At 38.7% G+C, this 144,179-nt stretch overlaps 5 protein-coding genes and 1 long non-coding RNA gene across 9 annotated transcripts in view; 2 read left to right on the top strand and 4 right to left on the bottom strand.

Moving 5' to 3' along the window:
- Positions 1-46,124: 46,124 nt before the first annotated feature.
- Positions 46,125-49,813, bottom strand: LOC130463858 (uncharacterized). Its single transcript, XR_008924043.1, has 4 exons — positions 48,627-49,813; positions 47,384-47,509; positions 46,729-47,121; positions 46,125-46,610 (listed from the first exon to the last, which is right to left on the bottom strand). It is a non-coding gene; the product is annotated as an uncharacterized lncRNA (long non-coding RNA).
- Positions 49,814-50,451: 638 nt separating this feature from the next.
- Positions 50,452-76,567, bottom strand: LOC110805350 (putative cysteine-rich receptor-like protein kinase 20). 2 transcript variants are annotated; one of them, XM_056833125.1, is made up of 8 exons: positions 76,457-76,567; positions 75,087-75,715; positions 74,919-74,941; positions 74,362-74,483; positions 74,066-74,276; positions 73,370-73,607; positions 73,136-73,286; positions 50,452-52,534 (listed from the first exon to the last, which is right to left on the bottom strand). In XM_056833125.1, exons 4-8 carry the CDS (start codon positions 74,470-74,472, stop codon positions 52,472-52,474), a joined length of 774 nt encoding a protein of 257 aa, XP_056689103.1. In that variant the 5' UTR covers positions 74,473-74,483; positions 74,919-74,941; positions 75,087-75,715; positions 76,457-76,567; the 3' UTR covers positions 50,452-52,471. The 2 variants fall into 2 exon arrangements, with proteins under 2 accessions (XP_056689103.1, XP_056689104.1); XM_056833126.1 differs by lacking the exons at positions 75,087-75,715; positions 76,457-76,567 and having other exon boundaries at positions 74,919-75,009.
- On the bottom strand, positions 74,874-75,811 carry LOC130459125 (cysteine-rich repeat secretory protein 58-like). Its single transcript, XM_056831949.1, has 3 exons — positions 75,539-75,811; positions 75,087-75,450; positions 74,874-74,941 (listed from the first exon to the last, which is right to left on the bottom strand). Exons 1-3 carry the CDS (start codon positions 75,809-75,811, stop codon positions 74,874-74,876), a joined length of 705 nt encoding a protein of 234 aa, XP_056687927.1.
- On the top strand, positions 76,335-83,624 carry LOC110805349 (uncharacterized). The gene is made up of 14 exons (XM_022010939.2): positions 76,335-77,200; positions 77,383-77,493; positions 77,674-77,795; positions 77,889-78,099; positions 78,201-78,438; positions 78,541-78,694; positions 78,787-79,083; positions 80,617-81,457; positions 81,692-81,802; positions 82,045-82,166; positions 82,255-82,465; positions 82,573-82,810; positions 82,925-83,075; positions 83,145-83,624. The coding sequence occupies exons 1-14, from the start codon at positions 76,444-76,446 to the stop codon at positions 83,445-83,447; spliced, it is 3,867 nt and encodes a 1,288-aa protein (XP_021866631.2). The 5' UTR covers positions 76,335-76,443; the 3' UTR covers positions 83,448-83,624.
- Positions 83,625-110,344: 26,720 nt separating this feature from the next.
- Positions 110,345-113,345, top strand: LOC110805347 (uncharacterized). The gene is made up of 5 exons (XM_056831948.1): positions 110,345-110,704; positions 110,874-111,008; positions 111,096-111,661; positions 112,106-112,241; positions 113,232-113,345. Exons 1-5 carry the CDS (start codon positions 110,345-110,347, stop codon positions 113,343-113,345), a joined length of 1,311 nt encoding a protein of 436 aa, XP_056687926.1.
- Positions 113,346-141,517: 28,172 nt separating this feature from the next.
- The window catches only part of LOC110805352 (uncharacterized), an 8,370-nt gene continuing 5,708 nt past the window's right edge, over positions 141,518-144,179 (bottom strand). Inside the window, exon 7 of one of the 3 annotated variants that reach the window (XR_008924237.1) lies at positions 141,518-141,775. The gene's annotated coding sequence lies outside the window, so the exon portion shown is untranslated. The remainder of the gene's footprint in view (positions 141,776-144,179) is intronic. The other 2 variants (XR_008924236.1, XR_008924239.1) reach the window with 2 other exon arrangements.

Genomic DNA, 144,179 nt, shown 5'->3' with positions numbered 1-144,179 from the left:
GTTCAAGTGGAATTAATGATATTAATCCACAGCTTACTCTTGACTGAACCCGTAGGGTCACACAAATAGTACGTAAACGGATCAAGTATTTAATGGCATTAAATACTCCATCTATGAATATTCGGAACCGACGGATCTTGGTTTCAGTGGGAGCTAAGATCGTCACAGGCAAGAAATGAATACTCCGGAAACGATGATATTGCCGGAAACGAAAATATGGATCGTATCGGAAATATAAATATTATCCAAGTCGTAGATGTTGCCGGAAACGGAAACATGGTACGTATCGGAAAATATTATCGGAAATGGAAATATTGCCAGAATCGGAAATATTGCCGGAAACGGAAATATTGTCAGAATCGGAAATATTACCGGAATCGGAAAATAATTCCGGAAACGGAAATATTAAATATTTGTTCGAAACGGAAATTAATTCCGGAATCGGAAATATTAAATATTGTTCGTATCGGAAATGAATTCCGGAATCGGAAAATTTAATCGGAAGCGCATCGTACGAATAAGCATCGGACGAGGCCTGCCGGACGAGGCCCAGCACGAAGCCAGGCCATCGCCCAGCAAGCCAAGCGCGCCGCACAAACAGCCACGCCAGGCCCAGCGCAAGGCCAGGCCCAGCAGGCTGCGCAGCGCGCACAGCGCGCACAGCACGCGCAGCGCGCAGCGCGCGCGGGCGCTGTGTGGGCTGCTGCTCGCGCGCACGCATGGGGCCCATCGTGGCAGCCGTGCGTGTGTGTGCAAGTGTTTGTGTTCGTGCACGTTTCCTAAAACATGAAGAGTTCGGTTAATGATTAAATTCCTAATTCTATTTGATAAATTAATTAAATTAGAGTTCTTGTAGGATTCTAGGTTTAATTAATTTGTATCTGAATAGGATTTCGATTCCCTTTCCATACCCCTATAAATATGAGGCTAGGGCTCACAATTTATAACAAGTTTTAAAGTATTCAAAAGTGAGTTTTTTGAGAGAAAATTAAAACACACATCTTGCTCATAAAGTGCCGAAATTTTCTAGTACCTTAAGGGCGATTCTAGTTGGTCAATCTTAAGGCGGATCCGGACGTGCTGTGGACTATCTACGGAGGGACGACACTTGGAGTCCTAAAGACTTGTTCTTGTTCGGTTCGGGCGCAGCTAGGGAGGGCACGCAACAAAGAGTATGCATCTAAATTATGCTATATGATTATGTGTAAATAATATGTTGTCCTAGGTTAATGGTTGTTTCCGCATGATTTATGTAATATCATATGTATCATAACCTAACAGTGGTATCACGAGCCCCTTATTATTTTCATAATCTAAATTGCATGAACATGGTTAAATATTACAAATTTGCAAGAATTAAAATGGGTGATTAATTTTCGTAATTGTTAATTAATTGCAAATTGCGTTTATTTAATTATACGTACGCAGTTTTTCGGCAGTTTCTTCGTTACTCATCCAAATTGAGTGATTTTTGTGTCAATTCCGCATGTAAAAGGCATTCTAAAATTTTGACAAAAATAATATTTTTCTGCCGAACCCAGAATTCTCAAATTCGAAGCCTAACTATGACTTTTCGAAGGTTTTAGTTTTTCGAATGCAAAATTTCGTAAATTTAAGATGTTAAATTAAATATTTGCGATTCTTGTTGATAAATCTTGAATTTTTGATTGACCTACTGTATATGTTTAACAAGTTTGAATGCCTAGTCTTGTTAATTATGCAATCTAATTTGTAATTATGATTAATTTGTTGAAAATTAGAATAATTTAGAATTAATTTGATTTTCATAATTAATTGTAATTTAATTAGAAACCTATGATTAAAAACCACCATAAAAATTGTAAATTTATGATAAATTTTAAATTTTTATGACCTAGACTTGAATCCATAACAATCGGAAATCAATTGGATAATAAATTTTCGATTTTTCGCCCTAAAATTATGAAATTAATATTATTTATTAATTTGTCATTAATTTTAAATATAAATTTTAAATTTTTATGCGATTCGTTCATAAAACTTGCACGCACGAAGCAATGGACGCTTCGTGTTACCCTTAAGGGGTGTTGTATAATGCGGGCATGCGACGACGAGCAAGGGAGCTCGTCGCCCGTGCGGCACGAATGCAATGAGCAAGGGCGTAGTGCACGAGCACAAGGCAGCAGCCCTGCCTTGTGTCGTGTGCCACGAGCAATGGACGAATGGGCATGGGCGAAGGGCGAGCCAAGGCAGTCGCGTGTGGGCAGCAAGCGAGCTGCGCCACAACGCGCGCTGCCTCGCACAAGAGCGCGCAGCCTCGCGCGCAGCGAGCGCAAGCTCGCGTGCCACGAGCGCTGCGCCCAGCATTGCTCGCGCGCACAGCGAGCGATGTCGCCCGCCCAGCGAGCGATGTCGCGCGCCCAACGAGCGATGGCTCGCGCGCCCAGCGAGCGATGTCGCGCGCGCACTGCGAGCGATAGCTCGCGTGCGATAAACGCTGGCGCGCGCAGCGAGCACCAATGCGTGCGGAGGCTTGCGATGGGGATGCAGCAGCTATGCGACGAGCGCATGGGCTGCGCGCACATGGCCAGCAATGGCTGTGTGCGTGCGGCCCATGGGCGTGCAACGCGTAGGGTGTTTGCGTTACGATTAAAGATCGTTTTGAATGTTTAATTTGAAAATTTCAGTTCATGTAATTTTAATTAATTTTAAAATTAATAATTTAAATTATTTTCTTGGATTTTAATTTTGAATATTGTAATTATAATAAATTTTATTTATTCTAATTATTTTACTAAAATTAAAATCATGAATTAATTTAAATACGACTGAAATTAAATTAAATTTTTGGATTCAATTATAAATTTATATGAGCTTTAAATTTTAATTAAATTTGTATGTTTCCGGTTAGACTAGAAATACATTTTTATGTTTAAAATTAGTAAAGCATATGAATTTATTGGTTTAAGTGGGAGCGCTTTTTAGTCATAAACTCTTGATTAGGTCTACAAATCCTTAAGGTTAAAACAACTTGATTAGAATTAATAAGGACTGAATAATTGGTAGATTATTGGTGCCCTTGATTAATTGCTGCAAATGTTTACGTGATGCATAATGTGTTTTACTAACCAGCTATGTGGGCCATTCATGATAATGAATGGGTGAATGGTATATATTGTATATGTACTGTTTTGCAGGTTATGAAGTGACTAGTATGGCCCAAATAGGATAGAAAATATGGTCTGCGTACCATTAATTTGAATGTAATTGGTCTAAAGTACCAAAGTTGTTTTTCAATTCAAATATGGTCTGCGAACCATCAAATAGTTGTAATTAGTTATAGCTTATCCTATTTGAAGAAAATGGTGCCTCCCACGGAGATTTTCAAGACGGACTTTGAAGTCAAAGCTTCAAGATAAAGTCGGGCCATACTAGATCACAAATATCTTATGCATGTTTTAAGTTATTTATTGCTTTTAAATATGTCTTAAAATGCATGAGATCAAAAGCTTGATTATGTTGCATGATTAAGGATTTTAGTTCACTTAAAATCTAACCAACATAGTAAGAGCCTTAAGTTCCAAACTTAAAAATTGAGTTAAAAGGTGCCATGCCAAAATATACACTTGCTTGGATATCCTTTACATCAATCTAGTAATAGTTTTCGCTCAGCGAGGTGTTACTTATTGGTCCTAAAGGGGCAAGGTACACAAATAATTGTGAGTACATGTTAGTTTTGGTGAAACTCAACGATATAAGTAAGGAGTCCTTTTATGTCGTGGCAAATTCGATAGGTTTACCTAATAAGTTCTTAGACGTACCTATCAACCAAGAATAGTTTCTAGACTATTAGCAAAAGGCTTTTGCTTACCTAAGATGTTCTAGGATTAAGTCGACAAACTGTGCTTAGTTCTTCAATGATTTTAGGATCTTGGAATCATTTTATTCACACCTGCCGGAACACATAATTTGAATAAAATGCTTAATAAACATTGAATTATGCATGTATGCTAGAATTTAAGTTTATTAAGAGAAACTGTGAATGGTTATTTATTTGTTTATTCTTTTCAATTGTAGTTTTTAATATGGCAAACAACAATTCATTCAACATTCGATCAATTCTCGAAAAGGAGAAGTTGAACGGGAAAAACTTCCTTGACTGGCAAAGGAACTTGCAAATAGTTCTTATGCAGGAAGAAAAGGAGTATGTCCTAGATGAGGCGATGCCCGAAGCTGCAGGCGACGGGGTCACTCAGGCAGCCCTCAATCGTTGGATTGATGCCAACAAGGATGTGAAATGTCTAATGCTCGCCACCATGAGTGCGGATCTGCAGAAAACGTTCATCAACTCAGATGCTTTCACAATCATCAGTGAGTTGAAGAACATGTTCCAAGATCTGGCTCGAGTCGAAAGATTCGAGACTCATAGGCAAATTCTTGAGACCAAGCTTAAGAAAGGCGAGCCCGTAAGTCCACATGTTCTCAAAATGATTGGACTCATTGAGAATATGAGTCGGCTGGATCAGCAATTTTCTCAGGAAATGGCTATAGACACCATCCTCCATTCTCTTCATAGCGGGTATGATCAGTTCAAACTGAACTACAGTATGAATAGTCTGGACAAAACGCTCACTGAGCTTCACGGTATGCTGAAGACCGCTGAAAAGACGCTCAAAGGTGATAAGCAGGATGTGCTTATGGTGCGTGGGGGCAAGTTCAAGAAATCTGGAAAGAAGAGGAATGCTAAGAAAGGTGGCAACAAGGCCAGCCCAACTAAGCAAACTGGCGCCAAATCTGCAAAGAGGAAGGTCAGTCAACCCACTTCTGAATCCGAATGCTTCTACTGCAAGAAGAAGGGGCATTGGAAGAGAGATTGCTTGAAGCTAAAGGAAGATCAGAAGAACGGAACAGTCGTTCCATCTTCAGGTATTTTCGTTATAGACTGTATACTTGCTAATTCAACTTCTTGGGTATTAGATACAGGTTGTGGCTCACACTTATGTTCCAATCCACAGGGACTAAGAAGAAGTAGAAAGTTAAGCAAGGGTGAAGTCGACCTACGAGTGGGAAATGGAGCACGGATTGCTGCATTAGCCGTAGGAACTTACTATTTGTCGTTGCCCTCCGGGCTAGTTTTGGAACTGGAAGAATGTTTCCATGTTCCAAGTCTTACTAAAAACATCATTTCAGTTTCTTGCTTACATGCTAAGGGATTTTCCTTTTTAATAAAAGACAATAGTTGTTCGTTTTATTTTAAAGAGATGTTTTATGGATCTGCTAGATTAGTCAATGGACTTTATTTATTAGATCACGACAAACAAGTATATAACATAAATACAAAAAAGGCCAAAAAGGATGATTCAGATCTCACCTATCTGTGGCATTGTCGATTAGGCCATATAAACTTGAAACGCTTAGAAAGACTTCAAAAGGAAGGAATTCTAGAGCCATTTGACTTAGAGGATTATGGTAAATGCGAATCATGTTTACTTGGCAAAATGACAAAGCAACCTTTCTCTAAAGTTGGAGAAAGAGCAAATGAACTATTGGGTTTAATCCATACAGATGTATGTGGACCAATGAGTACAAATGCTAGAGGTGGTTTCAGCTACTTTATCACTTTCACTGATGACTTCAGTAGGTATGGTTATGTCTACCTAATGAAGCATAAGTCTGAATCCTTTGACAAATTCAAGGAATTTCAGAGTGAAGTAGAGAATCAATTAGGCAAGAAGATTAAGGCACTGCGGTCTGATAGAGGCGGTGAATATCTGAGCTATGAATTTGATGACCATCTGAAAGAATGTGGAATTCTATCAGAATTGACTCCTCCTTGAACACCACAATGGAACGGTGTGTCGGAACGGAGGAACAGAACCTTGCTAGACATGGTCAGGTCAATGATGGGTCAGGCCGAACTTCCATTAGAATTTTGGGGACATGCACTAAATACAGCTGCACTCACTATAAATAGAGCTCCGTCTAAAGCTGTCGAAAAGACTCCATACGAATTATGGTTTGGAAAGCCTCCAAATGTGTCTTTTCTTAAGATTTGGGGATGTGAAGTATACGTCAAACGATTAATTTCAAACAAACTTCATCCAAAATCTGACAAATGTATCCTTGTGGGCTATCCAAAGGAAACAAAGGGGTATTACTTCTACAATACATCTGAGAACAAAGTGTTTGTTGCTCGAGATGGTGTCTTTTTGGAGAAGGATCACATTTCCAAAATGACAAGTGGGAGAAAAATAGACCTCGAAGAAATTCGAGTCGAACAACAAACTCTAGAGAATGCTCAAGATGACATTCAGGATGAAACTCAGAGATCTTTAGAAGAATCTGGTGAGAATCATGGTCAATCTAGAAATGTTACCCCGCGTAGATCGCAAAGATATAGATCTCAACCGGAAAGGTACTTAGGTATTTTGACGAACGAGAGCTATGACGTTCTATTACTTGAAAGTGATGAACCTGCGACTTACAAGCAAGCTATGACGAGCCCTAGCTCCAAGCAGTGGCAAGAAGCCATGCAATCTGAATTAGACTCCATGTCTGAAAACCAAGTATGGGATTTGGTCGATTTGCCAGATGGCTACCAAGCCATTGAAAGCAAATGGGTTTTCAAACTGAAAAAGGACAAGGATGGGAAACTTGAAGTTTTCAAAGCTAGATTGGTTGCAAAAGGTTACAGGCAAGTCCACGGTGTGGATTACGATGAAACCTTTTCACCAGTTGCAATGCTAAAGTCTATTCGAATAATGTTAGCAATCGCTGCATATTACGATTACGAAATATGGCAGATGGATGTCAAAACTGCTTTCTTAAACGGCGTTTTAACAGAAACTGTGTTTATGACACAGCCTGAAGGTTTTGAGGATCCAAAGAATGCTAAAAAGGTATGCAAGCTAAAGAAGTCAATCTACGGATTGAAGCAGGCATCCAGGAGCTGGAATATACGTTTTGATGAAGCAGTCAGTGACTTTGGTTTCATCAAGAACGCGGACGAATCTTGTGTATACAAGAAGGTCAGTGGGAGCAAAATTGCTTTCCTAGTATTATATGTCGACGACATATTGCTTATCGGAAATGACATTCCTATGTTGAACTCTGTCAAGATTTGGCTTGGGAAATGTTTTTCGATGAAGGATCTAGGAGAAGCACAGTACATATTGGGCATCAAGATTTACAGAGATAGATCTAAAAAGATGATTGGACTTAGTCAAAGCACTTATATCAATAAGGTGCTTGATAGGTTCAAGATGGCGGACTCCAAGCGAGGCTACCTACCCATGTCTCATGGAATGACTCTAAGCAAGACTCAGTGCCCAAAAACACTTGATGAGCGTAGACGAATGAATGGGATTCCATATGCATCATTGATTGGTTCAATAATGTATGCTATGATATGTACACGCCCGGATGTTGCGTACGCACTCAGTGCTACGAGCAGATACCAGTCAGACCCAGGAGAGGCGCATTGGACTGCTGCCAAGAATATTCTGAAGTACCTGAAAAGGCACAAAGATGACTTCCTGGTCTATGGTGGAGATGATGAATTAATTGTTAAAGGCTATACGGACGCAAGTTTCCAAACCGACAAAGATGATTTTGGATCACAGTCTGGGTTTGTCTTCTGCCTCAACGGAGGAGCAGTAAGCTGGAAAAGTGCTAAGCAAAGCACCATTGCGGATTCTACAACTGAAGCGGAGTACATTGCTGCACATGAAGCAGCAAAGGAAGCTATATGGCTAAGGAAGTTCATAGGAGAACTTGGTGTAGTCCCCTCCATTAAAGGACCAATAGCCCTGTATTGTGATAATAACGGAGCTATTGCACAGGCAAAAGAGCCTAGACACCACCAGAGAGTCAAGCATGTACTTCGTAGATTTCACCTTCTACGAGAGTTCGTTGAAAGAAAAGAAGTCGAGATAAGCAAAATTGGAACTGATGACAACATATCAGATCCATTAACTAAACCTCTGCCGCAGGCGAAGCACAACTCGCACACTGCAGCTATGGGAATCAAGCATGTTGGAGAATGGCTTTGATGTCTCTGTTTAATGTTTTAAAGTTTTAGAGTTTAAATCTTTGTAAAACATTATTGGTTAATCATTCACAATAAATGAAATGAATTCATTTTTCCATTTAATTTATGGTTTATTAAATGATGAGTCCCTTCAATTTAACGATATATTCAAGATAGACTGTCAGGACCAGTCCTGTGACTAAGAAATGTCTATCAAGTGAACTTGAATGTCAAAGGTTGAAAATGGTCCCTAATCGGAGTTTTCTATAAAATTGGACGCATAGAAAACGTTAGACGATTAGAATGCAAGATGACTAGTAGTTCTGTTTCTTGAACTATGTGGACATGGCAATGTCATAATCATTTGCATAGATACTTACTTTGGGAAGACTAGTATCGGACAAGACCTATGGAACTTTACTGTAAGAGATGAAAATCTGTCATGAGTAAATTTCATTAAATTATTAGACACTAAACCCTCAATACCTGAGTGATTTGAGATTACTTGTTTGAGAACTGGTTGCTTTGACGTTGACCAACCGTCGCACCGTAAAAGGAGGCTATAAAGGCAACGCTCAGGTAATCACCTATCAAACGAAGTCTAATCTCAAGATCGCAAGATTGGGATTGTCCTCCCATAAATCGGGATGAGATGCTTAAAAGTTGTACAAGGCCACTCGGAGAGCTAGAAACTGTGAAATGCATGGCCGTGCTCGGATGAATCATAGGCTATGATTATCTGTTTATTTGATCAGTTGAACTCTGAAACCGAGGAACACCTCTGGACGTAATAAGGATGACAACTCTTACCTTATGTTCAAGAGCAAGCATCGAGCGACAAAGGAATTAGGAAATGCACACTTGTCCCTAAGGACAAGTGGGAGACTGAAGGAAATAATGCCCTTGGTCCAAGTATGCATTCTATGTTAAGTCTAATAAATGCGGTTCAGTATTAATTAACAAGTTAATAATTCAGTGAGATCAAGTGAGCTGAATGCCTAGCTAGAGGCCGCTTCAGTTCAAGTGGAATTAATGATATTAATCCACAGCTTACTCTTGACTGAACCCGTAGGGTCACACAAATAGTACGTAAACGGATCAAGTATTTAATGGCATTAAATACTCCATCTATGAATATTCGGAACCGACGGATCTTGGTTTCAGTGGGAGCTAAGATCGTCACAGGCAAGAAATGAATACTCCGGAAACGATGATATTGCCGGAAACGAAAATATGGATCGTATCGGAAATATAAATATTATCCAAGTCGTAGATGTTGCCGGAAACGGAAACATGGTACGTATCGGAAAATATTATCGGAAATGGAAATATTGCCAGAATCGGAAATATTGCCGGAAACGGAAATATTGTCAGAATCGGAAATATTACCGGAATCGGAAAATAATTCCGGAAACGGAAATATTAAATATTTGTTCGAAACGGAAATTAATTCCGGAATCGGAAATATTAAATATTGTTCGTATCGGAAATGAATTCCGGAATCGGAAAATTTAATCGGAAGCGCATCGTACGAATAAGCATCGGACGAGGCCTGCCGGACGAGGCCCAGCACGAAGCTAGGCCATCGCCCAGCAAGCCAAGCGCGCCGCACAAACAGCCACGCCAGGCCCAGCGCAAGGCCAGGCCCAGCAGGCTGCGCAGCGCGCACAGCGCGCACAGCACGCGCAGCGCGCAGCGCGCGCGGGCGCTGTGTGGGCTGCTGCTCGCGCGCACGCATGGGGCCCATCGTGGCAGCCGTGCGTGTGTGTGCAAGTGTTTGTGTTCGTGCACGTTTCCTAAAACATGCAGAGTTCGGTTAATGATTAAATTCCTAATTCTATTTGATAAATTAATTAAATTAGAGTTCTTGTAGGATTCTAGGTTTAATTAATTTGTATCTGAATAGGATTTCGATTCCCTTTCCATACCCCTATAAATATGAGGCTAGGGCTCACAATTTATAACAAGTTTTAAAGTATTCAAAAGTGAGTTTTTTGAGAGAAAATTAAAACACACATCTTGCTCATAAAAGTGCCGAAATTTTCTAGTACCTTAAGGGCGATTCTAGTTGGTCAATCTTAAGGCGGATCCGGACGTGCTGTGGACTATCTACGGAGGGACGACACTTGGAGTCCTAAAGACTTGTTCTTGTTCGGTTCGGGCGCAGCTAGGGAGGGCACGCAACAAAGAGTATGCATCTAAATTATGCTATATGATTATGTGTAAATAATATGTTGTCCTGGGTTAATGGTTGTTTCCGCATGATTTATGTAATATCATATGTATCATAACCTAACAGCAAAAGAGTCAGACGGGGCTCCCAGGACGGCAGGCCAGAAACGGTCCAGAACTTATGATCGGGAGCGATTTGAGTATAACACAGACATGTACACAAAATCTGATGGACGTCGGGTCCAAATATGAAATTGATCGTCCATTTCCCATGAAGTCGCCACCAGAAAGTAGGGACCCAAAACTGTACTGTCACTTTCACAGTGACATTGGGCATGACACCAAAGAATGCAAGAGCTTGAAAAGGGCATTGGACGGCCTAGCCGCCAAAGGATTCTTAAAGAGTTATATCAGCAGGAACACGGGAGGTTCTGGCAAACCCTTTTACAAGAAAAACAAATCCCCTCCCTCGGAGGAAGATGGGAATCGTACCGACCCAGAGTGCTTAGCAGTCATCTCCGGAGGATTGGCCGCCGGCGGGCCGACCATGAGGGGCCAGAAGGATTATGCCAAGCGATTGGGGCAAGTGATGCTGTCCGGCAAGGCCACAGTTGACCCGTTTCCAAAAGTTGAAATCGGCGAGGCCGACCGTGGGAAAATCTCCACCCCGCATGACGATCCTTTGGTAATTGAGTTAAAAGTTGCTAATCTGAGGGTTAGGCGTATTTTGGTTGATACAGGAAGTTCGTCGGACATAATTAGTCTAGAGTGCTTGAATCGGCTGCAACATGATTCCTCAAAGATTGAGAAAATCCACTATCCCATTATAGGCTTCGGAGGTAGTATCATCCACCCAGTCGGCATAATTGCCCTTCCTCTGAGGATGGGAAATAAAAAGGAATCTCGACAAATGGACGTCCGTTTTCTCATAGTGAAAGACCTGACGGCATATAACATCATCTTGGGACGTCCCACCTTGAATAGGGCAAAGGCTGTCATTGTGACTCATCTGATGCTTCTTAAGTTCATTTGTGACGATGGGAGTGTCAGCACTATACATGGTGACCAGCAACAAGCTAGAGATTGCTACATAACCACCTTGAGTCCAGAAGCATGGGGGACGGGTGAAGAGAAAGGGACATCGGGAAACAAACGAAAATGTGGCGACACACAACCCAAGATCGTCAAAGAAACATTAACTATCTCAGCAGGGCACATGGAAGAGAGACGCCCAGAGCCTGTTGGGGCTCATTTCAATGTGGTATTAAACACAGATAAACCTGACAGAGTAGTGCCCATCGGGATTTCTCCTGACGACCCGCTGGCGGCAGAGTTGGTCCACCTTTTGAGAGAATTTGAAGATATCTTTGCTTTCACAGTGGACGAAATGCCGGGTATTGATCCTGTTGTGGCCGTCCATAAGCTGAATGTGGACCCAAACTTCAAACCGGTTCGTCAGAAGAAAAGGAACCATGGGGAAGATAGAAATCAGGCGGCAGCCGCAGAAATACAAAAGTTGATGGAGGCAGGGTTCGTCAGGCCTAGTCAGTACCCCGACTGGGTTGCTAACGTGGTCCTCGTCAAAAAACCTAATGGTACCTGGAGAATGTGTGTTGACTACACCAACCTCAATAAGGCATGTCCCAAGGACAGTTTCCCATTGCCCAAGATTGACCGGCTCGTCGACTCTACAGCAGGGCATGCTATGATGAGCTTTATGGATGCATACTCAGGGTTTCATCAGATTCCGTTGTGGCCTGACGACCAGGAAAAAACGTCATTTGTTACTGAACAAGGCCTTTACTGCTACAAAGTGATGTCGTTTGGGTTAAAGAATGCACCGGCCACCTTTCAGCGTCTTATTAACACTGTGTTCATTAAGCAGCTCGGCAGAAATATTGAAGCTTATATTGATGATATGATCGTAAAAAGTAAGCTGAGGGCGGCGCACATAACTGATCTCAGGGAGACATTTGAGACTATTCGAGCTTACAACATGAGGTTGAATCCTAAGAAGTGTGTGTTCGGGGTGACGGCAAACAAATTCTTAGGTTTCTTGATTGATGAAAGAGGAATTAAAGCCAACCCAGACAAAATCCAGGCAGTAATTGATATGAGCTCACCAAAGACAGTGAAGGAGGTCCAGCGGCTCACAGGTTGCTTGGCCGCCCTGGGCAGATTCCTTTCCAGGGCTGGAGACAAGTGCCACTACTTTTTTAGGTCTGTCAGAAAGAAGGCCAAGTTTGAATGGTCGGACGAGGCCGAGTGGCACTGGTCAGATTAAAGGAGCACTTGCATACCTTGCCTCGTCTTGTTAGTCCCTTGCTAGGAGAGACTTTGTACATGTATCTCGCCGTGTCCGAACACTCGTTGAGTGCCGTTCTACTGACAGAGAGGGAGGGAATACAGATGCCGGTATACTTTGTCAGTCATGTTCTTCAAAATGCTGAAGTTAGATACCCTACAGTGGAAAAGTTTGGCTTAGCTCTGTTCATGGCCAGCAAAAAGCTCCGTCCTTATTTCTTAGCTCACAAAATAGTGATCTACACAGATCAACCACTCAAACTGCCCTTCACAAAGCTGGAGGCGTCAGGACGAATGCTGAATTAGGCAATAGAGCTGAACGCCTTTGATATCACCTATGAGCCGAGGAAAGCTGTCAAGGGGCATGCATGTGCCGACTTTATTGTTGAAATGACGCGGCCAGACTTTGCCAAGAATACAAACGCGGTGTGGACAGTGTATGTAGACGGCTCATCCACACAGAATGGATGTGGAGCTGGGATAATCTGTCACTCCCCAGAAGGAGATACTTTTGAGTATGCTATGCGATTTAACTTCCAGGCGTCAAATAATGAAGCCGAATATGAAGCCCTGCTTTGTGGCATTAAAATGTGTAAGGCGGCAGGCGCCGAGGAGATTGTAGCACTATCTGACTCCCAACTGATTGTGAGCCAAGTTAATGGGACCTACGAAGCTAGGGATCCGACTATGGTCAAATACATGCAGGCCGTCCATCAGGAAGTAGAGCCACTGAAAAGTTTTGAAGTAAGGCAAGTCCCTCGCTCGAAAAATAACCAAGCTGATGCCCTGTCAAAATTGGCAAGTTCCGCGTCTTGTGATACCCCTCGGCACGTGTTTTGGGAGGTAAAAGAGCACAAAAGTGTTGAGCAAGTGGAGGTGGAAACTCTTGACAGGACGTCCACATGGATGGATAACATAGTAAACTTCAAAATGAATGGAGTCTTGCCCGAAGACTCAAGGGAAGCGGCAAAACTTCAGAAGAAATGCTCTTGGTTTGAAATGTGGAACGACACCCTTTATAAAAAGGCCTACTCCCGTCCTTTGTTAAGATGTGTAACACCTAAGAAGGGGCGGGAAATTCTAGAAGACCTTCATCAGGGGTTGTGCAGCTCGCATATTGGTGGAAGGGCTTTGGCTGAAAAGGCACTTCGAACTGGCTATTACTGGCCGACTCTTAAGGAGGACGCAATTTCACTGGTCAAGAAGTGTGACAAATGCCAGCGTTTTTCTCACCTAATACACCGACCGGCACGAGTTCTGACGCCCATTACAAGCCCAATTCCATTTGCTAAGTGGGGGATGGATCTTCTAGGCCCATTTACGGCCGCACCAGGAGGAAGGCGTTATGTCATCGTTGCTGTAGATTACTTCACCAAATGGGTGGAGGCAGAAGCGCTCAAAAACATAAAAACTACTGATGTGAGAGCATTCATTTGGAAGAACATCATGACTCGCTTTGGGATTCCACAGGCTATCGTCTTCGATAATGGGCCCCAGTTTGAGACGCCTAAGCTGAAAGAGTGGCTGGCAGATCACGGCATACACACTTGCTTTGCATCAGTCGGACGTCCCCAAGCCAATGGCCAGGTTGAGGCGTTCAACAAAATTATCTCCGAAGGAATGAAAAAGAAGCTTGACGAAGCCAAAGGTCTATGGGCTGATGAGCTGCCAAATGTCTTATGGTCCATCCGCACCACGGCTAAGAATTCAACCGGTGAAACACCCTTCTTGCTAGCCTATGGCGCCGAGGCTGTCCTACCCATAGAAATGTGTGAACCAACGTTGAGAGTCATGCTGTATGACGAAAATGCTAACTGGGAGACAATGAAAGCAGCCCTGGACTTTCTGCCCGAGGTTAGAGGAAATGCAGCGCTCAGACAACAGCTGTACAAGATAAGAATGGCAAGAGAATACAACAAGAAAGTCTCTAATAGAGTGCTCAAAGTGGGAGATTTTGTCCTCAGGAAAATGGAATCCACAGGACGAGCAAACAAACAGGGTAAGCTGACGCCCACTTGGGAGGGACCTTATGAGATCTATGATGAGGTTAGAGATGGAACCTACCGCATTCAAGACATGCAGGGCCGGCCTATTTTGCGCACTTGAAATGCCGACAATCTCAAGAAGTATTTCTTCTAGATATGTGCTAAGCTTTGTCTTACTTACCACGATCCATTGCCCAAGGGGAGGCCTCTAATGGTCATAGCAGGGTAGTAATTACTTTTGTAACCGGCTAAATTCGCCTTGCAACGATTTAAATAATACTACTCTATTTGTCTCGTACTATTTATTGCTCGCACAATGAATATAAAAATGTACACTCCAATGCATAACCAAAGCCTAATTGTATGACGGCCTGAGAAGTGGCCCAGATTAGCAAAAATTCTCAGCAAGACTAATTGTTTGAAGCCTAAGAAGTGGCCCAGATTAGCACCAAGTTGTAGGCTGATCACCTATCCAACTCCCTTCCCAGCATAGCAAGCCGCTGGCCAACCAGTACGGCATAGTAAGTGTCAGCGGCACAAATAATCTTAAATCATAGGTTATTTGTTCAAAAGCTCAGCGGCATGAACAACTTTGAAACATAGGTTGTTTGCTCAATAGCTCAGCGGCACAAATAACCTTAAATCATAGGTTGTTCGTTCAAAAGCTCAGCGGCATGAACAACTTTGAAACATAGGTTGTTTGCTCAAAAGCTCGGCGGCACGAATAACTTTGAAACAAAGGTTGTTTGCTCAAAAGTTCGGCGACACGAACGTTTGGCCGTCCAGTCCATTTGACGAGCATGTCTAGCGGCAATCATACCTATTGATTGACTTGCGTCAATCAATATCGTTATAGACACGCTCGCCAAAGAAAGCGACGACCACAGTGGTGCCTAGCGCATGCTCCATTGCCTGCGGCACCAATAACTTTGAAACAAAGGTTGTTTGCTCAAAAGTTCGGCGGCACGAACGTTTGGCCGTCCAGTCCATTTGACGAGCATGTCTAGCGGCAATCATACCTATTGATTGACTTGCGTCAATCAATATCGTTATAGACACGCTCGCCAAAGAAAGTGACGACCACAGTGGTGCCTAGCGTATGCTCCGTTGCTTGCGGCACCAATAACTTTGAAACAAAGGTTGTTTGCTCAAAAGTTCGGCGGCACGAACGTTTGGCCGTCCAGTCCATTTGACGAGCATGTCTAGCGGCAATCATACCTATTGATTGACTTGCGTCAATCAATATCGTTATAGACACGCTCGCCAAAGAAAGCGACGACCACAGTGGTGCCTAGCGCATGCTCCGTTGCCTGCGGCACCAATAACTTTGAAACAAAGGTTGTTTGCTCAAAAGTTCGGCGGCACGAACGTTTGGCCGTCCAGTCCATTTAACGAGCATGTCTAGCGGCAATCATACCTATTGATTGACTGGCGTCAATCAATATCGTTATAGACACGCTCGCCAAAGAAAGAGACGACCACAGTAGTGCCTAGCGCATGCGCAGTTGCCTGCGGCACCAACGTGCTTAGTGTATACTCAGTTGCACCTTGGCTACCATACCTATTGATTAAGCCTATTGATTAAGGAATAATCAAATCACGAAGAGCAAGTAAATGCGAGATAAAAGAAACAACAAAAATAAGCTATTTACTTATAAAACAACGCCCGTAGAAAGGCGTGTAAAAGTAGCCCAGAATTCAAAAACAAAAAAGAAAGAAATTGTTGTGTGCTCAGCAGGCACAATGGTACAGACGCCAGCAGCGCCAAAACTTAACAAAATAATTGTTTTTTGCCCTTAGGCATGGGAACACTTGAATAAAATTTTGAAGAACTTGGAAGGAAGCAAATCAGGGAGCAGCCGCATCGTCCTCATCATCAGAAGGTACAAACTCAGGGGGCGGCTGACCGAGACGCTCAGCAGCCAACACAGCGGCACTGTGTTCCAATCGTCGTTGGAACCACGCAAGATCATACTCTGGCATGTGGCTCTCCCAGGCGTGCTTAACAGCGTCCTTGGCCGCTTGCTCCCCCTGATCATAGGATTCCAGAAGACGCTCACGCAAGGTGCGAACTTGCGACCTGGCCGTCTCTAGCTCCCCCCGAAGATGCTCGACTTCCTCAGCCGCCTCTTTGACCTGAGGGTACTCCCGCAACTGGTCCTGAAGCGTTCGTATTTCCGCCGCCGCTGTCTTGGCCTCCTCGACCATTGTCACCATGTCTTTGTCCTGCGCCAAGATCTTCTTAAGCAGCTCGGCCTTGTCAGACCTCAATGAAGCTACCTCCTTTGCTTGAAGGTCTATGGTCGTCTGCATTTGCAGGCGGACCTCTTCAATGGATTTGAACGCATAGTCGCCATGATGGGTGGACTCAACCACCTGAGCTTTGAGCTCCTCAGCAGTGCGGGTCTTCCAACTCTTGCAGAATTCCATGCGGCAGAACAACTGCAAAAGGAGCTACATGTTAGTAAATGACTTGAAAAGAAAAAACAAGTACAAGAAAAGAAAAACAAGTACAAGAAAAGTGGGAAATAGACTCACGTCGAGTAGGGTGGCCTGGATTGCACCAAACTGGGCGTCAGTCTTGCGGCCAGGAAGAGAAGCAACATACTCTGCGGGGACGGCCTTAAATACCTTACGGCATATAGCCACCCTATCCTTTGACGAATAGTGAGGAGTAGCGGGTACGTTCTCGTCCTCTGCAGCAGCTGCATCCTTCCCTTTGTCTTTAGCTATAGGAAAAACAACGGCCTTAGGATGACGCGGAGAGTAAGAAGAACTGCCAGAGGAGGCTCGATACGTCTGAACGACGTTCGAATAATACTTACCGCCCGATGACCTAGCTCGGCGGGCCACCTCCGCAGGAATCTGGGAACGGACGTCGGCCGGAATTCCCGAAAGAGGGTCCTCCAACTCGTCAGGATGCCCACCAGACTTTGATTTGGACACCAAGTCCACAACCAGAGACGGCTGGTCCACGCCAATCTCATCGTCATCAGGGCGACCCCCCTCAGCAACCTTTGACTCGCCCTTCTTCACCAGACGGCGGGGTATAGGTTTGGGCTTTTTGAAGGTACTCGGAGTCTCCGAGCCAGTTGGCACGACCCTTTTCTTCAATTGGGACAGATTCGTCCCCTTTTTCTTCCCTGACGCCTTAGCCGCGTCCTTAGCTTGCTAAAAAAGAACGAAAAGGGCAGTCAGATATTGGGCCTCGTGATGAATTACAAGTCACTCACTGAATAGTGGCTCGTCATTAAAAAGGACGTCCGTCTCGAAAATGACGAAGGTGTACCTTATCAATCACAAGTCACTCACTGAATAGTGGCTCGTCATCAATCACAAGTCACTCACAAGATAGTGGCTCGTCATTCAAAAGGACGCCCGTCTCAAAAATGACGAGGCGTACCTTATCAATCACAAGTCACTCACAAGATAGTGGCTCGTCATTCAAAAGGACGCCCGTCTCAAAAATGACGAGGCATACCTTATCAATCACAAGTCACTCACAAGATAGTGGCTCGTCATTCAAAAGGACGCCCGTCTAAAAAATGACGAGGCGTACCTTATCAATCACAAGTCACTCACAAGATAGTGGCTCGTCATTCAAAAGGACGCCCGTCTCAAAATGACGAGGCGTACCTTATCAATCACAAGTCACTCACAAGATAGTGGCTCGTCATTCAAAAGGACGCCCGTCTCAAAAATGACGAGGCGTACCTTATCAATCACAAGTCACTCACAAGATAGTGGCTCGTCATTCAAAAGGACGCCCGTCTAAAAAATGACGAGGCGTACCCTATCAATCACAAGTCACTCACAAGATAGTGGCTCGTCATTCAAAAGGACGCCCGTCTCAAAAATGACGAGGCGTACCTTATCAATCACAAGTCACTCACAAGATAGTGGCTCGTCATTAAAAAGGACGCCCGTCCCGAAAATGACGAGGCGTACCTTATCAAGTGCAAGTCACTCACAGAATAGTGGCTCGTCATTAAAAAAGACGCCCGTCTCAAAAATGACGAGGCGTACCCTATCAATCACGAGTCACTTGTGAAAAAAAATGGCTCGTCACCAAAGGGATGCCCGTCTTAAAAAGCGACGAGGCGCACCTTGGCAACCGCAAGAAAGACACTAACTTAAGGGCCCGTCATTAAAAAGTGACGAGGCCTACCTTAGCAAACACGGGTCACATGTCAAGATAACGGCTCGTCACTAAAAAAGACGCCCACTGTAGACACTGGACGGGAAAAGCTTAACTTGCAAAGACAACAACCTAAGAGAATACTCACCTTCTCCTCCAACTCGGCCTTGGCCTTCTGCATCTTGGCCTCATAGATGTCGGCCATCCAATCGGTCATGTCGCCCTTCCCAATATCCGCCGCCGATAACTTGCTCATCCCTTCCTCTGTGAACAAAAGAAATCCAAGGTTAGAAAAAATGAATAGACCAACGCGGGATGGCACATAATTTGGCATACAACCTCGAGTCATAGAATATCCTAAGCCTACGGCCGCTAGAAAGGCCTCATTCCGAAACTGACTAATGTGCGGCAACCACTCGGCCGACACATGGAAAGTCTTGTTAGCGGTTAAGTGTTGGCCTTGAACAGGACCATTATTTGATCCCACTCCTCGGCAGTAAGGGGTGGGAGGGGCTCGTCACGGTCCATATAGTTGGCGTTGCAATTCCAGCGGCTCATCCTCTCGTACATCTCCTGGTCGTCCGTGTAAAACACGACCCACCTTTTCCTCCAGATATGCCATTTGCTGAGCTTGCCGACCACTGTCTGGTATGTACCACGGCTGCTCAGATTGAACCACCCTTTGGCGGCACTGGGGGAACGAGAGAGGGAGACCAGATGCAGAAAAGCGTTGAAAGACGGTTCCACGTCGTTCAGCGCACATTTGGCAATATAGCCAAAGATATCAGCCCACGAGTTGGGGGTCAGCTGGGCCAGCCCAATGTTAAAACCATCCAACACTTCCACAACGAAGGGGTGTGGAGGGAATCTCATGCCGAGCTTGATGGATGCGGCATACACTGGGAATTCTCCCTCGGCAAGCAGGCTGACGGTCGAGTCCAGACCGGCCGGCACACGCATCTGGTACCCCTCCCCCACGCGGCCACCGCGAGACTCAACCTGTTCTTCACCAAACTCAACCTGTTCTTCACCAAACTCAACCTGTTCTTCACCAAGTACTTCACAGATCTTTCAAGGTTAGTTTTCGCCTTTCTTCCTTGTTTTTGTTATCCCCTCGTCATTTTTTCCCTTTGTTAGCGGCCGACCTCCTAGTACTAGGTAAGGGTTTGAAGGTTTTAATTGAGATTTTTCCGCCATTCGTCTTTTGTCGGGGCGGACGTCCAATCGCGTCTTTTTCTTCATTGTTGGTCACTCCTAAGCCGTGCTTCGTTCACTATGCAGAAGGCATGGCTAGAACCAAGCAAACGGCAGATCCTACGCGCCTGCGCTTGCGGGAGGAAACATTCACACCCCCTAGGGAGAGATATTCTTCCACCGCCCCGGCAGCCGACGAAGAATATGCCGAACTCTTTCAAGAGATCGATGAATATGTCGAGGTGGAGGAGCAAACGGCAAGCTCGTCAGGGGGTACAGCGAGCCAGGCAGTGGGGGAGTCGAGCGTCGCTCCATCGCCATCGGCCGCCGAGGAGCAAGAGGCTGCTCCCCAGCCTATTAGGCCCAGAGGACGGGAGGAGGCCCAACTGCTTCCGTCGGAGATTCACCCAGACATAGGCTGGATGCGGTGGCTAGACAGGCATGGGGCCAAGATGAGGGACGACCTCTGCGGAAATCGCCTGCTGGTGGTGGGAGTTCGCCGGAAATCGCCTGTGAATAGCTCTGTGAAAACGAAATGTAATAAATGAATTTTACCCCCCTCTATATATAGGGAGGGGAAAAATGGAGAAAGGTGACACGTGTCACCACCTCAACACCTGTCCCAAAGACGAAGATGCAAATCAAAGGTCAAGAAACGATACCCGGAAAGTGTTTCCAGAAATGCCCTTCTTGAGGGGCAAATGTTGTGGGCAAAATTACCATGCCTTCGTGTACCAATGAGGATGCGACACATGGCACGTATTACGCCCCCTAAGCATAAACCATACGAAGACTAGTCCACAGCATGGGTATCAATCTACGTATCTACAATGTATATGTATTTATATTTAAGAATGTATAAATGTATGTAATGTACCTATACCTGAAAAGGGGCCTAAGTAGTAGGTATTCCAAGTAGTATGAATAAGCACAATAGGCCCAAAAAGCCCACTATTGCCAAAAGGGGCAAGGGAATTGTAAGGAGAAAGGACACATGTCCTCCTCCCATACCCTAGCCAATCATGTAAAGGGAATATTAGGTCATTCCCACAAAAACCTAGTACTATAAAATAGTCCCACTTCCCTAGAAAAAGGGGTCACAATCAATACATTCAAGAGCAATTGCTGCTCTGCCTTCTCTCTACTTTCTCTCTCTATAAAAATACAATCTTGTGAAATCCTTAGAAGTTACCGGAAAACCTGCAAGGTATCTCACCGGAAAAACCCCACAACAATAACGATACTTATATATCTTGTCAATTGATTGTTTCAATCATCAGAGTATAAATTTTTGATAATTATTTTCAATATTCTAATGGTTAAAAGTTTAGTAATAATCTAATAAACTTTGAATAAAGTCTAATAAGGTTTATTAAGGTCTTATAAGGTCTTATAAGGTCATATAAGGTCCAATAAGGTCCTATAATATCTAATAAGGTCGTATAAGTTCCTATAAAATCATATAAGTTCCAATAAGGTCCTATAAGTTCCAATAAGGTCCTATAAGTTCCAAAATTCTTGGCTCAAATTTCATGAATTTTGCTAAAGATAATCGATTGATAATACTTGCCTTGAACATAATTAATTTTACGGAAAAAGAAAGAGATTCGTACCGTCAGAGAGGAATTTAGAACACTTTGATTTCTAGGGTTCCAAGAAATTTACAGAGAAGACCAAAAATTTCTAACCAATTGAATCAGATGTTAATTAAAAGAAAATGGAGAACTCAAATTAATTTGTATAAAAATTTAAAGACAGGGGTAGGAGAAGAATGAAAGAGGAAATGAGAAAAAACTAGTGCCATCTGTTTCTTATTTCCTTCTCCACGAATACATCGATGAGAAAAATTCGCCCTCCTTGTTATTTTCAAAGAAGGCAACTCCAAAATATCGCCCTATTTGTTACTCCGTATTTAAGAAGATGGCGATTTCTTGGCGTCGCCCTCATTGTAAATTTCAAAAAAGGCGCCTCACACTCTCGCCCTCATTTTTACTGCCAAGGAAGGCATTTTATTGTTGTCGTGCTTAGTCAGTTCTACTAGGGCAAGTTCATTATCGCCTTCCTTTTGTAAGAAAAATCGCCTTCCTTGATCCTAATTCTTGTAGTGTTTGTAAAAGTAAATATAATGTTAATAAATGTAGGAAAAACAATTCAATCTAGATAAAATAAAAAGTACTAAGAAATTTAAAACATAATAAAAATTGATGCTAGCGCTGGAATTCGAACCCAAGACCTTGACACTCACTTATATCTCTATTAAGCTTACACGCATAACCAACTAAGCTATATCGTTGTTGTTTGTTACAACTACACAGAAAACTATAGTAACATACATTTTATGATTTTGGGGCCCCAAAATACTGGTGGCCCTGTTCTGTTGGGCTGGTTACTCAGCCCAATAGCCGACCATGGTTGATGATTATTGTCTACCACTATAGTTTATATTTCACATAAATTTATATTTAGATTACAAACTGTACATCGCACGGGTACGTACTAACTAGTTAAAATAATAAAAACACAAGTCCGCGATGGTTGGACGATAACTGATGACTAAGCAAGGGAAATCGGCCAGGAGAAGCTGGTAATTTAAGCATGGATCTAACCTTTGTGGGTGATTGCTCTGTGGGTGAAAACACGCATGGTACGATGGGAAGAAGTCAAAAGCTAGGCAGTGTAAGTAGAGATGTCAAAACGGTTACTCGAGTCGGGTCCGGTTCTGGTAATCTCGGGTCTCGGATCATGATCTGGTCGTGTCGGGTAATTTTATCACCCGGGTGCAGGTCGGGTTCAGGTCGAGTTCGGTCAGGTTAAAAATTTGTCGGGTCATGTCGGGTTATTTTTTCATTTCGGTATAGGTCGGTTTCGGTTCGGGTTCGGGTGGGGTCTTTTCCTAGTCGGGTACAATTACGGGTTCGGATCTTAACGAGTCGAGTCAAGTTCGGATCGGATAATTACCGGGTAAGTTAAAATACAGGTTGGGTTCACCATCGGACACTAATTAAGACCGGGTACGATAGCTATTAGGTCTACTTAAGTTTTAACCTTATAGTTAACTTTTATAAATTTGGTTAAATTTGATTTAACGCTTTTCACTTGTTCTAGATTAGGTAATTCTAGAAAAAAATAAAATTAAAACTTGATTTAAGTTATTATTTAGTTAGGTCAATGACAAACAAGGTTGTCAACAGGTCGTGTAAAATTAGGTAACGGATTTTTACGTATTGAGTCATTAACAGGTTTCATCGGGTTATAATATGTTTCAGGTTGACATCGGGTCGGGTGTTGAATCGGGTTTGGGTAATTTTTCGGTCGGGTAAGCTGACTCAGTTCTGTTATCGGTTATATTTCAGTCGGGTGCCAGGATCGGATCCGGGTCATGCATTAACGGGTCGAAATCGATCGTCAATTTTAACGGGTTGGATAAGAACGGGTTACAGGTTTCCTATTTTAACAAAATTTTGGGTCTCGGGTCGGGTCCAGGTCCTTAAAAATACAAGTCGGTTTAGGCCAATTTCTAGGGTCGGATCAATTTTTGACAGCTCTAAGTGTAAGGCAGAACTCATGTGGGCGTGTAACGCCCCAACCTCTAATTACTTAATTAAGCAGCGTAATTTACCTAATTCGGTCGGGACATTACTGCCGTAACTCCCTCATGGGAATTACAAGGCAAACATCATAACCTAAGCTATTAAATCTCCAAATTAACATCATAATCCTTTTTAATTCCTTAATAAAAGTACATAACTTAAACAAGAATCTTTACTTAAACTATTATAACATTAAACACTATCTTAGGTGAACATTGATATAGTGAAATCCTCGCCACTACTCGATTCCGTGGTCCCCAGCAGTACCTAAAACATAAAACAAAACGGTGAGCCGAAGACTCAGTAACGAGCTACCCTAGCATCGTAACATCATTTCAATTTATTTAATTTAATAAACAGGGAGAATAGAATATAGTAAAACATTTAATAAACATCCTTTTAGAAACATCATTTCAGGAACATAATTTCAGGAACATTATTTCAAGAACATCATTTCTTTAACCCTTTTCCTTTTAACAATATTATTCTGGTCGTCAGGACTTTACATGAAAACATCGTAGGACGTCTCCTACGAACAGGGGAAGTCAGTGCTTCATAACAGGTGGAGCCTGGGCTCCATAACAGGGGAAGCCAGTGCTTCTTATCAGGGGAAACTTTGATTCAATATCAAGGGAAGCCAATTCTTCTTATCAGGGGGAACCTTGGTTCCATATCAAGGGAAGCTAGTGCTTCTTATCAGGGGGAGCCTGGGCTCCATATCAGGGGAACTTAACCAATTCTTACACTTTCATTTATCATGTTTACATTTCTTTTAGTGGAACATTAATCTGGAAAAATCTCGTTCAATCAGGATAGTTCAATAAAACCATTAAATCTCTTTATTTCATAAAATCATTTCTTTCAGGAATAATTCATTAAATCAATACTTTTCATAAAGATGCATTATCATAAAACAATTCAATCAAATCATACTTGTAATCCCGTAAATCATAAAACATCATTATAAAACATCAATAATTCATAACATCATTCGTACATAAATACATTTCGAAGGGATTGCATGCGGGTGCTAGCAATAACCGTTACCTCAATTCCACAATTTGCTAAGCCTTTTCGTTGGTTCGTTCTTCCCGAGCCCCGAGTCCGATTTCTTCCAAAAGATTAAATTGTTGAATTAATATTAAAACGATAAATACTTTAAAAACCAATATTTTCTAAATAATATTTTATAATCTTCTTAAATCGATTTGCATGAAATATTATTAAATTCTATTTTAAATCAATCTAGTAACTTATTTAAAAACAAACTTAATAATACATTTTTTTTCCAAAAGTGATAAATAGTTGTTAATATTCATAATATGATAGGAGCAAATATTAATATACTTAAAAATTATTTATTTATTTACTTTTATAAAACATGATTATTATCATAAATAACAATTGCAAAAATCTGAATTTGAATGAAAGGTGCAACTTACAAATAGAATTGGACTTGCTTTAGATAATGGGCTAAGGAATTAAAAGCATCAAAGTAACAAGTGGGATTTTGTTCCTGGGAATTATGAACGAGAAACAGAGAAAAGGAGAGCAGGGTACGAAGGAGGAGGGAGGAAGAAGGAAAGCAAGCGACGGCTGGGTGGCGGTCCGCCAATGGAGGATGGGGTGCGGCCAAGCGGTGCGGCAGAAGAAGCGCACCAACCCCGACGGTGCTGGTGGATGGGCGCGGTGGAGAGCGACGACAGGGAGGGAGAAAGCCGAGGAGAAGGGGGAAGAATGCAGGAGTGTTGGGCGGCGTTCCTGGCAGTCGTCAAGGAGGTAGAAGGAGCGTGGGGTGGGTGGTTCTGGTGATGGATTGTTAAGGGCGGCCAAGGTCAGTGGTGGTGGTGTTTGAGATTCTATTGTGTCGTGGTGGTGTTGCAATGTCAATGGTGGTTGTGGTGGTTCGAAACCGAAAAGGGGGTGATAAAAATGGTAAAAAGCTTCATGGTTTTCAATGGTGAAGACTTGAAATTTGATTTTGCAAATTCTGAACAACTAAGGAGCCATTATTAGTAATGGAATTGAATAATTTACGCAATTGATGATCTAATTTGTAAGAAGTTTAGATGACAAATGTAAGAAAATAGGAAAAAGGAGGTGATGAGTAATGAAAGCTAGAAATTTTAGGGGAGTGAATTAGCAAGGCTAGAGATTTTAGATGGCATAGATGGCAAACACCATGGCTGCCAGGTGATGAAGTTTACACGGCAGAGAAGAAGAGAAAGAAAAGAATGGTTGACTTGGTTTCCATGGGTCAAAAGGACATTTTGGTAAATCTACAATGTTGGATAATTTTCAGAAAATTGAGGCTATTTTTAGGAAATTAATTAGAATAGAAATGTTTAATTAAAAACAAAGTTTTTAAAATATTTCTTTATAAAAATATCGTTTAACGAAAAAATAAATTTAGTTTTCGCATAAAATAAGAATGTTTTGGAATTATTAAAAATCCGAAATAATTAAGATTTAAAAAGGTAGTTAAGCTCGTAAATATGGAATTAAATTATAGAATCTGGAAAATAAATCGTGTAACAATATTAAAAATTCAAGCGAGATAAAACTTCGTTTAATCAAAATAAAGTTCGAAATTAGGATTAAAACGGTTTTAAGCTAAATAAAAATAATTTAAGCATAACTAATCGAGTTTTAAAAATTTGGGGTATTACAAGGCGTAGCCTCGGCCTATGGACACAACACGCATGGTACGGTGGGCTTCACTAATGCAGGCACACATATGCAAGTTGCGGCCACATCACTAGGCGAGTTGTTGGTGTTGTATTTAAAGTGTTTTCTAGGCTAAATGTAGAACATGAGAATCTTACGGAACTTGTTGTGCCGTGGTAACCAAAACACTGCCTTGAAAACGAGAGTAAGTGCAACCGGGGTGCACAATTGTATTAACCGATTCGTTCCCTAAGATTTACACAACTCTCAACAAACAAGACACTTTTGGGTGATGAGATGGAGCCACATAAACTTATTCCCAAAAGGAATAAGAAGAGAAAATCTTGAACAGATATGAATAATCATGACTTAATCATGAACTAAAAGTCTTCCATCCAAACCACGAGAAAAGAAGGAGAGGAAGATATCAATATTGTGTACCCACAAATCAGAAAAGTGAGGAGTATTTATAGGATTAGTGGAGGAGATAAAACAAAAAATAAAAATAAATCAAAGGACTCAAAAGAATCCAATGGTCTTAATCATCCAATTAAACCCATGTTTATGAAGGGTTTATATGTTAGGTTATGATACATATGACATTTACATAGATCATGCGGAAACAACCATTAACCCAGGAAACATATTATTTACACATAATCATATAGCATAATTAGATGCATACTCTTTGTTGCGTGCCTTCCCTAGCTGCGCCCGAACCGAACAAGAACAAGTCTTTTAGGACTCCAAGTGTCGTCCCTCCGTAGAAAGTCCACAGCACGTCCGGATCCGCCTTAAGATTGACCAACTAGAATCGCCCTTAAGGTACTCAGAAAATTCGGCACTTTTGGGGCAAGATGGGTGTTTGAATTTTCTCTCAAAAACCTCACTTTTGAATACTTTGAAACTTGTGTATAAATTATGACCCCTAGGCCTTTATTTATAGAGTTATGGAAAAGGAATCGTAATCCTAGTAGGATGCGAATTAATTGGAATTAGAATTCTACATGAATTCTACTTAATCAATTTATCCAATAGGAATAGACATTTAATCATACACTGACTCTTGCAGATTCAGGAATCTCGCATGAGCTCAAACTCACACACACACGGCAGCCACAAGGGCTGCCCACGCATGCGAGCAGCAGCCCACGCAGCGCGGCCCACGCATGCGCGGCCTTGTGCGCGCTGGGCTGTGGCGTGCGTGCTTGCTGGGCGATGGTCTGGCTTCGTGCTGGGCCTTCGTCCGGCAGGCCTCGTCCGATGCTAATTCGTACGATACGCTTCCGATTAAATTTCCATTTCCGGAATCTATTTCCGATACGAACAATATTTAATATTTCCGATTCCGGAATTAATTTCCGTTTCGAACAAATATTTAATATTTCCGTTTTCGGAATTATTTTCCGATTCCGGCAATATTTCCGATTCTGACAATATTTCCGTTTCCGGCAATATTTCCGATTCTGGTAATATTTCCATTTCCAATAATATTTTCCGATACGTACCATGTTTCCGTTTCCGGCAACATCTACGACTTGGATAATATTCATATTTCCGATACGATCCATATTTCCGTTTCCGACAATATCATCGTTTCCGGAGTATTCATTTCTTGCCTGTGACGATCTTAGCTCCCACTGAAACCAAGATCCGTCGGTTCCGAATATTCATAGATGGAGTATTTAATGCCATTAAATACTTGATCCGTTTACGTACTATTTGTGTGACCCTACGGGTTCAGTCAAGAGTAAGCTGTGGATTAATATCATTAATTCCACTTGAACTGAAGCGGCCTCTAGCTAGGCATTCAGCTCACTTGATCTCACTGAATTATTAACTTGTTAATTAATACTGAACCGCATTTATTAGACTTAACATAGAATGCATACTTGGACCAAGGGCATTATTTCCTTCAGTCTCCCACTTGTCCTTAGGGACAAGTGTGCATTTCCTAATTCCTTTGTCGCTCGATGCTTGCTCTTGAACATAAGGTAAGAGTTGTCATCCTTATTATGTCCAGAGGTGTTCCTCGGTTTCAGAGTTCAACTGATCAAATAAACAGATAATCATAGCCTATGATTCATCCGAGCACGGCCATGCATTTCACAGTTTCTAGCTCTCCGAGTGGCCTTGTACAACTTTTAAGCATCTCATCCCGATTTATGGGAGGACAATCCCAATCTTGCGATCTTGAGATTAGACTTCGTTTGATAGGTGATTACCTGAGCGTTGCCTTTATAGCCTCCTTTTACGGTGCGACGGTTGGTCAACGTCAAAGCAACCAGTTCTCAAACAAGTAATCTCAAATCACTCAGGTATTGAGGATTTAGTGTCTAACAATTTAATGAAATTTACTTATGACAGACTTTCATCTCTTACAGTAAAGTTTCATAGGTCTTGTCCGATACTAGTCTTCCCAAAGTAAGTATCTATGCAAATGATTATGACATTGCCATGTCCACATAGTTCAAGAAACAGAACTACTAGTCATCTTGCATTCTAATCGTCTAACGTTTTCTATGCGTCCAATTTTATAGAAAACTCCGACTAGGGACCATTTTCAACCTTTGACATTCAAGTTCACTTGATAGACATTTCTTAGTCACAGGACTGGTCCTGACAGTCTATCTTGAATATATCGTCAAGTTGAAGGGACTCATCATTTAATAAACCACAAATTAAATGGAAAAATGAATTCCTTTCATTTATTGTGAATGATTAACCAATAATGTTTTACAAAGATTTAAACTCTAAAACTTTAAAACATTAAACAGAGACATCAAAGCCATTCTCCAATATGCTTGATTCCCATAGCTGCAGTGTGCGAGTTGTGCTTCGCTTGCGGCAGAGGTTTAGTTAATGGATCTGATATGTTGTCATCAGTTCCAATTTTGCTTATCTCGACTTCTTTTCTTTCAACGAACTCTCGTAGAAGGTGAAATCTACGAAGTACATGCTTGACTCTCTGGTGGTGTCTAGGCTCTTTTGCCTGTGCAATAGCTCCGTTATTATCACAATACAGGGCTATTGGTCCTTTAATGGAGGGGACTACACCAAGTTCTCCTATGAACTTCCTTAGCCATATAGCTTCCTTTGCTGCTTCATGTGCAGCAATGTACTCCGCTTCAGTTGTAGAATCCGCAATGGTGCTTTGCTTAGCACTTTTCCAGCTTACTGCTCCTCCGTTGAGGCAGAAGACAAACCCAGACTGTGATCTGAAATCATCTTTGTCGGTTTGGAAACTTGCGTCCGTATAGCCTTTAACAATTAATTCATCATCTCCACCATAGACCAGGAAGTCATCTTTGTGCCTTTTCAGGTACTTCAGAATGTTCTTGGCAGCAGTCCAATGCGCCTCTCCTGGGTCTGACTGGTATCTGCTCGTAGCACTGAGTGCGTACGCAACATCCGGGCGTGTACATATCATAGCATACATTATTGAACCAATCAATGATGCATATGGAATCCCATTCATTCGTCTACGCTCATCAAGTGTTTTTTGGGCACTGAGTCTTGCTTAGAGTCATTCCATGAGACATGGGTAGGTAGCCTCGCTTGGAGTCCGCCATCTTGAACCTATCAAGCACCTTATTGATATAAGTGCTTTGACTAAGTCCAATCATCTTTTTAGATCTATCTCTGTAAATCTTGATGCCCAATATGTACTGTGCTTCCCCTAGATCCTTCATCGAAAAACATTTCCCAAGCCAAATCTTGACAGAGTTCAACATAGGAATGTCATTTCCGATAAGCAATATGTCGTCGACATATAATACTAGGAAAGCAATTTTGCTCCCACTGACCTTCTTGTATACACAAGATTCGTCCGCGTTCTTGATGAAACCAAAGTCACTGACTGCTTCATCAAAACGTATATTCCAGCTCCTGGATGCCTGCTTCAATCCGTAGATTGACTTCTTTAGCTTGCATACCTTTTTAGCATTCTTTGGATCCTCAAAACCTTCAGGCTGTGTCATAAACACAGTTTCTGTTAAAACGCCGTTTAAGAAAGCAGTTTTGACATCCATCTGCCATATTTCGTAATCGTAATATGCAGCGATTGCTAACATTATTCGAATAGACTTTAGCATTGCAACTGGTGAAAAGGTTTCATCGTAATCCACACCGTGGACTTGCCTGTAACCTTTCGCAACCAATCTAGCTTTGAAAACTTCAAGTTTCCCATCCTTGTCCTTTTTCAGTTTGAAAACCCATTTGCTTCCAATGGCTTGGTAGCCATCTGGCAAATCGACCAAATCCCATACTTGGTTTTTGCATGGCTTCTTGCCATTGCTTGGAGCTAGGGCTCGTCATAGCTTGCTTGTAAGTCGCAGGTTCATCACTTTCAAGTAATAGAACGTCATAGCTCTCGTTCGTCAAAATACCTAAGTACCTTTCCGGTTGAGATCTATATCTTTGCGATCTACGCGGGGTAACATTTCTAGATTGACCATGATTCTCACCAGATTCTTCTAAAGATCTCTGAGTTTCATCCTGAATGTCATCTTGAGCATTCTCTAGAGTTTGTTGTTCGACTCGAATTTCTTCGAGGTCTACTTTTCTCCCACTTGTCATTTTGGAAATGTGATCTTTCTCCAAAAAGACACCATCTCGAGCAACAAACACTTTGTTCTCAGATGTATTGTAGAAGTAATACCCCTTTGTTTCCTTTGGATAGCCCACAAGGATACATTTGTCAGATTTTGGATGAAGTTTGTCTGAAATTAATCGTTTGACGTATACTTCACATCCCCAAATCTTAAGAAAAGACACATTTGGAGGCTTTCCAAACCATAATTCGTATGGAGTCTTTTCGACAGCTTTAGACGGAGCTCTATTTATAGTGAGTGCAGCTGTATTTAGTGCATGTCCCCAAAATTCTAATGGAAGTTCGGCCTGACCCATCATTGACCTGACCATGTCTAGCAAGGTTCTGTTCCTCCGTTCTGACACACCGTTCCATTGTGGTGTTCCAGGAGGAGTCAATTCTGATAGAATTCCACATTCTTTCAGATGGTCATCAAATTCATAGCTCAGATATTCACCGCCTCTATCAGACCGCAGTGCCTTAATCTTCTTGCCTAATTGATTCTCTACTTCACTCTGAAATTCCTTGAATTTGTCAAAGGATTCAGACTTATGCTTCATTAGGTAGACATAACCATACCTACTGAAGTCATCAGTGAAAGTGATAAAGTAGCTGAAACCACCTCTAGCATTTGTACTCATTGGTCCACATACATCTGTATGGATTAAACCCAATAGTTCATTTGCTCTTTCTCCAACTTTAGAGAAAGGTTGCTTTGTCATTTTGCCAAGTAAACATGATTCGCATTTACCATAATCCTCTAAGTCAAATGGTTCTAGAATTCCTTCCCTTTGAAGTCTTTCTAAGCGTTTCAAGTTTATATGGCCTAATCGACAATGCCACAGATAGGTGAGATCTGAATCATCCTTTTTGGCCTTTTTGGTATTTATGTTATATACTTGTTTGTCGTGATCTAATAAATAAAGTCCATTGACTAATCTAGCAGATCCATAAAACATCTCTTTAAAATAAAACGAACAACTATTGTCTTTTATTATAAAGGAAAATCCCTTAGCATCTAAGCAAGAAACTGAAATGATGTTTTTAGTAAGACTTGGAACATGGAAACATTCTTCCAGTTCCAAAACTAGCCCGGAGGGCAACGACAAATAGTATGTTCCTACAGCTAATGCAGCAATCCGTGCTCCATTTCCCACTCGTAGGTCGACTTCACCCTTGCTTAACTTTCTACTTCTTCTTAGTCCCTGTGGATTGGAACATAAGTGTGAGCCACAACCTGTATCTAATACCCAAGAAGTTGAATTAGCAAGTATACAGTCTATAACGAAAATACCTGAAGATGGAACGACTGTTCCGTTCTTCTGATCTTCCTTTAGCTTCAAGCAATCTCTCTTCCAATGCCCTTCTTCTTGCAGTAGAAGCATTCGGATTCAGAAGTGGGTTGACTGACCTTCCTCTTTGCAGATTTGGCGCCAGTTTGCTTAGTTGGGCTGGCCTTGTTGCCACCTTTCTTAGCATTCCTCTTCTTTCCAGATTTCTTGAACTTGCCCCCACGCACCATAAGCACATCTTGCTTATCACTTTTGAGCGTCTTTTCAGCGGTCTTCAGCATACCGTGAAGCTCAGTGAGCGTTTTGTCCAGACTATTCATACTGTAGTTCAGTTTGAACTGATCATACCCGCTATGAAGAGAATGGAGGATGGTGTCTATAGCCATTTCCTGAGAAAATTGCTGATCCAGCCGACTCATATTCTCAATGAGTCCAATCATTTTGAGAACATGTGGACTTACGGGCTCGCCTTTCTTAAGCTTGGTCTCAAGAATTTGCCTATGAGTCTCGAATCTTTCGACTCGAGCCAGATCTTGGAACATGTTCTTCAACTCACTGATGATTGTGAAAGCATCTGAGTTGATGAACGTTTTCTGCAGATCCGCACTCATGGTGGCGAGCATTAGACATTTCACATCCTTGTTGGCATCAATCCAACGATTGAGGGCTGCCTGAGTGATCCCGTCGCCTGGAGCTTCGGGCATCGCCTCATCTAGGACATACTCCTTTTCTTCCTGCATAAGAACTATTTGCAAGTTCCTTTGCCAGTCAAGGAAGTTTTTCCCGTTCAACTTCTCCTTTTCGAGAATTGATCGAATGTTGAATGAATTGTTGTTTGCCATATTAAAAACTACAACTGAAAAGAATAAACAAATAAATAACCATTCACAGTTTCTCTTAATAAACTTAAATTCTAGCATTCATGCATAATTCAATGTTTATTAAGCATTTTATTCAAGTTATGTGTTCCGGCAGGTGTGAATAAAATGATTCCAAGATCCTAAAATCATTGAAGAACTAAGCACAGTTTGTCGACTTAATCCTAGAACATCTTAGGTAAGCAAAAGCCTTTTGCTAATAGTCTAGAAACTATTCTTGGTTGATAGGTACGTCTAAGAACTTATTAGGTAAACCTATCGAATTTGCCACGACATAAAAGGACTCCTTACTTATATCGTTGAGTTTCACCAAAACTAACATGTACTCACAATTATTTGTGTACCTTGCCCCTTTAGGACCAATAAGTAACACCTCGCTGAGCGAAAACTATTACTAGATTGATGTAAAGGATATCCAAGCAAGTGTATATTTTGGCATGGCACCTTTTAACTCAATTTTTAAGTTTGGAACTTAAGGCTCTTACTATGTTGGTTAGATTTTAAGTGAACTAAAATCCTTAATCATGCAACATAATCAAGCTTTTGATCTCATGCATTTTAAGACATATTTAAAGCAATAAATAACTTAAAACATGCATAAGATATTTGTGATCTAGTATGGCCCGACTTCATCTTGAAGCTTTGACTTCAAAGTCCGTCTTGAAAATCTCCGTGGGAGGCACCATTTTCTTCAAATAGGATAAGTTATAACTAATTACAACTATTTGATGGTACGCAGACCATATTTGAATTGAAAAACAACTTTGGTACTTTAGACCAATTACATTCAAATTAATGGTACGCAGACCATATTTTCTATCCTATTTGGGCCATACTAGTCACTTCATAACCTGCAAAACAGTACATATACAATATATACCATTCACCCATTCATTATCATGAATGGCCCACATAGCTGGTTAGTTAAACACATTATGCATCACGTAAACATTTGCAGCAATTAATCAAGGGCACCAATAATCTACCAATTATTCAGTCCTTATTAATTCTAATCGAGTTGTTTTTAACCTTAAGGATTTGTAGACCTAATCAAGAGTTTATGACTAAAAAGTGCTCCCACTCAAACCAATAAATTCATATGCTTTACTAATTTTAAACATAAAATTGTATTTCTAGTCTAACCGGAAACATACAAATTTAATTAAAATTTAAAGCTCATATAAATTTATAATTGAATCCAAAATTTAATTTAATTTCAGTCGCATTTAAATTAATTCATGATTTTAATTTTAGTAAAATAATTAGAATAAATTCCATTTATTATAATTATAATATTCAAAATTAAAATCCAAGAAATTAATTCAAATTATTAATTTTAAAATTAATTAAAATTACGTGAACTGAAATTTTCAAATTAAACATTCAAAACGATCTAATCGAAACGCAAACACCCTACGCGTTGCACGCCCATGGGCTGTATGCACACAGCCATTGCTGGCCATGTGCGCGCAGCCCATGCGCTCGTTGCATAGCTGCTGCTGTCCCATACGCAAGCCTCCGCACAGCGCCCACCGCACGCGAGCTATCGCTCGCAGCGCGCGCGCGTTACCGCGCTCGCTGGTGCGCGAGATCGCTCGCTGGTGCGCGCGAGCCATCGCTCGCTGGGGCGCTGCATCGCTCGCTGGCGCGCGAGATCGCTCGCTGGCGCGCGAGATCGCTCGCTGGTGCGCGCGAGCCATCGCTCGCTGGTGCGCGCGAGCCATCGCTCGCTGGCGCGCGAGATCGCTCGCTGGTGCGCGCGAGCCATCGCTCGCTGGCGCGCGAGATCGCTCGCTGGTGCGCGCGAGTGATGTTGTGCGCAGCGCTCGTGGCACGCGAGCTTGCGCTCGCTGCGCACGAGGCTGCGCGCTGTTGTGCGAGGCAGCGCGCGCTGTGGCGCAGCTCGCTTGCTGCCCACACGCGACTGCCTTGGCTCGCCCCTCGCCCATGCCCATCCGTTCATTGCTCGTGGCACACGTCACAAGGCAGGGCTGCTGCCTTGTGCTCGTGCACTACGCCCTTGCTCATTGCATTCGTGCCGCACGGGCGACGAGCTCCCTTGCTCGTCGTCGCATGCCCGCATTATACAACACCCCTTAAGGGTAACACGAAGCGTCCATTGCTTCGTGCGTGCAAGTTATTTGAACGAATCGCATAAAAATTTAAAATTTATATTTAAAATTAATGACAAATTAATAAATATTATTAATTTCATAATTTTAGGGCGAAAAAATCGAAAATTTATTATCCAATTGATTTCCGATTGATATGGATTCAAGTCTAGGTCATAAAAATTTAAAATTTATCGTAAATTTACAATTTTTATGGTGGTTTTTAATCATAGGTTTCTAATTAAATTACAATTAATTATGAAAATCAAATTAATTCTAAATTATTCTAATTTTCAACAAATTAATCATAATTACAAATTAGATTGCATAATTAACAAGACTAGGCATTCAAACTTGTTAAACATATGCAGTAGGTCAATCAAAAATTCAAGATTTATCAACAGGAATCGCAAATATTTAATTTAACATCTTAAATTTACGAAATTTTGCATCCGAAAAACTAAAACCTTCGAAAAGTCATAGTTAGGCTTCGAATTTGAGAATTCTGGGTTCGGCAGAAAAATACTATTTTTGTCAAAATTTTAGAATGCCTTTTACATGCGGAATTGACACAAAAATCACTCAATTCGGATGAGTAATGAAGAAACTGCCGAAAAACTGCGTACATATATTTAAATAAACGCAATTTGCAATTAATTAACAATTACGAAAATTAATCACCCCTTTTAATTCTTGCAAATTTGTAATATTTAACCATGTTCATGCAATTTAGATTATGAAAATAATAAGGGGCTCGTGATACCACTGTTAGGTTATGATACATATGACATTTACATAGATCATGCGGAAACAACCATTAACCCAGGAAACATATTATTTACACATAATCATATAGCATAATTAGATGCATACTCTTTGTTGCGTGCCTTCCCTAGCTGCGCCCGAACCGAACAAGAACAAGTCTTTTAGGACTCCAAGTGTCGTCCCTCCGTAGAAAGTCCACAGCACGTCCGGATCCGCCTTAAGATTGACCAACTAGAATCGCCCTTAAGGTACTCAGAAAATTCGGCACTTTTGGGGCAAGATGGGTGTTTGAATTTTCTCTCAAAAACCTCACTTTTGAATACTTTGAAACTTGTGTATAAATTATGACCCCTAGGCCTTTATTTATAGAGTTATGGAAAAGGAATCGTAATCCTAGTAGGATGCGAATTAATTGGAATTAGAATTCTACATGAATTCTACTTAATCAATTTATCCAATAGGAATAGACATTTAATCATACACTGACTCTTGCAGATTCAGGAATCTCGCATGAGCTCAAACTCACACACACACGGCAGCCACAAGGGCTGCCCACGCATGCGAGCAGCAGCCCACACAGCGCGGCCCACGCATGCGCGGCCTTGTGCGCGCTGGGCTGTGGCGTGCGTGCTTGCTGGGCGATGGTCTGGCTTCGTGCTGGGCCTTCGTCCGGCAGGCCTCGTCCGATGCTAATTCGTACGATACGCTTCCGATTAAATTTCCATTTCCGGAATCTATTTCCGATACGAACAATATTTAATATTTCCGATTCCGGAATTAATTTCCGTTTCGAACAAATATTTAATATTTCCGTTTTCGGAATTATTTTCCGATTCCGGCAATATTTCCGATTCTGACAATATTTCCGTTTCCGGCAATATTTCCGATTCTGGTAATATTTCCATTTCCAATAATATTTTCCGATACGTACCATGTTTCCGTTTCCGGCAACATCTACGACTTGGATAATATTCATATTTCCGATACGATCCATATTTCCGTTTCCGGCAATATCATCGTTTCCGGAGTATTCATTTCTTGCCTGTGACGATCTTAGCTCCCACTGAAACCAAGATCCGTCGGTTCCGAATATTCATAGATGGAGTATTTAATGCCATTAAATACTTGATCCGTTTACGTACTATTTGTGTGACCCTACGGGTTCAGTCAAGAGTAAGCTGTGGATTAATATCATTAATTCCACTTGAACTGAAGCGGCCTCTAGCTAGGCATTCAGCTCACTTGATCTCACTGAATTATTAACTTGTTAATTAATACTGAACCGCATTTATTAGACTTAACATAGAATGCATACTTGGACCAAGGGCATTATTTCCTTCATTATAACCTCCAAAATCCATAGGAATAATGGTCTACATTCAATCATAATAATCAGAATTATAATCAACCTTAAATCACATTAACAAGGTTGTTTAAGAGAAGAAATCCAAAAAGGAACTCAAAAATCGGACAAACACAAGCCTTTGGCCTTCGCCTGGTCGGACCGGGCGAGCCCGCCTGGTCGGGCGCGAGTGCACATCCCAAAAGCTTCTCAAATTTGCCCGGTCGGGCGAGAGTGCAACACATAATCCATAATTTCCATTTGCACTCTCGCCCAGTCGGGCGCCACGGCCCGATGGCACAGGGCGGACCCTTTTTCCAGCTTTAATTTCAACAGTTGGCACACCAATATACGAGGATGCTACGATGATGCAACAACACACGTCGACGATTGACACGACAATGATGATGATGTGATGATGCTTCTCGTGCTACGATGATTCTATAACGAGTAGCAAAAACTAGTGTCGTGCTAAATACCTAATTAGCACGACGAGTGATAAATCAAGCTAAATGATCCGGGAATCGAGATCATTCCCGAAAGCTCAACTCCGATCAAACAGGTCGTCTTCTACGCAAACGATAATCATTCTCGTCATCTCTAGACGCTCTGAAAGCATCCGAATGACCATAGAATTACCTAAACCCATTAAGTAAAACACAAACGGAGCGTAGTAGAGTACAATAACGACAACTTATGCAAATGTGAACATAAATGCAACTAAAATGAGATGAGCGACTAAAAATGCAACATAATGCACCTAAAGTACCTATACAAATATGGCTTTTTAGAGAAGCGATTTGGCTCAAAAGTATTATGGGTCATTTACAATAGGCGATAGAAGCTCCAACAACATTTATTTGGGACACACATGTCAGCAATAGTGATGGTAAATAATCCAGCCATCCACAACCACACGAATTAAGCATATCGAGATACGTCATTACTTCATTCGAGAATTAGTTGAGAAGCATGAGAAGAGCTACAATTCCTCAAGACAATTCCAACAACAAAGACGATTTCAACAAAAAATTCGTCTAGTTTTGACTACAACTTGGATTTCAAGATTTTCCAAATGAAGGGGTTGTTAACAATATTAGTCTAGAAACATATGTAACTAAACATCTAATGTGAATATAGAATTATCCAAAGAAATATCTAGTAACTAGAAAAATCTTGCTATAGGAAGGGAGTAGACTCTTCTAGAGTATGCTAGAAAATATTACTCCAAGTCATTGACTTACTACTCCTATATGTATAACTCTACCTCTTCACATCAAAAACAAATTAAAACTATACTTCTTGAGGAGGAACTCATATTTTATGTTTCATTTAAACCCTTGTCCAACAAAACCAAGGGAAAGTTTCACTTCAAAAGATAAGATTTGGTCATAGAATGATCCACTTTATTTTTTGCAAAACCAAAATTATACAGATTAATTTTTTTTAGAAAAAGCAATAATGTACTACGTAATTAATAGGAACTTAGGCATACTATCTCGCACCCCTCACAAAAGTAAAGTTACTCTTCCTCTGTTACTCAATACCAATTATCTTAATTAATATAATCTTACGCTCAAACACTAATCATACATCAAATTCCACTACATTTCCGCAAATAATTTCCAACAACAATCTTAATAGCCAGAACACAAACAAGCTCACAATTGTCTACAAAGCATAAAACATGTGTACTTACAGTGTCAAGTTAGTCAAACCAAGAATTATTTTTATCAACTCTGATTCATCTGCAGCTGAAACCGGAGACGTGATTCATAAAAGCCCCAAATCAATATAATTCAATCTTTTTTGCCTAAAATCCTATTGTAAAGCTCATGCAAACAAGGTTGAATGATATTGAGATAATTATATTGATCTCTAAGTGTTAGAATACGTAGTATATAGTTACAAACTATAAAGTAATATACGGTAAATCTATATATTATACTAAAAGAGAGGAAATCAATGTGGTGATGACAAGTGTCACTCATTGATTTGTCTCTCTTTTAATTTAAAAAATAATTAAAATAATTAATCTAAATTAACTTTATCTTATTTAAGGAAAAATATGCACCATGATAATATTATTCACTTCTCTTAACGATTCTGTTAATAATAAATATCCTAAAACATTTACGTAAAAGTTTAAATTACCAATATAGTATCATTTCTAAACATTTAAATATTATGTTAAATATCTTATACCTTACTTACCAAAAAAAAAACTAAAAGTGTGGTCATATCTCTATTATATCTTATTTACCAAATAAAAGCTGAAAAGTGAGGCCATCAAAATGTGGCCATATCTTTGCTATTATTTCCTAAAACTAATAGTCTGACTAATTTATATGTTACTCCATTTATTGAAAAAATGGAATAATTATTACGGAAAAATAAACATACTCCTTAATTTTATTATGACGTGTGAGTAGTGTGACTGTATCAATTATTTTGAAACAAATGAATGTTGTTTCTTTATTTACAAGGACTAACAGATTTATCTAATTCAATTTACATTTTCCTTAAATCAATATACTCAGTATACTTTTAATTGAATTTGACATATTTCGTATTCCTACTTCTACCACGAATAAGTTCAGATAAATTCAGAGAATATAAGTTTAGACAAAAAAAGTCGAATAAGACTAAGCCTAAATTGTCCAACAATGCAAGTGGCTGAAAACTGAAAAGTAATGTTAAGATATTGTGAGTAAATAAGTTGTGCTTGACTCCTATAATAAAATATTGTAAGTTGTATGTTGTAGTGGGAAAAATGATGAGGGTATAAATATAAAATTTATATAACATTTATATGCCTAAATGGAAAAAGAAATTAAAGTGTAAAGAACATTTATAGAACTTTTATCAATATTGTGGTTAATAATAAAATCAATTTTAATTATAAATTTATGTCATTATATATATTCAAAATCAAAAGTTAGCTAAAAGGTAAAGTCGGTTTTAACCAAATAAAGGGATATCATATTGTTAATGGGTAGAGCTTTTGGGAGACGTCTCCCCTACCAACTCCGGCCCAACCAAGTGGGGGGGAATGGCGAAAAGTGTTTGGTGATAGAGTATAAATTATTCTATATATCTGCCTCGGGTGATGGAGAGATTATAATAGATTTTAGATGTACTGGACATGCCCTTCATGTATCCTTCATCTAATTGATTGTGGATATATCAACATTTTTTATCACTATTAACCTATATATTATATAAAAAAAAAATTCATTCGATCACCCTAATTAGACAAACCAATTGTCAAATACTCTAGAATAAAGTTTTACAAATCAGCTTCTTTCTTACCCAAAAAAATATCGTCTCTAGGGATAAGTATGAGGCGGATGTGGATTCACAGGTGGGTGACGGGGTGGGAATAAATGTTATTAGGCGGGGAGCGGGATGAGGATTGTACCTATTGTGATGAATAGGACGAGGATGAGAATTTTAAGCGGGATGAATATTATTCACTTCTCTTAACGATTCTGTTAATAATAAATATCCTAAAACATTTACGTAAAAGTTTAAATTACCAATATAGTATCATTTCTAAACATTTAAATATTATGTTAAATATCTTATACCTTACTTACCAAAAAAAAAACTAAAAATGTGGTCATATCTCTATTATATCTTATTTACCAAATAAAAGCTAAAAAGTGAGGCCATCAAAATGTGGCCATATCTTTGCTATTATTTCCTAAAACTAATAGTCTGACTAATTTATATGTTACTCCATTTATTGAAAAAATGGAATAATTATTACGGAAAAATAAACATACTCCTTAATTTTATTATGACGTGTGAGTAGTGTGACTGTGTCATTTATTTTGAAACAAATGAATGTTGTTTCTTTATTTACAAGGACTAACAGATTTATCTAATTCAATTTACATTTTCCTTAAATCAATATACTCAGTATACTTTTAATTGAATTTGACATATTTCGTATTCCTACTTCTACCACGAATAAGTTCAGATAAATTCAGAGAATATAAGTTTAGACAAAAAAAGTCGAATAAGACTAAGCCTAAATTGTCCAACAATGCAAGTGGCTGAAAACTGAAAAGTAATGTTAAGATATTGTGAGTAAATAAGTTGTGCTTGACTCCTATAATAAAATATTGTAAGTTGTATGTTGTAGTGGGAAAAATGATGAGGGTATAAATATAAAATTTATATAACATTTATATGCCTAAATGGAAAAAGAAATTAAAGTGTAAAGAACATTTATAGAACTTTTATCAATATTGTGGTTAATAATAAAATCAATTTTAATTATAAATTTATGTCATTATATATATTCAAAATCAAAAGTTAGCTAAAAGGTAAAGTCGGTTTTAACCAAACAAAGGGATATCATATTGTTAATGGGTAGAGCTTTTGGGAGACGTCTCCCCTACCAACTCCGGCCCAACCAAGTGGGGGGGAATGGCGAAAAGTGTTTGGTGATAGAGTATAAATTATTCTATATATCTGCCTCGGGTGATGGAGAGATTATGATAGATTTTAGATGTACTGGACATGCCCTTCATGTATCCTTCATCTAATTGATTGTGGATATATCAACATTTTTTATCACTATTAACCTATATATCATATAAAAAAAAAATTCATTCGATCACCCTAATTAGACAAACCAATTGTCAAATACTCTAGAATAAAGTTTTACAAATCAGCTTCTTTCTTACCCAAAAAAATATCGTCTCTAGGGATAAGTATGAGGCGGATGTGGATTCACGGGTGGGTGACGGGGTGGGAATAAATGTTATTAGGCGGGGAGCGGGATGAGGATTGTACCTATTGTGATGAATAGGACAAGGATGAGAATTTTAAGCGGGTACAGGGGTGGAGGGACCATCCTCCACACTAGCCCCAACCTGACTCAAAGTTATCAATCTCTAACCGAATAAAGTATATGATGGGGGTAGTGTTAAGTAATCAGGAAATGATGTAGACGGTGGGCGAGTCTTACGTGGGTATGACTATTGAAGTATAGGGTGGGTGAGAAAATTTTGTGCTTGACACTTGATAAAAGTGAAGAAAATAAATCTATCTATGTTCTCTTTTCTAAAATAATGAAGAAAAAAAATAAGACACAAGCTGATCTATCTAGCTCCATTTTGATGGTAATTGTCTGTAATAATAGTTTAGATGTCATGCATATTTGATATTCATATTATGAAAGTCGTGCATCGCACGGGTACTAAAGTATTATTATTAATTTATCCAAGAAAAAGAAAAAGATAAAAATAGATGATTGACTAATAAATATATGGTGTTGGTGGGCGGATATAAGAATAACATGTACCCACCTATGTCATAGAACGGGTTTGGATTTTTTGGATTTAGAACACTTACCTCATCCTAAAAATGTATAGTCGCATTTAAATATATTTTTTATCAATAATATGGTTATTGGTGCTAATAATAAATTCAATTTTAATAATAAATGTTTGTCAAATTACTCAAAGTTTAGCTGAAAGGTGAGATCGATTTTGACCAAATATAGGGAAAGATTGTATGTGGGTCGGGATTTTTGGAGCCCCCATCTATTGATAGATTTTAGATATACTGGATATGCCCTCCACCTATCATTCATCTAATTGATTGTGGATATGTCAACATTTTTATCAATATTAACCTACGTATTATAAATTTTTTTTGTTTACTCGATTACCCTAATATATATAGTTGAATAAAGTAAATGGTGGGGGTAAGTGTTAAATTATCGGATAGTGATGTAGATGATGCGTGGGAGAATATTAAGTGGCGATGACTATTGAAGTAAAGAACGTATGAGAATAATTTTATGTTTGAAACAGGTCATGGAAGGGGATCGAAGAATTGAAAGTAAATTTATTTACGTACTCGTATTTTTTTTCAAATTTTTAAATAAATAACACGAAATGGGGCAGTAACATATCTATATATTATTATTTTAATAACAAGATTATAGATAAGCTCTATGTTAATGATAGTTGTCTATAACTGTAGTTTAGATATGCAAATTTAATATTCATATCATAACTTGTGCATCGCACGGGTACTATACTAGTTACACTAATAATAAAATCATTCCTATAACTCCTAATATACCTCCTAACCCCTCAGTAAATCTTAGTATAATATAATACTAGGTTTTAACCCGTGCGATATACGACTTTTATTAAATTTTCAAGTAAAAATAAAACTCCTATTACAACTACTATATTTTATATATTAGATTAAATTAGTGTTTGATTTTGAATTGAATTGAATTTCATTTTTTATTTATTTTTTAATTATTAGAGTGTTTGATTTTGGATGGAGTTGTATATATTAGCAATTAGTTAATTAAAATATCTACGTGACACCTAGTTATTTATTTACGTGGCACTCGACTTTTTTTTAATTCAAACATAATTTAGAAATCTTATTTTTCATTGGTCGAATCCATTAGATTTCCTATGCGGCGCTCTATTATTGGATTAGTGTTTGACTTTGGCCGGAATTTTATTTTAGATTAGTGTTTGATTTTGGATAAATTTTATTTTAGATTTATGTTTAGGAAAATTTGTTAAATACAACTTAATAGAGTTCTCTATTTGCCAATTACAATCTCAAATTTCTAATTTTGTCAATTACAACATTAAACTTATACATCCATTTTAAATTACAACCCGAAATCATTTTTCGGCAAAAATCACCGGAAGATGATGTCATAATTTTATTAAAAAAATAATTAAATAATTTCTATAAAAAAATTATATCGATAAATAAGAATTAAAACAAAAAAAGTAAAATAATCGGAAAAAAAGATATTTATATAGATATTATGTAATTCGTATTTTTTTAATAAACGTCATGACATCATCTTCCGGTGATTTTTTCCGGAAAATGATTTCGGGTTGTAATATAAAATAGATATACAAGTTTAAGTTTGTAATTGGCAAAATTAGATATTTGAGGTTGTAATTGACAAATAAAGAACTTTATTAGGTTGTATTTGACAAATTTGCCTTATGTTTAATTATTAAAGTATTTGATTTTGGATGGAGTTGTACATATTAACAAGTAATTAATTAAAATATCTACGTGACACTTAATTATTTATCTACGTGGCACTCAAATTTTCTTAATTCAAAAATAAATTAGAAATCTTATTTTTCATTACCCGAAATCATTAGATTTCATACATGACGCTCTAATAATTCAACAAATATGCCTCCTTTATATATGTATATTATATTTAGACACACTTCCATACAAATATGAGCATGGACGGGATTGACACGTACAATTGATGGCCGACTAGTTCCATCTTCTAGGACACACAATATATAATCCAATATGGACAGATCTCTGGTAGTCTCACCTTATTACAATTTCACTTCTTTTCTTTTTCTATTTGAAGTGATGCCACTTATCTTTGCTAGTCTTTATACTTGTTTAGGCAAGAGCTTATAAAGCAACAGGCATGAACTGATTTCTTAAACCAAATGTGTTTCGGTCTAGTGTAAAGGATTTCACCTTTTAACCAAAAGGTTGGGGTTTCAATTCCCACTAGGGGCACTTTGAGGGAGGGTTCCCCTTATCACTCCCCCCTAGGGGTGTTAACGAGCCGAGCCGAGACCGAACTTAGGCAAGCTCGGCTCGAGCTCGAAACTTCTAACCTTAGGCTCGGCTCGAGCTCGAAGCTCGACGAGCCTTGAAAACTGAGCTCGAGCTCGGGCTCGAACCTAGGCTCGGTTCGGCTCGAGCTCGGGCTCGAAACCAAGCTCGATTCGGCTCGTGCTTTGTTCAAGCATAGGAATAACTGTAGCCCAATTCAAAATAAGCTAAGCCCAAAATAGACACAAAATATTAGACTTTATAGGGCCCAATAAATGGTATTATTTGATGCCATATCCAAACAGCCTAATAGTCATTTAGTTTTATAAGTGATTCTAGTTGGCTACTTATTTGCTTTTTCCGATATGGGACAATGAAACTTTGTCAGTAATAAAGTCTCAACTACTGCCATTAACAAATGTGATTCTCTATTTTAAATTGTCCTCCAAAAGTGTAATGCAACGTGCACAATTGTTTGAGATTTGGTTGAATGCCATATTGCCAACAAATAAATCCCATGTTCATTCCTTCTATAGTTCTATAATAAGCCTTAGACCAGTCATGGCAGCTCCAATGGTCGTTCCCCTGAAGGAATTTTCAGCAATTGGTGTATCAAGAACTCTTAGATCCTCATATTTGGGAGTCCTTTAGTCACTTTACATTCGCACCCCTTTCCATTTCCTCATCAAGACCTTGACGAAATGCTTCAAAGAGAAACACCTCAGCTTGACAAACCAAATGGCCCATATAAAGTATGATTATTGCAATATGAGTTTAATTTATATGCATCTCATTCTTTCATTCTTTTGCAATAACCAATGTGGGATAGTCTTAAGTAGTAAAAATTACAGTATTATTAAAGCTCGAGCTTGCTCACGAGCTTTCGAGCCGAGCTTAGGATAGCTCAGGCTTGGCTTGTTAAGATCTCGAGCCGAACCCGAGCTCGAGTCGAGCCCGCCCGAGCCGAACTTTGACCGAGCTTTAGCGAGCCGAGTATCGAATAGTTCACGAGCAGGCTCGGCTCATTAACACCCCTACTCCCCCCACTCTTAAAGTGTCTAGCCTGCTAATCCGGGCGGGTTGACCCGTGCGGGGTTCCGACCCGGTAGGGCTATTCATCTTACCTTGCAAAAAAAAAAAAAAAAAAAAAACTGATTTCTTAACAAATAAATGTGACCAAGTTCTTTACTTGGGCCTCACAAGTCACACTCCCTTCTGCCTCCGATCGTAATTAAATCTAATATTAATAGATTACTACAAGCACTCCCAAGCCCAAAGCACACTAGCCCAACTAGTAGGCCCACTTCTATTGAAACATAAGAGGTGGTCTACCAATATAAACAACTCTTTACATCTCCATTCTATCAATGTGGGACAATTCCCAACAACAAAAACTCACAATTCTTAAAGATTACTCTAACAGGAAAGGGATAATATTGGGAAGTACAACATAGTCACTTAGCTTGGTCAGATGTAAGTGATGAAATATTAGGATTAAAGTAAGAAGCTGAAGTTTGATTGATTAATAACTGATCAAACAGCATTAACAGAGGATAGTTACAAGCACTTGAAAAAGACTTTTTTCTTCTCCAAAATACAACAAAAACAAAACAAAAAAAAACTACACATTCACCATGCGCCTTTCTCTGAATGATCTCTTTTACTTATAGAGCTAACTAACTTGCTTTCTCTCCAAGCTGGACTAATTATGTTGTACTAATGCATAGCAAATGCTTGGCACCTAAACAAAGCGCGCAACACCAAAAACATCATGCTTTACATTAAAAAGCTTTGCCATTCCAAAATCTGCAATTTTGGGCTTCATTTCTCCATCCAATAAAATGTTGCTAGGCTTAAGATCACGGTGGATGATCCTGAGTCGAGAATCTTCATGGAGATGCAGAGTTCCTCTTGCAATTCCCAATATGATCTTTTGTCGAGTTTCCCACTTCAATTGGACTCCCCTCTTTGAATCTAGAGTTTCAACCATGAAAAGGGCCATCAAGAAATCAAAACTTTTCTTCAAGTAATTAAGACATGCAACTCCCAATATGGTTTCAACACGAAAGTCTAAGTTGTAATGAAAAAGTACCAAAAAGGAAGCGGTCAAGGCACAAGTAATTTTCCCTTCCCATCAAAGCAAAATCCATAAAGTTTGACAAGATTCTTATTCAGTTCTGTTGAGTTCAGTTCAGCTCTAAAGAACAGAGTTTAAGTAGGCTCCACTCTTGAACTCCTTCATTCCTTGTCCTGAAGGACTTGTAAGCCTCTTAACAGCTACAACTTGTCCATCTGGAAGTGTCCCCTGAAATTCTCGAGAAATAAAATAAATTACCACATATGTCCCTACAAGAAGATATCAGGATTATCAATAAAGTTTCACATATTAGAGAACAAGGAATAATGAAACTTAAGTTGTCAGTGGCAACTTTGATAGCATTCAATTGTAAGTGCAGATTTTCCATACTTTCAGTCTCTTCAAGCCCTGTGAAACACATCACAAAATCTCATCAATGCTGAGTATAGTACTGCAAATGTTGTTTACCCCTTTACTTGATATTTAAGCACCTCTTGTAATGTTTTAAGTTTTAACACATAGCCAATTATCTCTTGTTGAAGAAATATGTTGATACTTTAATGAATATAAAAAACTGGAAATTCAAACTCCAACCAGCTCATTTCCATCAATTCCTCCTTATCACATTAGAGTTTCAATTCCCATAACTAAAGATCAGTAGGTTATTTACCAGTGGGTCTCCCTTTTGCATTGCTTTTTCTGAAGCACATATATAAGTTTAAGGAGAATGATATCCCTGCCACTACAGCAACTGCACTAAGAGGAACATATGCTGTGTAGAACTGTTTCCCTGCATCTAAGAATACACCTCTTTAAGATAACAAACAAATTAATGGTTTTATCTTTAAAGTGCAAACTTATTAACATTAGTTTTAAAAAGCGCGGCGCGCACAAAGGCACAAATGTCCCTAGAGCCTAGGCGCAAGGCACACAATTTTTTTAATTTTTTGTGGTACTAATTTTCTAAATAAAAATAAATCAAAATAGCATTACATGTTGTCACAAAGGGGTAAAGTAGTAATTACAGTAAAATCAAAAGCATTTTTGAGGAAAAAAAACAAATAAAAAGGAGACTAAGAAAGGTTGTAGTAACTTTTTAGTCACTGACTATTCATTTAGGTTCTCAAAAGAAGTGTGTCATGACAAGGCTATCGCGTGCCTATCAAAAAATAACCTAACTAGACCTCCTAACTATGCAGTCGGGCAAATAAGGGTCGAATCCCAAGAGACTAATGTATTAAAAACTAGCTAAAATGACTTCAATTAATACTAAGCTGGTAACAAATTCAACGATTTATGGTGAATAAAACTAATTCTAACTAGTGCGGATAGAAATATAGGAATAAATTCAGGAATAACAAACATCTAGGTTTAGGTATTCCCACTAACACAGATTAATGCACTAAAACAACCCTTTTCCCTTAACTAAGGTAATAAATAATTCATAGAACAGATGCTCCCTATTAAATACCAAGGATTTCTTTCGATCAATCAATGGCTTCTCTAACAATGCAATTATACCTACTTTCGTGGAGTCATGCAATTTAAAGACCTTAATAACAACATCCTAACGTTCTAGCAAATTCAATCAACTACTCTCGTGATGACATCCCTTACCTTAAATTAGGGTTCTAAGATCAATCAAGAACCAACTTTCGTTGCGAACCTGATTACATTCATTAAACACTATTTCTAGTCGAAGAACGATAATAAAAACCAACCCTAGAATAAATGTAATCATAAATTAATCAAGATTAGAGATAGGGAAATTAATTGTGCATCAATCCATGTTAGGGTTCAACCTAACCCTAGAATAAAGAACTACTCACACATGGTAATTGAATAAACAAAATAGATTATCAAAGAAAACATGAATAGTAAATTAAATAAAAAAGAAAGAAAAAGAATAATACTTGTAATTCAATTAATATTGCTGGAAATTTGAGTTCATTCTTCAAGGAATAAGGAAACAAGAACTCCCGTAGGTCAAAACAAAAAGATTTCTAAAGGGCCCGAAAAAGAAGAAGTTCTTTTACACACTCCAAAACTTATTTATATATCTCCCACATATTAGGAGTTTGACTAGGTTTGGAGTCTCATAACATTAGCCTAAAGTGTACCGAAAACATAACTACGCAGGACGACCACAACCAGGTTGCGGCGCATGAGAATCGGCCACCCCTTGGTCGCGGAGCGGACTGTCAACACCTATTTCCTTCGTGCTTGAAGAGAGGAGTCGCGGGCAGGGTGCGGAGGAGTATTAATTTCCGCGACTAGGTCTCGGAGTAGACTGCTTGTTTCCTTAGTTTTCTTCAAGATCCAAGCCACGAGAAGGTCGCGACTCAAATACATTGGCCGCGAGCAGAGCTCGGAGTGAGCTGCTCCAATACCTCTATTTCGTCTACAGTGATCCAAGTTATGGGTGTCCATCGTCTAGTAATCATGACATTCTACGAACACTTCTTTGCTCCGCATACGAACCAAACTCCAAAAAATGTTATCAATCCAAGTCCTATTCCTACAAAACAAACAAAATATATACGAGGAGAGATACATAGAAATATGAAGTGTAAAAGCTCTAAAAGATTAATTATCTGGAGAAAGTACGACGAACAATAGACCAATATAACATATAAAATGCATATATTATTGTGTTATCATGTCACACCTTACATAAAACAGTTACTTTTAAATAGAAAAAAGAGTAGTTTACATGACCGGTCATTGAAAGAGATAAGGAAAGAAATGAAAAAATTTAGTGCTTTCTTTCCCCTCTTTTCAATATAGTAAATTCTAACCGGTAGCAACCGTAAAAGTCACATGGTTTTGCCCTTTATTAAAAAAAAATTACTTGTCAGCAATTGGAGCCTTATACCATAAGGCACTATGCCTTGAGAGTTGAGCCTGAGAAAAAGGCGTCAAGGCGCGCGCCTTTTGGAGGGTGCCTGAGCCTGTCATGTCTATGCACCAGGACCTGTGCCTTGAGCGTAGGCGCACCTTTTATAACTAAGCTTATCAAGAATAAAAGAAAGCATAAAAAAAGTATCCATGCTTTAAGGCTTTCAGCAGTAAGTCTGTTGAGTCCTGTTTGCAAGCACTTTTTCTGGTGCCTCTGCAAAGATAGAGGAAACACAAGCAATTCATTGTGGGTTTCAGGATATCTGGCCTGCAGATCTCTTAGCTGTAAAAATCTGATTATTGGAAGCTTGACAGTAAAGCGCATTCAGAAGTTCACTGTTGATATCAGACCAGTTTTCAGAAAGTTCATTTCTTCAAAGCAATCAGGCAAATCAAATTGTGATCCTTTCTAGGTTTGTCATGCTGTTCTGACTGTCAAAGTTCCTCTCTGATTCAGATTTGTAGTGTTGAACTACTGAGTTGCAGCTGTAGATTTAACTCAGCATTGTTAACTTTCTTGATAGTTTCAGCTTTGGTATAAATATAATATGAATATGATGGGAAATTGGGAATATGATTTCTGCCATTTGGTCCTCTATTTATCCTGACATATATATCTTGTTCTTCTTAAGTTGTATACGAGTACGGCAACTGCTGATTAATCAATCCCTTTTATAGTTCTAACTGCAATCTTAAAAAGGTATACAACAGTTGACAGATTTAGTCCCAAAATCACAAGTTAGTTATGTGTAAAGTTAAGTGTACTTGGGAACAATATAGAAGTATTCTCTCATTTATTTTGTATTTAAAAAACATATGGGAAAAAATGTTAGAGGCCCAAAAAAGTGATGGTCCATTGGAGAATCAGCCAACTGAGCAACTAATGGGCCAAGGAGGCGCAAGCTCGTAATCCTTCCACTGACAAGAGCGGGAGGTTTTCGTTGCTCTGTGAAACCAGCCTCACGCGGTCCCCTCCACTCTAAGGCCCATGAAGATCAGGCCTTCGCCCAACCCACATGGACCAACTCTCAACTTGGAGAGGCCCAAAAAAGTTAAGTGATGGTCCATTGGAGAATCAGCCAACTGAGCAACTAATGGGCCAAGGAGGCGCAAGCTCGTAATCCTTCCACTGACAAGAGCGGGAGGTTTTCGTTGCTCTGTGAAAACCAGCCTCACGCGGTCCCCTCCACTCTAAGGCCCATGAAGATCAGGCCTTCGCCCAACCCACATGGACCAACTCTCAACTTGGAGAGGGCGAGCCCGCATAATGCCAACCACAGGCCCGACCCAGAGAGCTGAAATCCTGTTCCATCACCTTAATGCTCCCACTTGGGTCACAAGCTCACGTTACTAAGCTCAGCGATAAATGTACTGCTTGTGTGATATATAAAGTATGGAAATAAACATATTTGTTTCGATGTGGGAAGTTTTTATTTCATCAGGCTTTCTGCTATATCTTACCAACTGAACTTTGTCACACCATAATTAGTTCTGAACATTTGCTTGTGCTTAATTCATCGTTTCTGTGTAGATTATTGCTGCGAGATGAGGGTGATGATGAAATCGATCACCTCCCAGAAGTTTCATCCAGACCCGAGGAAATAGAGATTCAAGTCGATACGAGTTAACAAATACACACCAGGTCTCTACTCTCTGGGAAGAGAGAATGAGTTGCTATTTGCTAATTGGGTATCTCGTAGATTTGGGGATAGCCTAAATTGTTAGTTTGATTACTCAGAAGTAAAATCATGTAAAGAACTGATTTAAGGGAAGGTAGATTAGACGCTTGGTGATAATGATTATAATGATTTTAGAAGAACAAAGCTAGCTAGGACCTAGGAGAGTGCAATATGTGAAAACAAGGGGGTGAATGTAATTTGATTCGTGGTTTCATACAGGAAACGGAAAAGGGAAAAAACTTATGAAACGGATATTGATTTACAAGGTAATTATCCCAATCATACTAAATTTTGATTGCAAAAAAGGGCGACTTTTAAGGTGACTAAATATGTTATATACAGCACACTCGTATATATAAGAACTATTCGAAAATGAAACTTTACTACGTGCATGTGTAATCAGTTCCTTATCCATGCCTTATTACAATTCCTTTTGTTACTCTATCGGTGTAAATTTCATCTTTCGAATAAAACATTAATCTTTAGCAATGTACGGAGTAATTGAGAATGAGAATATGAGATTGATAAATAGGATCGGGAAAAAGAAGGAAAATACTTGTACAATGCGTATTTGTGAACAACATAGTCATTTCAACCGCTTAAAAAGTTAATTAGAAAAGGCGGCGGTTTTTACGTGATTTAGTGTGATTTTACCTGTTGTATATCCTCTTTCAAAATCAAACTTTAATCTTTATTAATATAGTTAAAAATAAGATTGATAAATTGATCAGGAAAAAGAAGGTAAAAACTTATAAATCGGATATTTGTATACAAGGTAGACATCTCAAATGCTTAAAAAATTGATTAGATAATACGGCAATTTTTATATGATTTTGGGTGATTAAACTTAATTGTATACAGTAACACTCGTTGTATGTAAAACAAAATATCAAAATTAGACATCCTTGATTTATCTTCTTCCCAATTATATAAAATATCGTTACCTCACCTGCATAGAAGTAAACACCTCTGTAAAACGTGCATTACTTCCATCCAAGGGCTGAGGCATGTCGTTTCTCCTGTAGGGAAAAGCTGGAGGCGCTGTCAGTGATGGTAGAACGACTGACACGCTACTGAGCATGGACAAAATTGAGGCCATTGTTGGCCGTCTAGCTGCGTCTTCTTGTACGCACAATAGTCCAATTTGGATGCATCTTGTCATTTCAGGGATCGAGCAATTTTCACCAAGATTTGGATCGACTAATTTTGAAGCAGTACGTGCCGTCGTTCCAGAGCCTCCATGCCTGTGTTGAAACTAATTAACATCAGATTTGCTGCAGGCTTGCAAAGGGTTAGTTATAAAGATGGTTATGCCCCGGAGCGGGCTTCGGGCCGAGCTCGTGGGCCTGAACAGGCCCAGCCCCACTCTACATCAGGTCAGGCCGGTTCAAGTCCAAAGGCCGTTGTACCGGGGCGGGTCAGGCCGTCGTGCCTAAGTCTAATTTTACTAAATTTAGCGTGCTTTGTTACGTTGTTCCGGGTCGAGTCGTGTCGTGCTTTTTGCATAAAGATACTATACAGGTCCGACCCACGAGTTCGTGCTCGTGTCAGAACGACGCGGAGATGCATATTTAAATATAGTATATATTTAGATACGCTCGAATGACCCCTTCTCTAACGAGCATGTATATAAGTATATAACCCTATTCTGATCCGGTATGGAATGAACTTATAATAAAGGAAGCGACTCGATCATCAGATTCTAGAATATAAGTTCATAACTGTTGTGGGGTTTTTCCGGTGAGATACCCTGGAGGTTTTCCGGTAACTTCTAAGGATTTCATAAGATTGTATTTTTATAGAGAGAGAAAGTAGAGAGAAGGCAGAGCAGCAATTGCTCTTGAATGTATTGATTGTGACCCCTTTTTCTAGGGAAGTGGGACTATTTATAGTACTAGGTTTTTGTGGGAATGACCTAATATTCCCTTTACATGATTGGCTAGGGTATGGGAGGAAGACATGTGTCCTTTCTCCTTACAATTCCCTGGCCCCTTTTGGCAATAGTGGGCTTTTTGGGCCTATTGTGCTTATTCATACCACTTGGAATACCTACTACTTAGGCCCCTTTTCAGGTATAGGTACATTACATACGTTTATACATTCTTAAATACAAATACATATACATTGTAGATACGTAGATTGATACCCATGTTGTGGACTAGTCTTCGTATGGTTTCTGCTTAGAGGGCGTAATACGTGCCATGTGTCGCATCCTCATTGGTACACGAAGGCATGGTAATTTTGCCCACAACATTTGCCCCTCAAGAAGGGCATTTCCGCTTCTTGACCTTTGATTTGCATCTTCGTCTTTGGGACAGGTGTTGAGGTGGTGACACGTGTCACCTTTCTCCATTTTGCCCCTCCCTATATATAGAGGGGGGTAAAATTCATTTATTACATTTCGTTTTCACAGAGCTATTCACAGGCGATTTCCGGCGAACTCCCACCACCAGCAGGCGATTTTCGGCCACCGCGAGACTCAACATGTTCTTCACCAAACTCAACCTGTTCTTCACCAAACTCAACCTGTTCTTCACCAAGTACTTCACAGATCCTTCAAGGTTAGTTTTCGCCTTTCTTCCTTGTTTTTTGAAGGAAATAATGCCCTTGGTCCAAGTATGCATTCTATGTTAAGTCTAATAAATGCGGTTCAGTATTAATTAACAAGTTAATAATTCAGTGAGATCAAGTGAGCTGAATGCCTAGCTAGAGGCCGCTTCAGTTCAAGTGGAATTAATGATATTAATCCACAGCTTACTCTTGACTGAACCCGTAGGGTCACACAAATAGTACGTAAACGGATCAAGTATTTAATGGCATTAAATACTCCATCTATGAATATTCGGAACCGACGGATCTTGGTTTCAGTGGGAGCTAAGATCGTCACAGGCAAGAAATGAATACTCCGGAAACGATGATATTGCCGGAAACGGAAATATGGATCGTATCGGAAATATGAATATTATCCAAGTCGTAGATGTTGCCGGAAACGGAAACATGGTACGTATCGGAAAATATTGTTGGAAATGGAAATATTACCAGAATCGGAAATATTGCCGGAAACGGAAATATTGTCAGAATCGGAAATATTACCGGAATCGGAAAATAATTCCGGAAACGGAAATATTAAATATTTGTTCGAAACGGAAATTAATTCCGGAATCGGAAATATTGAATATTGTTCGTATCGGAAATAGATTCCGGAAATGGAATTTTAATCGGAAGCGTATCGTACGAATTAGCATCGGACGAGGCCTGCCGGACGAAGGCCCAGCACGAAGCCAGGCCATCGCCCAGCAAGCACGCACGCCACAGCCCAGCGCGCACAAGGCCACGCATGCGTGGGCCGCGCTGCGTGGGCTGCTGCTCGCATGCGTGGGCAGCCCTTGTGGCTGCCGTGTGTGTGTGAGTTTGAGCTCATGCGAGATTCCTGAATCTGCAAGAGTCAGTGTATGATTAAATGTCTATTCCTATTGGATAAATTGATTAAGTAGAATTCATGTAGAATTCTAATTCCAATTAATTCGCATCCTACTAGGATTACGATTCCTTTTCCATAACTCTATAAATAAAGGCCTAGGGGTCATAATTTATACACAAGTTTCAAAGTATTCAAAAGTGAGTTTTTTTTGAGAGAAAATTCAAACACCCATCTTGCCCCAAAAGTGCCGAATTTTCTGAGTACCTTAAGGGCGATTCTAGTTGGTCAATCTTAAGGCGGATCCGGACGTGCTGTGGACTTTCTACGGAGGGACGACACTTGGAGTCCTAAAAGACTTGTTCTTGTTCGGTTCGGGCGCAGCTAGGGAAGGCACGCAACAAAGAGTATGCATCTAATTATGCTATATGATTATGTGTAAATAATATGTTTCCTGGGTTAATGGTTGTTTCCGCATGATCTATGTAAATGTCATATGTATCATAACCTAACAGTGGTATCACGAGCCCCTTATTATTTTCATAATCTAAATTGCATGAACATGGTTAAATATTACAAATTTGCAAGAATTAAAAGGGGTGATTAATTTTCGTAATTGTTAATTAGTTGCAAATTGCGTTTATTTAATTATACGTACGCAGTTTTTCGGCAGTTTCTTCATTACTCATCCGAATTGAGTGATTTTTGTGTCAATTCCGCATGTAAAAGGCATTCTAAAATTTTGACAAAAATAGTATTTTTCTGCCGAACCCAGAATTCTCAAATTCGAAGCCTAACTATGACTTTTCGAAGGTTTTAGTTTTTCGGATGCAAAATTTCGTAAATTTAAGATGTTAAATTAAATATTTGCGATTCCTGTTGATAAATCTTGAATTTTTGATTGACCTACTGCATATGTTTAACAAGTTTGAATGCCTAGTCCTGTTAATTATGCAATCTAATTTGTAATTATGATTAATTTGTTGAAAATTAGAATAATTTAGAATTAATTTGATTTTCATAATTAATTGTAATTTAATTAGAAACCTATGATTAAAAACCACCATAAAAATTGTAAATTTACGATAAATTTTAAATTTTTATGACCTAGACTTGAATCCATATCAATCGGAAATCAATTGGATAATAAATTTTCGATTTTTTCGCCCTAAAATTATGAAATTAATAATATTTATTAATTTGTCATTAATTTTAAATATAAATTTTAAATTTTTATGCGATTCGTTCAAATAACTTGCACGCACGAAGCAATGGATGCTTCGTGTTACCCTTAAGGGGTGTTGTATAATGCGGGCATGCGACGACGAGCAAGGGAGCTCGTCGCCCGTGCGGCACGAATGCAATGAGCAAGGCCGTAGTGCACGAGCACAAGGCAGCAGCCCTGCCTTGTGTCGTGTGCCACGAGCAATGAACGTATGGGCATGGGCGAGGGGCGAGCCAAGGCAGTCGCGTGTGGGCAGCAAGCGAGCTGCGCCACAGCGCGCGCTGCCTCGCACAACAGCGCGCAGCCTCGTGCGCAGCGAGCGCAAGCTCGCGTGCCACGAGCGCTGCGCCCAGCATCACTCGCGCGCACCAGCGAGCGATCTCGCGCGCCAGCGCGCGATCTCGCGCGCCAGCGAGCGATGCAGCGCCCCAGCGAGCGATGGCTCGCGCGCACCAGCGAGCGATCTCGCGCGCCAGCGAGCGATGTAGCGCGCGCGCGCTGCGAGCGATAGCTCGCGTGCGGTGGGCGCTGTGCGGAGGCTTGCGTATGGGACAGCAGCAGCTATGCAACGAGCGCATGGGCTGCGCGCACATGGCCAGCAATGGCTGTGTGCGTACAGCCCATGGGCGTGCAACGCGTAGGGTGTTTGCGTTTCGATTAGATCGTTTTGAATGTTTAATTTGAAAATTTCAGTTCACGTAATTTTAATTAATTTTAAAATTAATAATTTGAATTAATTTCTTGGATTTTAATTTTGAATATTATAATTATAATAAATGGAATTTATTCTAATTATTTTACTAAAATTAAAATCATAAATTAATTTAAATGTGACTGAAATTAAAATTAAATTTTTGGATTCAATTATAAATTTATATGAGCTTTAAATTTTAATTAAATTTGTATGTTTCCGGTTAGACTAGAAATACAATTTTATGTTTAAAATTAGTAAAGCATATGAATTTATTGGTTTGAGTGGGAGTGCTTTTAGTCATAAACTCTTGATTAGGTCTACAAATCCTTAAGGTTAAAACAACTCGATTAGAATTAATAAGGACTGAATAATTGGTAGATTATTGGTGACCTTGATTAATTGCTGCAAATGTTTACGTGATGCATAATGTGTTTTACTAACCAGCTATGTGGGCCATTCATGATAATGAATGGGTGAATGGTATATATTGTATATGTACTGTTTTGCAGGTTATGAAGTGACTAGTATGGCCCAAATAGGATAGAAAATATGGTCTGCGTACCATTAATTTGAATGTAATTGGTCTAAAGCACCAAAGTTATTTTTCAATTCAAATATGGTCTGCGAACCATCAAATAGTTGTAATTAGTTATAGCTTATCCTATTTGAAGAAAATGGTGCCTCCCACGGAGATTTTCAAGACGGACTTTGAAGTTAAAGCTTCAAGATGAAGTCGGGCCATACTAGATCACAAATATCTTATGCATGTTTTAAGTTATTTATTGTTTTAAATATGTCTTAAAATGCATGAGATCAAAAGCTTGATTATGTTGCATGATTAAGGATTTTAGTTCACTTAAAATCTAACCAACATAGTAAGAGCCTTAAGTTCCAAACTTAAAAATTGAGTTAAAAGGTGCCATGCCAAAATATACACTTGCTTGGATATCCTTTACATCAATCTAGTAATAGTTTTCGCTCAGCGAGGTGTTACTTATTGGTCCTAAAGGGGCAAGGTACACAAATAATTGTGAGTACATGTTAGTTTTGGTGAAACTCAACGATATAAGTAAGGAGTCCTTTTATGTCGTGGCAAATTCGATAGGTTTACCTAATAAGTTCTTAGACGTACCTATCAACCAAGAATAGTTTCTAGACTATTAGCAAAAGGCTTTTGCTTACCTAAGATGTTCTAGGATTAAGTCGACAAACTGTGCTTAGTTCTTCAATGATTTTAGGGTCTTGGAATCATTTTATTCACACCTGCCGGAACACATAATTCGAATAAAATGCTAATAACTTGTTTGAATTGCATGGTTGCTTTAATTTCAAGTTATTATTCATGATAAATGTTTAGACTTTGCATGCTTCAATGTATGTTTTAATTATTGTTTATAATTAAATATCTTGCACTGCAATAAATCCTTTTAGAAAGGTAACAGTAAATTTCCTTGATTGGTAGTGAATCCAAGAACGATTCACGGAAATGAGAGAAAGTGAGCAATTTAAAATGTACGTTTCTTATATCGACTTTTATGGTTGTTTTCGAGTATCAAAGTCGAATGGAAAACCGATTGGTGCTTGTGAATTCAAAATACAACGTAGTTTTGAGATCATAAAGCATTGAGCTTAAACGCTCAGCTTTACCAATGGTTAACAACCTAATATCTTTGTCCATTTAATTCTCGAATGAGTCTAGTCCCTAGACATTCGAATAGATCGATGCTTAGAGAACTTTAGAAGCTTCTTGTAAGATCATCTAGTTGAAACAGAATATTCAACATAAATTAAAATGGAAAAGAACCTTGTTGGTGACATTGGACATATCTAACAAAGTATAAAAGTCAACACTAAAGAATTCAATTCTTAAGACTATAAGAAAGGGTACAAGAAATAGGAAAACAAAGGAACATATGAAAGGAATTTACGATTCCGTTTCTACCTATAAGTTTATGTTTAAAGAGGAGTGACCTAGCAATCAAACTTCCTTGGTATCATATACCGCTTGAGGTTCTTACTTCGGTAATAACTCAAACAATGGAAGCTAGGATACACTAATGACCTACAAGTGGGAAATGAAGCATGGCAATGCTACATTAGTTGTAGGGTCATCTAGTTTGTTTTAAGTCCTTTCAAAGGCTGGAACTTAATGGCTATTTTGTTCCATAATCAGCATACCTAAATTTCTGCTTCAAACACAGAAAGACTCACATTCAAAGAAAAACAAAAACAATGTTTGTTTTTTTGAATGAAATGGTCAATTACAGGTTGAGTCAATATGCTTGATTAAAACAAACAACTCTTTAAAGAACTTTACTAGGTTCAAATCAACCCCTTGATTTGAGTTCCACAAATCTTTGGCATTGTTGCTTAGACCATATCAACAAGTTAACATTCATAAGCTCTATTTTGATGGACTTCTGAAAGTTGATTGATTTCTAGATCATTTTAAGACTACTAGTCTTACTTGTTGAAAGTAACAAAAGATATGAACTATTGTTAGAACGCCTAGACAATGGAGTTCAAAGCTAAAGAAAGATTTTATGGCTTTATTATTTCACATGGATTTGAGTGAATATAGGTTTATTTACTCAAATGTGATATAAGTTGAATCTGTTTGGCTAGTTCAAAGATTCAGAAGTATAAAATCCACTCGGCAAGAAATCATAAAGATCTAGGATAGATCATGTTGATGATTACTTGAGACCAAATATGATCATCAATGATTGTGTGTTGTAATTTCACAATCTAGCTCCATAAGATATGGCATATCTACGTCGGAATGATCGAAGTCAATTGGTACTTGATTCGATCAATGATGAATCATAAAGACTTTTCCTATAATTTCTAAAACAAAATGCTCAACTACCACCAAACTAAACCAAATTCGTCAAAGCTATTGAAAAGTAATTTCAGAATATCTTTTCATAATATATCTAAAGAGTTCCTAAACTCAGTGGGAGCTTAGTGTTTGTTATTCAACAAACTAAGGCCCAAGCATAGATATATGTTTCATTGTGATTTATTCCAATAAGACACAAGGGTATTGTTTCTACCACGAATTTTTGAGAACATAATGTTTGTTTGCTCGAAATAATGTCCTTTTGGAGATTCGTTTCCAAAATGACAAGTGGGAGAAAATAGACCTCGAAAGTTTTCGAGGCGAACAACAAACATAAACGGACATTCCGGAGGCTTTTCGAAGTGCTTCAGAAAATCCGAACTTATTCTGAAAGGACTTTAGAAGTAGCTTTTAAAGAATAGACATCTCTTAGAAGACTTTACAAGTGCTTCAAGGAGAATAGAATATTCAAAGGACTCTCAAAGTGCCTGTTGATATTCTATTGTTTGATGTTCTATACCCAAGTAGGCATAGAGTTCAAGTCACTGGAACTATGAGATTCTTCTATTAGATAGTAAGGAAACATAGAGTTCTGGTCAATGAAACTATGAGATTCTTCTATTCGATAGTGAAGAAACCTACAACTTGCAGTCAAACTATTATCATGTAGATTAATGAGTTTATGACTTGTAAGAAAGCTATGACGAAACCTAGATTCCCTAAAATGGTTAGAGGCCATATATAGACTCAAATGTTTTAAATGGTTAGAGGCCATAAAACATACTCAATGTTTTGATGACAAAATTGAAATTTTGTTGATTTGCAAGAATAGTTTCACACCTATTGGTTGCAAGTTTGTTTTATGGATAAAAACCATCAAACATGGAATTGTGTTCACACACATAGCTAGATTAGTTGCTAAAGGTTACAAGCAAATTCATGGCATGGATTGTGTTGAAACCTCATGCAAAATCGTAATGCTTAAGTCTATAATTCAAGCAATGATTGCATATTGGTACATATGGCAATTGGATGACAAAACGTATTCCTCAATCAAATGTTGGAATAAACTATGTACATGGTATGTCATAGGATTTGTGGATCCAAATAAATGCTTGAAAAGGAAAGCTGGCTTATGAAATTTAAGTACAGATTTAAGCAAGCAATTGGGAATTAGAAATGTATTTTAGTGAAGCTAATAAGTATTTTAGTTTCATAAAATATACATGATTCTTATAGATATATAAGAAGTTTAGTGGGAGTACATAAAACTTAATTGGTCCTATGTGTATCACACACATATCTCTCTATTGTGAAATAACATTCAAATGCTAATGACTTAGATTTGAAATTATTCATCAATGATGGACCATGGCGAAACTTAGTACATACTGGGTATTAAGATCCATTTATAAAGATCTTATGATATTGTTTTGGATTAAGTAATGGCATTTACTAAATCAAACACGAAAGACTCCATTGGAGACATTCGACCCATATGAATAAATCTAAGTAAAGGATGTTTGAACTATGCATAAGCATTTACTAAGTTAAACATCAAAGAGTCTAAATGAGATTCTTAAACCTATATTATATGTCAAAGAATTTAGTTGAATTTAGTATCTACTGAAACTAGATAAGCTAAAGTTACATGAATAGAATTCAATTGGGAATTATTCTGCAAAAGAATTTATCATGTATGATATAATATGAGGATCGCCAAAAACGTATCGTATGGCTTTAGGCATAACGAACATATACCAATCTCTATTGATCTAAGTGAAGATCAACTAGATTGAGATCAAAAATACTTATGGTACTTGAAAAGGTACATAGGAATAGTTCTTGATTCAAGGAAATAAAGATATGCTAAATATTGATGCTACACGCATAAACACTGGCAAAGGATCAAGCAAGACCCTTTGGAGTTAACCATTGATAAAGACGAGCTATAGAGCATCGTGTTTTGAAAATGGCAACATGGGTTGGAGACCATGAGTTGTTGCGTGGGAAATTAAAATATTAATTTCTATGTTCTAAGATATAGTTGGAGAGTCTTCCACATATCTATGAACTGCTTGGATAGGTAAATCCAAACAAAGCATCACTAGCAACCTATACAGTTGAAGTAAAAGTAATTATTGCCTAAGAAGCAATAAAACAGGGTTGTTTAAAGTTCTTCACTGAACTTGGGTAGATCACCTATCTGCTGGCTTGATGGTTCTTCATTGAAAAATGCGTGGAACCACTCTTGAAGCAAGAAAAACGTCTGCTAACTTGATGGTCCTTCATTGCAAAATGAGTAAAACCACCATCGAAGTAAGAAAGACTGGATCACATAATAAACAAACTCAAAAAGATCTTATCATCATATCTCGAAGAACATTCGATGAAAAGGATATTAAGATTGGCAAAGCATGATAACTAAACCTATGCAACAAGTGAGAAGCAACACTCACGTTGTAGCACTGGAAATCAAGCATAGCTTTGAATTCCATGAAATGTTTTAAAGATGGGTTAGAGGCCCATGGTTATAAAACAATGGGGTTAAACATTTATCATATATGAAATGTATTTTCATATTCCATTTAATCTTGGTTTAGTATTAAATGATGAGTCCCTTCAATTTGACGATATATTCAAGATAGACTGTCAGGACCAGTCCTGTGACTAAGAAATGTCTATCAAGTGAACTTGAATGTCAAAGGTTGAAAATGGTCCCTAATCGGAGTTTTCTATAAAATTGGACGCATAGAAAACGTTAGACGATTAGAGTGCAAGATGACTAGTAGTTCTGTTTCTTGAACTATGTGGACATGGCAATGTCATAATCATTTGCATAGATACTTACTTTGGGAAGACTAGTATCGGACAAGACCTATGAAACTTTACTGTAAGAGATGAAAGTCTGTCATAAGTAAATTTCATTAAATTATTAGACACTAAATCCTCAATACCTGAGTGATTTGAGATTACTTGTTTGAGAACTGGTTGCTTTGACGTTGACCAACCGTCGCACCGTAAAAGGAGGCTATAAAGGCAACGCTCAGGTAATCACCTATCAAACGAAGTCTAATCTCAAGATCGCAAGATTGGGATTGTCCTCCCATAAATCGGGATGAGATGCTTAAAAGTTGTACAAGGCCACTCGGAGAGCTAGAAACTGTGAAATGCATGGCCGTGCTCGGATGAATCATAGGCTATGATTATCTGTTTATTTGATCAGTTGAACTCTGAAACCGAGGAACACCTCTGGACATAATAAGGATGACAACTCTTACCTTATGTTCAAGAGCAAGCATCGAGCGACAAAGGAATTAGGAAATGCACACTTGTCCCTAAGGACAAGTGGGAGACTGAAGGAAATAATGCCCTTGGTCCAAGTATGCATTCTATGTTAAGTCTAATAAATGCGGTTCAGTATTAATTAACAAGTTAATAATTCAGTGAGATCAAGTGAGCTGAATGCCTAGCTAGAGGCCGCTTCAGTTCAAGTGGAATTAATGATATTAATCCACAGCTTACTCTTGACTGAACCCGTAGGGTCACACAAATAGTACGTAAACGGATCAAGTATTTAATGGCATTAAATACTCCATCTATGAATATTCGGAACCGACGGATCTTGGTTTCAGTGGGAGCTAAGATCGTCACAGGCAAGAAATGAATACTCCGGAAACGATGATATTGCCGGAAACGGAAATATGGATCGTATCGGAAATATGAATATTATCCAAGTCGTAGATGTTGCCGGAAACGGAAACATGGTACGTATCGGAAAATATTGTTGGAAATGGAAATATTACCAGAATCGGAAATATTGCCGGAAACGGAAATATTGTCAGAATCGGAAATATTACCGGAATCGGAAAATAATTCCGGAAACGGAAATATTAAATATTTGTTCGAAACGGAAATTAATTCCGGAATCGGAAATATTGAATATTGTTCGTATCGGAAATAGATTCCGGAAATGGAATTTTAATCGGAAGCGTATCGTACGAATTAGCATCGGACGAGGCCTGCCGGACGAAGGCCCAGCACGAAGCCAGGCCATCGCCCAGCAAGCACGCACGCCACAGCCCAGCGCGCACAAGGCCACGCATGCGTGGGCCGCGCTGCGTGGGCTGCTGCTCGCATGCGTGGGCAGCCCTTGTGGCTGCCGTGTGTGTGTGAGTTTGAGCTCATGCGAGATTCCTGAATCTGCAAGAGTCAGTGTATGATTAAATGTCTATTCCTATTGGATAAATTGATTAAGTAGAATTCATGTAGAATTCTAATTCCAATTAATTCGCATCCTACTAGGATTACGATTCCTTTTCCATAACTCTATAAATAAAGGCCTAGGGGTCATAATTTATACACAAGTTTCAAAGTATTCAAAAGTGAGTTTTTTTTGAGAGAAAATTCAAACACCCATCTTGCCCCAAAAGTGCCGAATTTTCTGAGTACCTTAAGGGCGATTCTAGTTGGTCAATCTTAAGGCGGATCCGGACGTGCTGTGGACTTTCTACGGAGGGACGACACTTGGAGTCCTAAAAGACTTGTTCTTGTTCGGTTCGGGCGCAGCTAGGGAAGGCACGCAACAAAGAGTATGCATCTAATTATGCTATATGATTATGTGTAAATAATATGTTTCCTGGGTTAATGGTTGTTTCCGCATGATCTCTGGTTGTGGACTTGGTGTCCAAATCAAAGTCTGGTGGGCATCCTGACGAGTTGGAGGACCCTCTTTCGGGAATTCCGGCCGATGTCCGTTCCCAGATTCCTGCGGAGGTGGCCCGCCGAGCTAGGTCATCGGGCGGTAAGTATTATTCGAACGTCGTTCAGACGTGTCGAGCCTCCTCTGGCAGTTCTTCTTACTCTCCGCGTCATCCTAAGGCCGTTGTTTTTCCTATAGCTAAAGACAAAGGGAAGGATGCAGCTGCTGCAGAGGACGAGAACGTACCCGCTACTCCTCACTATTCGTCAAAGGATAGGGTGGCTATATGCCGTAAGGTATTTAAGGCCGTCCCCGCAGAGTATGTTGCTTCTCTTCCTGGCCGCAAGACTGACGCCCAGTTTGGTGCAATCCAGGCCACCCTACTCGACGTGAGTCTATTTCCCACTTTGCTTGTACTTGTTTTTCTTTTCTTGTACTTGTTTTTTCTTTTCAAGTCATTTACTAACATGTAGCTCCTTTTGCAGTTGTTTTGCCGCATGGAATTCTGCAAGAGTTGGAAGACCCGCACTGCTGAGGAGCTCAAAGCTCAGGTGGCTGAGTCCACCCACCATGGCGACTATGCGTTCAAATCCATTGAAGAGGTCCGCCTGCAGATGCAGACGACCATAGACCTTCAAGCAAAGGAGGTAGCTTCATTGAGGTCTGACAAGGCCGAGCTGCTTAAGAAGATATTGGCGCAGGACAAAGACATGGTGACAATGGTCGAGGAGGCCAAGACAGCGGCGGCGGAAATACGGACGCTTCAGGACCAGTTGCGGGAGTACCCTCAGGTCAAAGAGGCGGCTGAGGAAGCCGAGCATCTTCGGGGGGAGCTGGAGACGGCCAGGTCGCAAGTTCGCACCTTGCGTGAGCGTCTTCTGGAATCCTATGATCAGGGGGAGCAAGCGGCCAAGGACACTGTTAAGCACGCCTGGGAGAGCCACATGCCAGAGTATGATCTTGCGTGGTTCCAGCGGCGATTGGAACACAGTGCCGCTGTGTTGGCTGCTGAGCGTCTCGGTCAGCCGCCCCCTGAGTTTGTACCTTCTGATGATGAGGACGATGCGGCTGCTCCCTGATTTGCTTCCTTCCAAGTTCTTCAAAATTTTATTCAAGTGTTCCCATGCCTAAGGGCAAAAAACAATTATTTTGTTAAGTTTTGGCGTTGCTGGCGTCTGTACCATTGTGCCTGCTGAGCACACAATAATTTCTTTCTTTTTTGTTTTTGAATTCTGGGCTACTTTTACACGCCTTTCTACGGGGGTTGTTTTATAAGTAAATAGGTTATTTTTGTTGCTTCTTTTATCTCGCATTTATTTGCTCTTCGTAATTTGATTATTCCTTAATCAATAGGCTTAATCAATAGGTATGGTAGCCAAGGTGCAACTGAGTATACACTAAGCACGTTGGTGCCGCAGGCAACTGAGCATGCGCTAGGCACTACTGTGGTCGTCTCTTTCTTTGGCGAGCGTGTCTATAACGATATTGATTGACGCAAGTCAATCAATAGGTATGATTGCCGCTAGACATGCTCGTTAAATGGACTGGACGGCCAAACGTTCGTGCCGCCGAACTTTTGAGCAAACAACCTTTGTTTCAAAGTTATTGGTGCCGCAGACAACTGAGCATGCGCTAGGCACCACTGTGGTCGTCGCTTTCTTTGGCGAGCGTGTCTATAACGATATTGATTGACGCAAGTCAATCAATAGGTATGATTGCCGCTAGACATGCTCGCCAAATGGACTGGACGGCCAAACGTTCGTGCCGCCGAACTTTTGAGCAAACAACCTTTGTTTCAAAGTTATTGGTGCCGCAGGCAACTGAGCATGCGCTAGGCACCACTGTGGTCGTCGCTTTCTTTGGCGAGCGTGTCTATAACGATATTGATTGACGCAAGTCAATCAATAGGTATGATTGCCGCTAGACATGCTCGTCAAATGGACTGGACGGCCAAATGTTCGTGCCGCCGAACTTTTGAGCAAACAACCTTTGTTTCAAAGTTATTCGTGCCGCTGAGCTTTTGAGAAAACAACCTATGTTTCAAAGTTGTTCATGCCGCTGAGCTTTTGAACGAACAACCTATGATTTAAGGTTATTTGTGCCGCTGGCACTTACTATGCCGTACTGGTTGGCCAGCGGCTTGCTATACTGGGAAGGGAGTTGGATAGGTGATCAGCCTACAACTTGGTGCTAATCTGGGCCACTTCTTAGGCTTCAAACAATTAGTCTTGCTGAGAGTTTTTGCTAATCTGGGCTACTTCTCAGGCCGTCATACAATTAGGCTTTGGTTATGCATTGGAGTGTACATTTTTATATTCATTGTGCGAGCAATAAATATTACGAGACAAATAGAGTAGTATTATTTATAACTTTGCAAGGCGAATTTAGCCGGTTACAAAAGTAATTACTACCCTACTATGACCATTAGAGGCCGCCCCTTGGGCAATGGATCGTGGTAAGTAAGACAAAGCTTAGCACATATCTAGAAGAAATACTTCTTGAGATTGTCGGCATTCCAAGTGCGCAAAATAGGTCGGCCCTGCATGTCTTGAATGCGGTAGGTTCCATCTCTAACCTCATCATAGATCTCATAAGGTCCCTCCCAAGTGGGCGTCAGCTTACCCTGTTCGTTTGCTCGTCCTGTGGATTCCATTTTCCTGAGGACAAAATCTCCCACTTTGAGCACTCTATTAGAGACTTTCTTGTTGTATTCTCTTGCCATTCTTATCTTGTACAGCTGTTGTCTGAGCGCTGCATTTCCTCTAACCTCGGGCAGGAAGTCCAGGGCTGCTTTCATTGTCTCCCAGTTAGCATTTTCGTCATACAGCATGACTCTCAACGTTTGTTCACACATTTCTATGGGTAGGACAGCCTCGGCGCCATAGGCTAGCAAGAAGGGTGTTTCACCGGTTGAATTCTTAGCCGTGGTGCGGATGGACCATAAGACATTTGGCAGCTCATCAGCCCATAGACCTTTGGCTTCGTCAAGCTTCTTTTTCATTCCTTCGGAGATAATTTTGTTGAACGCCTCAACCTGGCCATTGGCTTGGGGACGTCCGACTGATGCAAAGCAAGTGTGTATGCCGTGATCTGCCAGCCACTCTTTCAGCTTAGGCGTCTCAAACTGGGGCCCATTATCGAAGACGATAGCCTGTGGAATCCCAAAGCGAGTCATGATGTTCTTCCAAATGAATGCTCTCACATCAGTAGTTTTTATGTTTTTGAGCGCTTCTGCCTCCACCCATTTGGTGAAGTAATCTACAGCAACGATGACATAACGCCTTCCTCCTGGTGCGGCCGTAAATGGGCCTAGAAGATCCATCCCCCACTTAGCAAATGGAATTGGGCTTGTAATGGGCGTCAGAACTCGTGCCGGTCGGTGTATTAGGTGAGAAAAACGCTGGCATTTGTCACACTTCTTGACCAGTGAAATTGCGTCCTCCTTAAGAGTCGGCCAGTAATAGCCGGTTCGAAGTGCCTTTTCAGCCAAAGCCCTTCCGCCAATATGCGAGCTGCACAACCCCTGATGAAGGTCTTCTAGAATTTCCTGCCCCTTCTCAGGTGTTACACATCTTAACAAAGGACGGGAGTAGGCCTTTTTATAGAGGGTGCCGTTCCACATTTCAAACCAAGAGCATTTCTTCTGAAGTTTTGCCGCTTCCCTTGAGTCTTCGGGCAAGACTCCATTCATTTTGAAGTTTACTATGTCATCCATCCATGTGGACGTCCTGTCAAGAGTTTCCACCTCCATTTGCTCAACACTTTTGTGCTCTTTTACCTCCCAAAACACGTGCCGAGGGGTATCACAAGACGCGAAACTTGCCAATTTTGACAGGGCATCAGCTTGGTTATTTTCCGAGCGAAGGACTTGCCTTACTTCAGAACTTTTCAGTGGCTCTACTTCCTGATGGACGGCCTGCATGTATTTGACCATAGTCGGATCCCTAGCTTCGTAGGTCCCATTAACTTGGCTCACAATCAGTTGGGAGTCAGATAGTGCTACAATCTCCTCGGCGCCTGCCGCCTTACACATTTTAATGCCACAAAGCAGGGCTTCATATTCGGCTTCATTATTTGACGCCTGGAAGTTAAATCGCATAGCATACTCAAAAGTATCTCCTTCTGGGGAGTGACAGATTATTCCAGCTCCACATCTATTCTGTGTGGATGAGCCGTCTACATACACTGTCCACATCGTGTTTGTATTCTTGGCAAAGTCTGGCCGCGTCATTTCAATAATAAAGTCGGCACATGCCTGCCCCTTCACAACTTTCCTCGGCTCATAGGTGATATCAAAGGCGTTCAGCTCTATTGCCCAATTCAGCATTCGTCCTGACGCCTCCAGCTTTGTGAAGGGCAGTTTGAGTGGTTGATCTGTGTAGACCACTATTTTGTGAGCTAAGAAATAAGGACGGAGCTTTTTGCTGGCCATGAACAGAGCTAAGCCAAACTTTTCCACTGTAGGGTATCTAACTTCAGCATTTTGAAGAACATGACTGACAAAGTATACCGGCATCTGTATTCCCTCCCTCTCTGTCAGTAGAACGGCACTCAACGAGTGCTCGGACACGGCGAGATACATGTACAAAGTCTCTCCTAGCAAGGGACTAACAAGACGAGGCAAGGTATGCAAGTGCTCCTTTAATCTGACCAATGCCGCCTCGGCCTCGTCCGACCATTCAAACTTGGCCTTCTTTCTGACAGACCTAAAAAAGTAGTGGCACTTGTCTCCAGCCCTGGAAAGAAATCTTCCCAGGGCGGCCAAGCAACCTGTGAGCCGCTGGACCTCCTTCACTGTCTTTGGTGAGCTCATATCAATTACTGCCTGGATTTTGTCTGGGTTGGCTTCAATTCCTCTTTCATCAATCAAGAAACCTAAGAATTTGCCTGCCGTCACCCCGAACACACACTTCTTAGGATTCAACCTCATGTTGTAAGCTCGAATAGTCTCAAATGTCTCCCTGAGATCAGTTATGTGCGCCGCCCTCAGCTTAATTTTTACGATCATATCATCAATATAAGCTTCAATATTTCTGCCGAGCTGCTTAATGAACACAGTGTTAATAAGACGCTGAAAGGTGGCTGGTGCATTCTTTAACCCAAACGGCATCACTTTGTAGCAGTAAAGGCCTTGTTCAGTAACAAATGACGTTTTTTCCTGGTCGTCAGGCCACAACGGAATCTGATGAAACCCTGAGTATGCATCCATAAAGCTCATCATAGCATGCCCTGCTGTAGAGTCGACGAGCCGGTCAATCTTGGGCAATGGGAAACTGTCCTTGGGACATGCCTTATTGAGGTTGGTGTAGTCAACACACATTCTCCAGGTACCATTAGGTTTTTTGACGAGGACCACGTTAGCAACCCAGTCGGGGTACTGACTAGGCCTGACGAACCCTGCCTCCATCAACTTTTGTATTTCCGCGGCTGTCGCCTGATTTCTATCTTCCCCATGGTTCCTTTTCTTCTGACGAACCAGTTTGAAGTTTGGGTCCACATTCAGCTTATGGACGGCCACAGCAGGATCAATACCCGGCATTTCGTCCACTGTGAAAGCAAAGATATCTTCAAATTCTCTCAAAAGGTGGACCAACTCTGCCGCCAGCGGGTCGTCAGGAGAAATCCCGATGGGCACTACTCTGTCAGGTTTATCTGTGTTTAATACAACATTGAAATGAGCCCCAACAGGCTCTGGGCGTCTCTCTTCCATGTGCCCTGCTGAGATAGTTAATGTTTCTTTGACGATCTTGGGTTGTGTGTCGCCACATTTTCGTTTGTTTCCCGATGTCCCTTTCTCTTCACCCGTCCCCCATGCTTCTGGACTCAAGGTGGTTAGGTAGCAATCTCTAGCTTGTTGCTGGTCACCATGTATAGTGCTGACACTCCCATCGTCACAAATGAACTTAAGAAGCATCAGATGAGTCACAATGACAGCCTTTGCCCTATTCAAGGTGGGACGCCCCAAGATGATGTTATATGCCGTCAGGTCTTTCACTATGAGAAAACGGACGTCCATTTGTCGAGATTCCTTTCTATTTCCCATCCTCAGAGGAAGGGCAATTATGCCGACTGGGTGGATGATACTACCTCGGAAGCCTATAATGGGATAGTGGATTTTCTCAATCTTTGAGGAATCATGTTGCAGCCGATTCAAGCACTCTAGACTAATTATGTCCGACGAACTTCCTGTATCAACCAAAATACGCCTAACCCTCAGATTAGCAACTTTTAACTCAATTACCAAAGGATCGTCATGCGGGGTGGAGATTTTCCCACGGTCGGCCTCGCCGATTTCAACTTTTGGAAACGGGTCAACTGTGGCCTTGCCGGACAGCATCACTTGCCCCAATCGCTTGGCATAATCCTTCTGGCCCCTCATGGTCGGCCCGCCGGCGGCCAATCCTCCGGAGATGACTGCTACGCACTCTGGGTCGGTACGATTCCCATCTTCCTCCGAGGGAGGGGATTTGTTTTTCTTGTAGAAGGGTTTGCCAGAACCTCCCGTGTTCCTGCTGATATAACTCTTTAAGAATCCCTTGGCGGCTAGGCCGTCCAATGCCCTTTTCAAGCTCTTACATTCTTTGGTGTCATGCCCAATGTCACTGTGAAAGTGACAGTACAGTTTTGGGTCCCTACTTTCTGGTGGCGACTTCATGGGAAATGGACGATCAATGTCATATTTGGACCCGACGTCCATCAGAATTGTGTACATGTCTGTGTTATACTCAAATCGCTCCCGATCATAAGTTCTGGACCGTTTCTGGCCTGCCGCCCCGGGAGCCCTGTCTGACTCTTTTGCAATAGCCCACGTCCCGTTAGGCCGGCTCTTCTTTTCGAATTTCTCCTTTTTTGCCGCCGGCTCGGCGGTATCACTTCCTCTGGGATCTTTCGGGACGCTGCAAATCTCTGTTGCATGGATGAAGGCCTCGGCCTCATCCAGCACTTCTGGCATTGTTCGGACGCTTTTCTTTACCAGATCAAACTTGAAAGAGCCCTTTTTAAGCCCTCGAATGAAGTTATCGAATGCAACACCATCTGGCAAATCCGGAATTTGCCCTGCCTCTAGATTGAATCTCTTCACATAGCTCCTCAGAGACTCATCTTTCCCTTGCTGAATCCTACTCAGATGCATGCTCGTCTTCTTTTCTTCCTTGTGAGCCATGAACCGAGTAGAGAACAATAGCTCGAGCTCCGAAAAAGAGCGAATAGTTCCGGCTGGAAGTCTCTCGAACCACTTAGATGCTACTCCTTTGAGTGTGCCCGGAAAATACTTACACCAGGTTGAGTCAGTTGTTCCTTGGACATACATGTGATGCCGGTAAACCAAGAGGTGCATGTCTGGATCTGTGGTCCCATCGTAAGCATCAATGTTGGGCGGCTTGACTTTGGGTTCCCTCGGGGCCCTCATGATGGAGTCTGCAAAAGGGGTGGTGTGTCCTAGGGCCATGTTGGACACTCCCTCCTGAATGTGATACACAGGATCTTGACGCCTTGAGTAGGGTACCCGCTGGGAAGACTCGCGTCCGCGAGTTTGACGGGTTGGACGGGTGACCCCTGGGCGCACCTGGCTCAGATGCGTATAAGTTGGATGAGGGAGAGGTCTATCCGGCATGACGGGGGTTGACCCAATGTCAGAAAGTTCAGACTCAGAGTCAGGCAATTGCTCTGCGCGTGGCTGCTCACGTCCTCGGGACGTTTCTCCAATCAGCCGCCGTGGCAGTCGGCGTGGTAGGTAAGACATTGCCTGATTGGGCTGACTCGCTGGCGGCTGCCTCCTCAGGTCCTCGCCTGTCTGCCTGGTCCAAACGTTTGGGGGGCGCAAAAAAGTGTTGGCCTATTGCTTGCCGGCCCCTCATGATTTGCAGCCACAACAGTGGTGTAGATCAGCATACTCTTCTGTACCTCAACATTAACTGTCTTTCCCATATCAGCTTGGAACTCAGCCAAAATAGTCCGAAGAGCACCCACAGAGACAGGCATATCAGGGTTCTCCTCTATTACTGTATCCGCCCGAGGATCCAGGTGCCCTCCAGGAGGGGTGCGATTGGCCTGGTCGTCCTCCTCGCTGAGCACCTCTACCTCGGCAGCGTGACGAGGGGTGTGCCCGACCGTAAATATACGCGCAGCATCTCCAGTGATTCTCGTGGCCGGCGTATGATGTTCAGTCGGCATTTCTCTTTCGAGGGGTGGCCGCTCTACTCGTGTAGGCCGCCCAGTATCGTTGTCCTGTCGTTGATCTTCCATGTTACCGTACCTCCCCACAGACGGCGCCAAATGTTGTGGGGTTTTTCCGGTGAGATACCTTGGAGGTTTTCCGGTAACTTCTAAGGATTTCACAAGATTGTATTTTTATAGAGAGAGAAAGTAGAGAGAAGGCAGAGCAGCAATTGCTCTTGAATGTATTGTTTGTGACCCCTTTTTCTAGGGAAGTGGGACTATTTTATAGTACTAGGTTTTTGTGGGAATGACCTAATATTCCCTTTACATGATTGGCTAGGGTATGGGAGGAGGACATGTGTCCTTTCTCCTTACGATTCTCTGGCCCCTTTTGGCAATAGTGGGCTTTTTGGGCCTATTGTGCTTATTCATACTACTTGGAATACCTACTACTTAGGCCCCTTTTCAGGTATAGGTACATTACATACATTTATACATTCTTAAATACAAATACATATACATTGTAGATACGTAGATTGATACCCATGCTGTGGACTAGTCTTCGTATGGTTTCTGCTTAGGGGGCGTAATACGTGCCATGTGTCGCATCCTCATTGGTACACGGGCATGGTAATTTTGCCCACAACAATAACCATAACCCATTTTATTTTGGGCGGTGTCGGACCATGTTTTTTTCGTGCCCGTGCCGGACTGGACTTTTTTCGTGCCAAGTCGGGCTTGGGGCGGGCCGACCTACAGCTAGTCTGCTACCTTTAGTTAGTTGTAGTCACAACATATAATACTTACACGATTTAGTAGATTTTCATCATCTTCTTGTAGCTCAGAGACACTATTCCTATGTCCAGTAACAGTCTCCAGAAGTATAACTCCAAAGCTAAAAACATCAGATTTTACTGAGAATTTCCCTGTTGAAACATACTCAGGAGCCATGTATCCGCTGCAATATGTAGTTATGTACCCTCATAAGTCATACATGTTACAAGTCATGACAAGAAGAAATAAGAGGGGAGATTAACTTACAATCTTCCAGCAACTTTGCTGGTATTTCCTTGAGTTTGGTCAGCCCCAAACAGTTTTGCCATTCCAAAATCAGCAATTTTGGGGTTCAATTCTTCATCCAATAAAATGTTGCCAGGCTTAAGATCCCGATGGATAATCCTGAATCGAGAATCTTCATGAAGATACAGAAGTCCTCTCACAATTCCTAGTATGATCTTTTGTCGAGTTTCCCACTTCAAATGGACTCTCCTATTTTCATCTACAGCATCAAACATGACAATCATGAACAGTTCAGAAATTATAAAGATATCAATATTGTCGGCCTGATCAAAAGGCGGGCCGGGCCGGGCCACTGTCTAAAAATCAGCCCCGTTATGTCGGGCCATACCAAGGTGTGGGCCAAATTTCTGTGCCCAAAACCCGCTGTTTCGGGCCAAAAGTAGCGGGCTTTTCGGTCCGGACCAGATTTATAAACTACGTTGTACAAAACCCGTCAAATTGGGCCGGGACGGACCGGGCACGAAAAAGGGCCTAAAATTTTTGCCCAAAACCCGCTAACATTTGGGCCGGGCTGAGCCGGGCCGTGCCAAGGTTCGGGCCAACAGGCCGAGTTCATGTTGATCAGGTCTACAATATTGTTGGTATTTTGATTTAGGTATTCATCAGCAGTTTGGATTTATAGAAGTAACAAATTTCAAGTTGCAATGGAAAGACTACCAAACAGGAAGCGATCAAGACTCTTGTTAGGCACAAACTCATAGACAAGTAATTTTTCTTCTCCTTCCAAGCAAAAACCAAAGAGTTTGACAAGATTTTTGTGCTGCAACTTTGCAACTAAGCATGCCTCACACTTGAACTCCCTTATTCCTTGCCCTGATTGACTTGCAAGCCTCTTAACAGCTATAGCTTGTCTGTCGGGAAGTGTTCCCTAAAATTGCCATGGAATTGGAAAAAAGATGTCACTAATCTGAATGAATTGTTACTAACCAAGAGAATGAAGAGTGCAAACATACCATGTAAACAACTCCAAATCCACCTCGACCTATTTTATTGGCAGAGGCGAAATTGTCAGTGGCAACTTTGATAGCACTAAATTGCAAGTGCAGATTTTCCATACTCTCCATCTCTTCAAGTCCTGCATAACACATCATAGAATAGGGATGTAAAAATATTGATGTTCACCAAGACCTGCACATTCTGAATTCATTAGAAAAAATTTCAGTTCATTGTTGAGACGTGAGAGAAGCTGAAAAGAGTCACTTAATTTTTTTTTTCCCTTCAAAACGCATACTTGGATTGAGGGTAATGCATTAAGGGGTAATAAAAGAGAAGTGGAAATTCTAACTCCCACCAGATATTTTGGTGAACATGTAAATTGAGCCATTTTTTAAGCAGCATATAAATTACAGGACTACGCCTCTTATGATTTAATATCTCAATTGAGTGATTGACAGAGTCCAGTTGAAAACATACTTGAAATAGAGACAATATTAAACTCTTCCCTAGTTCTTGAATTTTAATTTTTTCAGACAATGTAACTGTAAAACTCATACTTCAGAAGATGATTTACCTGTGATGCACCAAATCTTTTCCCTGCATCAAAAAATAGGTTTGTTTCAGAATTTGTGCATATTGATGCCTTTTACTTTTAGAACCAATTAATAACGAAAGAAGGCATGCTTTCAGGATCAGGAATTCAGGATAAACTACAGAGAAATTGTTCAGAGTTCAGTGCAACCTGGGCTGACATCAATATAGAAGTATGACAACCGGCAGCTTGGCAGGGCAGTTGTTCCTAATTGTCTTCCATTCATAGGAAGCCTACTGAGTCCCGATTGCAAGCATCTGTTACAGTCGTATGGACTTAAATCAGGAGTACAATCAACATAGCCCGCAAGTGAAATGGTTTCTCTGACATAGACCACGCCTAATGCAGAAGCCAATGACGTATTATCCACTATGGCCTTATTGAAGAGGCCGATCAACATGCTTGATAATTGCTGGTCAAACTGTTGGTAAACACGCGGTCCATAATCAAAGTCGAAATGCACAGAATCATCGACAATGGAGAATATGGAGTGGTTTGCATAACGTAACATACACTGACCATAGAACACTATTGCATCAACAACATATGGAACATTTTTGTTGAACTTGCCCTGCTGCTACAGTGATGCAGTCTTGGCAAACTTGAGCAGTGTAGGCCCCATTGCAAAGGAAGAGGCCATACACTTTATTAACACTATTTCCCACTGTGAAGTTGTAGAACTTTTTTGAGACCGCTTCATTTGAGAGATTGGCAAGAAGAACATTCAGATTGCTTTGATATACACTTCCATGATCAAATTGTTTCTCAGAACAAAACTCCTGCATAAAAGTAACTTGGTCTTCTGAAACAACAGGTCTGAAAAAAAAGAATGAAAGGCAGAGAAGGCCGATAGCTTTTGGATTAAAAATAGCCATTGTTTTACTTTTGTTATGATATGTTTTGATAAGTTCCAATGAGGTTTGATACGTAGATATGTCATATGTGCCCAAAATAATCAATCAATTTCAACTTTCGGAGAAGCAAACCAGTAACAGCTAATCCTAATAATTAATCGATCTTTCACTGTATTTCTTCTAGTTAGAGTTAAAAAAATCATTTCCAGTCAAAGTCAGTACTTTAATGGTAGACCTTAGATATCTGTTTAATCCCTGGCACTTTCCAGGAATTACCTATAGATTAAGATGACATCCTACAGAGATGACCAGCATTATAAGCAAAGATGCTGAATTAGATAATACTAAGGTAATTATCAAGCCAACAAATCTTATTAGTTGTGACATGGAGTAGACTTTGATAACTATTACACAAACCAGGAAATTTAAAATAAAAATGCTGAATCAGATGATTTGGAAACTGCATTTTGCATACAGAATAAAGAAACCTTCTGTTCAGATTCAATTGAATAAAAAAATGTATAGGTAAAAATAATCCATTTAATACTGTATATTTGCCGGGTCTTCTGCCAATTTTTTTATCACAAGGGCATGTTCAGAAAATGCACAGAATTGGTCCATTGTCTGCAAATTTCTGCTAGTACAAAGAGAAGATGATGGACCAACCTAAACTTGTGCCTCTTTTCTTATCAGGAACATTTTTATATCTTCACCTTTCAGATCTTCAATTCCAGTCTGCAACTGCTGAGGATCAAGTCACCTACATATACAGCTCCTGTGGAAAGAATCAGCAATATGATCAGGGAAGTGAATATGCAAACAATGTTGATCTTCTATTACCTAACCTCACCTCCAGAGCTAGCACAAACAAGTTCTATAACGTCACCATTGGAGAACCCCCCAACCAAGTCTATGGCCTTTTCCTTTGCAGCAGTTACTCCACCAATCAAGTCTGCCAAGATTGCATCACACTTGCACAGGGTGAAATTCAACAAAAATGTCCATCTAGTGTAGAATCTATTGTGTGGTATATAGAATGTATGTTACGCTATGCAAACCACTCCATATTTTCCATCAATGATGTCTCTGTATCCCATAATTTGGAGTCCGGACAAGCAAAGTATAGTCAGTTTAATCAAGACTTGACAGACACATTTATCATTCTCTTCAACACGGCTGCTAATGGGAATTCATCATTAGCATCAGCCACAACAACTGTTTATCTAACAAATCACATATCAATGAGCTGCTATGTGGATTGCACTCCCGATTTGAGCCCCTCAGATTGCAGAAATTGCTTACAAAGTGCACTAAGTAAGCTTACAACACCTGGTACCCAATCTGGAGGACTCCTACAACCAAGTTGCAGATTGATGTACGCTTTCAATGATGCTGGAACTCCCTCACCAGGTACTGAACATGTAGGTAGAGATTGAAAAAAACCAGTAAGAGTATGAACAGTGCGATAATTTTTGACGTTCCTGATTGATTTTGAGCAATTTACCAAAAAAATAAAAGATGAACACTCCAATATGACATTTATTTAATAATATGAAAGAGGTAGACTTCAAGTTTTCAATTTGTAAATGCAGGCAAGGGGATATATGTAGCCTTGGCTGTCATTTCAGTTGTTGCAGCAGCATCTTTGATCTTACTCGTTTTCATCTTCCTGAAGAAAAGAAAGACCACCGGAGAGCTTGCTGGTAAGTTCACTTCCCAGACTATCACATGCTATATGAACTACAAAGGGGAAAAACAGAGAATTAACAGAAGAAATTAAATCAGATAATAGGAGAACAAGAAGAAAGTTGGAAGGCAGAGTCTAGTTGGTCCATCTTCCTTGTTTCAAAGACTAAATATAGATTTAAATGGTGTTCCTGCAGGATTAGATGAGATTGAAGCCATGGAAAACCTGCAGTTTGAATTTGAAGCCATCAAATCAGCCACGGAAAACTTTGCCACAGAGAAAAAGATTGGACAGGGTGGATTTGGTGTTGTTTACTTGGTATGATCAAATTCAATATATTATTCTACAGAAGCTGAAAATTAAATTCTGGCTTAAACGTAATGAATTGATGTTTAAGAATGATGGTTTCAGGGAACACTTGCAGATGGGCAAGCAGTGGCTGTTAAGAGGCTCTCAAATACCACAGGACAAGGAATCAAAGAGTTCAAGACTGAGGCATGTTTAGCTGCGAAACTCCAACACAAAAATCTTGTCAAACTTTTCGGGTTCTGCTTGCAAGGGGATGAGATGTTACTTGTCTATGAGTTTGTTCCTAATAAAAGCCTTGATCGGTATTTATTTGGTATTGTTTCGATTTAACTTTGACCTTTAAGTTCATAACAACTTCATATACTATTTCAAAGAAGCTCCTTTGATAAAATGGAGATAAATTGTGAACTACAGGTCCAAAAGGAGGAGCAAAGTTGAAGTGGGAGGCTCGTCATAGAATCATAGTGGGAATTGCCAAAGGCCTTTTATATCTGCATGAAGATTCTCGCCCTAAGATCATTCATCGTGATCTTAAACCCGGTAACATTTTGTTAGATGAAGAGATGAACCCTAAAATTGCTGATTTTGGGATGGCAAAGCTTTTTGGAGCGGATCAAACCCAGGGAAATACCAGTCGAGTGGCAGGGACATTGTAATATTTCAACTTATTGGATGCCTTAAATATATTCTTGGGTTTTTTTAGTGCATAATTCATAATTATAAATGATATGATATAAAGTAAAATATGATGCAGTGGATACATGGCACCTGAATACGTAACAGCGGGACATATTTCAATGAAGTCTGATATTTTCAGCTATGGTGTCATACTTTTAGAGATTGTGAGTGGTTTGAGGAATAGTTTTTCAGATCCAGATAACAGTCAGGACGAGAATCTTCTGCATTATGTAAGTTGAAATCTTATGTTGATCCACTTTTCCTCTACTTCTATTGTTAAAACTTTATGCACTTACATGTTAGATTGCATTTTGTATTCCAGGCATGGAGACTTTGGGAAGAGAGTACTCACTTGAAGTTGGTAGATTCAGAATTAGGGAATGCTTTTTCAAAAGATGAAGTTGAAAGATGCATATACATCGGGCTATTGTGCATTCAAGCAGAACCTGCAAAACGGCCAAACATTGCATCAGTCTTGCTCATGCTTAATACCCAACCTATCAGCTTCCCACAACCTGCACCCCCTCCTCTTTTACCTTATAAGACAAAAGATCAAGCCACATCACAAGGAAGCTATGGTACTCAAGCAGAGGCTGAAATAAGTGACCTGCTTCCTCGATGATGAAGGCATTGAATCAAATTTACTGTTAGAGTCAAAACAGGTTTTATTGTGTTTAATAACAGTTAAAGCTACTATATATATTATCTCCATGCTCTGATGTTTGAGTTTGATGGTGATATAAATCTTTTTCGAGTTTTTTTGTTGGGTCAGAAGTTAGTGAACTACTGTTATACTGAAACTACTTATATTGCTTTCCTCTTATTTTATCTATATGAAAAGAGATTGATCATATCTCATTTTTATCAGGACATAAAATCAACTCCAAATTACAGAAGATATTTCTTACAAATAGATTATGTTCAATGAAAAATGAAGGAAACACATGCAGTAGGTGCGGGAGCTGTATTCTAATCACAGCCGCTTTGGTTGAATTTTATTCACAGTAGTAGAGTTACAGGGTTGCCTATGGTTATATCAATATGTATTCTATGAAAATGAGAGGGATTCCCATAGCTTACTGGATTCCAAATCAGTTCATCAATTGACATTCTTATAAGACCGGAATTAAAGACAAGGAAGCTGCAGACATGGATTAGAAGTAAGCAGAACTAACCAGATTATCATTACGCAAAATATTAATAGGGTTGCAGAGGTGTTCATGTGAATAACATTTTCAAAGGTTCTGATACCCATGTCCAAGTGTCGAGATTCCGACACGGGTATTTGAGGTAAAATGAAGAGTCCGGGTAACAAAGCCAATTGTTTCAACCAGGACGGTCCAGGACTGCAACAAATTTCAGAAAAGGTATAAAACAAACCATTAATTTCATTTTATAAATCACATAGTTACCTTCTTCTACCAACTGATAAGGCATAAATAAAAATATCCCTCTGGTTTCTTCAAACATTGGCCTGCAAAATATCAAACAAGCTAAATGTTCATGACTGTCTAACATTTCAGCAATATTTTTGCCTTGAGACTATTCTCATCTATTCAATTCTGCAAGTTGACAGTAGCAGCTAAATACTTTTGCAGAAACGCTTGAGAAAAACATCAAATAACTTAACATAACTTTAATAGCCTACTGCAACCCCATCTCAAACAAAATCCTCATACAAACTGATGATAAAGATAGTGCTAATAGAAGTGGAGAAAATTAATGTGTGTCCTGGTTAATATTTAGGAATTGTTTCACTTAAACGTCTGTCACTTTCTAGGAATCAGCAGACAATATGTTTATTTAACCTGGCAGTGTTAGTTCCTGAGACATGGATGATTCTCAGGAATTTCCAAGAAATCCAAGCATACATCTGTGCATCTAGAAATATAGACACTTATTCTGATTTTGGCCAAAATTACAATATTTGTCAGACATAAAAAATTAAGCCTTCCATGACATAATTTTGAATAAGGCAGACCATTTAATTAGTAAACAAAGATATTGTTAGAAACTGCAAGTAATGGTTGTAAATCTCGTAATAACGTAATGAATAAAAAACTATCATCACATTCAATTGCAAATATAAAATTAAACCACTCATGTAATAACTTAATCTAAATGCAGAATATTCGCCACTTACTAATCAAAGACAATCATACAGGAATGGAAATACAGTAATATTCAACTCTCCATGGCTTTATGTTCCCTGCCAAATTCCAAGCAAAAGTCAACCATAATGAAACAAACAAAAGCTGTGCCCCTTAATATCCCATCAGCCTTGTTATTTCTTTGCCTTTTCACCCTTCTAACCAAATATGCTACAGCTGAGGATCAAGTTACCTATTTACAGACCAACTGTTCCGAGGATCACCACTATGATCAGGGGAGTGAATACCAAAACAATCTTGGTCTACTATTCTCCAATCTCAACTCTGAAGCTAGCACCAACAAGTTCTATAATTTCAGCATTGGGGATGCACCCAACAAAGTCTATGGCCTTTTCCTTTGCCATAGAAACTACGTCAATCAGGTTTGTCAAGACTGCATCACGCTTGCACAAGGAGAGATTCAACGAAGATGCCCATCTAGCACAGAAGCTATTGTGTGGTATACAGAATGCATGTTTCGGTATGCAAACCACTCCATAATCTCAAGGAACGATGTCTCTGTATTCTATAATCTTGGGAGTGGGCCTAAGAAGTACGATCAGTTCAACCAACAACTGACGAATACATATATCAGCCTATTTAATCAGGCTACTGCTGGAAATTCATCAATGATGTCAGCAACAACCGTTGTTTATGTTGCAAGAGAGATATCAGTTGGTTGCTATGTAGACTGCACTCCTGATTTGAGCCCCCAAGTATGCAGAAGATGCTTAGGCACTGCGCTAGGCAGGTTTCATCCAGACGGCTATCAAGCAGGAGTACTTCTGCAACCAAGCTGCAGATTGATGTATGCTTTCTATGATGCTGTACTTCTTAAACCAGGTAGTCAAAAAAAACCTAGGGAATATTTGGTAAATTTACTAGTTAACATATGCCATAAGATAGATTTTGTATAGTGCATGAATGGAGCTTACTTGAAAATTAAGGCAACAAACAACCCTCAACCAGAGAACAGTGGTTTCTTCCTAAAGTTTGCATTCTGTTTTTATTCTCAATTTTGACAGATATTTAGACTACAAAGGAAGCTAACTTTGCTTCTCTGATTTGTAACTGCAGGCAAAGAGTTATTCATTGCATTGGGTGTTGTTTCAGCAGTTGCAGCCGCATCTTTGTTCTTAAATGTTTTTGTCTGTCTGAAGAGAAAAAAGGCTTCCGGAAAGTTAACTGGTAAGTTCCAAGTTAGTGTGTGGAGTATGTAAGTACATACGTATATTTACATTTCAAGCTTAGACCAATCAACGGAAAGTGAATTTACGAAGACAAAACATCAGTTAATGTGCTCAAATAAAAAAAACAAACAGAAGTACAGAACAATCCTATGCATAAAGTTTACAAATCGTTAACCAATCTCTTCAGGCTAGTGACACAACCCAAAATAAACATTTAACAAGGATTTACTGTCATTTCAGGGATTGAAGAGATTGAAAGCATGGAAAACTTGCACTTTGAATTGGATACCATTAAAGCAGCCACCGATGACTTCTCACCAGCCAACAAGATTGGACAAGGTGGATTTGGGATTGTTTACTTGGTATGAGCAGCACTTATGTTGTGAACTTGCAATTCATGCTCTCCCTCAACTTATTTAATATCAGCAAATGGTTTTATGCTGATTTCAGGGAAAACTTGCAGATCAACAGGCAGTGGCTGTTAAGAGGCTCTCAAATGCTTCAGGACAAGGGCTCAGAGAATTTAAGACTGAAGCATGTTTAGCTGCCAAAATTCAGCACAAAAATCTTGTCAAACTTTTCGGATTTTGTTTGGAAAGGGACGAGATGTTACTAGTCTATGAGTTTGTGCCTAATAAGAGCCTCGATCGATATTTATTTGGTAATGTTTATGTGGATACATCCTGTTGAAAATAAGTTCAACTCGTAACATTTTCTGTATGTGAAACTCCTTCATTGATAATATTGGACATAAATCATGAACTGCAGATAAACAAAGAGGCGCATATTTGAAGTGGGAGACACGTTACAACATCATAGTTGGAATTGCTCGAGGCCTGCTATATCTCCATGAAGATTCTCGCCCCAAAATTATTCATCGTGATCTTAAACCTAGCAACATTTTGTTAGATGGAGAGATGAACCCAAAAATTGCAGATTTTGGCATGGCAAAGCTTTTTGGAGTAGATCAAACTCAGGGAAATACCAGTAGAGTGGCAGGAACATTGTAAGATTTCAACTTGAGTTCATTCTCATTAACATACTTAACACTTTCTTAAGAAACTTATAACTTCAGCAAAAAGAACCCTGACCTTGATAAGATACGTAAAATGTGATGCAGTGGATATATGGCTCCTGAATACGCAACAATAGGACATTTTTCCGGCAAGTCTGACATTTTTAGTTATGGTGTCATTCTTTTGGAGATCGTGAGCGGTCAGCGGAATAACTTGTTCAATCCAGATACAGAGACAGAAAACCTTCTAGATTATGTAAGTAAAAAATCTAGTCATTTATTAGTTATACTTACATCATAAATTGTAATTGCTCTTTACATTTAGGCTTGGAGACTTTGGGATGAAGAAGGGACTCCTCTGAAGTTGCTAGATTCGGCACTGGGGAGTGATTTCAGAAAGGGTGAAGCGGAAAGATGTATACAAGTTGGGTTATTGTGCATTCAAGAAGACCCAGCTAAAAGACCTAACATTGAATCAGTATTGCTCATGCTTAACACCGAACCTATTACTCTCCCACCACCTGTAGCCCCTCCTGCTTTCCCTTTCCATCCAGGAAAGCGAGCACCTCCATGCGGAAGTTATAGCAATCAAGCAGAATGTGAGATCACTGAGTTGGCTCCTCGGTGATAAGTAAAAGCCACAGTTAATTGTTAATTTTCTTTACAGAACTACAGTTGATGTCTAGTTTCGGCATTGTTTTATACCTTTTTCTTTGACTCATGCTGCTATATGAGTTTGATTTGATGTATTGTACTCTGTTCTAAAGGAACCTTGCTTAAATTTTACTTTCTTTTTTACAAACCATATCAGCAGCACTTCACTGTTTCAGGAAGGTATTATGAGGTGGCTTTAGAAAATGACTTACTGTTTGTGCATTATATCAGGCCAGCACAGAAATGTAAGGAAATAATACCATCTGCACTTCATGCTTCTATAGACTCGTTCTTTTTTCCCCATTTCCATTAGTCCATTTTAGGTATAGCAAGGAAACGAATTAATTGAAGGCTAAACTTCAAACAGAAAATACCAAGTAATCAAGACAAGGTGCACTCTGAAACTACCAGTTCAATCTAGGTTGTCAATTTCCTGTGTATATTATGTAAATAAATATTTGGAGAATATTTTGTAAATAAAAGATTACAAAATATTCTCCAAATATTTATTTACATAATCTATCACTGTGTCTAGCTTAAGGGAATCATGAATTAAAATCTACCAGTATGTCTCTTAGCGCAATAGCAGCAGGTCCATAGCTGAACTACAAATACCAGAACATCACTCTATAAGCTATTGCATGAGCCCAGCAGTAGTAGTTACATGCACTATCAATTAGTTCAAAACCAAGCAAACTGCAAAAGGTTTGAATTTCTCATCTAATGCAGGGTAGAAAGTAGAGGAACCTACATTTACGTATCAAATATGCTAACTACATGGATATACTGAAGATTGAAATGGCAAATTTTGGAAGCATAAAACCATTTCTTATCTTCAAAACTTAACTCCACTTCAACCTAACAAAGCCACAACAGATGATTACTGTCTTCTAAAACATACATATACAGAAAAGGAACCCCCGTCTGTTGCTCATGTCAATACACAAAATGATCATCACTAAATATAGTTCAGATTGACATAAAAGAATTGATGATAAAAGCATTAGCATGCTTCAAGTACATAAACCTAACAATTAAAAGATAACAAGGTGTTCTTAACGAAGGAGGTTAAAAAACCACAAAACAACAACACATGAATGCACTAGCACTGAAGGAATTATGTCGTTAGACATTTCTGGCAATTACTAAATATAAATAGGAATTAATTATGAAGATAATAAGTTAATTATTTTAGTAATCATATTTGCTTGCTAGAAAATAAATGTGATTAGTAGGACAATATTGATTGGACCTACAACTAAAATATATTAATCCTATAAGGTCACACATATAAGCACTAATTGGAATGGGCCCAAAAGGTCCTATGGCAACCGGTCTGCTAAGAGAAATAAGGTTGGGTTTTGTGTTAACCTAAAAGCCCTAACATTATAATAGATATAATGTCAGGGATTTAGAAAAGAACGTAATTCAATATCTGACAAAAGAAAAACACAAAAACCCTAACTCTTATTCTCTGAAACGCCGTTCTTCCCAAACAAAGCAAGAGATTGATTGTGATCGTTCTCTTCCGTACTAGCATACGTGGGATTCAATTGGTGCTTGTGGACTAAGTAGAGGAGCAACAAGTGGGGCTCTCAGATCTTCGAAGCTTGCATACGAACGGGAGAACACGCTACAAAGGTGATTATTCTTTCGTCATAATCTGATCTATACTATTATTGTGCATGAGATCTTGTGATAGATGTTAGGAAATTGTTTCCTGAAATTCCGCTTTATGCATCTATATGTTCCTACAGTGGTATCAGTTTTAGCCTCTTGCATAATGTTTTATGATCATGATTGTATGCAAAATTATTATTTTAATTCAATTAAGGGAAGATTTATTTATGGCTTGAATTTGCAAAATTAATATATGATATTAATTGATTGGAATCATTAAATCGTGATTTAATTAATTTTTGCTCAAAATAAATTTATAAAATTCCAAAATTTTTATCACAGGTTCGAAATTAACAGTTAATATCACATAAAAATTTTCGGATTTTTTAAAATTAAATTCTTCAGATTTTAAATTATTTATTGGTTAATAAGATTAATCATGGAAATAATTTGTTAACAATTAAAGATTTGATTTTTAATTTGTTAAATAAATCTACTGATTATCCCCTAATTTTTATACAACAGCCGGAATTTTTTGGTAATTTTTTAACTAATGTTCGGGATTTTTTTATATTAATTATTGAATTTGGTTAATTTTTATGTTTAATTCGATTAATCATAAAATTTAAGGATAACAATTAAAATTTTTGATTTTATTTGTTAAGAAAATTCAATAGAACCGCCAAATAATTTAATTAAAATTTTTCGGATTATAATTGTTAATTTACTGAATTATTTGAATAAAATGAGATAATAATGCCCTAAATTTTGAATTCTTGTTAGATTTAATTTGAATAAAGATTCTAATTGAAATCTAACTTTTAACAAACCTAAAATTCAGTTTTAATTTTGTTAATTTATTCAAACTAGACTTTAGCCCGTGCGATGCACGGTTTCTATTAAATTTTTACATTAAAATAAAACTTCTACATATATCAACTGCTATATTTTACATATTAGATTAAATTGATTTTTTTTTTATTTTGGATTTAATTTCCTTTTAGATTTATTTTTTAATTATTATATTGTTTGATTTTGGATGAAATTGTATATAAGAAATATTAATAATTATTTAATAAAAATATTTACGTGGCACCTAATTATTTATCTACGTGGCATTCGACTTTTTAATTCAAAAATAATTTTGAAGTCTTATTTTTCATTGGCTGAAACCATTAGATTAGTGTTTGATTTTGGATGAATTTTATTTTAGATTTATTTTTTAATTATTAGAGCGTTTGATTTTGGATGGAATTGTATATATTAGTAATTAATTAATTAATTTAAATATCTACGTGGCACCTAAATAATTATCTACGTGGCACTTGATTTTTTTAATTCAAAAATAAATTAGAAATCTTATTTTTCATTGGCCGAAACCATTAATAATCCTAGGTGGAGCTCTAATAGTTCAACAAATATGCCTCCTTTATATATGTATATTAGATTTTCTGCCATCATTTTCGGATTATTAAACCCTAATTATAATTTTTAATCTTTAAACAAAGATTAGATAAAGAATAATTTTAATTGGTAAATGTTGCACAATTTAAATAAAATTGTCCACCATGGCTGTGTGGCCACCACCTGCGACGGTGGAGCCACGGTGGAGGGAGAATTAGGGACGCCTTCCGGCTGGAAAAGGGGCGGCGGACGGGCGGCAGTAAGGGCAGCGTAGGGACGCTGCTATTGCATCTGAATGGCAGTTGCGATGAACTCGCTGCTCGGCCGGGCTGCCGGATTGTTCTGGTGGTCGGGTCGGTCGGCGTGACTGGGTCAGGAAGATGATCGGCGATAGTGGCTGCTGGCCGGTGGCCTTGGTGGTTGCTGGCCGACAGTGTTGGTTAAGTCGTGGTTTCATGCTGTTTTAACAAGTCTAACAAAGTGACAATCAGTTAAAGCGTGGTTTAAGAATTTGAAAAAGTCAAACTAATTTTCCATTAAAAGGAAAGTCTAATTTTCCTAAACAATCGAATATGTAAGTTTGGGAAAAGTCAAAATTATTTTGATTTAGTTTTTTTTTTAAAATTCAGAATATTGTTATTTTGAGTAATTTGAAAATATTTTTTTTTGGAAAATTATATTTTCTATGTTGAGCATAAATCAATAAATTTCCTTTTCATGCAAATTAGAGATTAATAAGATTATTCTAGCCATATTTAAATAGTAATTGAATTAAAATAATAAAGTATTCTAAGTAATATTGAACTTAATTTTTTTAAGTTTTTATAATTATTTTGGAATAGTTATTTACTTATTAACAGTTAATAAGTACTTTGTGTTTAATATATTATGATCGGATTTTTCATGAAATACCCCTCAATTTTCACGAAATTCACCAAATGCCCCTCAACTTTCAGAAATTCACCAAATGCCCCTCACCTTTAATATAATACCCAAACTACCCTTACTAATGACACGCCGTTAGTCCGCCGTTAGCCCGCCGTTAGCCTACTTTTCTAATTCACCAAATGCCCCTACAATGTAACTTATTTCACCAAATACCCCTATTTCAAAATATAATTCACAAAATGCCCAAATGTAAAAATTACCTTTTTAAAGCCCAACGGCTAGTTTTTGGGCATGTGTATGTCGACCGAAAAGATGGAACAGTCCTTGTCGGCTGGTGTTACGGGGGAGGAAATTGATGAAGCAGGTTCTCCGTGCTAATTTGTTGGTGGCGTTTCAGGGTTTTCTCCGGCTAACAATTGTCCATTGGTTGGGGTTGGGGTTTGGTTGGGGTTGGGTTCTCTCTCTACATTTTTTTAAGACAAGTGAGAGTCTTTTTATTATTAGATGCGAGTACAACATTAGTTTACACCATAACTGAGCTTAATCATAGTTTGGGGAAGTTGCTGTCAAAAATCCGTAGCTCTAGCGACAACCACATGTCCATAATAGGACTAGACATCGAAAGACACTACTGTCAAGATGACACCAAACGCCAACTTGCTGAAAAAGTTGCCATAGTGAAGCTGTGTTTCTTCGACAATTGCTTGATTATTCAGTTGTTGCGGATTAATAAACCTATTTGTTCACTGGCCTAGTTCTTCCAAAGACAAGAGCTTACCTTTGTTGCTTTTAAAATGAACAACTGTCTTAAAGCGTTGAATAGAGATTATGGGATTCAATGCAGGAATGCTTTTGATTTTGGTGAATTGGTTGTAACTGTTAAACAAGATAAAAAACAGACCAATGAAAAGTTCAAAACATTTGGATTGCAATATTTGACGAATCTATTTACACCGGGTAAAGAATTGTTTTTGTACGTGCTTAAAGGTCCTGCAGCACCTCTAGGAAGTTGGGGTGCTACTATGTTGTCTTTACAACAAATTGAAGCAGCTACTCGTGATGCTTACTTGTGCTGCCTTGTTGCGTATTTCTCTTGTTAATTACTCCATATTTGGGAAATAAACTGCTTCCTCATGAAATTGTAATCAATCTAGCATTTCTGCTGCTAATAGTTTCAGATGTGTCAGAAATAAAGTGTACTAAAAATATCAGCAACAGATTAAGCATATTCAACACACAAAAAAACATCACTTATCAAACTAGATTAAGCATATTCACCATTCAAAAACATCATAATTATCATATTCACCATTCAAAAATAACTTCATATAGTGACAGATATTATATGCGTGTATGGAATATATGATATTTTGTTACAGGCAAGTGACTAGTATGGCCCAAAATAGGATAGAAAATACGATCTGCGTATCGTTTTGTATTCTTGTAAATTTTGAAATACGATCTGCGCATCGTTCTGTATTGTTGTAATTTAATTTAAAAGTTTAAATTAGATTATAAAGTTCTTATTATTAGCTCGATGGAGTAAGAAGGTTCCATCAGAAATTCAAGGATGGAGATCCAAAGAAAGATGAACAGGAAACCAAGAAGATTTGAGCTTATATTTTTAAGGGCCATACTAGGATCACATTTATTTTTATGCATTTTATATTGCCTTAAAATGCTTAATGAGTTTATGTATGTGGTTATTTAAAGCAATGTGTTCACTTTTAATTAACCAACATAGTAAACTTAGGTCCCAAAATAATATTGAGTTTAAGTGCTTTTCCATACAACACCTATAAAGCCTTAGATCATGAGTAATAGGTTCTGCCAAAGCAGGGTGTTGCTTATAATTCCGGGGATAGTAGGGTAGGTTTTTGAAACTTGCATGTTAATGTTTGGTTTAACTCAACAAAACTATCAAAAGACAAAGTTTTGGGTTTTGAAGCTAAGAGATAGGAAAATACAAAGAGTTGTTAACCTGTCTACCAAGAGTTATAATCAGTTATAATTAGTAAAATGTTTACTTACCTCAAATACTATAAATTAAAGTAGGAGGGCCAAAGTCCGTTTGATTGTAGCGGGAGGGGATCTTGGTTAATTCTTTATTCAATGGGGACCTCTAATTTTGAATAAAGGGTAGTAGTGAATTGAAGTTGTTTAATTGCTACTTTTGATAAACATTATATTGAATCTTGCTTTACCTTTTATTGTAGTTATCATGTCTGGTGCAAACAACTCTACTTTTAACTTGCGTCCTCTAATTGAAAAAGACAAATTGAATGCTACCAACTTCCTACAATGGCAAATGGCTGTGAGAATTGTGTTAGGTTATGATACATATGACAATTCATAAATCATGCGGAAAAACCATTTAGCCAGGAATACATATTATTTACACATAATCATATAGCATAGTTTAGATGCATACTCTTTGTTGCGTGCCTTCCCTAGCTGCGCCCGAACCGAACAAGAACAAGTCTTTAGGACTCCAAGTGTCGTCCCTCCGTAGATAGTCCACAGCACGTCCGGATCCGCCTTAAGATTGACCAACTAGAATCGCCCTTAAGGTACTAAAGATTTTCGGCACTTATAGTCAAGAAATGTGTCTGAATTTTCTCTCAAAAACTCACTTTGAATACTTGAATGATCTCTTAAAATATGTGACCCTAGGCACCTATTTATAGAGTTATGGAAAGGGTTTTGGAATCCTATTAGGATACTAATTTATTTAATTATAACCCTACTAGGACTCTAATTAAATAATCATTATCTAATAGTTTTAGGATTTAATCACACTTCGAATCCCGATTGCTTCAGGATTCCCGCACAAGCATTGCACGAGCACCGTACACCCGCGCAAGCCTTGCGGCCCACGCTAGGCGCACAGTGCTCGGCCCACTGCTGTGCTCCGCGCGCGCGCCCAAGGCCTTGGCTGGGCCTGGCCTTGCGCTGGGCCTGGTCGAGGCTTGGCGTGCGATGGTGCGCGTTGGCTCGCTGGGCGACGGCCTGGCTTCGTGCTGGGCCTTCGTCTAGCGGGCCTCGTCCGATGCTAATTCGTACGATGCGCTTCCGATTAAATTCCCGATTCCGGAATTCATTTCCGATACGAACAATATTTAATATTTCCGATTCCGGAATCAATTTCCGTTTCGAACAAATATTTAATATTTCCGTTTCCGGATTTATTTTCCAATTCCGATAATATTTCCGATTCTGACAATATTTCCGTTTCCGGTAATATTTCCGATTCTGGCAATATTTCCATTTCCGATAATATTTTCCGATACGTACCATGTTTCCGTTTCCGGCAACATCTACGACTTGGATAATATTTATATTTCCGATACGATCCATATTTCCGTTTCCGGCAATATCATCGTTTCCGGAGTATTCATTTCTTGCCTGTGACGATCTCAGCTCCCACTGAAACCAAGATCCGTCGATTCCGAATATCCATAGATGGAGTATTTAATGCCATTAAATACTTGATCCGTTTACGTACTATTTGTGTGACCCTACGGGTTCAGTCAAGAGTAAGCTGTGGATTAATATCATTAATTCCACTTGAACTGAAGCGGCTTCTAGCTAGGCATTCAGCTCACTTGATCTCACTGAATTATTAACTTGTTAATTAATACTGAACCGCATTTATTAGACTTAACATAGAATGCATACTTGGACCAAGGGCATTATTTCCTTCAGTCTCCCACTTGTCCTTAGGGACAAGTGTGCATTTCCTAATTCCTTTGTCGCTCGATGCTTGCTCTTGAACATAAGGTAAGAGTTGTCATCCTTATTATGTCCAGAGGTGTTTCTCGGTTTCAGAGTTCAACTGATCAAATAAACAGATAATCATAGCCTATGATTCATCCGAGCACGGCCATGCATTTCACAGTTTCTAGCTCTCCGAGTGGCCTTGAACAACTTTTAAGCATCTCATCCCGATTTATGGGAGGACAATCCCAATCTTGCGATCTTGAGATTAGACTTCGTTTGATAGGTGATTACCTGAGCGTTGCCTTTATAGCCTTCTTTTACGGTGCGACTGTTGGTCAACGTCAAAGCAACCAGTTCTCAAACAAGTAATCTCAAATCACTTAGGTATTGAGGATTTAGTGTCTAATAATTTTAATGAAATTTACTTATGACAGATTTTCATCTCTTACAGTAAAGTTTCATAGGTCTTGTCCGATACTAGTCTTCCCAAAGTAAGTATCTATGCAAATGATTATGACATTGCCATGTCCACATAGTTCAAGAAACAGAACCACTAGTCATCTTGCATTCTAATCGTCTAACGTTTTCTATGCGTCCAATTTTATAGAAAACTCCGACCAAGGACCATTTTCAACCTTTGACATTCAAGTTCACTTGATAGACATTTCTTAGTCACAGGACTGGTCCTGACAGTCTATCTTGAATATATCGTCGAATTGAAGGGACTCATCATTTAATAAACCACAATTTAAATGGAAAAATGAATTTCTTTTCATTTATTGTGAATGATTAACCAATAATGTTTTACAAAGATTTAAACTCTAAAACTTTAAAACATTAAACAGAGACATCAAAGCCATTCTCCAATATGCTTGATTCCCATAGCTGCAGTGTGCGAGTTGTGCTTCGCTTGCGGCAGAGGTTTAGTCAATGGATCTGATATGTTGTCATCAGTTCCAATTTTTCTTATCTCGACTTCTTTTCTTTCAACGAACTCTCGTAGAAGGTGAAATCTACGAAGTACATGCTTGACTCTCTGGTGGTGTCTAGGCTCATTTGCCTGTGCAATAGCTCCGTTATTATCACAATACAGGGGTATTGGTCCTTTAATGGAGGGGACTACACCGAGTTCACCTATGAACTTCCTTAGCCATATAGCTTCCTTTGCTGCTTCATGTGCAGCAATGTACTCCGCTTCAGTTGTAGAATCCGCAATGGTGCTTTGCTTAGCACTTTTCCAGCTTACTGCTCCTCCGTTGAGGCAGAAGACAAACCCAGACTGTGATCTGAAATCATCTTTGTCGGTTTGGAAACTTGCGTCCGTATAGCCTTTAACAATTAATTCATCATCTCCACCATAGACCAGGAAGTCATCTTTGTGCCTTTTCATGTACTTCAGAATGTTCTTGGCAGCAGTCCAATGCGCCTCTCCTGGGTCTGACTGGTATTTGCTCGTAGCACTGAGTGCGTACGCAACATCCAGGCGTGTACATATCATAGCATACATTATTGAACCAATCAATGATGCATATGGAATCCCATTCATTCGTCTACGCTCATCAAGTGTTTTTGGGCACTGAGTCTTGCTTAGAGTCATTCCACGAGACATGGGTAGGTAGCCTCGCTTGGAGTCCGCCATCTTGAACCTATCAAGCACCTTATTGATATAAGTGCTTTGACTAAGTCCAATCATCCTTTTAGATCTATCTCTGTAAATCTTGATGCCCAATATGTACTGTGCTTCTCCTAGATCTTTCATCGAAAAACATTTCCCAAGCCAAATCTTGACAGAGTTCAACATAGGAATGTCATTTCCGATAAGTAATATGTCGTCGACATATAATACTAGGAAAGCAATTTTGCTCCCACTGACTTTCTTGTATACACAAGATTCGTCTGCGTTCTTGATGAAACCAAAGTCACTGACTGCTTCATCAAAACGTATATTCTAGCTCCTAGATGCCTGCTTCAATCCGTAGATTGACTTCTTTAGCTTGCATACCTTTTTAGCATTCTTTGGATCCTCAAAACCTTCAGGCTGTGTCATAAACACAGTTTCTGTTAAAACGCCGTTTAAGAAAGCAGTTTTGACATCCATCTGCCATATTTCGTAATCGTAATATGCAGCGATTGCTAACATTATCCGAATAGACTTTAGCATTGCAACTGGTGAAAAGGTTTCATCGTAATCCACACCGTGGACTTGCCTGTAACCTTTTGCAACCAATCTAGCTTTGAAAACTTCAAGTTTCCCATCCTTGTCCTTTTTCAGTTTGAAAACCCATTTGCTTCCAATGGCTTGGTAGCCATCTGGCAAATCGACCAAATCCCATACTTGGTTTTCAGACATGGAGTCTAATTCTGATTGCATGGATTCTTGCCATTGCTTGGAGCTAGGGCTCGTCATAGCTTGTTTGTAAGTCGCAGGTTCATCACTTTCAAGTAATAGAACGTCATAGCTCTCGTTCGTCAGAATACCTAAGTACCTTTCCGGTTGAGATCTATATCTTTGCGATCTACGCGGGGTAACATTTCTAGATTGACCATGATTCTCACCAGATTCTTCTAAAGATCTCTGAGTTTCATCCTGAATGTCATCTTGAGCATTCTCTAGAGTTTGTTGTTCGACTCGAATTTCTTCGAGGTCTACTTTTCTCCCACTTGTCATTTTGGAAATGTGATCTTTCTCCAAAAAGACACCATCTCGAGCAACAAACACCTTGTTCTCAGATGTATTGTAGAAGTAATACCCCTTTGTTTCCTTTGGATATCCCACAAGGATACATTTGTCAGATTTTGGATGAAGTTTGTCTGAAATTAATCGTTTGACGTATACTTCACATCCCCAAATCTTAAGAAAAGACACATTTGGAGGTTTTCCAAACCATAATTCGTATGGAGTCTTTTCGACAGCTTTAGACGGAGCTCTATTTATAGTGAGTGCAGCTGTATTTAGTGCATGTCCCCAAAACTCTAATGGAAGTTCGGCCTGACCCATCATTGGCCTGACCATGTCTAGCAAGGTTCTGTTCCTCCGTTCAGACACACCGTTCCATTGTGGTGTTCCAGGAGGAGTCAATTCTGATAGAATTCCACATTCTTTCAGATGGTCATCAAATTCATAGCTCAGATATTCACCGCCTCTATCAGACCGCAGTGCCTTAATCTTCTTGCCTAATTGATTCTCTACTTCACTCTGAAATTCCTTGAATTTTTCAAAGGATTCAGACTTATGCTTCATTAGGTAGACATAACCATATCTACTGAAGTCATCAGTGAAAGTGATAAAGTAGCTGAAACCACCTCTAGCATTTGTACTCATTGGTCCACATACATTTGTATGGATTAAACCCAATAGTTCATTTGCTCTTTCTCCAACTTTAGAGAAAGGTTGCTTTGTCATTTTGCCAAGTAAACATGATTCGCATTTACCATAATCCTCTAAGTCAAATGGTTCTAGAATTCCTTCCTTTTGAAGTCTTTCTAAGCGTTTCAAGTTTATATGACCTAATCGACAATGCCACAGATAGGTGAGATCTGAATCATCCTTTTTGGCCTTTTTGTTATTTATGTTATATACTTGTTTGTCGTGATCTAATAAATAAAGTCCATTGACTAATCTAGCAGATCCATAAAACATCTCTTTAAAATAAAACGAACAACTATTGTCTTTTATTAAAAAGGAAAATCCCTTAGCATCTAAGCAAGAAACTGAAATGATGTTTTTAGTAAGACTTGGAACATGGAAACATTCTTCCAGTTCCAAAACTAGCCCGGAGGGCAACGACAAATAGTAAGTTCCTACAGCTAATGCAGCAATCCGTGCTCCATTTCCCACTCGTAGGTCGACTTCACCCTTGCTTAACTTTCTACTTCTTCTTAGTCCCTGTGGATTGGAACATAAGTGTGAGCCACAACCTGTATCTAATACCCAAGAAGTTGAATTAGCAAGTATACAGTCTATAACGAAAATACCTGAAGATGGAACGACTGTTCCGTTCTTCTGATCTTCCTTTAGCTTCAAGCAATCTCTCTTCCAATGCCCCTTCTTCTTGCAGTAGAAGCATTCGGATTCAGAAGTGGGTTGACTGACCTTCCTCTTTACAGATTTGGCGCCAGTTTTCTTAGTTGGGCTGGCCTTGTCGCCACCTTTCTTAGCATTCCTCTTCTTTCCAGATTTCTTGAACTTGCCCCCACGCACCATAAGCACATCCTGCTTATCACTTTTGAGCGTCTTTTTAGCGGTCTTCAGCATACCGTGAAGATCAGTGAGCGTTTTGTCCAGACTATTCATACTGTAGTTCAGTTTGAACTGATCATACCCGCTATGAAGAGAATGGAGGATGGTGTCTATAGCCATTTCCTGAGAAAATTGCTGATCCAACCGACTCATATTCTCAATGAGTCCAATCATTTTGAGAACATGTTGACTTACGGGCTCGCCTTTTTTAAGCTTGGTCTCAAGAATTTGCCTATGAGTCTCGAATCTTTCGACTCGAGCCAGATCTTGGAACATGTTCTTCAACTCACTGATGATTGTGAAAGCATCTGAGTTGATGAACGTTTTCTGCAGATCCGCACTCATGGTGGCGAGCATTAGACATTTCACATCCTTGTTGGCATCAATCCACCGATTGAGGGCTGCCTGAGTGACCCCGTCGCCTGCGGCTTCGGGCATCGCCTCATCTAGGACATACTCCTTTTCTTCCTGCATAAGAACTATTTGCAAGTTCCTTTGCCAGTCAAGGAAGTTTTTCCCGTTCAACTTCTCCTTTTCGAGAATTGATCGAATGTTGAATGAATTGTTGTTTGCCATATTAAAAACTACAATTGAAAAGAATAAACAAATAAATAACCATTCACAGTTTCTCTTAATAAACTTAAATTCTAGCATACATGCATAATTCAATGTTTATTAAGCATTTTATTCAAGTTATGTGTTCCGGCAGGTGTGAATAAAATGATTCCAAGATCCTAAAATCATTGAAGAACTAAGCACAATTTGTCGACTTAATCCTAAAACATCTTAGGTAAGCAAAAGCCTTTTGCTAATAGTCTAGAAACTATTCTTGGTTGATAGGTACGTCTAAGAACTTATTAGGTAAACCTATCGATTTTGCCACGACATAAAAGGACTCCTTACTTATATCGTTGAGTTTCACCAAAACTAACATGTACTCACAATTATTTGTGTACCTTGCCCCTTTAGGACCAATAAGTAACACCTCGCTGAGCGAAAACTATTACTAGATTGATGTAAAGGATATCCAAGCAAGTGTATATTTTGGCATGGCACCTTTTAACTCAATTTTTAAGTTTGGAACTTAAGGCTCTTACTATGTTGGTTAGATTTTAAGTGAACTAAAATCCTTAATCATGCAACATAATCAAGCCACAATCTTATGCATAATTAAGACATATTTAAAGCAATAAATAACTTAAAGCATGCATAAGATAAATGTGATCTAGTATGGCCCGACTTCATCTTGAAGCTTTGACTTCAAAGTCCGTCTTGAAAATCTCCGTGGGAGGCACCATTTTCTTCAAATAGGATAAGCTATAACTAATTACAACTATTTGATGGTACGCAGACCATATTTGAATTGAAAAATAACTTTGGTACTTTAGACCAATTACATTCAAAATTAATGGTGCGCAGACCATATTTTCTATCCTATTTGGGCCATACTAGTCACTTCATAACCTGCAAAACAGTACATATACAATATATACCATTCACCCATTCATTATCATGAATGGCCCACATAGCTGGTTAGTAAAACACATTATGCATCACGTAAACATTTGCAGCAATTAATCAAGGGCACCAATAATCTACCAATTATTCAGTCCTTATTAATTCTAATCAAGTTGTTTTAACCTTAAGGATTTGTAGACCTAATCAAGAGTTTATGACTAAAAGGGCTCCCACTTAAACCAATAAATTCATATGCTTTACTAATTTTAAACATAAAAATGTATTTCTAGTCTAACCGGAAACATACAAATTTAATTAAAATTTAAAGCTCATATAAATTTATAATTGAATCCAAAAAGTTTAATTTAATTTCAGTCGTATTTAAATTAATTCATGATTTTAATTTTAGTAAAATAATTAGAATAAATAAAATTTATTATAATTACAATATTCAAAATTAAAATCCAAGAAAATAATTTAAATTATTAATTTCAAAATTAATTAAAATTACGTAAACTGAAAATTTCAAATTAAACATTCAAAACGATTTAATCGCAACGCAAACACCCTACGCATCGCACGCCCATGGGCCACACGCACACAGCCATCGCTGGCCATGTGCGCGCAGCCCATGCGCTCGTCGCATAGCTGCTGCATTTTCCCATCGCAAGCCATCGCACAAGTGGTGCTCGCTGCGCGCGCGCCAACGCTCGACGCACGCGAGCCATCGCTCGCTGTGCGCGCTCGCCAGCGCTTGCTGCGCGCGCTCCAGCGCTTGATGCACGCGAGCCATCGCTCGCTGTGCGCGAGCAATTGCGCGGGATCAACGCTGGGCGCAGCGCTCGTGGCACGCGAGCTTGCGCTGGCTGCGCGCGAGGCTGCGCGCGCTTGCGCGAGGCAGTGCGCGTTGTGGTGCAGCTCGCTTGCTGCCCACACGTGACTGCCATGCCTTGCCTTCGCCCATGCCCATTCATCCATAGCTCGTGGCCCACGACACAAGGCAGGGCTGCTGCCTTGTGCTCGTGCACCATGCCCCTGCTCATTGCATTCGTGCCGCACGGGCGACGAGCTCCTTTGCTCGTCGTCGCATGCCCGCACTATACAACACCCCTTAAGGGTAACACGAAGCATTCATTGCTTTGTGCGTGCAAGTTATATGAATGAATCGCATAAAAATTTAAAATTTATATTTAAAATTAATGACAAATTAATAAATAATATTAATTTCATAATTTTTAGGGCGAAAAATCGAAAATTTATTATTCAATTGATTTCCGATTATCATGGATTCAAGCCTAGGTCATAAAAATTTAAAATTTAACATAAATTTACAATTTTTATGGTGGTTTTTAATCATAGGTATCTAATTAAATTATAATTAATTATGAAAATCAAATTAATTCTAAATTATTCTAATTTTCAACAAATTAATCATAATTACAAATTAGATTGCATAATTAACAAGGCTAGGCACTCAAACTTGTTAAACATATACAGTAGGTCAATCAAAAATTCAAGATTTATCAACAAGAATCGCAAATATTTAATTTAACATCTTAAATTTACGAAATTTTGCATTCGAAAAACTAAAACCTTCGAAAAGTCATAGTTAGGCTTCGAATTTGAGAATTCTGGGTTCGGCAGAAAAACACAAATTTTGTCAAAATTTTAGAATGCCTTTTACATGCGGAATTGACACAAAAATCACTCGATTTGGATGAGTAACGAAGAAACTGCCGAAAAACTGCGTACGTATAATTAAATAAACGCAATTTGCAATTAATTAACAATTACGAAAATTAATCACCCCTTTTAATTCTTGCAAATTTGTAATATTTAACCATGTTCATGCAATTTAGATTATGAAAATAATAAGAGGCTTCTGATACCACTGTTAGGTTATGATACATATGACAATTCATAAATCATGCGGAAAAACCATTTAGCCAGGAATACATATTATTTACACATAATCATATAGCATAGTTTAGATGCATACTCTTTGTTGCGTGCCTTCCCTAGCTGCGCCCGAACCGAACAAGAACAAGTCTTTAGGACTCCAAGTGTCGTCCCTCCGTAGATAGTCAACAGCACGTCCGGATCCGCCTTAAGATTGACCAACTAGAATCGCCCTTAAGGTACTAAAGATTTTCGGCACTTATAGTCAAGAAATGTGTCTGAATTTTCTCTCAAAAACTCACTTTGAATACTTGAATGATCTCTTAAAATATGTGACCCTAGGCACCTATTTATAGAGTTATGGAAAGGGTTTTGGAATCCTATTAGGATACTAATTTATTTAATTATAATCCTACTAGGACTCTAATTAAATAATCATTATCTAATAGTTTTAGGATTTAATCACACTTCGAATCCCGATTGCTTCAGGATTCCCGCACAAGCATTGCACGAGCACCGTACACCCGCGCAAGCCTTGCGACCCACGCTAGGCGCACAGCGCTCGGCCCACTGCTGTGCTCCGCGCGCGCGCCCAAGGCCTTGGCTGGGCCTGGCCTTGCGCTGGGCCTGGTCGAGGCTTGGCGTGCGATGGTGCGCGTTGGCTCGCTGGGCGACGGCCTGGCTTCGTGTTGGGCCTTCGTCTAGCGGGCCTCGTCCGATGCTAATTCGTACGATACGCTTCCGATTAAATTCCCGATTCCGGAATTCATTTCCGATACGAACAATATTTAATATTTCCGATTCCGGAATCAATTTCTGTTTCGAACAAATATTTAATATTTCCGTTTCCGGATTTATTTTCCGATTCCGATAATATTTCCGATTCTGACAATATTTCCGTTTCCGGTAATATTTCCGATTCTGGCAATATTTCCATTTCCGATAATATTTTCCGATACGTACCATGTTTCCGTTTCCGGCAACATCTACGACTTGGATAATATTTATATTTCCGATACGATCCATATTTCCGTTTCCGGCAATATCATCGTTTCCGGAGTATTCATTTCTTGCCTGTGACGATCTCAGCTCCCACTGAAACCAAGATCCGTCGATTCCGAATATCCATAGATGGAGTATTTAATGCCATTAAATACTTGATCCGTTTACGTACTATTTGTGTGACCCTACGGGTTCAGTCAAGAGTAAGCTGTGGATTAATATCATTAATTCCACTTGAACTGAAGCGGCCTCTAGCTAGGCATTCAGCTCACTTGATCTCACTGAATTATTAACTTGTTAATTAATACTGAACCGCATTTATTAGACTTAACATAGAATGCATACTTGGACCAAGGGCATTATTTCCTTCAAATTGTTCTCAGAGCGGAAGGAAAAGAAAGTGTTCTTGACAATCCTCTCCCTAAACCCCTGCCAGAAAATGCTACTACAGCTCAAAGGCGAGCTAGACAAACTCTAGAGGATAACTCCCTGCAAGTAACATGCTTGATGCTTGCTTGCATGGAACCAGAGTATCAAAAACGTTTTGATGGTCTGGATGCCTACAGCATAATCCAGCAACTGAAAACTTTGTTTCAGAAAAATACTAGATTGGAGAGATTTGAAGCAAACTGCAAACTTCTGGATTCCAAGTTGGAAGAGGGGAAGCCTGTTGGTCCGCATGTGTTCGATTTGATTGGATATTTTCAGACCATGGAGAAATTGGGCTTCCCTTATCCTAAGGACCTGGCAACTGACATAGTCATCAGATCCTTGCCTGAAGATTTTCATAACTTTAAGTTGAACTTCTACATGCAAGGAGGGGAGGCTACCCTGCAAGAGTTGCATGGTTCACTAATTCAGGCTGAGAGAAACTTACCAAGTAAACCTAAACATAAGGATGTTCTAATGGTTAGTAAAGGTAAGCAGTTCAAGAAGAAGGGGGCTCCCATGAAGAAGAACAAGGGCAAGGTGGTCGCCAATGAGAACTCTTCAACCAAGCCAAAGACCACTGCCAAGGCTAAGGTAGCCGCTCAACATGAGTGCTACCACTGCCACAAGATTGGTCATTGGAAAGAGGAACTGCCCCAAGTATCTGGAGGATAAGAAGACTGGTGCTTCAACTTCAGGTATCTATGTCATAGAAGTTAATTTAGCTACAACTGCTTCTTCGGTATTTGATACCGCTTGTGGATCTCACATTATTGGTAATGTGCAGGGACTAAAAAGAAGTAGGAGCTTGAGCAAAGGCGAAGTGGATCTCCGAGTAGGCAATGGAGCAAGAGTTGCTGCTTTAGCTGTAGGAGATTATAGTTTACGCTTGCCTTCTGGTTTAATATTAGAACTTTATAATTGTTATTACGTTCCAGTTATTACCAAGAACATAATTTCTATTCCGATTTTGGATTCGGAAGGTTTTTCATTTCAAATTATGAATAATTGTTGTTCAGCATATTTGAATGGTATGTTCTATGTCTCTGCTAAATTATCAAATGGTTTATACGTACTAGACTTACAAAACCATATCTATCACATAGAAAACAAGAAACACAAACCAAATGATTTAAACCCTACTTACCTATGGCATTGTCGATTAGGCCACATAAGCTCAAAGCGCATAGAGAAACTTCATAAGGATGGAATTCTCAAATCATTTGATTTTGAATCATTTGAAGTATGTGAGTTTTGCTTAATGGGAAAAATGACAAAGTCTCCTTTCACAGGCTCAAGTGAAAGGGCCAATGATCTTTTAGCCCTCATACATACTGATGTTTGCGGACCTATGAGTACTTTGGCTAGGGGAGGGTACGGGTATTTCATTACTTTTACTGATGATGTAAGCAGATTTGGATATGTTCACCTCATGCGGCATAAGTCGGAATCCTTTGAAAAGTTAAAGGAATTCCAAAATGAAGTACAAAACCAACTTGGAAAGAAAATTAAAGCATTACGATCCGATCGTGGTGGTGAATATTTATCTCAAGAGTTTGGTGATCATTTGAAAGATTGTGGCATACTTTCGCAATTGACTCCACCAGGGACACCACAGTTGAATGGGGTTTCCGAAAGAAGGAATCGAACTCTATTAGATATGGTTCGGTCCATGATGAGTCTTGCTAACCTTCCTGCCTCATTTTGGGGATTTGCGCTTGAAACAGCGGCATTCACACTCAACAGAGCACCGTCCAAAGCTGTAGAGAAGACGCCATATGAGATGTAGACTGGAAAAGTTCCGAAATTGTCTTTTCTAAGGACATGGGGTTGTGAAGTTTATGTAAAACGTTTACTATCTGATAAGCTTTCACCCAAGTCTGATAAATGTCTTTTTGTGGGTTACCCAAAACAGACTAAGGGATACTACTTCTACAACCAAAGCGAAAACAAAGTGTTTGTTGCTCGCGATGGTGTCTTTCTGGAAAAGGAGTTTATTTCCAGAAAAACAAGTGGGAGTAATGTATATCTCGAAGAAATTCGAGATGAGCAACAAATGGATGAGGTTCACACCTCGTCAGAGACGACCCAGCATGAAAATGCTCAGGAGGCGGTGCATTCCATTCACGCGCCTTCTACTGTCCCACTTGGAGATAATCCATGCGAAGTCCCTCAACCTAATGAGGTGGAAACTTCTCCTGCTGTTCCCCAACGTAGGTCTAGTAGGACCGTCATTCCGTCAAAGAGGTATATTGATTTCCTTTTGACTGAAAGTTCTGAAATAGAGATTTTAGAACATGAGGAACCTACTAGCTACACAAATGCTTTGACGAGTCAAGACTCCGAGAAATGGCTCGAATCCATATGATCCGAAATGGATTCGATGTTTGAAAATCAAGTATGGGACTTGGTTGCTTTGCCTGATGGGGTTAAACCCATTGGTTGCAAATGGATTTTCAAACTAAAAAAGGACAAAGATGGAAACATTGATGTCTTTAAGGCAAGACTATTGGAAAAAGGTTTTAGAAAAATTCATGGTATTGACTATGATGAAACCTTCTCAACAATAGCCATGCTGAAATCCATTAGGATAATTCTTGCGATTGCTGCCTTTCATGACTATGAGATCTGGCAGATGGACGTCAAAACCGCTTTCTTGAATGGGTTCTTGAAAGAGGATGTGTACATGACACAACCACAAGGTTTTGAAGATCCAAACAGTCCAAGAAAAGTTTACAATCTTAAGAAGTCCATTTATGGGCTTAAGCAAGCATCCCGGAGTTGGAACCTCAGATTTGATGAGGCAGTCAAATCTTTTGGCTTCCTTAGAAATGAAGAGGAATCTTGTATATACAAGAAGTTGAGTGGGAGTAGTATTGCTTTCCTAGTCTTGTATGTGGATGACATACTTCTCATAGGAAACGACAAGACCATGCTTGAGTCAGTCAAGGAATGGCTTAAAAGTTGTTTTTCCATGAAAGACCTAGGAGAAGCTGAATACATCTTGGGAATAAGGATCCATAGAGATAGATCCAAAAGGCTGATTGGACTTAGCCAAGAGACTTATATTGATAAGGTTCTTGCAAGGTTCAAGCTGGAAAACTCCAAAAGAGGTTTCATTCCCATGCAACACGGCATTTCACTTGGCAAGACTCAGTGTCCTTCGACACCTGATGAGGTCAAGCGCATGAGTAATGTTCCTTATGCCTCTGCAGTAGGGTCCATTATGTATGCCATGGTATGCACTCGACCGGATGTTGCATATGCTTTGAGTATGTGCAGCAGATACCAGTCAAACCTAGGAGAGGCGCACTGGATGGCAGCAAAGAATATCCTTAAGTACTTAAGAAGGACTAAGGATAATTTCTTGGTCTATGGTGGAGATAATGAGTTGGTTGCCACTGGATACACCGATGCAAGCTTCCAAAGTGACAAAGATGATTTCCGATCACAATCTGGTTTCATATTTTGTCTCAATGGAGGGGCTGTGAGCTGGAAGAGTTCTAAGCAGAGTACCATCGCAAATTCTACAACAGAGGCTGAGTATATTGCAGCAAGTGATGCAGCAAAAGAAGCTGTTTGGATCAAAAAGTTCATTAGTGAACTTGGTGTAGTTCCTAGCATTGGAAATGGCATTGAGTTGTATTGTAACAACAATGGTGCCATTTTCCAGTCCAAGGAACCCAGATCGCACCAAAAATCCAAACATGTGCTAAGGAGATTCCATCTTATTCGAGAGATCGTTGAAAGAGGGGATGTGAAAGTAAGCAAGGTTCATACTGAGGATAACGTGGCTGATCCTCTGACTAAACCGCTTGCTCAACCTAAGCATGAGAGTCATACTAGGTCTATGGGGCTTAAGCATATGGGAGAATGGCTTTAGTTTGCTTACTTTATGTTTACAATTGTAAAGACATTTATTATGCTTTGAATGTTTATCAATAAAAGTTCATTCTTATTTAATTGTTTGGTTTAGTATTAAATAAAATGTCCAAATAACTTGTGTTTTCAAATAGGATTATCGAAAACGTTTTGATAATGGAACCCTATAAGTGAACTGAAATCACAACTTATTAAGTCTCTAGTCTAAATCACTAAATTGGACATAAGTGATTCATGAGAAGACTAGCATGTAATTAATTGATAGTGCAGTTCCATGGGCTATGGAGACATAGGGATGTCTAATTGATTATATGGATGTATACTTGATGCATTGAGACTTGACCTAACTAGATTCTAAAAGTAGAATCAAAATTCTATATTTAGTGGATTCCTTAGACATGAGTATGTCTTAATAACCATGAGACAATTAGTTTAACCTTGACTCTGTTAAACACCGCGCCGTAAAAGGAGGTTATAAAAGCAGTGATCAGGTGGGCTAAGAATTGAGTGGGAGTTATGGTCATATAAGAGTGAATAAGTCCTCCTATTTGATAGGAATGGTGTCCGGGCCTCTTGATGAGCGAGAACTGAAAATTGCACGGCCATGCGGAATGGGATTAAAATGTTAATCTTCATTTGAACAGTTCGAACTCGGTGATCAAGAAACTAGAATTTGAGAATAACAATGTGTTATCAAATTTTGGCATTAAGAGACTTAAGGAATTTAGCATTGCGTTCTTGTCTTCGGACAAGTGGGAGATTGAAGGAATTATGTCCTTAGACATTTCCGGCAATTACTAAATATAAATAGGAATTAATTATGAAGATAAAAAGTTAATTATTTTAGTAATCATATTTTCTTGCTAGAGAATAAATGTGATTAGTAGGACAATATTGATTGGACCTACAACTAAAATATATTAATCCTATAAGGTCACACATATAAGCACTAATTGGAATGGGCCCAAAAGGTCCTATGGCAACCGGCCTGCTAAGAGAAATAAGGTTGGGCTTTGTGTTAACCTAAAAGCCCTAACATTATAATAGATATAATGTCAGGGATTTAGAAAAGAACGTAATTCAATATCTGACAAAAGAAAAACACAAAAACCCTAACTCTTATTCTCTGAAACGCCGTTCTTCCCAACAAAGCAAGAGATTTATCGTGATCGTTCTCTTCCGTACTAGCATACGTGGGATTCAATTGGTGCTTGTGGACTAAGTAGAGGAGCAACAAGTGGGGCTCTCAGATCTTCGAAGCTTGCATACGAACGGGAGAAAACGCTACAAAGGTGATTATTCTTTCGTCATAATCTGATCTATACTATTATTGTGCATGAGATCCTGTGATAGATGTTAGGAAATTGTTTCCTGAAATTCTGCTTTATGCATCTATATGTTCCTACAAGAACTTCATGCAAGATTGCGAGTCACATACAAGAAAGCTTACCACATGTTTCCATACAACATTTGAAATTGTTCCGGGATGTAAGTATTTCCGTACCCGTTTCACCTGAAACTTCATACAAAAACTGCCTGTTAGTGATTTGTGACTTAAATATTTGATTGCTTTTAGAAAACACCAAATATTTCTGCTCAATCATATGATCTTAAAACACACAATCCATATATTATTTAGGGCGTGTTCTCCTCAAGATAAATTCACTACTCGTACTTCAAACACACACCAATCTTCACACACAATCACATTATAAATAAAGGATGATCAAGAAAAAAAGGAAAAAAAAGCTACTCTCTTCATTCTATCATACCATAAATGATCAAAGTAGTTCCTTTGCCCCAAATTCTTTATCCATCACTGAAATTACCCATCTCTTCCGATAGGTTCTTTCCCATGATTAGACCATTTTACAAGATGAATGAAATCATTGGCATTTGACATGGAAAATCCAGTTAAAAACAGCAAAACTCCCACTTAGACATTATGTCGAACACTTTGTGAGCATTATCGAATTCTGGGGAAATTGCCTCCAACCTTAAGATTTGAAAGCTCAATGATGACCTTTGATCTTCCAAAGCGACTTGACTAAGTTGTTGTCCTGTTTGATGTCTTCATATTCGAGCGCGCCTACAGCCATATAGTATACTAGTTTAGGGCCCGTGCAACGCACGACTACTATTAAAACAATTTATTATATGAAGTATTAAAAGTAACTAAAAAAACTTCTGATATTAGGAAAACATGAAAGTAAAAAGGATATATGAAAAAGTATAAATTCAAAGTTGTGTAAAAAAATATTCAAATGAACTAAATTTGCATATTACTATACAAAGTTAAAAATTATAGTCGTTTACTTTGTATGTAGAACGATCTTACAACGTTAACCAAACCCGAATGACTCAAGACTAATTTTCGAAAAGACCCGAGCATAACCGAGTTAGTCAAATACAACATATTTTGAATTGAGTAAAATCTTGATAAATAAACTTATATGTTAGTCTACTTACCATGTATTATTATTTTAATTAACATTCTTACTTACCATGTATTATATTATTAATAGTAGACTAACATTAGAAGTTCATTATCAATATTTTTTATATTTCTTATCAGATTAAAAAGTTATAATAATACATGAAATTATATCATAAAGGAAAAAATAATATTGATTTAGCTTTCCTCCAATAATATATTATTGCAGTACACATCTATGGTAATTAAAATATATTTTTATTTTAGTTTCCTAAAAAAACGTAATGTGATTTATTTATTTTAATGTAAAAAAATAACAAAACACTTTGGCGGGAAAAACTTGCACCAGGAAATGACACGTGTCATTCCTGGTGTCTCTTTTAGTATATAGTAATAGATGGGCTACAGTACCCAATATAGAGGGTATATAAGACATTTCACACTTCCTGAGTTGGTGAATCACTAACCTATTGGTGACTTGGACAAGATGACTGGCTGTGATGGTATACGTATTTCATACGCTTTGGAATATGTATATTAGATTTCAAATTTCAAGAGAGAAGGAAGAGTGAAGGAAGAGAGAGAAACTCCAAGAAAGAAAACAGTGAGAAAACGCGAAGAACACGAAGAGCACTGTAGTGAAGTTCACCGGAAGTTCGACGGAAGTTCGACTGCAGTACCACTGAAACATCGGTAAACTTCGCATTTTCCCATTTCCCCTAAACTTTATAAAATTAAAATTCTATGGTTCATGAATTAAAGTTGGGTTCAAAATTGATGAAAATTTTGAACAATTTTTGATGAAAATTTAAGACATTTTGTCAAATAGGCTTAAATTTTGTATATGTAAGCACAATTTTGCTTTTTGGATTGATTGATTGAAATTTAGATTGTCAATAAAATCGAAAATGAACAGGGGAGATCATAAATGTAGTTGGAAGAACCCCAATTTGTTTGGGGAGTCCAATAATGGTTTCATTTTCACCCCAAAATTGTTTCATAAATAAGTAATATTATTTTAATGATATTCAATTTTCGATTTTGCATGTTGAATTTCATAGTTGAATGCTTCACAGTTTAATGCTTTGAAATTTTGATTTTGTATGTTGAATTTGTATGTAAATATGGACAACTGAACTGAAAATGTAGACATGAAAAGAATATGTGCAAGCTCTCACATTTGAATGGCAAGCACAGTCTAATTTTCATGTGAAATATAGAATGTTAAATGCTTGCACAGTTGAAAGCTTTGAAATTTAGATTTTGTATGTTGAATTTGTATGTTAATTTGGACAACTTGACTGAAAATAAAGACGAGCAATGGGAAAAAGAAAATCAAACATACAAGCACCGAAGTTGAATAAGCTTGTAATACAGGAGGTGGAGGAAGAGGAGGACTCGAACGATGAAACATACACTGCTAGTATTTCTGAGAAGAATAGTGAAGACATCAGCATGGATGATATCAGCATTGAGGAAGCCGACTATATAAAACACAAAAGAAGTGGCTTTTTGAAGTTTGAAGAAAAATCGCAAATGCACAAAGAGGATGAAGGAACTGCAAATGCAGGAAGAGGGAGAGGGAGAGGGAGAGGAAGAGGAAGAGGAAGAGGAAGAGGCACTCGTCTCCGATAAAGAAGATGATGTGAGCTCCGATAAAGAAGATGACAACTTGGACGATATAGTGGGCTTCACAGTCGATTATGTGGTTGGTTAATCTTTTAATGCTTAAATTTATGTGGTTGGTTAATTTTTTAATGCTTAAGTTTATGTGGTTGGTTAATTTTATCATGCTTGCTTAATTTTGTGGTTGGTTAATTTTGGATGAAAAGAAGAGCAGATTTTCATGTGATTGTTTTTGTTTTGGTGTTATGGAAAGTGGGATATTAAGTTGGTAGGTTGATGTGATTATGTCATTGTTTTTGTTTAGGTGTTATGGAAAGTGGGATATTAAGTTGGTAGGTTGATGAGACCATTGTGATTGTAGCAGTGTTCTTTTGACACTAGTTGACTAATGTTGACTTTTCTAGATTAGTTGACTAATGTTGACTTTTCTAGATTGAAAGCTTCTGTATGCATGTATATTCTGCCAGTTTATCTTAGGGTTTTGTACTTGATTTTTGTAGAATAAAATAGATAAAGTAGAAGAGGAAGAGGAAGAGAAAAAAAATCTACAACGCTGAAGAGGAAGAGGAAGAGGAAGCATACCAGTGGAAATGTTTCAACACCTCCACAAGATGACAAGAAGACCGTGCCATCAGTAAAGATAACAGAAGAGATATTGAAGGTAATATATTTTTCTTCTTCTTTACAGTCAAAGAATTAGGGCGCATTAATATAATATTGGAGTGTGACATAACTTTTTTATATTCTTACAGAATCATCATTTGAGTATGGGCGGTCAGATTATAGCTGACGAGACGGTCCTGCAGACCCTGCGTAAGAATTTCACCAAGTCGATAAACCTAAACTGTTGAGTGGAGGCTTTTGGTGCCATTGTCTCTCAGTTTTGTCGAAGAAAGAAGAGGTGGATGAAAGAAATGGGATTTGGGACATTAGGCTGGTTGGTGAACAAAACGCAACCGAGAGAACTTTGCTATTGGTTGCTGACTAAGGTAGATCCATTACGCAAAGAACTGGTGGTTGGTGGTAAGAGGTTTTCCACTGTCCAAGAACCAAGTTTCTTGTATTTTGGGGACACCATGTAGAGGTACTGCAGTCCCTTTAACTCAGAAGAGTGAGCTTATGAAGAAAAAGGTGAAAGATCTATTGGATAGATATGGAGAGGTTGGAACAAATGGAGACTGGACCATTGAGATGAAGGCCACCATACCAAAGGTTGAGGCTGAAGTAGTAGATGTCGATGAAGAAGTCTAGAAGACTTCCTTTCTGATCATTGCTTTAGGACTGGTTCTTTATCCTACTACATCGCATCATTTGGCATCCGACTTGTTGCCTGCAATAACAGTGGCCGCAAATGCAGCAACCTATGACTGGTCGGCATTGATATTAGACAAAACCATTAGTTCTGCTAAAACTTTCCTCACCAAGTTTTACGCTAATGGTTTTTCTAAGGGTTGTGGTGGGTGCCTTCTGTATCTTGTGGTGAGTATACATTCTTATTTTCACTTTTATTATAATTATTTTCTTATTTTCTTATCGGAATTTGTACGTGATGATGGCAGATTTTGTACCTTGATCGACTTGACCGCCCCCCGATCTCTTGGACATTGTTCCCAAGGATCATGGTTTGGACCACAAAAGAGCTAAGCAAAGAAAAGAAAGAAGACAGGTTGGAACACAAAAGTAAGAGGGCCAAGGGACCGCTAAAGAAGACTTTGACAAATTAGGGGTGAGTGGTTGATTTTGCATTTTGTCACTTGCAAAGTTCAGTTATTTTAGGGTTTTTAACATTTTGCATTATTCATTTATCTTTCAGTGTTCAGATGTCGCATATGGCAAACCACACACCAGAGAAGCAAGGGACTGTACACCCGTTAATCTTGTGGAGGAGGTAAAGGTTTAAGGTTTAGGGTTTAGGTTTAGTTTCATTTCATACTATGTCCCGTAATCTGGAACAAACATTTCATTGCATCTCTCTGTAGAACAAATTTGAAGATGATCCTGACTTGGTCTTAAGAAAGAGAAGAAAGGCCACATGTGCTAAAACCCCTCAACAACATGTCATGGAGAAAAGAGAAAGGGATAAAAGACAAAGGGAGAGATTGTCTAAGAAGCAAGCCTTAGAGGAAGTAGAAGAGGAATTAGAAGAAGCAGCTGCAACGGACGAACCGAAGGAAATGGGGCTGGAGGTAGAAGAAGAATCCCCCGCGGAGGAAGAAGCCGCAACGGACGAAGCGAAAGAGGAGTAGAGACACAACAGAAGGTGGATCCAATGGAGCTGGATATAGTGGAGGAGGAAGTAGAGATTGAGCTAGTGGGTCCAATGGATATAGCGGAGCAGCAAGCCGCAACGCTAGCGGAGCAGCAAGCCGCAACGCTAGCGGAGCAGCAAGCCGCAACGCTAGCGGAGCAGCAAGCCGCAACGCTAGCAGAGCACCAAGCCGCAGCGGAGCACCAAGCCGCAGCGGAGCACCAAGCCGCAAATGGAGCTGATCCGATGTCCCTAGCCTTGAAAGATGGAGGGTATTTATTATATTTAGCCGATGCTTTAGCCGACGTGATTCATGATCAGGACCGAAATGGAGCTGATGTAAATGATTATGTGAATGACGACCAGATATTGTTTAATCAAGTCACTTGTTAAATATCTTGCTGCGAGCTACATTGCTTGTGTCAAATGTTTTATAGTTGCATTATAGTTGCATTATAGTTGCATTGTCCGGATGTGGATCATTGTTTAATCAAGTCATTTGTTAAATATCTTGCTGGGATTTACATTGCTTGTGTCAAATGTTGTATAGTGGAATTGTCCGAATGTGGATCATGATGTGAATAAGATTACTCAGGAGAAGAATGATCATGATGCTGCTGAGATTGAGGTGGACGTGAAGGAGGCAAGTGATGATTCGAATGCTGATGTGAATAACTCCAACCAGGTATTGTTTAATCTACTCATTTGTTACTTGCTGATGTACATTGCTTTCGTCAAATTTTTATAGTTGCATTGTCATTGTCCGGATCAGGGTGTAGTGAATGATGAAGATGCTGAGGATAAGGAGGTGAAGGAGAAGAAAAATGAGAATAATGATGATGAGGAGGCGCCGAAGAATGAGGAGGAGGAGAATTATAAGGAGGTGAAGGAGAAGAAAAATGAGAATAATGATGATGAGGAGGCGCCGAAGAATGAGGAGGGGGAGAATTATGAGGAGGTGAGGCAGAAGAAAAATGAGAATAATGATGATGAGGAGGCGCCGAAGAATGTGGAGGGGGAGAATTATGAGGAGGTGAGGCAGAAGAAAAATGAGAATAATGATGATGAGGAGGCGCCGAAGAATGAGGCGCCGAAGAATGACGAGGAAGAAGAGGTCCCGAAACATGAGGTGGATCAAGCTGCTGCAGGGCAGAATGAAAATGAGCGGATCACTGATGAAAAGAGTGCCGATGAGGAGGCGCCGAAGAATGACGAGGAAGAAGAGGTCCCGAAACATGAGGTGGATCAAGCTGCTGTAGGGCAGAATGAAAATGAGCAGATCACTGATGAAAAGAGTGCCGATGTGTCGAATGTAGGGAAGAATGAAAACAAGAACAAGTTATTTGTTAAATACTTGTTAAATATCTTGCTGAAATTTACATTGCTTGTGTCGAATGTTTTATAGTTTTATAGTTCACATGTATGTATTGTGTAACCAATTTAAATTGATTTTGTGCATTGTCAATCAATGTTAGTTAATAATCAAGGGGTTCACTCAAAGAATGATACAGACGCCTGTGAACCATGAATTCCAAATAAGTAAAGCAATAAGCAAAGAAGTTGCGGCTAGGATAGCTCTTAAAAATCATGTGATCGTGGAAGCAAACAAATTAAAGATCCCCCAAAGAAATACTCGAAAAACTAGGTGAGATTTATTTCAGATATATAACGAGATGAAAAGTGCATTTGAAATTTTGAGGCTGTGACTCATGTCTCAATAGAATGCTATGATTCGATACACTCATGAAGTCAATACTGTTTTTTGCGGTTTTTTTGTAATAGGAGTACAAAAACAGATGAAGATGATGCTGATGTTGATTTACCAGTCCTACAATGTCATGGCCGATGGGCAAGCATGAAATCATGCTACATTGTAGTCGGGGAAAGATCATGGATGGACGATCAGGTAGATAATCAGGTATCCATTTTTTTCTGTCTTAGGGTTGAACATCGACAATAACCCATACTTCTTATGCAGTTTGTTGACACATTTGCAACCATATTAACATACAAGTGGGCGAAGGACTTCGAAGGGCAGGGCCAAAGGATCGTTCTTCCATTAATATTTTCGGTAAATTCCTTGTTACCTTGTAAGTCCGACAACATTTTCAGTTTCTAACGACATATTTTCAATTTCTGAAGACTAAAGTGATATCGAAGAAGGACAAAGAAGTGTCATCGTTAGCTCGGTCCCTTTCACGAGAAATATTGTGTATACATCCCAACATAACCTCTGACTAGATGTTTTCGGTAAGCTAAAACCTTCTTCGTCGGGGTTATATATCTATGTGAACAATATATTTATCACCTCTTGTGCATTTAGGTGTTCCTCCCGACGGTGGTTGAAGGTAATTGGTGGGCTTTAATTATCAATACCAACACCTCTATATCGTGGGTCATAGATTCCATGTTTAGAGAACCTTGCATTCATTGGTAAAACGAAATAAACGCACTGGTAACTTGTTACCGATCGTAGTACTTAAATTTCTACAAATTTACTGCATTTAGCATATTCTAATGGGACGCAAATGTACCAGGAAAAGGCATTTGACATTTTCGCATCTTTTTTGGATTCGTCTTGGCGTCACGGGGAGGTCATCACCTGGGAGAGGAAGGAACTAGATGTTGCTAAACAAGTCGACGGGTTAGTAGCTATATTTGTTGTCTATTTCTTGTCTAGGTTACATAATGGTTACATAATGCTTAATTAACATATATCATTTCCCCAACGTCACTCTCTTTCAAGGGTAAGTTGTGGCATCTACATGCTCTCGTACATACAACAGTGCAGCGATCGTATCAGAGGCCCACTCAATTTGGTATGTACATAAACTTTGATGTTATTTATCTCCTTAAACTTTGATGTTCATTATGACATAATTAACATTATATACTTTCTTATTTCCAGCTCGACAACCCTACTGTCACCGGAGAATGGTTGTTGTATCATGCGATGACCAGCAAATTCAATGAGAAAAGAAGAATGGCAATGGAGCTAATTGAAAACAGTCCTGCAATATGATTAGTGTAATAATATTATTTTGGCTATATTGAAGTATGGCACTAGAACTAATTGAAAACAGTCCGGCATAATTGTAATTATACTTGTAAATATAGGTTATTTAAATATGGGTTATTTAAAAAATATCATTTAATTGTACTATTAACGAGGGGAAATAAGGTCAATAATTGTTGATTAACGACGGGATTTTCCGTCGTGACCCCATCATAAAAGGGGGTCGTCGTTAATGGAAAATCCCGTTATTAACCCGTCGTAAATGCAATTTGCGACGGTTGTTATCGTCTTTGTTGGGTTGTTATCCCCGTCGTAAAAGCCCTTTTGCGACGGGATTTTTACCCGTCCTTATTAGGTTGTCACAAAAGATACAAATCTAAATATCAATCAATCCCACCAAAAAGAAAAATTATTTTGAACTATTGTTTCTCCCCTAAAGGTTATTTCCACTCAATAGTGATGGTGGCATGGAAATAATATAAGTATTGGCTCATAATTTATGAGCCAATACTTATGAGTCATATAATATAAGTATTGGCAGATATCCATTTCATTTTATTTAGCTTAATATTCTTTTATTCACACTAATGTGATTTGTTTAGTTTCGACATTCAAAATATATTCATGTGTGAACTTGTTTTGTTCGTCTTAGTTTGTAGTTTAACAATATCAAAATTTTATATTTTTTTAACATACGTATTTGGAGATATTTACTTTTAAATATTGAGTTAAAACGGATGAAAAAGTCTAAACCCTAAACCCTAAAGTTCGCCTCATAATCTCGTATTTGTTTTCCAAAGTTGATTGTTTTTCTCCCGAATAAAGTTGAACACATTTCATTGTAAGCTTGTGATTCTATGATTAAAACTCATATAATTTTTGGTGTTTAGATATTTCTTGTAATATAATTTTATATAACATGAAATACGAGGAACCAAATATATTCTCTTCTTTTTTTAAACTCATATGATTTGAAGGAAAGTTCGCCTAATAATCTCGCATTCTATTACAATTGTTACAAGATCATGTGTTGGTATTGTTATTACTATCCCCAAATCTATTCTCTTATTCTTTTAAACTTGTGTTTCTGTTATTTTATCTCATGCACTAATATTCACCTTTTCGAATTTGAAGGAAAGTTTTCCTAACTATTTATAATTAAACAAATAGGGCCGTCGTAAAAGACATTTGCGACGTTTGTTCCCGTGTTTGTTGGGTTGTCATTTCCACTCAATTGTGATGGTGGCATGGAAAAATACATGAGCCAATACTTATGAGTCATATAATATAAGTATTGGCAGATAATAAAATTATAAAGGTTATATAATTTAAGGTTTATTTGCAGTATTTAAGGAAAACCCAAACAAAACAGTTATTCTTTGAAGACAACAAGATATATCTTAGAAGTAATCCAGTTATTTCATCTGCAAGAAACTTTAATCCATTTCATTTTTATTTAGCTTAATATTCTTTTATTCAAACTAATGTGATTTGTTTTGTTTCGACATTTCATGTGAAATTCATCAAGTTCTTACATTATTCCAATACTAGTATGGAAGCATGATTTCGTGGAGAAACAAGTAACATATTATAATATAAGTTTTATGTCCAATAATTTAACAAAGAAAGCATGTCTCTTAATTTTATAAATGACTAATAATTATATAAGTAGTGTTGAAACCATGTACACGTAGTATTTGTTTTCCAAAGTTGATTGTTTTTCTCCCGAATAAAGTTCAACGCAATTCATTATAAGCTTGTGATTTTCTATTATTAAAACTCATATGTTTTTGGTGTTTAGATATTTCTTGTAATATCATTTTATATAACATGAAATACGAGGAACCAAATCTATTCTCTTTTATTTTTTAAACTTGTGTTTCCGTTATTAAAACTCATATGATTTGAAGGACAGTTCGCCTAATAATCTCGTATTCTATTACAATTGTTCATGATGTGTTTTAATGATGTGTTTCCACATGGTATAAATTGATTCATCAATAAAATTTTTTAATCAAATGTGAACACTGGAATGTAATTGCCCATAATAAAATAAATTAGAAGATCTTACAAAAAAGCAAAATGGGGGTGGGGGGGATTATAGTAAGATTTTAAGCGCGCTCTATGTTTATGCAGTAACCATTGTGACGTGAGGCCAAAGCCATTGCTCTATGTGCACAGATATTGTATATTATCCTTGTTTGGGAATTTTTAATATTTTTATTAGACTATACAAAATTCATTAAAACCAACTAAAATTTTAGTAATCACAAATATATACCACCAAAAATAATATTATCATGGAAACTTATTGAGTTCATGTTTGTTATTTGTTATTATTCCTTTCCTTTATAATAGCATGGAAATAATATAATTTTTTCTTGTAATATCATTTTATATAACATGAAATACGAGGAACCAAATCTATTCTCTTATTTTTTTTAAACTTGTGTTTCTGTTATTAAAACTCATAGGATTTGAAGGACAATTCACCTAATAATCTCGTATTCTATTACAATTGTTCATGATGTGTTTTAATGATGTGTTTCCACAAGGTATAAATTGATTAAATCAATAAAATAATGTAATCAAATGTGAACACTTGAATGTAATTGCACATAATAAAATAAATTAGAAGATCTTACAAAAAGGGGATTTTCCGTCGCGAACCCGTCATAGAAGGGGTCGTCGTTAATGGAAAATCCCGTCGTTAACCCGTCGTAAAAGACATATCTAACGAATTGTTTGTTTCATACCAATATACAAAAAGTTTGTTTTATTAAGGTCTTGTTAAGTTCAACTTATACTACCCTAGTTAGAGTTCATATAAGTTTCAATATGTTCAGATAAATTTGATATGGTCTTTTAAGTTCCGATTGTTGAAATTATAATAGGGATGAGGGAGGGGAAACAATGTAGCAAAATGATACTACGTAATAGTATTTCATTCAATCCAATTAATTAATTCACATCAAACCGCAATGATACTCCGTAATAGTATTTCATTCAATCCAATTAATTGAGTCACATCAAACCGCAATGATACTCCGTAATAGTCTTGTACTATTATACATTCTCAGTGGTAACCAAAAAATGTCAGATTATCATTGGTAGCCCTCCATTGTTGTTTATTATCAACAATAGCATTAATAAAGATTTTCATAGTATTAACTTTTATAATACAGGGTTACCATTGAGAATTTCCCTAATTTTAATTGGTCCAAAAACTCATTAAATTTCTTTAATTGGTTACGGAATTTTGCAATTTCGATTTCTCGATTCGTAGCTTAATACTCCGTCTTAGTTTATTTCGAAGTTCTGAAGCATTTTTTGGATTTGATTTTTAAAACAGTGTTGTAATGCAAATTTTTCTAAGATAACAATTTTAAAACAGTTTTTTCACTATCAATAATCGAAAATGATAAAGGTAGCAACATACGAAAATGATGTCGTGTCACAATGATTACATAGTTGGTCGACACTTGTCCAATAAAACAACTTTTTCAACATAATACAAAAAAAAAATTATACCGGAGATCAGGATTCAACTACTCGTTTCCGGAGCAACTATCAGATTTCTCAGGCATTTTGGCCTCGCGGTACAAAGTAACAACTCTTTTGAGCATATCGATCCGAGTTAGAAGATCGAAAGGAACGTTGGGTAAATTCTCATTGATACATTTTGTTTTCTGACGGTTTTCATCACGAACATCTGGAACCTCTGGGGAAATTCTCATAGACACATTTTGTTTTCTGACGCTTTTCATCACGAATTTGAGTAGACCTTTATGTAATTACAAATATTTCACAAGTCTTTCGTGAAAAATTAAAAAAAATGAGTAACTTGCAAGTATAGATGGAAGTAACAAACGTTAATTTGATTTATTATTAAATCAAGTTTTTCATATGGGCCAAAATAGAAATCACCACGCCATCAACTAATAATCGTAAAAAAATTAACATATGGGGAAGAATAATTTGATTTTACAGTACCGTCATCGCTATCTATTGCATCGACACATTTTGTTTTCTGACTCTTTTCATCACAAACATCTTCGGAATGTTTCCTGCGGTCGCAAGTTCTACTGCATAGACTTTGAGTAGACATACCTGTATTTACAAATACTTCACAAGTCATTCGAGGATTGAAAAAATAAAATGCATGTATACACGCAACTATACAGGAACGATTCAATAAAAAATAAGGAAAATAGAATGGAGTACTATATAACAACAATTTAGATCGAGTAGAGGATATAGGAGTATACCTAGCAGGAGACTGGAGATGTTGGTTACTTGATCCTGGAGACGCAGAGTCTTGACAGAAGTTAGTATCACAACTCACAATTAATTTTGGGTGCAAAGTATCACTATTATTGGACTACTAATAAGTAAAATACATAGGTTTTATGGCCGGTGCAATGGTTTCATTTTTATAACGTCTCCACCGAAACGCTGCCTAGGTTTTTACGAAGCACTTATTGCGGCGATAAAGATATTTGACTCTGGTTATGGTTGAATTGACCAAAGTTATAAACACTGCCTAGGTTTTTACGAAGCACTTATTGAAGCATATAAGTATTGGCAGATAATAAAATTATAAAAATTATATAATTTAAGGTTTATCTGCAGTATTTAAGAAAGTCAGCAAGTTATATCTTAGAATTCAGCAAGTTATTTCCATCTGCAAGAAACTGTAATCCATTTCATTTTTATTTAGCTTAATATTCTTTTATTCAAACTAATGTGATTTGTTTTGTTTCGACATTTCATGTGAAATTCATCAAGTTTCTTTAATTTTCGAAGCACTTATTGTTTACCCAAAAAAATTAATCTGGTTTGAGTCGGACTTGTACTCTTGTAAAACTTTATTTCGGGTTCGAGTCAAGTTCTAATCGGATAATTAGCAAAATTTCGAGTACATGTAACTCCCCGACCTCTAATTTAAGTATTAAGTAGCTGAATTGCCCTAATTCGATCGGGACATTACCTATCCTCATTGATAGTTTAATAGGAACACACACAAGAGGGGGGGGTGAATTGTGTTTGGAACTTTAGTGAGTTTCTTTCGACTTTAAAGCAATTAAAGGAACTGAAAAACACAGAAACAAAAGTTACTCAATTTGAGGAAACTTCTTGACACTAATCAAGAAGAGAAAACCTCAAAACTCTTTTATATTAAGATAATTCCTCAATTAGAATAATATAACAACTTGAGTTCCTCTCTAACTCAAGTTTCTCACAGTAATCGACTCTGACTACTCTCTCTTTTGCTTCTCTCTTTTCTCGACTTTAACTCAAAAGTCTTTACAAGATTACTCAATCTACTCTCACTCAGATTACAATTTGTTTTCAAGACTCTAGATAATAATAAAGCTTTTAGATATTTATGGAACTTAGGAACTTGCATTTTGCTAGGACACAAATCAATTTTATAAACTCTTTTGAAAGCGTTTGATAGATAAGAAAGTTAGTAGAATATTTGTGTGTTTTTCTCAGAAAACAGACGACCCTTTTTATAGAGATAATCCTTAGGGTTAGTTCCCTTCAAATCTCAACTGTTCACACAACTACACTACTTGGTCTCCACGATCCATAACTTGTGGATCAAGGGAAGACCACTTCCCTGAAAACTTCCTTAGAGAAAATCGTGGTTTAGACTTTGTCAACCACTAAAAGATTTGCGAAAAATACTTAATAAAATAAATCAGATTTTAGGAGAAGTTTTTAGGGAAAGTAAAATTGTTTTGACTAGAAAGATAAAAACAGATTTTATTAAAGTAAATTTTATTTATGTAATTTTCCTTAAAACTTGCTACTAAATATTTTGATAAAATCTTAATAAATATTTAATTAAATATCCTATAGTTCCATAACTTATCTTATAGCTATTATTATTTTACACAAAATCTAAGAGTATTTAACTACCTAGCTTCGTGTTTATCCTTTTACTGGAGCTACCACTCAGCAGCTGCAATGGTTCCTACTCTGGAACAGGTGAGTTCCTCCAAAGGGACAGAGGCACTCATCATATGGAAACTTCACCCTTTTGTGCATTTGTTGTTCCTCTGATGTCTGTAAGTTTATAGTTCCTAGCTTTGCGCATTCCACCTCTGGAACATCAGCGGCCATCTCAAGTTCCTCTCTGGAACTGAAACACTTTACTTGTAGACACAACAGAAACTTTAATCAGGAAGTTTGCTATTTGTCATCAACCAAAATCAGGGTCAACAATATTCCCCCTTTTTGGTGATGACAACATCCGCAAACTTTTTACCATAAGAGATTAAAACACATAGAATTGATGAAGTGTGGATTGTAACAAAAAAAAAACAAAAAAAAAAAAAACATAATTTTACCCTTACGGTAGATAGAACAAGAAGAATCCGAGTTTCAAACCAAGTTTGATCTCCTTAAGAAGTTTGCTCAGTGATCTCCCCCTGTTGACATTAACAAAAAGAGCAATGCAGATACATATATTCCAAACACAGTGCCCTACGATCAACGTTTGGCAAGTCAAGCTAGCCTCAAAGTATTGTACGTGCTTACACAACATAATAATCCGAGAAGCAACAACCATATAAACAGCAATATGTAGATTGTCAACCAAGCAAGTTTGAAAAATTTAAATCAAAAAGGGAAGATTCCCATTGTTTAGTTATACAAAACCCAAAAAGAAATTGTTCCAGAGACAAAGCAGTAATAAAAGAGATTGGAAGGGTTGTTTAGTCTTGGGTAGGGGAATCTGAGGCAATTGTTTCTTCCACCACAACTTCTTCAAAGGATTCAAGGTTGTTGATTTTCTGCAGAATCTCAGTGCGAGTGTTGTTGGCTTGGTCAGCATATTGTTGCAGATTGGATTGGAGTGTTTGAACAGCATTGACCAAGGCATTCATTTGAGTCTGCATTTGTTGAACTCGAAGGTTTGAACCTTCCCGCAGTGCCATTAAGCGAGTCAACGAACCCTGGAGTTCCTGAAATTTTTCAGCAGTAACTGGTGGTGTTCCAAACCCAGAGGAACTAGTGAAACCAGAAAAACCACCCAGAGAACCTGGAGTCTTAGTAGAAACAGCTTGAGGAACAGGAGAGGTTTCAATTCCTTTGGTAAAAGGAACAGACGCAGGTTTCTTAGGAACTGGTGATTTGGTCCTAAGAGTGTTTGTCAGTTCCTGTTTTTCATGTGGAACTGGCTTAGTTCCTGTGTCCTCTTCCTCCTCTTCTTCACAGGTGATATCCATATAAACAGGTGGAGCAGGAAATTTGCGAGGTCTGGTGGCAATTCTCATACTTTTTCTATGACCTCCTGTGAGGGGGTCGAAAAAGCACGAGTTTAATGCGTGACCTCGTCCCTCGTGGGTGTGACGATTCTTTATTTCAATCAAGTGTAAATGGATTTCCTGTGAGTATACACCCAATTGACTAGTAATATAGGAGTCGCCATTCAGTTTTTAACAACAATGAGAAAAACTGATAAAACGCGGTTATCGTGACATAAAGGGAGTGCAATTATGTTTGACCACGACGGCCGTAGGTTCCCTTGTGATCCCTGGTGTGGGGATCTCTCAACATACACCCGCAAGGTAAAGATTGAGGGTTCGGGGGACTGTAACTACCGAGAGGAGTACTTCGCTCGTCGATAACTCCAGAGGCAGGATATCCTTACTAGCTCAGCAGAAATAATTGAAGAGACATGCGTTAACTATTAAACTAATATGAGTTGATTTTAGCAATATGCAACATATAATACTAGATCGATCATGATTATCTGATTTAGATTGCATTAAGGGACCTAGCATGATAATCCAATTTCCCAAAAATATTATATTTGTTAGGCGTGGTAGAACAATCAGATTTAGTTAGTTTAACAGTTCATAAAAAGGGCGAGGAAAGCAATTAAATCACCGAAGAGGGACACAGTACGACGCACCCTTGAGAGGTGCGTCACGGTTCTCAGAAAACTAACCACTTTGACTTTGCTATTTCTCCTTTTTATTTAACGAATCTCAAATTATGGGACAGGATACGTTCTGTTCGATTTATGGATCGATTGCGACAGAACGCGTGAACAATTTCGCAGCGTGAGGCTTAGGCTAAGGGTTGGAGTCAATACTCAGAATATGAATTGTGTGTTTGTCCCTTTTCACGTCGAATTTGGGGCTGTATTTATAGGGAAGAGTTTGTGGAAAGATAGAATTGTAGAGTTCTAATCCACAAAGAATTAGGAAAAAACACGTACCCAAGTATTATCAGCGCCCAGGCCTGGGCGCCGAAGATTTCGGCGCCCAGCTCTGGGCGTTGAAAATAGGATCCAGGCAATTTCAGCGCCCAGGGCTGGGCGTTGAAATTGCTGTTTGGGCCGTTTCTTTGTCAGATTCGGATTCCTAGAATCCGGAGTGTTTGAGACTTAATCGAGTCTTTTAGTGCGTATCAATTTCATGACGGAATGCGTCTGGGCCCGTTACGAACTCTAGGCTCGTTAGGATTTTAATTAATACGTAACTCTTATTTCCGAATCATATTAGGAATAGGATTCTCTCGCAATTTCTATCTCATTTAGGATTTATGTTGGAGTGCAACACCTAATTCTGACAGGTTTCTATCTTTTATGACTTGCCCCTTTTAACAACTACCCATTACGGCAGTTACTATTTTTAGCAGGTTTCCATAAATAGCAGGTTTCTATAAATAGCAGGTTTCGGGTGAAATGAAAAGGGGAATTGAGATTCGTTATTTTATAGGAGATGCGTTGTCAAGTGGAGATTTACGCTTTCATCATCGAACCTTCCCTTTCGGGAATGGGGACAAATGTAGGTGTCTACAGTTAGCCCCCACTTTGCCTGAGTCTTGGAGTAAGACGATGGTCAAAGTATTAGACGGAGTGCGTCACACAAGCCATGGTGACCTGTTTTGGCGAGGGTCTCACGAGCCCCCGAGTGATAACATTTGACTTAAGGGTCATCACTTGAAGTGTCGACATATCCCTCACGTGTCATTGGGATTTGTCAAGGGATAGTATAGAAACTTCCTCACTTTGTCATTGGAAGGATCTAAAGAAGTGTAAAAACTCCCTCACTTTGTCATTGTGAGTAGCTACAGATGTTTTCGAAATCAAAGCTATAAAGTGTAATTGGGCCTGGCCAAGCCCAATCACGAGGTAAAAATGTTTTTAAAGATTCTCATTTTCAGGGCTAGCTAAACGAGAAAACCCCCTTGTTTTTATGGGACGTAAAACGAAGGAAAATCCAGCACATCGCCCTTTTTTGGAAAAAACGGAAAACCAATCCTTTTAATTTTTGGAAAAGGGAAAACCAGAAAAAGTTATCGCTGCAGCGGCTAAGGACCTGCGTGGTTAGTGACACAGACCCCGCCGGCCAAAGATGGCGAGCCTTTCCGCTAAGGGTGGACACCCCGTCCGATAGAAGTGGAAGAATCTGTTTTTGAATTTTGAAAATAAGGACCTACGCGGTTTGTGACGTAGACCCCGCCGGCTAAAGATGGCGAGCCTGTCCGCTAAGGGTGGACACCCCGTCCGATAGAAGTGGACGAATCTATTTTGAAATTTGAAAATAAGGACCTACGCGGCTTGTGACGTAGACCCCGCCGGCTAAAGATGGTGAACCTGTCCGCTAAGGGTGGACACCCCGTCCGATAGAAGTGGACGAATCTATTTTGAAATTTGTTTGTGCTTTTTGAAAATAAGGACCTACGCGGTTTATGAAGTAGACCCCGCCGGCTAAAGATGGCGAGCTTGTCCGCTAAGGGTGGACACCCCGTCCGATAGTAGTGGACGAGTCTGTTTTGAAGTTCGTTTGTTTTTTTTAAAAAATAAGGACCTACGCGGTTTGTGACGTAGACCCCGCCGGCTGAAGATGGCGAGCCTATTTTGAATTTGAAGACTTTATTTTTCGAAAACTGAGGACCTGCGCGGCTAGTGACGCAGACCCCGCCTGCTGAAGGTGGGCGAGCCCTGTCCGCTAAGGGTGGACGCCCCGCTCGCTGGAGGTGAGCGAACCTAAATTCGTCTTTTCGATTTGGGATTTGCGTGTCGCGATCTTGCCCAATTGAGGTGGGCAAGTCCCTATTTCATTTTTTTCTTGTGATTTCTTTTGAGAATTTCTTTTTATTCATTCTTATAGGAGCAAATTCTTCCGAGGGATGCTCGGATTTAGTTGCAACCTGAATGTGGGTTGACAATGTGTTTAGATGGACCATAGTCTCGTGGTCATCACCTTTTCATGGTTTTGAGCTAGTCTTTTCGGCTCAATTTTTCCACTACCAGGGTCCTTGATTAGGGGACTATGTATAAGTATCAACGGCGACCTTTGTCTTGAGGTCGTAAACTGGTTTTATTTTTTTGAGACATCGAAACACGGGACTTCGTACAGCGTAGTCTAGGAATATTGTTTTAACTTTGCATACTCTCTTTTGAAATATATATTTTCTTTTGAGCCCCCAAGCATTCGTGCTTGACGGTCATTTCTTGTCAAAGGGGTTCCTTGGGGATACGCAATTTGTGACGTCCTTGATCATGTTTGGGATTATACTCGTAAATGCGAGCGATCTTTGTAGTGGTGTGCTACTCTTGACAAAGTCGTGAGGTGCGACTTTCAGTAAGGAAATCAACAATTTTTCGAGTCGAATGGATGCGGCAGGGCCTAATAGAAGTTAGGGCCTTTTTTGAGCCTGGTTTCATTTTCGGCGCCCAGGCCTGGGCGTTGAAATAATGCACGCCCAGGTGGGGCGTTGAAAGTGTTGTTTGGGCTGGTCTTTGATGACACAGTTGGCCTCTTGTTCATTCGTTTATTTCACTTGGAAGTTCTATGTATTCTCTTCTCTTTTGTTTTTTCTTTATTTTTAGAACGTGATGATTTTTTGAGAAGCCTAGCCGATTGGTGGACTACGGTGCTTGTCGCTTTGGGGCGATTATTTTAAGGAACTGTTGCTTTTAAGGCGTACAGTTATTGCGATAGTTGGGCGAGTCTATATGGCCCGAGGAACATACCTTGAGGCGTAAGATTTTGACCGCTCTTCTTGTTGCATATTTTTCCTTTTGAACGTGTTCGTGAATGTTCGATACTTAGAATGATGATATGTATGTGCGAACGAGCGTTCATAGAATGGCCGTTGTGTGCGGTCCATTAATCAGTTTTCTTGAATTGTTTCAGTTTTTTGAGCAACGACTGATTTTGAATAGTTTGCTTAGAAGCTTGATAGGGTTCGGGCCCATTCATGAAGTGGGCTCAAACATCGTGCCCTTTCGATTGTTCAAACATTTGCTTCGAGATTTTTTTTTATTTTGCTATGGTTGTTTCGTAGCTTGGAGCTCCCAAGTATGCATGTTGGGATGCTTTCCTTTTGGCGTACGATTTTTGTAGGTTCTTTCGAGAAAGATGCCTTGGGGTTCCGCTCGTGTAGGTGCGAGCTATCCCTTCCGTGGTAGGTAATATTTTGCTATCTTTAATCCTTAATGTAGAAGTCGTGTGGCTTGCATTTTGAATTTGGGCGATAAGTAGTCTTTGCCTCTTTTACACGTGCTCTTGGTCGTGCCTACATTAGTGCAATATGCCTTACTCTTCTTTTAGGCTTGTACCGTGGGACGGTTGAACTTATCGTGCGACGTAGGCTTGTGTGGCCTAACGGCGTGTCTTAGAACATTCCTCCAGGTGTTGGGATATTATTATTTTTTGCATTGGAGTACTTCATCATGCCTCGTTCAGGTTTTCGAACAAGTGTAGCATCTTCTGCGTGGGTTTGCACGGCTTATTACTTCGTTCGATGCGAGGATTCATAGGTGTTTCTTCCCCCTTTTTTTTTATCTGGGCAAAACTTGGCTAGCAGAAGGATTCAGCGCCCAGGCTGGGGCGTTAAAGATATCGGCGCCCAGCTCTGGGCGTTGAAAATGATTTCTGAGTATATTTTGGCAGTTCTTATCCTTAATTTTTTTTCTTTCGCTTTTGCTTTGGAACAAGGTAGACTGTGTAACGGGCGCTTGTAGGGCGAGCGTTGTGTGCAGTAGTTTGATCGGAGTTTTGGTGACTCGCGATTTTCAGTTACCCTTGTTAGTGGGGTGACTTTATATATTCTAAGTAGTGCTTAGAATTTGGGAGGGGTTGTAGCCATTCTAAGGTTCGTTTTACACGATTAAAGCTTAGATTGTGCCCCTATGATGTATGTATAGCATTAGCGCCGAGAATTTGCGATGAAATCGTCATTTCGAGCATTTTTAGAGTGTTTTTCTCAAGCCCCCAATTGTAGCTACGGGATTGGCTTGGTGCTATAATGCTTTGCATACGTTTTTATGCATTCATGGTGACATGGATCATGAATAGTTTGAACCAGACTCGTTTAGTGCGAGGTACGTTCGAGTAGTGATTTTGCTGCTTCTCTTGTAAATGTCGTATTGTACGACATTGCCATGGTCAAGGTAGTCACATGCTGAAGTGTGCCTTGTCCAAAAGCTAGGTGCCTTTCTTTACCCATAATCATATTTGGAAATCTTTTGACTCACTTGCAAAATTGAGATAAACGCATACTTAGCTTAAACCAACGACACTTTATTATGTTCGAAAAAGTCTTTGAAAATTATTTGAAAATTATTTAAAATTCGAATCCTACTGTGTACAATCCGAGGTGTCCTAAGTAAGTTGACTTATAGAAGGGTTATATGAGTGAATCAAAATACTGTTACGTTTTTTGGAATGCTGTCTAAGGATTTGCTGGAAGCCAGGGTGCAGGCGTCAAGATATACTTGTGCCCGTTTGGCATATGCTTTCAGGCTTTTAGGGCCATCTTTTCCAGAATAGCGGGAATATAAACCGTTTTCAAATCGACTTAGATTTACTTGGTGTATGTCCGTAGAAAAGGTCAAGGTATACCTAGTTCTCTCCCTAGCTCTTTCATTTCAATTTTTAGCCCCCAGTTGCTATCATGTCTTCCCATTAATGATGCTTTTAGATTTCGATTTTAGATGCCCGTGTCATATGTCTGAGTAGGGTGAGCCTTGGCTACGTGCCAAGTCCTATTGACAATGTCTGATTTTTTCAAAGGAGATTAGCAAGCATTTGAATTACCATGAACGGGTGCCCTGAGTTCGAAGGAACGATGGGGTGATGCCGTAGAACAATCCTCTTTATTGCAAGCTTACTGCCTTTACTACTTGTTGGCGACTATGACTGTGTCTAGGGGTGAAAGAAAGTCTTTAAGTGAGTTAGTTCTCTTTAGGGAGGGTCAAGTCGAGTACTTTAGAGGTCATGGACGCTTGCGCTAGCCCCCATTCAATTGAGGCAAAACGATCTTTTTGAGTCTTGGCTAAGTGCCTAGGAGTGTGAGTGCTCCTTCTGGCAAGGGTACGTGCCCTTATTATTTTTCGATGTGTGCTCGTTTTGGCATTTTGATGAGTTGGATTCTTCCTTTGACTTAAAGTTTTCTTTCAACTTGGATTGCAAGTAATTAAATTTCAATAAGGGACTCTATTTCTTATTCTTGTTATTCTATAGGTTTTTAATATTTTGCAAATTGGTTGGACCGAATCATGGATTGCCTACGTATCCGCCTTAAATGATTTTAATTTGGAATCAGGTCTTGCGTAGTTCTTAGCCTAGAAAATGGTTTCTTAGAATGCCGATTTTAAACAAGTACGTTCTGAGGTGGAAACATATTATTTGAAACGGTAGAATATGTAAAGTTTATTATTATTTTAATCTGCTGCCTTTCCGTAAGCCGTAAATTTGTTTTATATTTTTTTTTGAGTACATGTATTTTTTGGTGGTACGTATGTCTGAATACGTGTTGTACCCCTCCAAGTGTTCGTTATTTTTCCGTGTATGTGCGGATAAAATGACGAGCACTTCTGGACAAATTTTAGCAAGCAGAGAGATTCAGCGCCCAGGCTGGGGCGCTAAAGATTTCGGCGCCCAGCTATGGGCGCTGAAAATGACTTCTGTGAGGATATTTTTTGGTGCGCTAAATGTTTCTTTTTCTTTTTTTAGACTAACTTTAGAGGCGCTTTGCAAAGTTTCTTTTTTACATTTTTTATTTTTTTTATTCTTACGTTGAGCGTAGAATGTACTTTTCATTTGTCTCTTTTTTATTTGTGACTCAAGACGGCTTGAAAGACGGGTTGAATGAGATTGGATAAGTTGTATAGGTATTGGTCAAGCATAAGGATTACACCTGCTAGGGCTCACAATTTGCAGCCTCAAGCTAGTGTCATGAGTTTAAATCAACCAAGGTCAATGAGTAGCATGGGGACGGCTCAAGGGTATATCAACAGGATGTATCCACACAAGTTATATGGTTATTATGCTAATGGTGGTGTAAGAGCAGGTCTTGGATATAATGGGTACGACGCACGTGTCAACGGCCGTACGTGGTTTGTAGTTGACAACAAGTTCAAGAACAAGAGTCGAGGTAATGGTTTCTTGGGTTATGGCAATGAGAACCTGGATGGGCTGAACAGGGGCCCCAGAGCGAAGGCGTCTAAGAACATAAGGATTGGAAAGGGTAGACATCGTAGAACTTTATGTAATTTTTGGGGCATGATTGGTTGACTTGATTCTTTTCCTTCGTTTACTTGGGTAAATTTTGCACTTTGGGAGGTATGGGCTAAGTATTTCATGGCTCGCTCTTCCTTTTCTCTTTCTATTTTTTCCTTTTGCTTGGGATTTCTTCCCAACATGAATCCTTCAATTTTTTTTTTTTATTTGGGCTAAAAGGTGGATGGTTGTGGTCTTTGAGTCACGAGGCGAGACTGAGTGAGCCTCGTTTGGTAGGCCTATAGTGGACCTTCAACTTTAGTAGGCCTAGGGTGGGCCTTTAATTTTAGTAGGCCTAGGGCGGACCTTTAAATTGCCTTACTTTGCAAGCGTATTTAGTCGTTTCTTAGAATGTGCAAATAGCGTAGATTCGAAATGTTATTTTTACCTTATTGAAATTTAACGAAAGAATTACATCGAAAATAATTTTTTTTGTTTCTTTTCAGAATCCAGTTTCTGGGATTTAATTGGAAGTTGTGATTTAGACTCGAACTTTCATTAAATTTTCTGATTGTAACCCGTGTATGAATATAAGGAGGTGACCTAGACTCAAAATAATGACGTGGCGTAAGCCTATAATACTTGACCCAGCGACTCTATGACTTTGGCTAATTGGACCATAACTTTTGTTGGTTGACACTTTAGATTTTAACCCTTGGGTGTTCATTTGTCATGCGCCATTTTGCTTAATGTTGGCAAGGCAGTTAATTGGGGAGATCGAATTTTTATTTTTGCAAGACTAGAATCATTAGTGCGGCTTCTCTCTTAGTGTGTATTGCTTTACCCCAATGGTAGCCTTATGGTATGCCGATTTGGGTATTTTCATGGTTGGTCATGTTGCATTCATGGAAAATCTTTTAGTCCGTACTTAGTAGTATTTCAAGGAGTGAGTGACTCGAGAGGACTATGATAGTCGTGACACAATGTGATCATAAGCCTTGAGGCCATTAATTTTGTGCTAATGGTATTGACACCTTAGGTTCACTTTGGGGGTTGTGCGACTATGGGGGAATGATTTTCAGAATGTGACTGTTTCCATTTTGCAAATACTATAATATATTATTTTTATTGGTGAGAGAGAGTATTGAGGCCGTGGATTCTTAGCAAGGGATTACAATTACATATGGGTGCTTAAATGTTAGGAAGGGAGACTCAATATGGTTTAACCTTTTAATTTGCAGAACGACACCAAGCATTAGGACCGATTCAATGGATAAGACAACTAAGACTTAGGATTTGGATTGTACTTTGGCATAGCCTAGTCTAGACTCGGATTTATTTATTTTTTATTTGAGCATTTATTTTTTCTTGAAGACTTTATTCGAACATTTTTTTTTTGAATACTTCGCCCATGTGACATTCAAGGTCGTTTAATTAGCATGTTTGGTTTTGATGCCGAGCATTGTCATCGTAGGAGGCCTAACGACGACACAAAGAGTTATTTTATTTTTTTACAAGTCGCTTTTAGAATCGAGTGCCTTTTCATACGCCCTCGCAACAATTTTTTCGAAAAGTTTTTTTTTGCTACGTATATTTTTTCATGCGCGGGCACCGAGGCTGCTGTGCCTGACCAAAAGGCCAGGCAACAACTTCAGCGCCCAGCTATGGGCGTGAGAAATTTCGGCGCCCAGCCAGGGGCGTTGAAAATGCGTCCCTGGCTGGTTCTCGTTTTCTGCTTGCGTCTACTTTTGTTTACGCGACTTCGATCTTGCGTGCTTGCCTAATAACGTCCTTTACGCGTTGTGCAGCGTTTGTGGGATTCGTTACGGCCATCCCGAGCGTCGCTTATTTCTGTGGCGATCGTTCGGGCTTGCGGAACACGTATTTTGGTATAACTCTTTGGCCAATTGGTTCATGAATGTTTGGGCAATTTTTAAGGTCGTTGGTTTTCTAGCATTATTTGTCTAGCGTTATTCGTACGCACAATCATAACATAGTCACATAGTTCGCTACACATAACTACATTACAAACATGGATTTGAAAATTAAATATGTCACATAGTTTATGATAGGCTTCTATGGGTAGTATTTACGCCTGGCTTGGTACCGCTTCTATCGTAGATCCAACACATGCCCCGGTCGAGGTAGTGTCTTCAACAGACGAATTTCGCCCAAGAGGCCAACCCGCAAATGCAAGCCAAGGGGGCATGCAGGCGAGAGGGACCTAATGAGCGAGCGATTGGGTTCGGGATAGGTGTACTACCAGCACAAGTACCGAGTGGGAAACATGCGCGGCGTATGCACCCCCCTATTGGCGAAAAAAGGTATCCTTAAGCCCAACTCCCGAGGGAGCCGAGATTCGTTATGCTGTTCTGCCCGTTCACATTAATATGCTGATTTTCAGGTCGTCCCAACTTGATGGGGAAAAAAACGCGGGGTAGGATCGTTTCACCCTTCGGCTATTTTGATTACCTACAAGCACGAGTATTTCCTTCACTATCCCCAGTGGAGTCGCCACTGTGAGGGGGTCGAAAAAGCACGAGGCTAATGCGTGACCTCGTCCCTCGTGGGTGTGACGATTCTTTTATTCAATCAAGTGTAATTGGATTTCCTGTGAGTATACACCCAATTGACTAGTAATATAGGAGTCGCCATTCAGTTTTTAACAACAATGAGAAAAACTGACAAAACCCGGTTATCGTGACATAAAGGGAGTGCAATTATGTTTGACCACGACGGCCGTAGGTTCCCTTGTGATCCCTGGTGTGGGGATCTCTCAACATACACCCGCAAGGTAGAGATTGAGGGTTCGGGGGACTGTAACTACCGAGAGGAGTACTTCGCTCGTCGATAACTCCAGAGGCAGGATATCCTTACTAGCTCAGCATAAATAATTGAAGGGACATGCGTTAACTATTAAACTAATCTGAGTTGATTTTAGCAATATGCAACATATAATACTAGATCGATCATGATTATCTGATTTAGATTGCATTAAGGGACCTAGCATGATAATCCAATTTCCGAAAAATATTATATTTGTTAGGCGTGGTAGAACAATCAGATTTAGTTAGTTTAACAGTTCATAAAAAGGGCGAGGAAAGCAATTAAATCACCGAAGAGGGACACATTACGACGCACCCTTAAGAGGTGCTTCACGGTTCTCATAAAACTAACCACTTTGACTTTGCTATTTCTCCTTTTTATTTATCGAATCTCAAATTATGGGACAGGATACGTTCTGTTCGATTTATGGATCGATTACGACAGAACGCGTGAACAATTTCGCAGCGTGAGGCTTAGGCTAAGGGTTGGAGTCAATACTCAGAATATGAATTGTGTGTTTGTCCCTTTTCACGTCGAATTTGGGGCTGTATTTATAGGGAAGAGTTTGTGGAAATATAGAATTGTAGAGTTCTAATCCACAAAGAATTAGGAAAAAACACGTACCCAAGTATTATCAGCGCCCAGGCCTGGGCGCCGAAGATTTCGGCGCCCAGCTCTGAGCGTTGAAAATAGGATCCAGGCAATTTCAGCGCCCAGGGCTGGGCGTTGAAATTGCTGTTTGGGCCGTTTCTTTGTCTGATTCGGATTCCTAGAATCCGGAGTGTTTGAGACTTAATCGAGTCTTTTAGTGCGTATCAATTTCATGATGGAATGCATCTGGGCCCGTTACGAACTCTAGGCTCGTTAGGATTTTAATTAATACGTAACTCTTATTTCCGAATCATATTAGGAATAGGATTCTCTCGCAATTTCTATCTCATTTAGGATTTATGTTGGAGTGCAACACCTAATTCTGACAGGTTTCTATCTTTTATGACTTGCCACTTTTAACAACTACCCATTACGGCAGTTACTATTTTTAGCAGGTTTCCATAAATAGCAGGTTTCTATAAATAGCAGGTTTCGGGTGAAATGAAAAGGGGAATTGAGTTTCGTTATTTTTTAGGAGATGCGTTGTCAAGTGGAGATTTACGCTTTCATCATCGAACCTTCCCTTTCGGGAATGGGGACAAATGTAGGTGTCTACAGTTAGCCCTGATAGGAACACTCTTTGCCTTTAATGACACAGTTTCTTCCAAGATAGGAACTTCAGGTTCTACCTCCCTTTTTCCAGAGAAACTTAACACCTTATCCACCACAACCAACTTCAGATTTCTTAGGAATTTTTCTTGAATAATTTGAGAAGGGGTTAGGGGTTGGGATTCATAGGAACTCAGGTCAACTGCGAATTTGTTGAATATGGCAGTGAGTAGAGAACCATACCCAATTTTGTATTTACCAGAAATGCAGTGGGCTAGGTGTTTGATCATGATGGCTGGAAAATTGATTGGAACATCAAACTCAAGGCAGTAGATTAGGCATGCATCATAAAAACTGACATCATCCCTCTTTTGAGTCCTAGGAACTACCCCCCTCCAAACAAGGTTGAAAAGCAATTTGTGGAGTGGTGAAAGAAGATTGTGGTTAGTGATGGATGATTCTTTGAGATTTCCCCCTATGTTTGCAACAATTTGATTACTATCAATTTCATTTATCGTGATTGTGGTTTTCTTTTTCACATATTCCTCAAAACCCTCATTGGGTACACCAAACAGATTGGACAGATAAGTTGCATCAAAAGAAATTGGAGTTCCATTGACAATGCTGGAAACAACCCCATCTTTACACTCGAAATTATCACATAATTCATTGACAGCTAAGGGATAGATTGGTAGTCTTGCATGTGTATCAAAGAGGCTTACCTATTGTTGGTAATCGAGAATTCCAACGAGCTGTTCCAATTTTTCCGATTTGCACCACACATAGTTGATCGCAAATCCACCAGTGAGACCCTTTGCCAGTTCCTCTAGCTTCTCTGTTTCCCCCTGAGTTTCAGCCTCCTGTTCCTCAGTCTTGTCGATTTTTTTGTCTTTTGGTTCTTGAGGAAGATCGACGGCCAGGTGGTGGAGTGGGACTTTGGGTTTCCATATGTTGGTCGGTCCACTCGCCGTAGGTGAGAGCGAGTACACGGGGTGGTTGGGTTTGGAGTGGAGATGGTGATTTGGTTGGTGATTGAGCGGGTGAGGTTTCCATCGGAATCGGAGAGTTAGGGTTTCGTTTTCTTTTGATTTGGAGATGTTTGATGGTGTGATTTGAGGTACTCATGGTTGTAGGCGTTTTATAGGTGTAGGGAATTTATGAGGTTAAGTGGGAAAAACCGTGTGGGAGGTGAAGGAATTGAGAAAGGGGGATCGATGGAAGGTGAAGAGTTTCTTTTATATTGCTGATTTGTTTTGGAACGAAAAAATAGGATTTTGTTTTTTTAAAAATTAAAAATCGTAACAACTTTTCATTTTTGTTTTTAAAAAAATTAATAAAAGTTGCTTGGTTAATTTTCTAATATTTACTGATTTATTAGGAAGGTGCTTACCTGGCTTAAATGTTGAGTGAGTCGATCTTTTACGATGGTAAGCTTCAACTGTGTTTGCACACGAAAATTGTGTTTGAAATAATAAGTATCATACACCATTGTTGTTGTCTTCGTCTTCAGAGGAACTTCACTTTTGCATTTATCTTATTTTGATCATCCCGAGTTCCATCCTCATTTTCTCATGTTTCTCCCTGTTTAAGGGCTTAGTCAAAATGTCAGCAATTTGATGATCAGTTTGGCAAAAATCTAATTTAATTAAACCTTTCTCAACATTGTCTTTAAGGAAGTGGTGTCTAATGTGAATGTGTTTGACCCGGGAATGATGAACCGGATCTTTTGAAATACAGATAGCACTAGTGTTATCACAATATATAGGAACACAATCATAGATAATACCAAAATCTCTTAACTGTTGTTTTATCCATAGAATTTGTGAGCAACAAGCTGCAGCAGCTACATACTCAGCTTCAGCTGTGGATAGAGCAACAATATTCTGTTTCTTGGAACCCCAAGAAACCATACATGGACCAAGGAATTGTACCATACCTGATGTGCTTTTTCTATTTACTAGGTCACCTGCATAATCAGCATCAGCATATCCTTTTAGCTCAAATGATCCGCTTCTTGGATAGAATAGGCATAGGTCATCAGTTCCTTTGAGATATCTAAGTATTCTTTTTACAGCAGTTAAGTGAGACTCCTTTGGATTGGATTGGAATCTTGCACATAGTCCTACACTGAAAGAAATGGCAGGTCTACTAGCAGTTAAATATAGGAGTGATCCAATCATACCTCTATACTTCGTTTGATTTACACTTTTCCCATTGGGATCTGTGTCTAATCTGGTGGCTGTTCCCATGGGAGTGTGGTTCACTTTAGCAGAATCCAGCTCATATTTCTTTAGGAGTTCCTTCACATATTTTTGCTGGTGGATCATGATTCCATCCTCTGTTTGGTTGATTTGTAGACCAAGAAAAAAGTTGAGTTCCCCCATCATGCTCATTTCAAATTCACTGCTCATTAGGTTAGCAAATTCCTTGCACAGTTTTTCATTAGTTGCCCCAAATAATATATCATCTACATAAATTTGAACAACTAATAAGTCAGTTCCTTTTGATTTTAGAAACAAGGTTTTATCTATTCTACCTCTTCTAAAATCATTTTGTAAAAGGAACTTTGAAAGTCTTTCATACCAAGACCCGGGGGCTTGTTTTAGTCCATAGAGTGCTTTATCTAGCTTGTATATGTGGTTTGGAAATTCAAGATTTTCAAAGCCAGGTGGTTGTTCCACATATACATCTTCTTCTAGGAACCCATTTAAAAAGGCACACTTAACATCCATTTGATAAAGTTTAAAACCCATAAATGCAGCAAAGGCAATTAAAATTCTAATGACTTCTAGTCTAGCAACAGGAGCAAAGGTTTCTTCGAAGTCAATACCTTCTTGTTGATTATAACCTTTAACAACTAACCTTGCCTTGTTCCTTATGATTGTTGCATGTTCATCTTTCTTGTTCCAGAACACCCATTTCAGTCCTATCACTTTTTGATGTTTTGGCTTGGGTTCCATGTGCCATACCTTGTTCCTTTCAGTATTCATCGAATTTGTAGTTTTCAAATTCTGTTCCATGATCAGATCTTATATGGATCAGTTGATGACCTGTAGTTTTCTGGATTTTCTTTGAAAATGCAACAAACTCATCAAACGTTTCATCCTTGCTTGTTAGAAATGTGACCCAAGTAAAGCAAGAGTAATCATCAACAATAACTAAAACATACTTTTTCCCACTTCTGCTTTGAATTCTCATTGGGCCACACAAGTCCATATGGATGAGTTCCAATGGTTTTGTGGTGCTTACCAATTTCTTAGGCTTAAAGGAACTCCGGACATGCTTGCCTTTTGCACATGCATCATAGACTTTATCATTTAGGAACTTGATTGAGGGGAGTCCTCGAACCAGTTCCTTTGATCTTAGTTTGTCAAGCAGTGAGAAACTAGCATGTCCAAACCTCCTGTGCCATAGTAGGGGATCTTCTTCAAAGGCACTGAGGCAGGTTAAGTTGTTCCTGGGAACTGTATTGAGATCCACAGAATATGTGTTCCCTTTGCAAGTTCCTTCCAAAATAACCTTCCCAGTGTTATTATTAAGGATTTGACAATTTTCAGAAGTAAAACTTACAGAGTTTCCTTTGTCACAAAATTGAGAAATACTTAGTAGACTGTGCATTAAACCCTCGACTAAAAATACGTTTTCAATGGCATAGGAACTTGACCTTCCAACTTTTCCAATTCCAACAATTTCTCCTTTCATGTTGTCTCCAAAGGTCACAGTTCCTCCATTGTAGGCTTCTAGTGAGAGGAATTTAGATTTGTCTCCTGTCATGTGTTTGGAACACCCGCTGTCGAGATACCACGAGCTGTTCCCCTTCACTAGAACCTGTAAAGAAATCAAAGGTTAGTTACAGGAACTCGGGTTTCCTCGAGTTCCTTTTCAACTACAATATCTGACTTCTTAACCCACTTTTTCTTTACATAATCTATGTTTCTTTGATCTAGTTCCTTCATTTTAGAGCATTCAGTGCTTACATGATTTCCACTGCCACATGAAAAACAGACTTTTACACTTGGGAGTTCCACATACTTTTTCTTATGACTGGCTTTGTGATTGTAACCTAAACCTTCTGTTCTCTTGGATTGAGCATTTTCAACCCACTTGGGAGGAACTTTAGGTGGTTGTTTCTGTGCCATAGCCATGGCTAGTTCCCTCTCTAGTTTCTATTTCTGTTCCTTTGTGGTGATCAGATCTTTGTTCAATCTTTCTAAGTCGACATTAAAAACTCCCATGTTAATCTCCAAGGACTTTGTAGGATCTAAACTTAGATTAAACATCTTATATTGACTGAGTTGCACTTGTAGAAGGATGTTCTCATTTCTAATTTTCTCAAAGGATTCATTGATAGTGGTGTTTCTATCTAGCAATTCAAAGAACCTGCCTTGAACATCAGATCTAATGTTGTTCAGATAATTTATGTGGTCTTTACTAAGTTCCAAGGCTCTATCACTTTGTGCTTTTAACATACTTAGTTTTTTGTAATCATCTACAGTTTCTAGCAATAGTTCAATTAGTTTTGACTTTGAGAGACACTGAAGAGTGGAGGAACTTACTTCTTATGATGGAATTGGTTCAGTTCCTTCTGTTCTTGCCATGAGGCAAAGATTTGCAGTTTCTTCATTAGGTTGTTCCTCATCGTCTTCTGAATCAGTTGCTTCGCCCCATGCAACTAGCATAGCCTTTTTAAAGTTAGGCTTGTGGAAGGTGGATTTGTTGTAGCGTTCCTTGACCTGTTCCTTTCCTTTTCTTTTGTCGTTTTCCCACTGAGGGCACTCACGAATTTGATGATCAGTTTCTCCACATTTGAAGCAACCTTGCTCAGTTTTGGAACTGACAGTTTTCCTTGCAAAGTTCCTTCCTTTCTGGTTTCCAGGTTTGAAGTTCCTGTAGAGCTTTCTCATTCTTCTGACCAGCATAGCAGCCTCTTCTTCATCTAGTTCAGACTCATCGAGTTCCTCTGCTTTTAGAGCAAGCCCCCGATTTCTGGAGTTCTCAGGAACAGCAGCTCCAAGGTGCAATTCATGTGTCATCAAGGAACCAGCAAGTTGTTCAATGTTGAATTTTGTAAAATCCTTGGTCTCAAACAGTGCTGTGACCTTTGTTCTCCAACGATCATCTTGAGGCATGCTCCTTAGTATTTTTCTTACCTGTTCATCTGTGGGAATGATTCTACCAAGGGAAACTAATTCATTTGTTATGTTGGTAAATCGAGTAAACATTTCTTGAATAGTTTCTTTTGGAAGCATTTCAAATCTCTCATATTTAGACATTAATAGATCAATTTTGGAACGTTTTACTTCATTAGTTCCTTCGTGGGTTACTTGTAGTAATTCCCAAATCTGTTTTGCGTTCTTGTACCCCATGACCCTATTGTGTTCATGGGGTCCAAGTCCACAATGCAAGATTTTAACTGCCATAGCATTCATCTCATATTTATCAAAATCTTCTTTAGAGAATTCAGACATGGGTTTAGGAACTACCTCGTTTTCTGCATTGGTCTTTGTTACTTCAAAGTCTCCAACTTCAATCACACGCCAAACTTGGTAATTTTCCGCGTTGAGGAATATCTCCATTCTGTTCTTCCAGTATGAGTAGAATTTGCCATTGAACATAGGTGGCCTTTACGTGGAGTAGCCTTCTTCCAGTTTCTCTTGTGTATTCATACTATCAGGAACTAGACTCAAACAGGGTTTCCTGTGGTTTTATTGAGTACTGGCTCTGATACCAATTGATAGTTTAATAGGAACACGCACAAGAAGGGGGGGTGAATTGTGTTTGGAACTTTAGTGAGTTTCTTTTGACTTTAAAGCAATTAAAGGAACTAAAAAACACAGAAACAAAAGTTACTCAATTTGAGGAAACTTCTTGACACTAATCAAGAAGAGAAAACCTCAAAACTCTTTTATATTAAGATAATTCCTCAATTACAATAATATAACAACTTGAGTTCCTCTCTAATTCAAGTTTCTCACAGTAATCGACTCTGACTACCCTCTCTTTTGCTTCTCTCTTTTCTCGACTTTAACGCAAAAGTCTTTACAAGATTACTCAATCTACTCTCACTCAGATTACAATTTGTTTTCAAGACTCTAGATAATAATAAAGCTTTTAGATATTTATGGAACTTAGGAACTTGAATTTGCTGGGACACAAATCAATTTTATAAACTCTTTTGAAAGCGTTTGATAGATAAGAAAGTTAGTAGAATATTTGTGTGTTTTTCTCAGAAAACAGACGACCCTTTTTATAGAGATAATCCTTAGGGTTAGTTCCCTTCAAATCTCAACTGTTCACACAACTACACTACTTGGTCTCCACGATCCATAACTTGTGGATCAAGGGAAGACCACTTCCCTGAAAACTTCCTTAGAGAAAATCGTGGTTTAGACTTTGTCAACCACTAAAAGATTTGCGAAAAATACTTAATAAAATAAATCAGATTTTAGGAGAAGTTATTAGGGAAAGTAAAACTGTTTTGACTAGAAAGATAAAAACAGATTTTATTAAAGTAAATTTTATTTATGTAATTTTCCTTAAAACTTGCTAGTAAATATTTTGATAAAATCTTAATAAATATTTAATTAAATATCCTATAGTTCCATAACTTATCTTATAGCTATTATTATTTTACAAAAAATCTAAGAGTATTTAACTACCTAGCTTCGTGTTTATCCTTTTACTAGAGCTACCACTCAGTAGCTGCAATGGTTCCTACTCTGGAACAGGTGAGTTCCTCCAAAGGGACAGAGGCACTCATCATATGGAAACTTCACCCTTCTGTGCATTTGTTGTTCCTCTGATGTCTGTAAGTTTATAGTTCCTAGCTTTGCGCATTCCACCTCTGGAACATCAGCAGCCATCTCAAGTTCCTCTCTGGAACAGAAACACTTTACTTGTAGACACAACAGAAACTTTAATCAGGAAGTTTGCTATTTGTCATCAACCAAAATCAGGGTCAACACTCATAAATCATAATACTTTTATAAAACTAACATAACAATGTTTTATATTATTATACGAAGTACAAAACTAGCTTACATAACTAAGTAAACAAATTCTTACTTGAATAAACTAGGTGAACATAATAACATGAAATCCTGGCCACTACTCGCATCCGTCGTCCCATTCGGCACCTAAAATATAAAACCAAACGGTGCCGAAGACTCAGTAATGTACTATCCGAGCAACGTAAAATCATTTCAACTCATTTTAGTTACTAAAATAGGGAGAATAACGTCTTCCACGATGGGCCAGTGCCCATAAGAGCCTGTGCTCAACTAACCTATTTCTCGCAATTTCTTACTAAATTTTCTAAAGTTCTTCAACAAATTCGTGAACTTCTTAGACCATCGTAGTCGTTGATTACATCTTAAACAAGTTTATCCTATGGTGAAGGGTCCCGGACTTTACTCCGACGTCAGCAAAAGAGCTAGAGGTTCATTTCTTTTTTACCATATCGTACTATTAACTTTGATGTTCATTATCTCCTTAAACTTTGATGTTCATTATGACATAATTAACATTATACACTTTTATATATTCATCCCGACAACACCCGACTGTCACCGGAGAATGGTTGTTGTATCATGCGATGACCAGCGAATTCAATGAGAAAAGAATAATGGCAATGGAACTAATTGAAAATAGTCCTGCAATATGATTGGTGTAATAATATTATTTTGGCTATATTGAAATATGGCACTAGAACTAATTGAAAACAGTCCGGCATAATTGCAATTATACTTGTAAATATGGGTTATTTAAAAAATATCATTTAATTGTAATTATACGAGGAGCCTAATTTATTTTAAACTAATATTCACCTTTTCGAATTTCTCTGAAAGTTCGCCTCATAATCTCGTATTTTATTACAATTATTTCGATCATATGTTGGTATTTTTATTACCATCCCTTTATAGTAAAATATCATTGTATAAGTTAATAGTCTTTTTAAATTCTTAACTACAAGAAAGAGAAAACTAAACATCTAATCAAAATAAGCCATCAACCTCTCATCTTCCTTGCACTCCTTATAAATAAATTGAACTATCAACCATTTCATCATATCACAACACCATCAACTCTATATCATCATCATTTTCAACAAACAAATATCATCATACATTTTTCCCGAGGTATGTGTGCGTGTTTTATGTTATGTGTGGCGTGTATCTTCTTTAATTTTCTATGGCCAAATCTCAATTTCCGTCCATGTTTATTATGATTATTTTAATAATCATTTATTTTATCTTAGATATTACGTTGTACATTATATTATCACGGTTGTTGATTGTTTTCTCTAAATATTATTTAGATTAATTTAGTAAATAACCTTAAATGTTATTTATTTATATATTTATATCTTACAGTAAACAAAATTTATGAATTTACATAAATAATTTAAAATTTCATAATACCTAAAAATTGTTGTATGTCGAGCAATGTAAGTTATTTTAACACTTTATAAATTGCTCTCGTGCATTGCACGGGCCAAGTTGCTAGTTTGATTAATCAATAAAAAAATGTAATTGCACATAATAAAAAATTAGAAGATCTAACAAAAAAAGAAAAATTCTCTTGAGTGCGGAATAACCTTTAGGGGAGAAACAATAGTTGGGAATAATTTAAGGTTTATCTCTAATATATAAGAATAACAAGAGTGTCTATTTACACTATAAATGGTTTACAACAACTTAATTTTACAAGTAGAGTTTAAACTCAATACAAACAGTTATTCTCTTACGCCAGTAGGGTATTTTCATCCGCAAGAAACTGTAATCCATTTCATTTTTATTTAGCTTAATATTATATTATTCAAATTATGGCGTAATAAAATAATATAAGTATTGGCTCATAGTTTATGGTCCAATACTTAGGAGTCATATAATATATATAAGTATTGGCACATAATAAAAGTTTTATCCGTACTTTTGCTTCACTCGATATGATGATAAAAATAAACTAGGAACACGATTTAAGTTTTATATATCTAGGTGACAAGTGTGATGAATAAAAAAGTGTCAATATGTATAAATAATATAAGGAACCTAATATATTCTATACTAATAGTAGAACATCATAGTAGAAATAATCAAGTAGAAATAATATATTATATACTAATAGTAGAACTCCTCAGTAAGATACATTTTTCACGAAGAAACTTGAATCCATTTCATTGTTCTTTAGCTTGTGTGATTTGTTGTGGTGATTCGAAGTTTATTTTTAATTCCATTAATATAACATGAAATTCTAGGAGACTAATATCACTAGAGGAAAAAAGCTCAAGTGCGGGCTCATTTTAAGGGATTAAGTGCGGGCTTTTACATGTGCAGCACATGGCATGCCCGCACTTGATGTTTCTCAAGTGCTGCCAAAATATTGGCAGCACTTGATACTTCAAGTGCTGCCAATTTACAAAATGAGCCCGCACTTGACAAATTTAGTGCTGCCAATTTTGCAATATGAGCCCGCACTTGACAAAGTTTGTGCTGCCAATTTCGAAAATGAGCCCGCACTTGACAAATTTTGTGCTGCCAATTTTGGAAATTAGCCCGCACTTGACATAAAAATGGCAGCACAAGCATAAAAAAGAGCCGCACTTGATATATAAATGAGTCGCACTTGATTTAGAATTTTGTTATATAACTGGTATCCCTGCTACATATATTATACAATTAGACCACGCCCACTAGTTAACCTCCATAAATCACATAAAACAAGTATCCAATTATATAGATAATTAAATTAAATAGCATATAATTGTAAATATAAAAATAGATTACACTACAATCATATGGAAAACTAGCATTCATAATCTATGATTTACTACAAGAAAATATCAAAGACAATCGCTAGTAATGAAGTTTGCCAAATTGTCTTGAACTTCATTTATCTCCTCCGTAGTGAAGGGTTTCTCCTCGGATTGTTGAATACCTATACAATTAGACCACGCCCACTAGTTAACCTCCATAAATCACATAAAACAAGTATCCAATTATATAGATAATTAAATTAAATAGTATATAACAATAAAAATGACTTATTTCGCTCCTAACTTTAACCTAATGAACTTAACTAATTATTTTAAACCCTTTATATTTTAACATATTTAGTTTTATGTTTAAGAGACTCATTCCCACCTACTTTGTTCAAGTTATGCACATTTAAGGCTCGTTTGTTCATTATAGGTCACATCTATATATTATACTAAAAGAGAGGAAATCAAAGTGGTGATGACAAATGTCACTAATTGATTGGCCTCTCTTTTAGATATAAAAAAATAAAAAATAAAATACTTGATTGTAAATTATTTTGTTACCTTTTTACCCAATAAACTAATAAAGTATTTGATTCTATTTTCCTAAAAAAAAGATGTGATTCTATATATGAGGAATACTTTATAAAATCTGTTTTTATATTTTGGGAACAAATATAACAATATATGATTATATTTTTATTTAAAAAAATATCCATTATACTGATTATGTAGTAGGATATTTACAAAAAATAATTAATGTAATCTACCGAGTTTGTACTTACATAATTAGAATACAAATAAATTAGAAAATCAACGAAGTATTAATATAGTATAAAAAAGGTTACTATAATATTTTATAATAATTTTACAACTAAATTCGATAATTATAAGTAATATTTTACTATACTTTAAAAAATAAAGTACGGAGTATGTAACTTCCTTAAACACGAGAAAAGCTTGCGTAACCTAATCTGTGTACTACTCTATTATGTAACTCCTCATTTTTTTAGACGCAACTCTTTTATTTTTACACTAACTATTATATTCACACATCTATGTAATTTTAATGTTATTTGGTGACTATTAATATAGATGATGAATATAGTCATGTACTCCGTATCATTTTGTTGGATTTGTCTAAATACTTACATAATACAAATGTAATACCCATATCATTTACTGCAAGTATAATCTCTTTAATAAACAATAATCTACTTCAAATATTTAATATGGCAATAAATGTGATAATAAACTTCGTATATGTTTTTACTTAAACCTTCTAATTGCTTTGGTAATAAATCAATTACACTATGAAATATTTATTTACTTATGGAAATAATTTTTTTGATTATTTTTAATACTAAATAAAAATAGAAGATGTAAATATGCATATTATTCTATTCCCAATCGGCTTATGTAAACGTTAGGTAAATATGGTGCACTAAGTAAATTACCATTTATAATGAATATTCTGCGAAATATATATAGCATAAATATACGAGTACTACGTAAGTTGTCAGACACTACCTTAAGCTGACACATATCATGTAATTTTTTTATTATTAATCTAAAAATTGATATATTCTACAGAGTACAAGACACTATGATGTTTCTATCTATTTATATACTATACTAAAAGAGAGGGTACCTCAATGTGGTGTTGACACATGTCATTTTTAATTTTACTTTTACTTTTTATTGCTTAAAAGCATATCATTTACATTACTTCGAAGTATATAGATAATACAATCTATATTATTGAATATACGGTATAAAATAATATCTATATACTAAATTCAAAAAACTATTTAATTTAAAGATGTTATTGACTTCTATTGTCTATCACAAAGATATTATGGAAAATATTAGAGACAAAGTATATGAACAATACCAAAACAATATAATCATTATTTAACATTTTTTATACGTTAACTAAAAAGATATTAAACAAAAACTTTGATCAAATTGAAATATATATACTCCGTACTAGAATGTATGTTTATTAGGTTGCTCAAAAACTATATTTTCTATGTTCATAAATACTCGCAACGTTTGATATTTTTACACTATTCACATATTCCACTTTGACTATTATTGGTGATTTATATGTCAAATAAAACATAGCCATGTGGGATTTTGTTAGATTTGTCTCAATACGTATTTTTAAAACATCAAATTTTTATAATTTTTTCTTGAATAGAATTAAAGATATTGACGATCTAAATTATGCATTGGCATCGTGAAAGTGACAAACTTTGCGAGTATTTAAGAACGGAGGAAGTATATTTTTTATTTTTTCTTAACATAAAGTTATGACCAAAATGTATGTTTTTATTATTAACATATATATAAATGTACTAAAATGTATGTTTTATCCAAATGGGTATATATGCATGCATTCTATATACACTGCGTAATATAATATTGGTGAAATTACGATATGACTATTATTCAATCATATGTACTCCGACTTCGTAGTATTTAAAATATGACTATTACAAAATTGTACGTACTCTTACAACATAGTACTTATACTATTATAAGAGTCTCAACAATTATTTTAGTAAATGTATTAAATAG

The sequence above is a fragment of the Spinacia oleracea genome, chromosome 6 (assembly GCF_020520425.1).
Source record: "Spinacia oleracea cultivar Varoflay chromosome 6, BTI_SOV_V1, whole genome shotgun sequence".
NCBI classification, from domain to species: Eukaryota; Viridiplantae; Streptophyta; class Magnoliopsida; order Caryophyllales; family Amaranthaceae; genus Spinacia; species Spinacia oleracea.
This window is presented reverse-complemented; position numbering and strand designations above follow the sequence as displayed.

Bases quoted from the DNA above. Each gene is read 5' to 3' on its own strand.
- LOC110805350 (XM_056833125.1), bottom strand. From the start codon at position 74,472: ATGGAGAGTATGGAAAATCTGCACTTGCAATTTAGTGCTATCAAAGTT. The intron at 73,287-73,369 runs GTAAGTTAATCT...TACATATTGCAG, and splicing joins AGCAAAGTTGCTGGAAGATT to CGGATACATGGCTCCTGAGT. The intron at 52,535-73,135 runs GTAAGTATTATA...GTTTCAACACAG, and splicing joins ATGAAAATCTACTAAATCGT to GCATGGAGGCTCTGGAACGA.
- LOC130459125 (XM_056831949.1), bottom strand. From the start codon at position 75,811: ATGGCTATTTTTAATCCAAAAGCTATCGGCCTTCTCTGCCTTTCATTC. The intron at 75,451-75,538 runs GTTTGCCAAGAC...TTCTATGGTCAG, and splicing joins ATGGGGCCTACACTGCTCAA to TGTATGTTACGTTATGCAAA. The intron at 74,942-75,086 runs GTTGCACTGAAC...TTTTTGATGCAG, and splicing joins CTATATTGATGTCAGCCCAG to GGAAAAGATTTGGTGCATCA.
- LOC110805349 (XM_022010939.2), top strand. From the start codon at position 76,444: ATGATGGACCAACCTAAACTTGTGCCTCTTTTCTTATCAGGAACATTT. The intron at 77,201-77,382 runs GTACTGAACATG...TTGTAAATGCAG, and splicing joins TGCTGGAACTCCCTCACCAG to GCAAGGGGATATATGTAGCC. The intron at 81,803-82,044 runs GTAAGTTCCAAG...CTGTCATTTCAG, and splicing joins GGCTTCCGGAAAGTTAACTG to GGATTGAAGAGATTGAAAGC.
- LOC110805347 (XM_056831948.1), top strand. From the start codon at position 110,345: ATGGAGCTGGATATAGTGGAGGAGGAAGTAGAGATTGAGCTAGTGGGT. The intron at 110,705-110,873 runs GTCACTTGTTAA...AATGTTGTATAG, and splicing joins ACCAGATATTGTTTAATCAA to TGGAATTGTCCGAATGTGGA. The intron at 112,242-113,231 runs GTATCCATTTTT...TCTTATTTCCAG, and splicing joins ACGATCAGGTAGATAATCAG to CTCGACAACCCTACTGTCAC.